At 38.8% G+C, this 144179-nt stretch overlaps 1 protein-coding gene across 1 annotated transcript; it reads right to left on the minus strand.

Moving 5' to 3' along the window:
- Positions 1–10093: 10093 nt before the first annotated feature.
- Positions 10094–58561, minus strand: SNX13 (sorting nexin 13). The gene is made up of 25 exons (XM_082479171.1): positions 58452–58561; positions 51480–51582; positions 46443–46532; positions 45911–46032; positions 42370–42491; positions 42116–42217; positions 41398–41486; positions 40903–40986; positions 37848–37986; positions 37245–37333; positions 36061–36160; positions 34878–35071; positions 31687–31791; positions 30031–30163; positions 29265–29302; positions 24759–24828; positions 21908–22080; positions 18844–18951; positions 17831–17941; positions 16370–16531; positions 15058–15129; positions 13972–14117; positions 12241–12309; positions 10962–11074; positions 10094–10477 (listed from the first exon to the last, which is right to left on the minus strand). Exons 3-25 carry the CDS (start codon positions 46518–46520, stop codon positions 10230–10232), a joined length of 2667 nt encoding a protein of 888 aa, XP_082335297.1. The 5' UTR covers positions 46521–46532; positions 51480–51582; positions 58452–58561; the 3' UTR covers positions 10094–10229.
- Between the last annotated feature and the right edge of the window lie 85618 nt (positions 58562–144179).

Here is a 144179-nt window from a genome sequence, read left to right on the forward strand (position 1 = left end):
CTGTACTAACATGAAGTTTTGGGGCTCTGTTAAACACAGCAGCGTTGAATTAACATTTTTCTCTCGAAACTCTCCACAGCTGAACAGATGATGGCAAGCGTGTACCATAAGACCACTCGATGAAAATGTCAGGGGCCTTAGAAATAGTTCACATTCTCTGGCCTTCAGTTTCATGATCATTATCATAATAAAATGTTTTTGCTTATTCCTTGCACACCTGCTGTGTGTCAGTTTTCCCCCACTGCAGATCCGTTACCCCACGCACTGCTCATACTGACATATACAATCGCTTTCTTTATACCAAGCAGATCTTAGGCACTATCGGCCCATCACACACTGATAAAAAGCACAAGCAAGAAAAACCTTTTGTAAAGAGAGAGGAATGTAGACCGGGAATGTGGTCCGGGGTTAGATTAAATGAGAACAGAGGTCTGGAGCTTGCTGTCATGAAGTTTTGGATCAAAATTCATAAATATTTCTGAAGTATTTGTTTTCATCTCATATGACCAACTATTCTTGTGAAACGTCAGCAGCAAATCAAGCCAAGAGACGGACTCCTTGAATTTTGAAGCCATAAACCATAACTGAAACACCCCGCAGGGAGCGGGAAAGACGGACAGAAGGATGGATGGAAGGGGTGTAGATCCAAGAACTCCGCTGCCTGACTTCTTTTTAACCTCTACAATTCAAGGGGGGGGGGGGGGGGGGGGGGTGTTACATTTGGAGTTTTAGCGCCTTTATCCCACTTCTTCCTAATTCTCAGTAACTTCATTGCCTGTCCATGAGCACCTTATCACGTCTCTTTCAACGTACGTTTGCAGTATGCAATCTCCTCCAAAATTAATTGGCTTTTAGAAGCATACTACCCTAAGTCGCGCCTAAAACAAACCAGTAAGAGGAATTAAAAAATGGTTAAGTATTCACTATATAATTGAAACTCTGCACATATTAAATAATGTTTTATCTGGTTTAAATGTATTTGGAACCGGTTTATATTCTTTGTAAGTTTAGTTAGTTTAACAAAAACCACTCACACATATTCCTACACTAAGTAAACGATAGCTGCTGCTGCAAAACCTACCAAACACAAAAAAGACTACAAATGTCTGTTTTGTTTCAAACACCATTTAAAAAAAAAAAAAAATCAATAGCAGATTTATTTTTTTTTAACTCGACATGTTACACTAAGCAAATGTTGAAAATGTCAGGTAATTATCCTTGCAATATTTTTTTCTTAGGTCTTGTGAACTGAAGTTACCTAAAAGATGCAGCAGGCTCTTAGTATTAAGCAGTGGAATTTATCTTACATGTGGAATTGTTAATAGTAAAGAGCAGATTCATGGAAATGAAATTATTCCAGGCCCATAAGAGACAGGCCCAGAAATGGAAATCTAAATGCGATTTCTTTCTCAATTAACTTAAGGAACCACCATCGAGTAGAAGGCAAAAGCATACATAGTCAAATCAGGCTCAGAGACAGTAATTCATGAATGCAGCGTTTGTGTTACTATTTGCTAACCAGCTTCTGTCAGCCAAGGTTTCACTCTGTGTCCTTCCCTGCTTTTATACTGAAAAAGCATTCGTTAAGAACTCTGATATTTCCATGCTCTGAACACCAGTAATTCCCACAAAATGCAATTCTTTGCCCACATCTTCTCTACAGTCGCAACCCCTCTACCTTCAGGCCAGTCCAGTGCTGTTTGAGCAACGCGTGGATCCACGGCACCGCTCACCATACAGGTGTTTATATTGTCCATATTTCAAGAAAAACTTCATGGAAAACATTCCAACTATCAGAAAACACTCAATGACACTGAAAAAGACGTGCAAATGTACGCCTTTTCTGATGTAAGGGTTAGTTGCAAATCTAAAAGTACTATGATGAGATTTAAAGAGCTCAAGAAAACAATCAACCAAAAAAAGAAGTCTTCAAAACAGATGTTAACATTTTCACACTTTTTTATTTTTAAATGAAAAAAATCAAAAGCATAATTCTCTGATTCCTCATATTCATTTTTAAAATTGTAAAGTTCCTCAAAAGATTGACAGAAGGATCTATTTGTACTTAATACTTTGCATTGCAACATACATATAAAAATACATTAACTTTTTATGTGAAGTATAAAAAACCTAATGTTATAAAAGGTAGTAATGGGTGTATATTTTAGAACTCCTTGTTTTACTTTTCCTTGGAAAAAGGAACATGGGATTCACTGATCGGAAAAAAAAAATTAATCAGAGAAAAACTGTACATTACCTCTGGCAATTCCTAGTGGTGGAACTTCATCCTTTTTGTCTTTTAACAAAAATACAAATATTTTGTAGCTAAGCTACCTAGCCAACAGAGATTTAACTAATTTTTTTTTATGTGGGCCACAAAAGCAGTTTACAAAGACTACGCAGTTTCTTTGGAGAGTAATTCTCTCAATCTGTGGTAAAATCTACAAATAGTTTATAGGAAAGGAAACGAGTATTTCTTGTGAAATCGTATTTCTCTGATGTGAAATGCTTAATGCAAAATGTTTGTCTCAGAACCACACATGCACACAATATTAGAGATGCACAAAAAATTAATAGTAAAGAAACTGCCATTCACAACCCGCAAAGTTCAATTTTTTACAGTATAATTGGTATAAGTGGTGTGAAACCTTAAAAGCATTGGGGTGGGAAGGGAGGTTAGTGGTTGTTTTTTTTTGTTTGTTTGTTTGGTTTTTTTTGTTGTTGTTTTTTTTTTTTTTTTTATTTAAGCTTCTAAAATAATTCTGAAGTTGAGGGATATTTCTGACCCATCTCAATTTTTCTTCTGCAGTGCTTTCTTTTCATTTTATTCAAATCCCTAAGTTAATGGAAACAGTGAGAATACTGTACTTCACATGCTGCTACTAGAAAGAACAGTACAACGTTTTAGTGTTTGTTTTCTGAAGAAACTGGTTAACGGACCTATTATGAGAGCATGTCTCAGGTTCAGTAAGCTATCACTTGACTCAGCATAGATCATCAGAACAATAGTTTTCAGTTAAAACAGTTTAAAGAATTAAAAGGTAGCTTCTTATGGATTCTTATTAATTCTAGTCCACGATACTAAAAGAAAAATGTAACAGTGGCCACAGAAGTGTGCAATTTCACCATGAGAATCAGGTTAAGGATTTCTTTTCATACAGATAGCTGAAGCTGACTGTCATTTTATTTACGTATGAATAGCAATCCGGTTTTCTTAACTGTGGATTTAGCAGATGGTCTTGCATATAGGATATAACCCAATCACATTTTCTGGCGCCACGTACAGTGAAGGGTGTAACTATTGTCTTCTCTCTTTGCATAGGAGACATCACCAGAATGGACAGAGAATGCCTGGGCACAGCAAGGTGTGGTAGGGTGAGAACACGAGTTTGCAAGAGCTACTCTGGTTCTTCTGTCTCCCCTCCAACAGGTCGCTGTGCAGAGAGCAATATTCTCGCTCTGGATGAGAAGCTAAACTAATGCTGATATGACTTTGCCAGCTGAATTTAGCCATATTTCTATTTTATTTCCCCTCCAGAAATATTCTAGTGAATTATTAACAATAAATGACAGAAATGACAGTACTCCTCAAGTCAAATGAACATGCATGCAGTCCAACTGATATTGATGTCGTTGTTGAGAACTATTCAAGATCAATCCCTTTTTTCTTTAAATTAAGAGTAGGCAAAATTAAAGCAATCCCTCCTCTCTCACTTTCCAGGCTGCAGTAAACCACTTTGCTAACTGCCCATATTGACTCCTTCAAATTCTTCCCTTACCTTGGTTACAAGAAAACCAATTATAAAGAAAATTGCTGAGAAGAGTTTTATGTATGAATTCTACAATTTGTAGTGAATTACATTTAACACATTAGTCACGCTATTAGTCTTCTACCCAGCAAGTAAATAATGAATCATTTCAACCAGTGCTCAATCAGTAGTGGCAGCAAGAGCACATGGAAAAAAGCAATGCTTAATACAATCTTAAAGAGTCAGATTCTTGACAGTGGCATCTCTTGACATACTACTTGAATCAGTTTCTCTTTACTCAGGTGGAGTTTTTTTTGTTGGGGGCTTTTTAGTTGTTTGTGGTTTTTTTGTGTTTGGTTTTTGGTTTTTTTTTTTTTTTTTTTTGCGAGTTAGATAAAAATATGGAAATTTCCCTCTCCCATCACAGTCAGAAAAAAATTGACAAATGCTTTTCTGTCTGGTATCCACCTGCAGTCTAGTCCATACAAGCTAGTGATAATCTGTTACAATAACCAGCTATGATTACTATGCGATTGCTTCTAATGTTTGAATCATAGTACAGCCTTTGCCACAATAAAAATCTTGCCACAATACCGCAATACCAAAAACTTCACTTAAGAAACCTAAATGACCGCTCCAGTAATTCTGTTTGTGTATTCTTACTTCAATAAATTAGTGCTTTATTTGGAACAAGTACTACTTGATATCCTCTACAGCATCATCCATGAATTTTACTCCTGTTCCCAATACTGTCAAGCCAAAAGAGTCCACCTACACAAACAGCTGTCTACTAAATATTACTACGCTTCTTATGGCTCAAGAAGACACACGCTCTAGAGACTATTTTCTTGGTAATATCAGTACTATTGGGGAAAAAAGACCCCAACGGATGGATTCTATGGGAAGTGAAATAGCATAAATATTTATACGTGGCATCACTTAGGTACTTCAAGCAAGTTCTTTCCCTGGTGAGAGCCCGCGTCTTGCTTCTAAACAACCCCTGTCAATAAAACCCACACTCTTGCAGGCTGCATTTTCCTTATAAGCAGAACAGCTATGCCGTAACACATTTAAAGACCTTTCGCACAACTGTGAACTGGAAGCCTCAGCACCACTTAAAACCTACGTATAAGAAAAAGCATCAGAGTTTTCTTTTTATATATGTGATATACTGAGAACCTTGGACCAATGTTTCCTTTACACAGCACTGCACAGTCAGCAAATACTAGTGAATTCCAAAAGGCGTGACTTTTCAGTTACACTTTGCATGGATACAATTACCCATGACAGCAGAATATTGAATGAAACCCCTATCCTTTTCTGTCCAAAATACCTCTTGTGTTTTTACATTAGGTATAAGCAGGCCTTGTTTGTTTACAAGAATGATGTTAGGGATTACTGGCAAGCCCGTGATTTAAATCAACATAAATAATATAAAATCGAGCAGGTAAGATGTGAAAACAATTTTTTAAACAGACTCTAAAGAAATGTTTTGTATGAAGTCCTTGAAAACAAAAAGGAACACATAGTCTTTGATAATCAAATTCTAACTTCACCTTCAAACTGAAAAATAAGAAACCTGTAGCTTGAGATGACTTGTGCAAAGAAAGTTTTGTACCTACCCTAGTACTGGCTGGCTATTTTAAGAAAAAGAACAAAAAAATTAAGTTTCTTTCAAGTTCTGGCTATTATGTGCATGGAATAATCAGGTAACTCACACAATCATCTTCCACATGTTCTAAACAAACAAGAGTATTCCCAATTCTCACAATTTTATCAGAATCTCTTAGCTAGAACTCCACTAAGCTGGTAACAGAAAATGCCATCACTATCTCTCAACTTAATTCAAAATTAGCATGTTTATAGACTCAGCTGAGATAATTTCGAACATGAAGATTCAAAAGACTACTCGGTACTCGCTGTTAACACTGTTATAGTAAGAAAGAGCAAGTCCGTTTTTGAAAGCTACATTCCTTACTCCCAAAAAATAGCTCTCAATTGCCAACAAATGCAATAGTCCTCCACTTAAGCCCAACCTCAGAATTAATTTATGTACTATTCCAATTCTGAAATGTCAAAGGAGAATTCCAGTTAGCCCTTTCCGAACCAGATATCAAATAATTTAACTGATCCATGCAGATTATCCCAACCCCAACATGCCACAGTAATTCAAAGACACATGGCATGGGAAACAATTATTTGAGATATTTGAATATGAAAGTATTCAAACATATTTCTGTATGTATATGTGGGGAAGTGCAGCAGCATAGATATGTCAAGTATTTCATGAAAATAAAGCTTAATTTCTTTTGAAATACATAACAAAAGTGAACGCATTGTTTTCATTATATAACTTCCTTTCTTCCAAGAGATAAATCATTAAATTTGTAGTTAAATCAATGCAGAGTGATGCCCATTAACTTTACAAACACTTCAGCAATCCTCACACATTCACTAGGCATCAAAACCAATATAAACCAGATAACATGATAGACTGGAGAGTTAAATAAGCCACAGACACATATTACCCTCATTTAGCAAACTGCAGATATTTTTAAGACTTGGAAAAGAAGTTTATAATGGAGTGAATTTCTTGCCATTAAATGATACTAGGATAACAGCTTCAACAAATAAGAACTTGCAATCAGCTAGTCAAATTCCTGAGATGTGTCTATATCCTGTAGTGAAAGTATGTAAGTTAGTGAAAATGGTAAATACTTTACCCAAGGGTCAAAGAACTAACATCTCCGTAGCTCAGGACATCTTTTTGATGAATGTGAAACAGCTGGAATAAATATATCAAGGGTAACAATTGTGCTCCCATGGTAGATCCAGCTGCTGCAAAAATAAACCCAGGGGGAAAAAGCCAAAGAGTAAAAAAACGCAACAATATAAAAAAACTCCTACACCATACAACCCCACTGTTTCTGCATGTGTCCTTTTAAAATACAGGACTCTGCAAACACTGGTTGAAAATGAATGTAGAGATTAATTTGTTAAAAGCAAAACCAGTTTATAAACTGTGTAAAAAAATATCAAGGAATGACTGTTTTATTTAAACAGCACGTAACAGCAAAATTTTTATCTTTAGTGATTTTTTTCCAGACTTGAGGAACATTCGTACCTGCTAGCAAGAAAGTTATTTTAAAGATAAACAGACTCATAATAATCCTGTTAATACTTTATTAGTGTAATTTTTTAGCTTTCTATTGGACAGAACATAAATGCAAACTCCAAAAAAAATTCAGAGTCCTCTGCCATTCAGTAGAAGTGACCATGGCAGCCTGTTTCATGTTCATTCTTTGTTACGGAAACGAGAGGAGGGGGAAGGGAGAGGAAAAAGCATCAATAGAACAATTAGGCACACAGCTGACACTTACTGTACAATGATATGCACAAGTAATTTATAACAGCTATATTCATGAGATGTGCTCTTCAGATTTCTCCCTTGTAATATATGAGCTTTGCTCAGATGAGCAAAGATCATTGAGAACAAGGGAATTAACAAAGGAGTAACAAATAAGACTTTTAAAACAAGTCCTTAAATAAACTAACGCAACAACAGAATGCAAAATTGTTCAGCTGAAAAGACATTTTTAACCTAGATCTCAAAATATTAAAAATTCATTTATTTTACAGTTATTCAAATACACATGCATTAAATGAAAATATTGCACAAAATTAAAATTTAGATTGTGGAATTCATATATTTTTATTTTGGTACACATTCTGGTAGCACTTAAAATTTACTGTTTAATTCTAGCAAACACCAGCAGCACAAGCTTGAAGATGAACCAAATGAAAAATTCAATTGCTCATTTTCTCTTAAAAATAATTAAGGCTAAAACAAGTGCATTTGTTGACAATGGCACAATTTTCAGCGGCCAGTCACAGCACCCAAAGGCCAGAAGATAGACCCAGACACTTAAGTGCTGTATATTAACATTCAGTTTTGGAGATTTTCTAGGATAATAGGCTGCATGGGTTGACAGGGCAGGTATTTTAAATTGTCAACAGGAAAACCATTTAAATAGAGATACATACAAACTCTTTTAAACAAAAAGTATTAATTTCTGATGATTCTTGCCAGCCAACAGGTACCACTGAATTAGGAAGCCACATTCTGTACTTAAATACAGAAGACAAAACTTCAATACATATATACATATGCACACACATGTACATAAATGTGTGTATAGGTATATATATGTAATAAATTCATTAAGTAAAATGACTAATAAACATGGCCTATTATGTTCAGTTCACATTCCTAGAGATATTATTTTATTTTTGTACAGAAATGTACCAGATAATTAAAAAAAAAAAAATCCCAGATTTGCACATGATCACTATTCTCTTGAAATTTTTCATGGTACCTACAGATAGATAAAAGGTTCCACAGATTTGACAAAACAGCATTTGAACTTCCCACTTTCATACTCCATAACGAGCTCAGGGATTAAAAGACATAAATTAGATTTGGTAGGATCAATGATATATTTACTATATCGCCAAGAACAACCGCTGAACGATCTTTCATCAGTCAGCTGTCAGGTATGCTTGAGCACGCCGACATCAGAGGAAGATACAGGCATGTAAACAATAGGAGCTGGCTATGTTGATTACTTCACACAGAACTCAATAATTTTGTTAAATTCAACAGCACTTAATCATCACACTTCTACAGAACCTGCAGAGAGGAAGGGGGAAGGGTTCTTACATATTTATCAACTTGTCTTCCTAGGGATTATAAAAGAAAGGGATTTCATTTACAGTATTTAGTTCTGCAATAAAGAAAAAAAAACAAGTGCACTTGAGCCCATGCATACTGTATGAGAATGTTAACAGTACGATATGATCTTCATTAAGTAGTAAGATAAAAGGCTACATTGCATTAATAGAGTCCATGAGAAAAAATGATCTATATAGAGGCTTCAGTCAAATTAACGAGGTCCTTTGAGAGCCTTCTATCTTCTCTTAGAATGCTTTCATAAAAGGTCTATGTTCCTCCCTCACGTAAAAGGATCATTTGTTCCCATTAAGACACAAATTACTGTAAGGATCCTTGATCAATAGCTGTATCTTACCCTGTGTTTAGCGTTCAGAAAAAAAAACGGACTCTGTAGGATTACTTTCTATTCACCCGGATAGTGGTGCTCAAACAGTAGGGGACTATGAAAAAGAAAACACAAACTGAGATATGCTGTGGCCAAACAGGATTATTCAGTTGTTACTTTAATTGGGCAGAAATTCTTCAATTAAACTAAAACAGATGGATGTGGGGCCTTGATGTCAAATTTTTATTAAAATTTTACACTATGCAAAAAATAAAAAAATTATTTAAAAAAATATTGTAGTTTTATCTCCTTTTTATTTTCATATATACACTGAGATGCGTTCAGGAATTTTCAAGTGTTTGTATATGACTAATGAAAACCTTTACCTGTGAGGAACCAACTAATGCTATTATTTTCCATGAGGCTTACACACTAAAAGGTACAGAATCTTTCAATTAAGTAGGACATAGTCTTTTAACACCCAAAAAAAGTTTCAAATTTTAATGGGGAGTTGTGTGTAAACTGTGTCTTAGTGCAATTTCCTCATCTTCTAACACGATGCCTATCCTCTTTGAAATATGCACCCCCTTCCTTCTATAACCATCAACTTTACATATGTTCAAATACACCAATTGAACATAAATAGGATGCCCCTTCTCCACTGAAGTTACATGCAAAATGTATGCCAGGTGCTATAAGAGCAAAATATGGCCCTTAATGCTACAGAATAATCAGAATAAAGGGTTTATTTCTACTGCACCTCTGCCTTTACTAAAACCCCCATTAGATCTAATGTTAGTTTATTTTTCAAAACATGAAAAGTGAAGTAAATGTGGCATAAAAGCCACACTACCTCGACTTTTCTTTAATAAATGTATTTTTATGATGGGGCTATAGCTATTTCTCCCCTCTCCTATGAACCTGCTATTCCAGAGACTGCTTTTCCTGTTAGCTCGGCCTTTACAGGAATGTTAAGAGAGCCCTACAGAGCCTCAACAGCCATAAAGTAGAACAATTCCACCTGATTCTCACACATTGCACTACCTCCCAGTGCCAAAACATCCTTGTCTTCCACTGTATCACCACAGTTGTGCTTTACTTGAACAGTCTGGCACTTTTCATTGCTGGCAAAACATCGACTCAGGAATGGAGGGAATCAGCATTCTTATATATTGGGCCAGTATTCTTCTCAATGTTGCATGAAGACGCACCAAATCATTTAAGACACGCAAACCCTTCTGGTAGTGGTTGAATTACAAGTGAAGATGAGAAGATCCACAGGTCTTACAGATGCATTAATAATCTAATATGTGACACTAGAAGACTGGTGCAGAAATAACAGCATGTGAGTTTGAAGCCCCAGAGAATCTGCCCAAGTAATTAGTCCTGAACAAACATACACCAGCTTAATAGGTTTGAAGTGTCACCTTTTCTGCAAGGAAGGCGCTTGAGTAGAATGTAGTCTCTGCTTATACCTCTGCATCTGCTTTGACCGTGAATGCAGTTTGTTGAAGAGCTCGTGGAACTTATTTTGTGGAAATAAGGTTTCTAGGAATCTCTCCAGAAACACGTACACCATTCTTTTATTCAGTTGAGCATGCTGGAACATTTCAAAGACCCGAAGAATGCCTTTCCGTGTTGTCTCAGCACCTATGATGTGCTTCAGTTCATCTACAAAAATGAAAAGTTACACAGAAGTTTAAGCTGAATTCTGCTTCTGTGTTAACAACAAACTTAAACTGAATATTAAGTCTTTCAAATTATGTAGCTTGGAATTTTAAGGAACAGTGCCTCTATACCTCTATAATACATAACATGACTAAACTAAAAGTTCTCTTAAAGCAGAAATGATTTTTGAAAATTAATTCACTTTTATGCTATATATGTGGAACCATGTTATTTTACATGAAATCATGCTGTATTGGAATATAGGTATTTCACCCACTGAACTTAAATCCTCTAGGAAATACCAGGTTGGTTCTAAGAGAATTACAGTTACAAAGTCACAATACACCTGAAAACATTCGTTGCATTAATAACTAAAAACCTTTTTATTTAAATACAGTTCATATGTCAACATTTCAACAATCAACAAGATTAATGACATTAATTCCAGTAACGATATATGGTAAGAACGATTCAATCCCAGACTCACCTGGCATTACCTCCAGTAATTTGGTCTTCCCTGCCACTCTTGTTCTCATTCTAATAGCTTTGTCCCTCCGTGGAACAGTCTCTGCTAGAATGCCGTTGGGCCAAAAAGCATCTCTGTAACAAAAGCACATCTGTCAAAATACATTAAGATTTTATCAAGTGACAGACTCTTTTTAATCCCTCAGAGCTATCTCATAAAATAAATACAAGAAAGTAATTTGCACACAACCTAACACACACTTCAAATATTAGGAAAGGTAAAAAGTGAAAAAGAAATCAAAAGCAAGAAGCATAATACACTCAATCCATTAGTAGCTACCACATACTTTTTTAGTACAAGAATCAGATGAAAGAAAATTTTAAGAAAATATTGCACACCAAAACCATTCAAATACTCCAGAGCTGTTACATAAAATTTACCTAAGATTTGCTTTTACCAATCAGTCTCTACTGCCACTGAGAGACTCTTGGCTTAGGTCTATTAATTGCTTCATTAGATCTCTGACAGTAGTTAACCTATCAACAAGCTAAAGCTGAGATGAAGTAGTTGCACTGTAGTATAAAGCCCAATGAAGAAGACGCCTCTGTCTAAAAAGGTATTTTACCTCAGTGAATGACATATTCTTCTTCTGAGTAAGAAGCACGTGTTCTTACTCAGTTTTATTAAGGAATAACAGAGTATCTGTGAAGTATGACCCTTTGGCCAATAGGTTATCCTACTTTATCTCTTTCACCCCACCCAAACAACAACAACAAAAAAAATAAGGGGGGTGGGGTGGGCAAGAGCAGGGGTGGCTTTTGCTCAACAATACTGCAGAATCCATTAAGAGTTTTAGGAAATGGAATGACAGAGACTTTGATACTTTCAAACTCAGACTTCAGTCCTGTTGTATCTGCACACATGTGAAACATACTAGCTTAGAGCTAGGGTTCTTTTAGTAACAATTGTTTGCCTTTTACAGCAAGGCATGCACAAACCTTCAGCAAGGTAAACAAGACACTTCATCCAGTAATATGATAAAATTCATAAATATACCAATACTCTAGCTCTTCTAGACTGGTCAACAAAGAACTTTTTAAGGGCAAGGAGAAAACTCAAAAATATTCTTCTTCATGTGACAATTACTTTCTCTCACTTTACACCAGTAAAAAGCAGTGTATGTTCCAACTGGAATTCCATACAGTAATAATTTCCTCACATAAAAAGAGCAGGAAGGATACACATTTTAAACATCAATTGGCACATACTTCATATGTAACATCTATGATAAAAGACATACCTGAAGCGTTTCACTGCATCGGCTACTTGCTCAGGAGAAGTCATCCAATCAACATGATCAACTATTTTTCTAAAATCAAAGCAACAAGTCAGTCTCATTTAAATTTTAAAACAGAAAACAAAAAAGTATAGCATTTTAAAGAACACCCTAGGGCAAACAAAGCATAATTTCAGCTTTCTCCAACTCCACAAGTAGGTTCTATAAAACTGCACACTAGGAAGGCAAATAATGATTCTCAAGATAAAAATTTAAGCTCACTGATCACTCCTAAAGCTAAAGCCTTTTTATTTTTGAGTAAATATACGATGACTAAGCAGGCTGGGAAAAAAAAAAAAAAAAAAAAAAAAAAAAAAATCGATGTTGCATCTCCTGCCAGCATTAGATAAACGTCCTGCTTGTAGAGCGCTCCTCTTCATGGAGCACTCTTCAAGTTCTGCTTCTGTAAACAAAGAACCTACTTAAAATCTTGAAGTACCACACTTCTGAATGCAGTAACTTCATAATCTTTAACAGGGGATACAGACTAATCATAAACTTTGACCTTCATTCATCAACACATACACAGAGTTCAACATCCAAATCTAGTACGTTTACAGAAATGATATAGGCATCTGTGTATCACCATAATCTCAGGATTATTTCCCTAAACATAATTTGAATTTAGTTGTCTAAGAAACATGAAAACACAATTTTGCTGCAGAATGCCATTAAACCCCAAGAATCTGCTAGGACAAGGTATGATTGCTGAACGAGAGGAAGCTGTGAGTATCTGGAATAGTTCTAAATGCAGAAGCAAAATAGTTCTGCATACACCTCTGCAGTAAGAAAGCAGCAGCCTGTGCACAAACTCAAGCTACTTATACTACAATCTGAAACTGTGAACAGGGCAGTGTGTTTTTTTTACATAAAACAAAAAATATACTTGTGAAGGTTAAAAAAAAAAGTAACGATACAGTGAGGAATGTCCTGAAAAAATAATAGGAAACTACTTCTCACCTGCCAGAAATTAAGTTTACGATTCATGGCAGTAAACCATAGTGACAATTTAGTGCCAATCCTGTTTCTAGAAATTTTTTTGGTTAATATTTTTCTTTACATTTCAGAAAAATTATTAGAAGGGAAAGCCCCGGAATCAGTAGATTTCTAAACTGAGGGCAAGAAACATTACTTATTTAGCACTACTTTGCATGTGCATGGGTATGCGTGAATTACAGAGAACATGGGGGGCAGAACGGACCCCATAACAGTCCTTGCCCTTCCCACCCCACAATCTTTTGAAGTGTGACAGCAAAAACGTAACATGGCAACTCAGTAAAGCCCACATAATCTGACAATGCCAGTGTATTGTTTGTGACATCAGAGAGATGTAAATAGAAATAGTGCAGAAAGTAATAAACAGTATTAACAACAAAAAGTATAGTGCAAAACATAGGGCAAAAAGCACAAACACCATCAGTACTAAGTTACATTCACAGAAATGTGAACTTTTGTTGATATGTAAAAGCTCTTTTGAAAGTTCTCTGTCGTGTATGAGTTACTGCAATTTCTCTTTCAGCAATGTTTTCTGTTTATGTCCATTTTACACCACATTCGTACTTGGTTTATTGATCCTCTTCAAAGGGGAATGCATGCAGATCTATACCACAATAATTTAGTAATACCAAAAAGGATTTATAGACGCAATCTACATAGTATCACTCACACTATCACTCTATGTAAGAAAAGCAGTACCTATTAATTGTGTCCCCATATGTTGCTCTAATAAGTTGCTGAAGCAGATTTTTTATATTTCTTCTTAACCACTGATTTCTTTCCTTTAAATCAAAGACTTCATCCATAAGGAGGAGCATAACTCTCAATGGAATATTGTCATCCACCTGATCAAGTGAGTAAAAGTATAATCAGTACACTTTTATTTCAGTAACTTGTAACTACAAATTTACAGACACAGTCTGATATGGCAAAAAATAATGGGGAAAAAGAAAACCCAGAAGAACTCAAGCAAAAAAATACATCTACCAAGCCATCATAGCAGTTATGCACAGGAAGACAAACTGGAATGCTTTGATGTGACCAAAAAACCCAAAATGTGAAGGGCAGAACAGGTGCAGATTTACAGCCATAGCAAATTGCATATAATCACTGCTAATCTTAATGGCCTTTCTGTCCTACTTAGATAAAAGTTTTTTCCAATTGTTTTCATATATATGATCAATGTTTCAATCAAAACAATAGCAAAATACCATAGCTTATGATAACACTTAAACTTTGCTTTCAAATTTCTAATATTACTACTTTGTACATTTTATGTATCCACATACTAAAAGGTTATTTAGGAAAACATTCTGAAGGAGGTGTTTTAGGTTTTTGTTTTGTTTTGGTTTTTTTTTTTCCATAAAAACATAGCAAACACTACTTCTGACCCATTAAACAAATTCCCCCTAAAAACATCACATCAGAAATCAGAATCCAGAATATGCCAACGAAAATGATGCTAAGAGTCTGGTATCATACTACCTTTGAAGAGACAGAAATTGGAGGAAAAAAAACCAAACCAACAATAAAAGCCCCCCACGCACAAAACACAGAAGCAGCAGTAGCATGTGCACTCTAAGTTATTCCACTGTTTTGCAAACCATTTTAGTACTAACAAAGATGTTAATTTTAGAAGTATCTAAGTTTCTTTTTAAAAAATTAAGAACTGTTTGAGTGTAATGGTATAATACCAGAAAACAATAAATACATAGTTTAACATAAAATAAGTAACTCATTTGGTTTTAGAGGAGTCAACTTTAAAAGGGCAAATGTCAGACTCACATTGTCATCAATTGGTGCTGCAACACGGCAATGGTCAGGATCTGAATAGGTTTTCTGGATCAAAGGAGGCACCTACAATTAAAAAAGGTAATGTTTATGAAGTAAAAAATACTTTAGAACAACAATAAATCAGATCAATTTTCATAACCAATTTGGTTATTAAAATGAAAGCCACACTTTCATTAAAATGAAAGTCAAAAGACAGTTGCATACTACCACAGATAACTATTCAGTAGTCCTATCATCTTCCAATAAATCAAACCTGTAGGTATTCTCCTATAGCTATCAAAGTTATCAACACTTTTAAGACAATTCACATATATTTTCTCAAGTGCCTAATGCTTCAACTGAAAAACACCTAGAAACTCATATGGGACTGATATTTCTTCCGGTATTTCCTCTTGATCTTAAGTTCTGCCTAGTTACAGACTTCCCAGTGAGTATAACTGCAGATATATTGTTAGTCACACACCAGGGAAGTTACCAGCAATGAGAAAATGCAGAGCCAATCATTTTATCTCACAAGTAATGAAAAAAAAAAAAAAAAAAAAGAAAAACCCTGCACACCACAGATTTATTATTCCTTTTACCACAGATTTATTATTCCTTTTCATGGTTCAAAGGTTAACTCATCCTGGTTGCTGTTCTACATCAGCCACATATAAATGTTTTGGTAACAGAAAATGGAACAATCCCTGATTACAGACCTTACAGCTACATACAGAAATAGGAGGGCAACAGAATGGAAAGTAAGATGGACCTGTTAGGAAGATTACTACTTTCATAGGACTTCTAGATAACATGCTATGCTACCGTTCCCCACCTCTAAAGTATTACATTTTAGGAACATAAGAGATGAGGAAAGATGGCAGGAGAGACGAAGAAAATTTAATTAAAAACAGAATTCAGCAAGGAAAAAGCAGAAAAGAAGCTATCTCCTTATGCTAAGTTTCATAATATATGGGGTTTTTTTCCAACGACAGCAGCAGATGCAGCAAACTAGCTTTATCAGAATGGGTGGTAAAAAAATAAGAAAATCAGTGACTCATTCTTCTCAAGTGGCTGCACTGAATTAAGTGAGGAAGGATCACTGTAACAGTCTATAGATGCCATCTTAAAATGCGTTACTTAATAGCAAAGAGAACTCCATGTTTGTAGTATAATGACTGCTAAACCTTATTAAAAGGGTATAAAACAAGACTGCTTTCCTGTCTAATACTTGACTCTTCATTATAGTATACAACATAAGTGACTCGATAGCTAATCTCCTATTAATTCACTAGTATGTATTAACTGCCAAATATTTTCTTACCTTGAAAAATGATTGCTTTATGTCTTGTCCCAATCTCTCTGACATTTTACCCATGTTGTCTGACATTTTAGTCATTCCCTCTGCCAGGCTGTCAGGGAGAGACTTGACTGCATTTGATACATTTCTCATAGAGTTACGCAGTGGGTTTACAAATGTGTCCATCTGAAGGGGAAGATGTGTAACCAGAATTGTATAATCTATGAGGACACCAGTATATTAATACACTATGAGAAGTATCACACTGTTCCAGAGAACAATAATATAAAGAACAACTCAAATTGCTTAACTTCATTACAGAATGCAGAATAAAGTTTTAGCTTCACTTTCATTTATTTTTCTCGTTCGTTACAGCCCTACTGTAACTATTCACATCTTTCAACAGATCCTTTTTCCTGAGTCATTTCCATTTCTCATCCCTCAGCTTTTTTTAGCTTGAATTTATTTTCCTTTTCTTCTCCATTCAATTCCATTTCTCCCTTCCAAGCTTCCTACTTCCAGATGTTTCTGCTTTCAACTCTTCATCTTTGAAACATGCCTCTTAAACAGCAATGGAGTAATATCCTTTAATATCATGGCAAGTATAATTAAAAACATGAAGTAGTTCCATAGAAACTGTTACAATTTCTCTTTCAGTACTCTAAATTCAGTCCAAAGAGAGGCACAAATACTAGTGTGATGGCCTTCAAAATTTAAGTTTATGAAGAACCTGGTAAGTTGGAAAGCTTGAATTCAAATCTCACTCAGTCATTACATAAAGCTTAATAAATATTTAACTGTTTCACTCTTAAATATTTAAGGAAAATTGGCAGAACAACAACTTGAAGTTACAATACAGTTGGAGATGCTTCTTGTATGAAAATCACTAAAGCTGTATTTGCAAAGCAGATGCCCTCACAAACTGGTCAACTGAACAAAGAATCATTTTGGAGAGAGTTCCGGTGGCTTAACAAAAAGGATGAACAGCTCAGAGCTCTGAATTTGACCACCAACTCTGAATGTTTACAACGCCTAAGCACATAATAGCTGCTTTTGAAGGGAAATGCATTTCATCTTTTGGGCTGAAGAGTGGAGAGCACGGTAACAGCAGCAAATACAGAGTAAAGAACTGAAAAAAGAAATTAGAAGGAATGAGACTACGAAAAAAAAAAAAAATCACAGATGTCTGACAAAGTAACTTGCAACAAACACTTTTAAAGTAGTCTTGGTGCAATACTCTGTGTCTGATTTGAAAATTTTATTTCCTTGTCATACCAATAAATTTACCTGTTATAAAACCAGTAAATTTTTGGTCCCGTATGTCCTCAGATACTTTGCCACTCACAAAGTATTAAAGCAATTCAGTTGCAAGTTGGTTTCATAGTGCTATATAGCTGTTTAGTATCAGTTCAACATCTCTGTTTAATGCAATCATTGCACTAACGAATGGTCTAAAGTTCCCTTGATATTGCAAAACATTCTTACCTTCCGTGCAAAATCCCCCTTCCCTTTGCTGTAAGCCTTATTCTCCAGGAAGTCATACACATAATGGGCTAATGCTGGAGAAGACTTCATCATTTCAGGATTTAACAAGAGCTGAGTAAAATAATTTTTAAAAGGTGCTTTTTAATAAATAATTATAAAGGGCATACCATTCAGTTTAGTAAAGTTTACCATGCACGAAGACACTACATCTTGCAATATATATTCTCATTAATTCTCTAAATTTTATTGCAACATTATGTTATTCTCAAGATAGAAATAACGTGCTTCTTGGTAATTCCCATAATTTTAACTAGTATGTTAATTATAGCATCTCACAAAAACACACACCTTTATGACCACACATACTACTCAAACTCCAAGAAAAAAAAAAAAAGCTGTGACTGAAAAAATATTGCTGTTAAAAATGGGCCACATATCTCATAAAGGAAAAAATATTAGCACTCTAAACAGACAATCAGGTTTCACAATGTTTTATTCATCTTCATTATTTATTGTTAACGTGTCCATTGAGTTGGTCAACATATTTTAGTGCTAAATGACCAGAAGTCCCTACAAAGTAGGACAACTGAATCTCTTTAGTTGGGCTGGTACAGGCCTTATCCAAATGGAGAAGTTGTATGGTTGTGCTACACCGCTGCAGCTGGTACCACACCAATCCTTATGCAACAGCACAACAGAAAGTAACCACAAACATGACTGTAACGGAAGAAAGTGAAGTGGCATACAGCTCAACACCAGCACGGCTGGAACCTCACCAGCTCAGAGGAGTTGGGACAGAACCGATTGAGAACATACCAAAGGAGCAAAGAAAAGGCAAGCTTATTAGGTAATACTAAGTTCTTACAGTACACTATTTAGGATTGTATACCACCTACAACACAGCTTTTTTTTTTGTCCTTTCTTTCCTTCAAAAAAAGCATGCTAGCAAATTTTCTAGCTCAGAAAAAGGAATTCCAAACTAGAACACAACCAAAAAACCCGTAACAGCTTACCTGCAAATATGCATTTAAATCTTTTTTCCTCTTTTCCAAAAATTCTCTATCCATATTGTTAAATGTCTTTTTGCCAGGAAGTTTCAGTATATTTGCAAGGTTTTCAAACTAGAAAAAAAGAGAAGATTTTTTTTTCTGTTTTCAAGAGAGTTTCAAATAATCATATAAGCTCAGAAATTATAGAGATCATTATATTCACCTCTTCTTATCTACCATATAACATCTGACAAGTAATTTCTACATCAAGCCCAGAACTCAGATTCCTTGGAGAAGCCAAAATGAAAGGTAGGCCATCAAGAAAAAATGCATGAAAATTCTCAGGAGACTGTTAAGGGCAAAATTTAATTTCTGAACTTTCTGAACACACACGTGATACTCACTTTTGAAATACATTTTAGTGTAGTGTGCAAATTACTCCTGTCATCACAACTGCTCAAAAAGGTTTAGGCTCAAGACTTATTATTATTTGTGCAGAAGCCAGTAGGGTTATGAGACTACATCAAGAGAACTTGCAAATCTTTCTAAAACATCTTCCCTTTCCTCTCCTGATCAAACGTACTAAGGAAAGTTTTTATCCCTGGAGTGGATGGAAACACCCAGTTTACACATAGGTTATCATACTATGCTTGATATGCCATCACCTGTGCCTTTTCTCTAGGAAATGACAGTGACTGGCACTGGCTGACATGTCTTCCATTGTTCGTTTTACAGAAAGAACTGGTGTTCCAGGGAAGCAGTAGGGAAAGAAGAGGCCCTAACACTTAAGAAGGTTGAACATCTCTGCTACAATGCACAAAAATAAAAAAGTGACAAGAATAACATTCAAAGAATCAGGATTATCCACATATAGAATCCAGACTTCCTGTAAATAATAAATAACATTCTAAATGAGGTAAAGAGAGAAAAGCATAGTAACTAGGCTTTAAGAAACAACCTGGAAAATGCTGTATCCTTTTCTCTCTAGAGAAGGCCACAAAATTACAGATTTAATGAGAGATTCATTCCATTCAGTCCCTGCAAGGTGTCTTTTTGTAGACATCATTAAACTTTGGAAGGTCACAAAGCTCATAACATTTATGGCCTGAGGAAGCCCCAAATAACTATGGGCACAAACTGGAACACAGGAAGTTCCATCTCAACATTAGGAAAAACTTTACATTGAGGGTGGCAGAGCACTGGAACAGGCTGCCCAGAGAGGCTGTGGACTCCCCTTCTCTGGAGACATTCAAAACCTGCCTGGACGCAATCTTGTGCAAACTGCTCTAGGTGAACCTGCTGTAGCAGAGGGGTTGGGCCAGATAATCTCCAGAGGTCCCTTCCAACCCCTACCATTCTGTGATTCTGTGATGTCAACTTTACACATCCCATTCCCTTGCAAATAGGTAATGGGGGAAAATAACTGAACAGAAGATGGTCTAGTTTTTATTTGGGTACTTGTATCTAAACAGAATCAATGCAAGCAAAGAACAGCCTCTATTTTAAATATAGATATCTATTTCAAATTATATTTATTACATTACTGAATGAAGAAACCAGTGTGAACCTATTCAGTACTTTAAGGCAAAAGGCTCATACAGATACTATACAGAGCTAACCAATTCCATTTTGAATCAAGAACTTATTTTCTCTGAAAAACAAACAATAATCCCTGACCTTCCTATTAATTTTAAATAGAAGATTCTAACCTTTAACCTTAACATGTAAATAAAAATGTCTCAGACAAGCACACAAGAAGCTTGTGTGTATCAGTGTATCAGTGACATTCCTGTGCCCATAAAAATCAGTAGGAATGTTTATTTTATTGTCAAAACAAAGCAAAGTTGTTGGGAGTTTCTGAGATGCTACAATGAAGCACAGGAATTTCTCTACTTCTTGCAATCTTAGTGCTGGAGGATAATGTTTCCATTTTCTGTAAATTCAAAGAACTCAGATTTCATATTGAAGATTTTTGCTTCCGCCATTTTTTTCTAGTCATTTACTAGTAGGTCAGTTTTAACGACTGCCCCGTATCAGCAGAACATTAACTCACTATACGGTCAGGGAACCCGTAACTGTTTCAAAAGGTCAGGGATTATTCAAAACAGTGAATTAGTTAAAAAAAAAAAACAACAAAAAAAAAAACCAAAAAAATCCATTTGAAAAGAATACAAAAATTGGTAGTTCAAATTTATTGACAGCACACTAAGATAACCAGAAATTCAAAGGGAAGTCAGACTTTCTTTATAATTAATACAAATATTCAACACAATGTTTGCTTTTTTAATAAAGCCTTTTCCATTTTTACTACTGTTGGGACTTTACAATGCCAGCCTACCTGCACAAAATTTGTTCTCCTATGCCTTTCTACTAATAACAGAGTAAAGGGATGTAATTCAACACTTCTGACTAGTTCAAAGGTTATGCAGTCAAATCTGACTTTTCCAAAGGCTTGGTTTAAAAGCGTTTCACCCTCCTCTTTTAAAAGCACTGCATTTTCGACCCTTTTTCATGTCAGCAGGTTCTACTTTGTACTAGCTGGTGAATTACAAGTCTATTTTTTCTTCTTTCATTTTCGGAGAGTTAAGAGTCTGAGAATACAAGTACAGCAATAAAAGGCAGATTGTATAGCAGTACACTAAACTGCCAACAGCTGTCCCTTTTGAGACTCCACCAATCCTTAACATTTCACTTCAAACCTGAATACCTGTTTCCCAAGCTCAGTTTTTATTTCTTAATCTCTGTGACAAATATAACAAATGAAATATGCCACTGTTTGAGACCAACAGCACTTCCATACAAACATTTTAAAGTAAAATTAAGCAAAGGGGGGTGGGGGAAAAGCTTTTTAAGTTCCATTTCTTTTTGTTAGAGCAATTATATAGCCATCAGGTACTAAACTATACAATCGTGCACCTGTAAACTGCTCAGTACAAACAACGTATAATATGAATGGTAAAAAAATGTACGCTTTAATGGAAAAAAAAACATAGTGCTGTAACTCCACATCTTAAGTCACTTTGAGAAAGCCATCACTCATGCCATACCATCACACAAAAAAAGTACCTTTCAAAGAAACCTTAATTACCTGCTCGGTGATCCTCATGTGGAAGTCATGGAAGTCACTGTAGCGTCGATATGTCTTCCATGTCTCTTCACTGTTTGGATTCCGCCGATGGACTGTGATAGCATACAGTGCATATGTCTTGCCGTGATCATTACACACTCCTGCCACAGCATATGGGTCATAGTCAGCATAGACTAGTAGTTTAAAAACAAAAATAAAAAAGGAACAAACAGAAAGAAGGAAGACGAAAGGACACAAATGTGAAGTGAAGAAATGTCTGGAATGACAGACTTGAGAGACAAAAATGGACATGCAAGCAGAAGAGTAAGACATCCCTTTATCCAAAACACCATTTAAGAGATACCCTCCAGAAACTTATTATGTAAACTTAAATGTAGAGATTAAGCAGTCTTAGACAAGTTTCAATGACATGCAAAATATAAATGAAGAACAGAAGAAAAAAGATTTCAACTTTTAAGAATAGTGAATAGATTTTTAAAAAAATAATTTTAACTCAAGGAACTCAAGATATGGGTGAAAGAGAACTGTGAAACCAGAAGAAATTCCAGTCTGCAAAGTACTCTAATCATATTGCAAGAGTTTGTCCATCAAATATTCTCTAAATACAAAAGACAGTGCTAGCAAGCTTTAAGCATTCAGTTTTGTTATTAACACCACCAGTTTGTTATTAACTAAGATAAAAAAATACCACCCACACTCTAAGTCAACGGAAACAATATATACACACACACAAATGTACGTATTCTGTATGTGCGTGTACCTATATATATATCTCATGTATTCTGTGTGTGTACACACATGCATACATTTTACGGAGAAGCCAATTTATAAATGGAAAGAACACAGACAGTTACCTTAAATAGAAGCAAACAACTTTTTGTTTTCCACTGAATATTTAAGTTCTCTTGGACATTCCTCCATCACAGAATTCCTCCCAGTTTAGAGTTTGTTTCAAAAACTTCCACCTAATCTACAGAATATATTGTTTACACTGCACACTGTTTAAATTGGTAACTTATCTCTAAGTATTGAGCCAATACCCAGTAACCACAATTTTCCAGTGGCTAGATGAAAATACTTTTTAATCAAGTCTTGTGAATTTCTCAATACACCCACACTTCATAAAATACACTTTTCCTAAAAAATCATCAGCTCCAACCTCTGTTGTGCTTCTAGCCTTGACTTCTCTCAAGTACAATGCTGAGATCTAAGCTGCCAGGGAGCACCTCTAGGATAGGGGCAGCTGCTGACAGCGTAAGAATTACTCACTAGCAAGGTGAGCAGTGGGCATGGAGCATCCTTTCGTTGCTATTTACCCTCTAGAAGAAGAAAGTTGAGTGCTGAACCCCAAGAGAAAAGAGCAGTCAGAATGCTGCCAAAATACTGTCCAGAAACCCCAGCCTCATGAATGCTGAGCAAGCCCTATTCTCTAAACTCATGTTGACCGCTCTGATGTACAGCCACCAGACCACGTCTCAGGGGCACCGCTAAGTTGCACTTTTACGAGTACCACTTCAGGATAGGAGTGGCAGAAGAAGAAGTTGTCCCAGCTGCCTCTTATGTCATAGCCTTTTAATCGGCATTTATTTTGCAACACAAGACAAGGTGAATCTTCAAAGATTGTGGAGAAGATCTCGTATACACCCCACAGAGTAAAGGGAGGTAATCAGCAGAGGAAAGGAGCCTGCACACAGATGCAAGATGCACCTACTGCTTGTAGCATCCAGAAAGCAGGTACTTGCATTTCTTGTTCAAACATGAGGTGAAGAGGAAAATGTCCAGTTTAATTCTGTTTTACAATATGAACCTGTACCTATCCCCTGGTTCAACTGGAGTATTATGGATTCACAGGGTCAAGGTGAGAGTTATCAATACTTGCTGCCATTACGCCTATAAATTTAACATGATTTACGTGGTTCTAAGTTTACTTTTTTTGTTAGATTAAAACAATGAAACTTCTAAGTTTAATTCAGAAAAAAGTATCACATGCCATTTTAATTAAAAAGCAAAATTGTGATTCTTAACTTTTAAATGATTTTTTCCCTTCCCTGAAGACTGACTACGAGACTTGGATTGCACCATGCTCTCACAGTGGGATAGAGTAACAGAGTTTAATTAAAGTGTCAAGTAGTTGTATTCTTTCTCACAGCTTATGTGTCTGCTATATAAATCTGTAGATTCAACTGTAATGCATAGTAAAATCTACCTCCAAAAAAGTATCTGAAGATTCACAATTTAATTACCCAGTGCAATCTGATCTAACTAGAATATTTGCAAATATTATCTGAGAAGTTTGTTATTTACTCTCATGTAACAAAAATTTTTCATTTATTACTAGGCAAATGATTTGAAAAAGATAACCAAAACTACCACCACTGTAAAGACTGAAGCTTAAATTAAATTAAACTACCTTAAATTAAGCTAAGTCAAATTAGAAAAAATTAGGGGAAAATATTATAGTAAGAGAATTAACCAGTCAGGAATCAGAATTGTTTGACTAGAAAAAAAAAAAAAGAGATGGTGCTTTGAATTTGTTCTTTAAACTTTTTTTTTTTAAATAAATGCTACTCAATAATAAGATTAATGAATGATTCTCCAGAGACAGGAAAAATAACAATACCATAAATAACAAAAATTAAATCACATTGTAAGTATAGATACGTAGTCTACAACCTACAGCACCAATTCTGTAAGGATTTCCAGTACAAAGACTTCATGGGAAATATGAATTAAAATGTTTTATGAGGTTAAAAAAAATGAAAGGATTAGGATTTCAAGGGCCTGTAATATCAAAAAACTCAAAATAAATGGTGGAAAACAAGTAAGCAGCCATCATAACAGATTCACTTACCAGTATCTGAGATGTATGCGTGGAGTTGAACTGTCTCATCAGAAGGGACATTTGAAAGGTCATCTAAAGACTGCAGGGTAGGAAAGAGAGAGGAGAAGGAAGAAATGGGCAAGAGAGAATAAGATCACAGATACATCTCATTTGAGAGATGCTTTTTGATTAATCTATTTAATTTTCAAACTTTCAGTTCACTACACTAATAGAATAGTTTAATGCACTGTAACAATGCAAGTAAGTGTTGGTATTACCTGATTACTAAAGCTTTGTTTTAAAGATTGTAGGGTCTTTCCTTTCCCCTACCAGTTTTGCATAGTTTTGTGGTTACTTCAACATATTTGCCACTTTCATTTGATATCTCAATTCTCATAGAAGTACAGACACAAATAGTCTTTTACTAAGCGTTACAAAAAATATCCCACCAAAAATGCCAAAAACCGAAACACCCAACTCTGGAGATACAGATGTTATATAACAGATCTTTTGGGTTTATCTTTATACCATTCTGTTTTCTTTCAACTGACTTAAAGCACTACACAAAAGTTACAGTGCAGTAAAAGTTGAATAATTTCTCTGCTGTATGTAGAAAACAGAAAACACTTTTCTCAGAAATGTTTTCCCTCGTAAAAAAACAAACCGGTACATCGTTACACAGTATCACAGTATGCTAGGGATTGGAAGGGACCTCAAAAGATCATCTGGTCCAATCCCCCTGTCGGAGCAGGAACACCTAGACAAGGTTGCACAGGAAGGCGTCCAGGCGAGTTTTGAATGTCTCCAGAGAAGGACACTCCACAACCTCCCTGGGCAGCCTGTTCCAGTGCTCTGTCACCCTCACTGAGAAGAAGTTTCTTCTCAAATTTAAGTGGAACATCTTGTGTTCCAGCTTGAATCCATTACCCCTTGTCCTATCATTGGTCGCTACTGAGAAGAGCCTGGCTCCATCCTCATGACATTCCCCCTTTATATATTTATAAACGCTAATAAGATCACCCCTCAGTCTCCTCTTCTCCAAACTAAAGAGACCCAGCTCCCTCGGCCTTTCCTCATAAGGGAGATGCTCCACTAGCTGATTAATCAGCTGTTAGCTGATTAACAACCTGTCTCCCTACTCAATAATTACTGGGCTCAAAAGAAGCCTCACAGGTATTTTAGAGAAGCTTTGCTATGACTTAAAATAAATACATCTGACTACTAAGATTTAACATAATAAAGCTCTGCAAGATTATGGAGTGAAAAACTTGGATATGCAAGTGAGAGAAATGGAGGATGGGCCACTACATGTGATTCTAATCTTAAATTATCAGCTTGAAAAAAAAAAAGATAGAGCTACTTAAGTAGAATTCACAGGCACTGGGATTCCAGCAACTTTATATATTTTACCGTAAAATTATAAAATTCTTCACAGATAAACATTCAGAATGAATATGCATCTATCGGCTATCTTTTATAATTTAACCAAGCCAGTTTAATAGTGAGTTGCCACAACTAGTTACCTAGAATGGGACCTACTGGGTAGCATTGCCATACCTGCGTCAAAATAAAACTTCAATACACATCAATCAAGTTTCTAAAATCTTGTGTGATTACAATCACAACATAGGTTGGACTTGAAAACGTAAATTATTTAAAGACTGGTCTTGCCCCTTCATCTGAATCTTTACTATCTCCATGATATCTCAATGTGATATTTCTCTGCCTTAAACACCCCAATCAGTCTCTACCTAAATATCAACCATGGAAGGCAAGGGGAATAACATTTCTGCTAGAAAGTCTAGATACTGCATAAATGGCATCATTAAAAGGGTCTGAACACTCTATATTTCAACATGTGTTGCAGTAAGGAGTCTCCTAAATATCTTACGACACAGCTTGTACACTTAAAGTACAAAAATCCCAGATTGAAAAAAGGTAGAAGAAAGAGAAGCCCAGCTGGGAAATCTGTTTTGCCTCTGCATGCTATTGTGCTAAAAGTTTATGTCTGTTCAACAGTAAAACAGACTAATTAATGCAAAAATATTTTTGAGAGCAGACATCATCTTTATCTCAAGAATTCCAAAATCTGTAAGTTACAGGATGCTGGAGAGTATTCTGGTAACATATCCTACAATCTTCATTAGACACTTGCTTTTGGTCATTGTTGGATATTGGGCTAGACCTTCTCTGGCCTAGTCCATTCTCAAGAAAGTCACCCTTGAACAACAATAACCCTGTAAGGTGTTCTCTATACCGCAGCAGGCAAATTTAAGAGCAGAATATTACCCAAGACTGATGAATGGCAGGAATTTGTGGAAACTTGGATAAATGCTTGATATTCTGAGAGCTCTAGGATCTGATTATCAGTAAGATGGAAGGGATGTTATTAAAGAAGACAAGTAACAGCCCCTAATAACAGACAAGTAACTGCTCTAATATTTTGTTTGCTACGAAATACTGACATTAGGCTACTGTTATGTTTTTTAAAAGGCATCATTATTTCTTGTCTTGCTGCCTCCCTTCATTGCCACCCTGACAGTTCGGTTTTCTTCTTGACAACTGAAGGAGGTTCAAGCTGATATATACTAATGACTCCCAGAAGTTCACCCCAGCTATTTCTGCTGCCATTCAAGGTCTTGGATATGCAACACCTGTGTAACAACTTCTATTTACTCAATGCAAAAGCAACATGTGAAGCTCACATTATGGATCCATTTAGATGAAACCTGCAAGAGTCTATAAATATTCTACAATGGTTTTATACCCCCAAAATATGCGCCACTGGTTTCATATAGTAGATTAATGTGTCAAATTAAAAGGCAGAAATTAAGAAGGTATTTTTGTAAAGTAACTTTACCTCAGAGTAGTTTTGAGCCTCTCTTCCAAATAATCTTAAAATACTTTCTTACAGTGAAAGCATAAACTGCAGGGGATGTATTTTATAATGGAAACTTTAGGAACCACTCAAGACTTTCTAGCTAAGTTTGAAAAGGCCACATGAAACTAAGCAGCAGATAACCACTAGCCAGATGAGCCATTGCAATGACAAACCCCCATCCATAAAACACGACTTCACTATATCAGAACATTCTTAGAAAAAGTACTTAAAAAACATTTGAAAGATATTTTTAAGAGATTAGTTAATCAAAGGAATCTCTTGTGAAATGTTACCAGAATTGTATGTAAATTTATAAAAATATAGCTAAATTAAGTTTTCCTTCTGCATTGGAGTTTGTGTAAGTTGTATAAGCTGATCACCTCCCCTTTTCTTGCTATCTCAAAAAATAAACAAGAGGAAAACAAAAGGAAAAAAAATCTCAAAAAATAAACAAGAAGAAAACAATAGGAAAAAAAATCCAAACTTCAAAACAAATTAAAATAAACAAACCCAAACAACAAACAACCCCCACATGGAAACACATTTACATTTATGTTAAATGTGTTCCTTTACAAAATAAACTCTATTCCTCTGCGTGCAAGCATGATATAACCAATAAACTGGAACTCCTAAGGAGCTACAGCATCTTCCAAAACTGAATTAGAAGGGCCTATGAATCACATAAGTCAGGAAATGACATGCAGATTGCACTTTTCTAAAACTAAAAGATTTGGAAAAATACTCTCATGTGTACAATTGAACCTTGCATATCTCCGGCTTCGCTACTTATAGTCTTGTCGTGGTTTGGGCCAGACTGGCAATTGAGATGAACGACTGAAGAAACAAGTAAGAGGGAGGGGAGGAAATTCACCAAATTTTTTTTATGATTTTTCCTTTTTAAATAACTGTGATTTGATTTTCAGTTTAAAACATTTCAAACCTTATAAGATCTACGTGGGACAGATATTTGAAAAAAGTCTGGTAGAAGGATAGAGTTCTCTTCATACATATGCAACTACTAGTACATGCAAAAGCATATGTCAAATATTTAGGTACACTCATGTAACAAAGAAAAGGTTCTGACAAACTGACCCAGTCAAGAACTGCTTAAAAAAAATAATACCGAAATCAGCTTGAAATTGGTCAGACTACAAAACAAATATTCATATTTTGTATAGATAAACTCCAGATACTTTCCAAATCAACTCCTAACTCCAAAAAAACCCACAACCAACCTGTAAAAATGTAATTGCTTCACTTCACAGTCTATTTCATTTCAATCCTTCAATTTCAGTTTCAAAGGATTTGTTTTCACCTATTATTACCTAACTCCAAATTTATTTCTATTTAAAAAAACTAACAGGGATAAGAAAGTGTGCTTTGCATAAATTAACTATAGATTATTACTGTTTATCTGAGAAACAATGCAAAATTTCATTAAACACAGGGGAAAGTACAAAAGGGACAGTTTTATCTTACAGATTAATTGATATTTTATGTGTGTTTCAATTTGATCCCAGAACTTTTTCAGGAATTAAACTGCAGTCAAGTAAAACCTCTGGCGCACATAGTTTAAACTATTTTATAACACTTTGCATAGTGTTGAGGGGAAAAAGTAATAATAATTAAAAAAAACCAAAAAACAAAGCACTTACCAGATTTATGCTGCCAGTAGGAGACCCATTAAAAGATTCTGGGAGCAGTGAGGAAGGGAAAAGAAAAAAACAGGTTAGAAGATTTTGTATAATGCAGGGCCACACACAAGAAATACCAATGCAAAGACAAACCATTATGGAAAATAACGCACAACTGAGGCATTGGGCAAAATATTGTACCCAATATATAAATACTTCAAGTTTCCAATAAGGTCACCTAAAGGAAAATTAATGTAAGCTTATACAGCTATAGATATGAATTAAATACTTCAGAGATCATTCCTGTCTGTGAAATTGCTTCAATAAGGAGTCAGTCAGTTTAATAGTTAAACAAATTTCCATTAGATTTGTACATCGGATAACAAGAACAATTTGGTTGCTTTAAAAAGGCACATCTCCTATGTACTTTATATTTCCAGATGAAGAATAGTTATGTATTAAAACAACCCAGCATGTTGAAGAACCTCAAATATTTTTGAATAAAAACTGAGAATGAAAGAATTGCATACTTATTTTAGCGACACACTTGTTACCAAGACTTGACAAAAAATTTACATGAGATTACTAAAGTTACTACAGAAAAAACCATTTGATTCCCAACACAATTTACAAACAAAAAAAAGCACAAGGAGGAAACATTTTTAACCAGAGATGCTACAGGAACTTTTTGATTTCTCAAAACCAGTATGAATAATTTTCTTATTTTCATTTTAAAGCAGAGAAAAGAACAGTCCCAGGAAATCCCTCCTACAGATATAGAGCTCACCTCCTTCACCATCATCCGATCCTCTGAAACTAGGATCCTTCAGCATATCCAGCTCAGCTAACATACGCACGTACAACACATTCTGTTTGAACGAAGGGTAGAATCTTTCATCTCGCAGCATCAATTCGTACACCTTATTGAAATAAAAATGTCATCTTTAGAAATACTTATTACGTCTTTTAATTAATCAGACAAGCTTTCATAAATTCTACTCGACCAACATGTATCTGTGCATTCTATTATGTGTCTCTGGGTTTCCTTTAAAACCCTAACATGAGGTTGTGAAATTTCAGTTAAGGCTTACTCTTAATGGAAAGGTTATGAGACCTAATTGTGTTATAAGTATAATACAGACTCAGAAATTACCTTTCTAACTAGTGAGACATGCACATATAGGAAGGAAAGTAGCACATTAGCTGAGAAAGTTTCCTTCCTCTCCTCATAACCCTTCCAATTGCACTATAAACATATTTGGTCTTTACCCATTTCACAACAGGTTATCTCTCAGAGTCCTTCTTTGCTGACAAACTATAAATGCAGACCTGCAAACACTTAGGGGGAGAGGTGAGAAGAGGGAAAGGAATGGAGGGAAGACACCACATACTACTTTCCTGCAAGTTTCCAGTTCACCCAATACAGTACAGCCCTACCTCATAAAGATTCAACCACACCACCTCAAAAAGTTATACAGCCTATACAATGACAATATATATACACATATACACACGTGTATCTATACGTAGTGGGAATTAATCCATTATGTTTGGATATTCATGTCAACTCTAGAATATTTTAATGATGAGTTTTTTTCATGGAACACTTTGTACAAGTGCTATCTCCTAGTAAGAACACAAAAAAAAATAATCATGCAGGTCTGAGGAAGTCAGTTTCTGAGAAATTTATGCTCTTCAGCAGAAACTACACACAAGGCCCTTGTAACCTACTTTGAGCAATACAGATTTCACAAGGTGTCTTCATTAGTCTTAAATGTGAGCCTCAAGTACAATAGAGTGATTCTAAGTTTTACAGTTCATATCACTAAATTTTAGCATGAATGAGAACATTAAGTTAATGGCCTAAAATAAAAACCTCTCAGACTGGGTATATAATTTACTGCCACATTATTAATCATTCACTTAAAAAAAAAAAAAAGTCTTAGACTTAAGTGATAAAGTCTACATATGCAGGCAGTAAAAAGTCTGTTTTATCTTCAGTACTTGATGCTTCTGAGTGCCGCACCGTGCAGGCTTGAAGAAACAGAACAGTCAAATTAACTTCTGGAAAGAGATATAGAATTCAACGTGGTAACATGCTTACATCCAACTTTGAAAGAGCGCTAAAACCAGACCAAAATTGTACCACTTTGTTATTCTACACAGGCATGTTTTCTTAAATTGGTGCATAAACACAAATAATAATCCCATAATTCTAAATTGTGCTTCATAATTAATTTCATACAGGACACCTACACTTTCTGTCTATGGCTAAACAGAACTTGGCAATTTAGGGTATGATTTTTATAGAACAGGAAAATGATAAAACAGGTTTTAGGTTTCAGATATTTGAGTTCCTTCTCCCTTTTTCAATGGCTGTAGTGACATTTAATACTCTAAAGAATTCACAATTCTTATGAAATAGAGGATGAATAGAGTATACCTTTCTCTGAATGTCATCAAAGATTTCAGGTGTTGGATCCTCATGGTTCAGTGTTTCTGCCAGTTTTGCTACTAAGTTGTCATCAATATTAACTCTTGGAGATGCCTGTTATAGAGATTCAAATCAACTTTTGCAGCATAAAAATAAGAAAGTTCCTATTTTCACAAAGAAAATCCAATACAACTCTGCAATCCTCTAAGTAAACTAAATTTCTTCTTGATGAGTATCTCTAGAACTGTCTAGAACACACAACAGGAGTCAGACCCCCTCCTGCCCCCCAAAATAAGTTCAGAGTTTGTATTTAAACTCAAAAATTTCAGGATTAAATACTAAGAATCACCTCAAAAACAAGTTATGCACATTATTTTGAAGCAGTATCTAAACCAGATTCATTCAGACTTAAAAAAAATATTTTATTTATTTATGAATAAAGATCTGGATTCAGAAATGAAGAACAAGACAGAAAGAAAGTAAATGGATGAAGTCCTGAAAAACGCGAGGAAAGGCTAACAGTTTGGCAACTCCACCAATTTCTAGAGAGATTACCAATACTGTAATCATGGTAGCTTTTTATACAGACTCTATTACAGCTGCCAGCATACTAACTATATCAGCCATCAGATTCCACGTCTTCCCTGGGTATGACATATTTCAAACCACTGCCCGTTAAGCATTCTTTTAGACGGACCCAAGTTCACACACTCTCCCGTTTTTCTGTAACAGAAACAGGGAGCCACCACTGAACCAGATCCAACATAGCTCACTTGATCTATTAAGCACAGCTGAGTTCATTGGTTTTGGAACAGCTCCGGTGTTAGGTGGCTTCTGACTTCAAAATGGTGAGCATTCAGTCAGTCCAAAAACCCACCAGAGCAACCTCTGCACAGTCTTTACACCACCATGTCAATAGACTACTGAGGTGAAAAAACAAGGTGAAAGAAACGATGCAGAAAGAGAAGCATCCTGTAGGCAACCTAGGAGACTGCCAAGTGCAGGTTAGTGCAGAGTCCTGCACCTGGGTCAGGGCAACCCCTGGGCAATCCCTGGTTATCAGTACAGGCTGGGGGATGAAGGGATTGAGAGCAGCCCTGATGACAAGGACTTGGGGGTACTGGTGGATGAAAAGCTGGACACGAGCCACCAGTACAGGTTAGGGGCTGACCTGCTGGGAAGTAGCTTGGAGGAGAAGGATCTGGGGGTTGTGGTAGACAGTAAATTATCCATGGCCCAGCAATGTGCCCTTGTCGCCAAAAAGGCCAATGGAATCCTGGGCTGCATAGGGAAGAGCGTGGCCAGTAGGTCGAGGGAGGTCATTCTCCCCCTCTACTCGGCACTGGTGAGGCCACAACTGGAATACTGTGCCCAGTTTTGGGCTCCCCAGTTCAAGAGGGACAGGGAACTGCTGGAGCGAGTCCAGCGAAGGGCAACTAAGATGATTAAGGGCTTGGAGCATCTGCCTTATGAGGAAAGGCTGAGAGAGCTGGGACTCTTTAGCCTGGAGAAGAGAAGGCTGAGGGGAGACCTTATTATGGCATACAAGTATCTAAAGGGTGGGTTGAAGGAGGATGGAGCCAGGCTCTTTTCATTGGTTCCAAGTGACAGGACGAGGGGCAATGGGCACAAGTTAGAACACAGGAAGTTCCGTTCAAATACACGGAAACAGTTCTTTACGGTGAGGGTGACAGAGCACTGGAACAGGCTGCCCAGGGAGGTTGTGGAGTCCCCTTCCCTGGAGATTTTCAAGACCCGCCTGGATGCAGTCCTGAGTAATGTGCTCTAGGCAATCCTGCTTTAGCAGGAGAGTTGGACTAGATGATCTCTAGAGGTCCCTTCCAACTCTGATAATTCTGTGATTCTGTGATTCTGTGTGTGCTCACAGCCCAGAAAGCCAACTGTACCCTGGGCTGCATCAAAAGAAACATGGCCAGCAGGTGGAGGGAGGTGATTCTGCCCCTCTACTCCACTCTGGTGAGACCCCCACCTGGAGTACTGCATCCAGCTCTGGAGCCTTCAGCATGAGAAAGACATGGACCTGTTGGAGTGGGTCCAGAGGAGGGCCACAAAAATGATCAGAGGGCTGGAGAACCTCTCCTATGAGGACAGGCTGAGAGAGATGGTTTTATTCAGCCTGGAGAAGAGAAGGCTCCGGGGAGATCATATTGCAGTCTTAAAGGGGCTTATAAGAAAGATAGGGACTAACTTTTTAGCAGGGCCTGTGGCGACAGAAAAGGGGGTAACGGCTTTAAACTGAAAGAGGGAAGATTTAGACTAGATGGAAGGAAGAAGTTTTTTACACTGAGGGTGCTGAAACGCTGGCAGAGGTTACTCACAGAGGTGGTAGATGCACCATCCCTGGAAACATTCAAGGTCAGGTTGGACGGGGCTCTGAGCAACCTGATCGGTTGAAGATGTCCCTGCTTATTGCAGGGGGGTTGGACTAGATGACCTTTAAAGGTCCCTTCCAACCCAAACTATTCTATCGTTACAAGGGATTTGAGGGATAATTTAAGGGAAGCTTTTGAGTGAGTTGAAAGGTGATTTTTATGCACACACAAATTAAGAACAAAAATACTTTGTTAAAGCAAGTTGACAAGTGTTTTCTTTCACAGAAGACCGTTATTACAAGACTACAGGAAGCATTCAAGCTTAGCCTATCGAAAGATACCCAATGGTGATATTTTAGCAATTTATACGGACAACTGTAGAGAGGCCCAGGAAGTTATTTCATTTGAAAACGCAATTTTAATCCAAGTTTATACAAATATTGGGCTGCATCTTTTTGAAAATATTTCCTTCTGGGGGCAGGGGGGAGGCAGCAGAGGGCAGAGAAAAAGGAAGGGGAAAGGACAGTATACAAGAAGACAGAATTTCTTATTCTGTCTTCATATTTTCTCTAGTTTTTCTCTATTCTAGGAAGTCAGCTTCTGAGGAACACATTCAGTGCATTTGACAGGATAGTTAGTGCCAGTATGAGCCTTTTCAAATGAAGGGGGGGAAAAAAAACCAAAACGAGGAAGACATTTTCTTACTGCTTGACATAAGGAGAAGATACACAAGTAATAGGTTAAACGTCAACTTATAGACAATTTGTGCTACATCCCATCCATTTCATATTAATGTAGCCATAACTACCAAGGAAGCATCTGTACAAAGAAAAAATTCTAAACGATACGGAAATAAGTTATTCCTACCTTTTCTGATAAATATTGCTCATAAACTCCAAATGCAGCTGCTCTTAATAGACCCTTGGTTTGATTAGTCTGATGTTTTCCATCTTTCTGCCGGCTTTGAAGTACCTCCAGCTGTTGCTGTGCTGTAACCCTGTATCCTTCCACTGTCATCCAGAAAAACAGATGTGCTTGGCCACCAGTCTGCTGCATGTAATCTACAGAAAACAGCCACCACACAATCATAGTTGTTGTTGTGCATCTTAGAATAAGAATTCTCAATGATGTTAACCACACAGAACTCCAGGATCTGGTTATACATCTGGAATACTTGTCACCTAAACTCAAAAAATAGAAAGTACTATATACACATTGGTGATAATCAGTAAACAAAACTGGGAGCAAAGTCTAGGAACTAAGCACTGAATCCTAAAATGAACATCTAAAAAGTGAATCCATCATTACTGTATGGATGTAACAGGTTTATAGAGTACAATACAAATTGAAAGGAAGTTTGAACTGGAATTCTAGCAAATCATGTGCATCTACAGCATCAAAAGGACTATCACCACCACCAAGACTGATCAATATTCTTAATAATGACCATCAGCAGCCCAATTAATTCACTGAATAGAATCAAGCATTAGAAAGTATTAAAAATTAATTATACTAATCCATCTATCAATTTCTTCATTATATGATAAACCTACAACAGTACATAAATTACTGCTGTACTTCAGCTTCTCAAATAAGACAACCTTCAGTACCCCTGTAATCCTCTAAATGTCAATCTAACATCTATAGTCATTAGTTCGATTAGCTTCAGTGAGACCAGCAAAAGTAAGACTAAAAATTGCAGTAAGTTTCAGAGTAATTACAGTTATAAATCTCTAAGCAATTCTTGCAATGATTCTGTTCTAAACAGAACAAACTTGTTACATGACAGACCAAGAAACGTTGCAAGAACAGTCTTACAGAGAGATCAGTATTGAAACAAGCTTGATACAAGTTTTTGGAAGTCCTGAGTACTGTGTTCTGAACAGTTAATTATGGATTGATTTGCAAAAAAGGTTTTGGTTCCCTCTGGCAAGGGGCCTAAACACATTTAGCTCTCAGAAGACACCTACATTCAGTGATTTCAAGTGTAAAATCCTGTGAGTTAGCATATTCCTTATGAATAAAAAGGATCAGATAAATTAACACTTACCCATAAAAAATTGTAGTGCAACATTGTCTACCAGAATATGGTCCAGAGGGACTGTGCAAAGTTTTCCAAAGTTTGCTGCCAGTTTCACAGTATCTATTTCCTGTAAGACACAGTTCAGTGTGTTCACAGGTGTTATATTTTAAATTAGCTTTTAAAACTCCTGCTTACCACAAAGCAGACGTAATAAAAAATAATTTACATTACAGATAATAATGCAGCTTTCTCAATGGTTAGTTATTTTCACAATCACTAGTAAGTGAAGATCTAGATCATAAAGTCATAGTCTCATAGCTATTTGCCTTCAACATAGATGATTTCTGCTACATGGGAAGCTGGCTTAACACTGCCATTCACATAATACTATACAGGTCAAATTAACCCCAAATCCCTCACCAAAAGTGACAGCAGCATGAAAATGATTTAACAGGATGAACTAATTTCACAATTTAATGGGGTGCAGGTCACCACAACTTAAATTCATCTCTGCCCAAATTTCTTCTGTTAATATAACATTTCTTGGTATTACAGCAATGCTTCCGGATCCAGCTGTGGAATACTAAAACATTTTAACAGTCAATATGCACAGGCTCTGTCAGCCTTAAAACACGAAATGAAACATAAAACAAGAAAAAAGAACAACATGAGGTTCTAAAATTTAACATCCGGTTTGCCTTAGGCTTTTCGTTGAACTAAAGAGGTAAACATGTCTGACAAAAGGCAATACATGGAGTCTACAAGGCATTACAAAATAATCAGCAAGTGGTATCATTATCAACAATAAAGAGAGATCTTTGCCAAAGACTAAGTTTGAGGAGCACAAGGTATGCAGTGGAACAGCAAAACAGAACTGCATCTAGGTGTATAAATAAATACAAAGATGCTTTGCATCTGTGTAACATTTTGGTTTAACTCTCGTACTGAGAAGGTACGAATAGTTTTAAGATGTACTGACATACCTAAACTGCTGAAGTCAGAATCCAAAAAACTCTAAATATGTGAACCTTTAGAAATTCCTTCCATACTTAAACTGCAAATATAAGACTAACTTCATTTGTATAATGCACTCCTAGAACTGCATACTTCAAGTTGTGTTTCAAAACGCAAGAATTAACAAGCTAGACCGAACCAGTAAGTGATTTGCAACTTCACTCTCTCAGAACTTAAAAAAATTCTAAAACACTTACTTTTCCTGACTGCAACCTCTGAATTCTTGAATCACATACTTTAATAACATATAATAAACTGTTTATTTGATTTTTTATAGTGTTGATATCTGAAAGCAAAAACAAAGAGTATTAAGCAATGCAGAAGAATAAATAAACTCTTGTTCTGAAACGTTCTAAAAATATCATACAAAAAGTGACATACCACATATAAAACACATCAGCTTTGGAGAGAAGGGTTTTTTCAGTTTAAGTACCTTACCGATGGAAGCGAACAGTAAAAAATATTTTTCTCTTTCCTTTTTCAGATTAACTGTTAACTGACCACCCATTAATACCTAAAGTATTACTGAAATTCAGAACCACCAGTTAGGCGAGTTTCAATTCAGTGGAAGTACACATACCTAACCAATTAGTCTATGGGTTTAGGTTTTTTTTAATCCACATATGAAGATTTAAGTTATAACACTTGGCATATAATTTATTTATTTTTAAAATAACAAAATACTTTATACCATGCAGCATCAGAATTTTCCTTTTCTGAGTTTCTGAATTTTTGGAATACTCTTCAGAGATCATGCTGGTAAAAGCATTTCATATTTTTTAAAACAATACAGCACTAACCATCTCCTGCTGTATCTAGAGATCGAAGATATTGCAGTTCTTCACTTGCTTTATCTTTCACTGCTTCCAACTCTCCGATATTATCACTTAATTTAATAATATTCATAAAGGCCTCATAGTTACAGTTGGAATCACGAATCTGAAACAGAAAGTTTTACAGTGTGAATAATGCAAAACAGGTAAAAGCACATTACTTGATTTTTCATTACATGAATTAGTTTGATACAGCACTGCAAAGCGGCATTTTGGAAACGCTTTGATGCTTCTAAACCTTTCTTTCGATACTAAAGTTTTACACGGACCAAGAAAGAGGACACATGCATACAGTCAAAACCTATTTCACACCATAATTTTCTATTTTCAAGAAGTACAAAGACACCTGGAAAGTGCATCAACCTCCTTAATGAAGATCTTGTCCAAAACCCAATCAACCTTCTCTGGAGCGTGTCCAGAGAAGGGCTATAAAGCCGGTGAGGGGTCTGGAGAACAAGTCTTATGAGGAGTGTCTGAGGGAACTGGGGTTGTTCAGCCTGGAGAAAAGGAGGCTGACAGGAGACATTATTGCTCCCTACAACTACCTGAAAAGAGGTTATAGCAAGGTGGGGGTCTGTCTCTTCTCCCCTATCTGTCTTGTCCCAAGAGATAGGACAGGAGGAAATGGCCTCAAGTTACACCAGGGGAGGTTTAGGATGCATATTTGGAAAAAGTTCTTCACAGAAAGGGTTGTTAAGAATTGGAATAGGCTGCCCAGGGAAGCAGTGGGGTAACCATCCCTGGAGGTATTTAAAAGACAGGTAGATGTGGTGCTTAAGGACACAGTTTAGTGGTGGTTTTGGCAGTGTTAGGTTGATGGTTGGACTTGATGGGCTTCAAGGTCCCTTCCAACCCAGACAATTCTATGATTCTTCTGCTATAACCCATCTCCTTAGCTAAGTAGGCAGAAACCAGTGAGACCACCGAAGAGGTTTCAGCTTTGCCAAGGTCCCCTGCAAATATACATGCTCCCAAGGTAATGGCTTCTTAAGCTACAGAATTACAAAAAGAATTAAAACATTCTACAATGTAACCACAATCTACTGGGGAAAAAAATAGGAAATGACTGAATTAACATCCTCTCTGAAACCCTAATTCAGATACCCTTGTAAATACTACAAAGCTATTTCCAATACATACTCTTTTCCCAGTATTGGCACAGGATGAACCTGCCCTGGGGACTCAAAGGAATTTGTGCAAGTGAAGGAAGCCTACTGTGCTGCTGAGATCACTGAAAACTGTGTTGTGAATGCAGCACGGAGATCGGGAGAAGGTTGGCAGCTTTACAGCATGTGCATGCAGGCGCAGAGGTTGAATTCTAATGCTGTCTTTCTTTACCATCTCAAACCAAAAAAAGTCACTTCACCCACATCCTTCATAAACACTCACTTTGATATGGAAATGTAATACTTGGTCTGTACCACAGAAGTGCACTGACATGAGCTGCACGAGCCAAGAGAATAAGGGTGGACAGATACCTTTGACCAAAGTTAATGGAAAATATTCCTAAAAATCTGCTTTTAAAAAAGTAGTAGTACAAACAATACTTGAACTTCAAACATTTTGCAAATATGTGAATTTCACAGTGAAGGGACAAGTTTGGATTAACTTCTAATTTTATATCGAATCTTTACATTTTATTGCAAGAGAATTAGTATTGAACTAAGGCACATCTAGAAATATGGAATTAAACTTCTCGTTTTCAGAAATCGAGATTTTTCGTTCAAATCTGATTTTATGTCAAAGGTTCCAAAAGCAACAAGAATTTGAGTCATCTCTACTTCTGACCTTAATTTCTGCAACGATCTTAATTTCATAAGACTTGTATTAAGCTTTTGAAAGCATTTATTCTTCCTTATCTTTCTCCCAGCACATTTACATCCTTATATCCGAAAGCTATTATGAAAATTAATATTTCGGCATCACCATCATAACAGAAAGCTTTATAAAAACCACAGAATTCTATCTTTGGATGCAGCCGGGGGCAGTGCTCAGTAAATAAAGAATGAGGCCAAGTTACAAATAAAGAACACGCGTAGGAGGAAAGGGGAAACAAAAATTGAAAAGCTTGGTCCACATGAGCAGCAGTATTTTTTCATATTAAAGCTCGGTTCCTGTAAGAAAAGCAGAGTGCTAACTTCTAGATAAATGGAGGTGGCTGGAGTGAAGGAAACATTGTACACGTACACTTGAATTCTTACTCCATACGTAAGAATTTTTACTGTGAATTCTGAGGGCGTTTTCAGCTTAGTACTTGAATGCACATTCTAAGACTAAAATATATGGATAAATGTAGAGAGAATGTGGGGAAACAAAAAAAAAATATTAAACCTCGACTCATGACCTACAAAGGATAAACTCTACAAGTGAGTTAGAATTTGCTTTGAAAAAAAAAAAAAAAATCAGTAACTTTTAATTAAAAGTGTGAATATTCTCTTTATTTTAGTTTTACTATACATATTTCCTTAAAAGTATTTTGGGAGTTTTTTGCAGGTGCATTAGAGAGATATAGAAGTAAAGACTTTGTTTCTTCCCATTCAGTTAAATTATTAAGGGTTACCACAAATATCCTTAAAAAAACCCACCCTCAAATTCCTTAGCAGAAGCAAAAAAAAAAAAAAAAAAAAATTAAAAATCTCTTACGCTTTAAAGGACATACTGAAAAAAAGAGTCAAGGAAAAAAAAAAACTTCCAAGGTTACTGCCATAATTCCAGAACAGCTAAGTAAAACAGTCAGAGGACTCAACTTTACACTTTGCTACACATCTGTCCTCAGTCAGACCACTTTTGCCAAACAACCACAACAGAGTAGGTATAATACAGATAGTGTACATGTATGTATGTGTGTGTATATACAGAAACTATTAAGTACAGCAGCCATAAGTTCCATATCTCTGTCAATATATCCACTGTTATCTTTTCTACCATATGCCATCTGCCATGATTACAGGAAACACAAGTAAAAAGCTTTATATAAACATATTCAGGAATTATCATTCATTGTAAACATTATTAATCTTACCATCCATATGACATACTGATTAATATAATCAGGATCACTGAGCTGGTTTATTAATGGAAGAAGAATTCCTCGGGAGAGGATTTCCTGAAAAACAAAATAGAATAAATCATTTTTATACATTTATTCATAAAGCTAATATAATTGCAACAATTTAAAAATCACATTGTAGAGGCTAAATAAAAAAAATGTTTAATTACAGAATAAATTCAGTAGGCACTAGCACATTCCCTTCCATTTAACATTAGAACTTACTATCTCAAGAAAAACAACACCCATCTTATCGTGCTTTTCTAACATTGCTAGAGCAAAAAGAAATTTCAAAGACATTTCACACAAACTGTTCTCTACTATTAAATACTTTTCAAGGTTGTACTGTATTTAATATAACCTAATATTAAATTAGATAAATTTTACAAAATAGGAAGAGCAGCTCAGACCTAAAATTTCTGATGGCATTAAACCAAAGAATTGTAACGGCTTTTAGAGTCTACTTACCCTGACAAAGTATCGCATGATCTTGTTCTGGAAGTCTCCAGGAGGTAGCAATATATACAGTAAAACCTCACATAGATCCCTTAGGAATCCTAGGGAGGGAGAAAAAAAACAAAAACAAAAACACTCTCAGCACAATTTTATATTATGTTATTTTCCGTCTTACCTGACGGCATAAAAACTAACAGATAAATCCTTAAAACGAAATTAAAATATAGTCATATACATTCTTACAGTTCAAGCATCACAGTAACACATTTCAGACTGAAGAAAAGCAGCACTGATGTAAACCTGAGACAGATCTAGAGTCTCAAAACCAAAACAAAAGAAAGCCAAATTCCAAGAACCAAAAAACTAACTCCAACATTTTTTCCTTATTTAATATATACAGGGTTTTATTCCCCTTCTTCACACTTTTCCAAAAAAGATAAACTTTTTAAAGTGATTTTTTTAAATGAAGACTATGGAACAGCGCTAAGGAAGGCAGCTCTAATAAAAATCAGTAACAATCTGCAAAGCCATCCCTTGCCTCCCAGAAAACATATTTCTACCCTAAAATTCTTCCAATGAAAAGACGTATAGCTTATATGTACGTAATTACAGTATAGCTTTGAAAGTTGCATGCTAAGATTTCAGTATATTTCATACTGTTAACACAGTTGTTAATATTTTCATTTAGTCTGCTATGCTAAAATAACTTCAGAAGATAATATCGAGAGACCTTCTTCATCTTTGGGAGAAGTGCAGACTAGATCACGACAGACTTCTTTTTCCATTTCAACTTCAACCTCAAAGAATGTATCTACAAGTTCCTCAGCTTGGTCTACACAAAAGAAAATAAAAAGAAACTTTTTTGTAAAGATCATAAACTTCAGAGTAAATCTGAATTATAAAATAAAGCTAGCTATATTTCACACATATAAGATACCTGCCTACTCACATTCAAAGAAAAAAATATTTAAATCAGTACATTACCTTTCATCTGATCACCCTTCTCTGCTATTCTTTGCTGAGCTTTTCTGAAAACTCGAAGATGAGTGCCAAAGTCATCAACAAGTCGTGTAGTGAAATAAGGCTGCCAGTCTGTTTCCTTTGACCTATGAGAAAAGGGCATCCATGGAAATTAATTCTTTTATCCCGAATCCAAAGAACAATAATAGATTCCTATTTCTCCTTCATCCCTGCCAAGAGCCACACTGATAGCTAACATGGAAAAGCAAAGAAATAAGTCTCCTGAATTCACTGGAAACAAATAAAATATTGTAAAACATCACTCTCACACATTAATATTTATGCTTGATTTACTTTAAGTCCAACATTAATACCTGGAAACAGTGTTCTGATTCATGGTATTGTCAAATATCTGTGAAAAACCCTGATACAAACAGCCTACGAACGTCTAGAACCTAAAACTAAAATACTCCCTCGGTCTTTTCTGGCCATACTTTCTATCATTTTGGAAGACATCAAAACAAAATAATTCTCTTCTGAATTTACAGTATACGCGTGAGTGAGAAAACACACGTTTCATTTGAAATTAAAAGCAACCTAGTATTATCAACAATTGATTCCACAGCTTACATGAGAGAGAGTTACTGTGAATCTCCAGAAATGCACATAGATTTGCATCAGAAAACAGTCACTGATAATTTGCATAAAACCACTTCATTAGTGGTATGAAAAAGATGCAGAGATATTCTTGTGATGGCCTTACTAGCCAAACTAAAAAGGAACTTGTAAGTTATAGGTTTAACAAGCTGATTGTTAGTGGTGGCTTTTACTCCGCATTAAGTATTCCACTACCTGAATTCTTTCAAGATACCAACTCTGTTATAGCAGAATCCTTCTACAACACTTCTTTTTCTGTGTTTATTCTCTCACCTGCTCTTTCTTCTCTCAAAAGAGGAGAAAGAGATAAGGAACTCTGGAAGAGAAGAAAGCCTACTGCAAAATCTAGATGTGGAAATAAGAAGCAAAGCTGTCTCAAAAGGCAGTCAATCAAAACCAGCAATAATCCAGATCCACCACCAGCACAATCAACAAACCACAAAAAAACACTAGGTGGCAGCTTTACATCATTCTTCCAAACGTGCAATTTAAGGAAAAAAAAATACCCACTGTACTAATTCTCTCCAGAAGCTAACAGGATATAAGAAATTAGAGATGACGGTACTAATCTAAGACTTCTACAGCTATATCCAACTGCATTCATGATAAATGCCCTAGATCATTTTCTCTTAATAATAACAAACAACTGCTGCTCCCTGCTAAACTGATATGATTTGTACAGAAGAATGCAACTGCACAGGAGTAGTGGCTATTTTTGAAGAGCTACAGTACAGTAGGGAAAAAAAAGTTTACTATAACTTGGCCTGCTTTGACACAAACTCAGTGCTTGATACTGTTCAATGAAGTAACTTTGCCAAATAGACAAAAACATTGAAGTTAGGTAGCCAGGTCCATTTCATGTAAGCACAGGATTGCTTGCTGTAACGTACAGCTATATTTAGCCTAGTTTTCACTATTTCCAACACTGTTCACTAGGATTTCCATTACTGCAAAATCAATCAGATTTTATTATAATGAATTTTTTCTAGCGTTAAACCTAGCCTTCCATCTTTGACCTTTCTTGCCAGAAAAGCACACTGACCTACCTTTTCAAGTCAACAGAGGGAAGGAATAACAACACCTCAAAATTGCTAAGTTTATTATATTTAGGTGACCCACAACCTCTTCTGAAGAGAAAATGGATAGCAATTAGTACAGTGGGATGAATGCCTGAAATCATTTCTTAACAAAGAAGCAGATAGATATAAAGGCATGCAGTACCTGGGCTGAGAAATCAGCCATACTAAAGGTGATAAATAATTTCCCAGACAAGTTCCCTGACTTACTACTACTTGATTAGGCAACAGCAGAAAAAACATGGCACAATTAATCAACTATCCATTTTGTTCTGAATCAAACCTATTTTTAGAAAAGATTTACATATGTGACATATTATTTCATTTCCCAGATAGAATCATAGAATTGCTGAGGTTGGAAGGGACCTATAAGATCAAGTCCAACCATTAACCTACCCTGACAAAACCACTTCTAAACCATATCCCTAAGTACCACACCTACCCTTTTTTTTTTTTAAAACACCTCCAGGGATGGCGAATCCACCACCTCCCAGGACAGCCTATTCCAATGTTTAATAACCCCTTCAGTGAAAAAATGTTTGCTAACAGCCAATCTAAACCTCCCCTGACATAACTTGAACCCATTTCCTCTCGTCCTATCACTTGTCACCAGGGAGAAGAGGTCAGCCCCCATCTCTCTACAACCTCCTTTCAGGTACTTGTAGAGGGTGATAAGATCTCCCCTCAACCTCCTCTTCTCCAGGCTAAACAACCCCAGTTCCCTCAGTCATTCCTCGTAAGATTTGTCCTCCAGACCCCTCACCAGCTTTGTAGCCCTTCTCTGGACACGCTCCAACACCTCAATGTCCTTCTTGTAGTGAGGGGTCCAAAACTGAACACAGTACTTAAGGTGGGGTCTCACCAGTGCCGAGTACAGGGGGACGATCACTTCCCTAGTCCGGCTCACCACACTATTCCTGATACAGGCTAGGATGCCGCTGGCCTTCTTGGCCACCTGGGCACATTGCCGGCTCATATTCATCCGGCTGTCCACCAACACCCCCAGATCCTTTTCTGCTGGGCAGCTTTCGAGCCACTCCACCACAATCCTGTAGTGCTGCATGCGGTTGTTGTGACCCAAGTGCAGGACCCAGCACTTGGCCTTGTTGAACCTCATACCATTGGCCTTGGCCCATTGGTCCAGCCTGTCCAGATCCCTCTGCAGAGCCATCCTACCCTCAAGCAGATCAACATACATGCCTAGCTTACTGTCATCTGCAAACTTACTAAGGGTGCATTCGATCCCCTCATCCAGATCATTGCTAAAGATATTAAAGAGAACTGGCCCCAGCACTGAGCCCTCGGTGACACCACTTGTGACCGGACACCAACTGGATTTAACTCCATTCACCACCATTCCTTCAAAAAACCTCATTGTTCTTACATATTGAAGAGCAATACCACTATTAAAAGTTATCTGAGCTGATACAGAGATTTGAATTAAAGGCTTTCAAATTGACTAACCTTGGGAACAGCCCTGCTGTTTATATGAAACAGACCTGTATATAAATAGGTGATGATTCATGCAACTTAATGCTTAAATTGGAAAAAAAAAAAAGCTATTCAGTAATTTTAGACATTAATCCACATTTTGAAAAGGCCATTTTGCAAAATACCATGACTACAAACATCATCTCCACTCATGCCTTAAGGGATCAGCAAATTCTGTAGTTCTTAGATTATGATCTTAAAATTTTACATGTCCTTTCTGTAAAAATGCACTGAACTATGCAAACAGATAAACTTAATCATTTATCTACTACCACACAACCCACAGAGGTATTTGTCCACTTTTTTAGACAGTGTACTGATGTAAATACAAATAATCTTACCTGGCAGAAAACTGAACAAGTGCATATTGAAGAGCCTGCCTGATTTCCAGAAGAAACGATTCATCATCACTTAGTGTGTAATACCAATACTGTACATAGTCTCTCAGGGAAAACTGTATTACCTGAAATTGGACAGTAAAAAATAAAGACGAACTAATGAACCAAAGACAACAAAATGTAAACCAGCTTTTTGTGCCTGGTAATGCAACAGCAGTCGTCTTGAAAGGTTAACACAGTGAACCATACTCCCCTACCATTATGAAATTGAGTAAAACAATACAATCACATACTGAAACCTCTTTTTCATATTGGTTTACATGCATTTATCACCGCTATGCTGAGAAACTATAACATACAGAAAACAGACTCTAAGATTGCCCAATATCCTGGCCCACCGTCAATATTTTTTCACTTCCCGCTCTCAAATATGGTAAAATTTCTAAACTTCTATTTGTCTCTCAACTACTTAGATATTGCATAGTCAATACTTGCAAAAATAAAAATAGGTTAAATAGTCCTGGTTAGAACTTACCTGTTGCAAAGGCTCATCAATTATATTCGCACCTGTCAGTCTTCTGTCAATCTTAATAGGTCTGGCTTCACGTTTCATTTCTTCTATGCACTTGAAAGAGATTAGGAAATGTAACTTTGCAGGTTTTAGCTATAGTTAAAAATTAACTCCACTGTTTATGACGTTTTTCCCGTTTCTTTATCCATTTTAGTTTATTATATACGTCTGAAGACAAATTACTCTTTTGTACCATCACTACTTGACAGATGAGTCTTTAAAAAGTAATTGATGAGGGAGTGAAAAATTATTTTACAGAAAGACCTGCAACTCAGAACAGTAAACTCCAAGAATGACTTCATCAGAGCTGACTTTTGGCAAGTGACATACTGAAAAAGAACACCCATTATCAGTGCTTCTCTAAGTGGACTAACATGTCTTTCTTCAAACTTAAGATGAAATCTGCAATAAACCGCTTTATTTTCACAGAAATAACAACCCAACAACCTACACTACTGTTCAAAAAAATCCAAGTTATTCTGTTCTTTGATCTGGAAAGCGATTACTGTATCAGAAACATAGAACTACCAAAAAGCATGGTTTATAATTGTTTTAATTCATACGTCCAGTGTTTCTATTCTACATGACTCTCCCTAAATATCTCTCATTCAAACCAGTTAACAGTGAATGACAGCGGACACCTGAGGCCAGAAAACATTCCTCCTCCTCCTTAAACAACTCTATATCACAACACAAAAGTATTTTGTTGCAAAATATATTTTTTAATTTTCAAGACAAGCGAACAGTTCAACACTACTTTAATATGAATAAAGTTTATTAATATGAATAAAGTATATTCAAGAAAGACAGGGATCTGCTGGAGAGGGTCCAGCAAAGGGCTACGAAGATGATTAGGGGATTAGAACATCTTTCATATGAGGAAAGACTGAGGAACTTGGGTCTCTTTAGTCTAGAGAAAAGAAGAATGAGGGGAGATCTTATTAATGCTTTCAAATACTTAAAGGGAGGATGCCAGAAGGATGGGAGGAGTCTTTTTTCAGTGGTGCCCATTGATAGGACGAGGGGTAATGGGCACAAGCTTGAACATAGGAAGTTCCATCTTAACATGAGGAGGAACTTCTTCACTTTGAAGTGAAACACTGGAACAGGCTGCCCAGAGAGGTTGTGGAGTCTCCCACTCTGGAGACATTCAAAACCCGCCTGGACGCTGTCCTGTGCAACCTGTTGTAGGTGACCCTGCTCTGGCAGGTGGGTTGGACAAGATGATCTCCAGAGGTCCTTTCCAACCCTGACTATTCTGTGATTCTGTAAAGTTGACTCATATTCTAACAACACTCTAACTATATAGTAATGAATTCAGAGAATATTTTTGTCTTGACAGTGTCAAAAATATGGAAAAATACAGAATAGAATGATTAAATATTTTTATTATACACAGCACAATTCAAATTGCCAAACAAAATTGTTAAAAGAGTTTTGAAGTTTGAGGACTGCATGCATAAAACCACATTTGGAAAACAAAGAAGAAAAAGCAGCAGCAAAACAAGCAGCAGCTGGAAGAAAGAGAGAGAGGGATACACAGAAAATATGCAAGGTTATGTGGTGAAAATCTTAATGTTCATAGGCTTACAGTTTTCAAGTTTGGGGTCTGGACTTCAGGAATTCATCTTATCCAACCTCCTGCTCAAAGAAGAGCCAACTACGAGGTTAGACCATTCTTTCATAGTCTTTTCTCTCCAGTGAAATGTTTATGGACACGCAATATAATTTCAAGTGATTTTGATATGTCTGAACACATCTAAAATTGAGAATATCTGCTTTCATTTCACTGCAGCTTCAACAGCTGAAAACTGTTCTCCCTTGGAAAGCACTGCCGGTTTTAAGCTGGGCCTTCCAGACACTGACTCAGAAGACAGATGTAAAGGAAGGACCCAACTTACATGAAGAAAACTGTCCTACAGAAACTCCTTGTCTTTTGAATGAAGCATGAGACATCAATTATGATAATAACTGGACATTCCACACTTCTTGTAAAGTTGGACAGAACCTATAATTTTTATTGAAAATGGCATTCCAGTTAACAGTTCAGAAGTCTCTAAACTTGCCTTTCATTCAACATTATTTTAATGTAAACCTGCAGGCAATTGTGCATCTTACAGAGCCTGTACATTATGACATCATCGAGTACGTTCCTGAGTTATATAGAAGACTTGCAAAACGAAAAGCAAGTCTAATCCTAACCTTTAAATCTCTCTGCATGTATGCAAACAAACAAAAAAAAAATTCCAGAAAAGTAAATAATCTTCCCTTAAACTTACATATATTTCTCCTTAATGTGAGGCATTCATTATATATTCACTAATAAGTGTAATAAGTGGCACCCAAGGAAACCTATCTGCACTAAATCCTGTGTTGTAACTGGTACATTCTACACATTATTTCTGTCCACAATTTTGGTGCTCTGAATTCAAACTTATTTCTTTAAAAAAAATCAAGTATTTGAACATTCATCTTAGCCTAAAAAAAAATTCCCCAAACAACAAAAAACCCTCAAAACAATCGATACAGCTCTGACTGCCTTTGGGGAAAAGAGCTTCTTATAAAGAACCTATATCATCAGATTACTTAAAATACAGTATCACAAATGAATTTAATACTGAGGTAAATTCAGTTTGTACTTGGTTCACGGAAGAAGCATAACCTGTGCACTTGCCACTTGATAGAACATTCATCATTCAAGACCACTTAGGGCCAAAATGGTTTTAAACATGAAAACAATTTCAAGTTAAAAATACTACTTTCCAATAAGGATGTCAGCAGAAATTTAATACACATATGGTAAATAGGAATCCCAAGCAAACCCCAAATTTCTTTTTGGTTAGGATTCATATCTTCTTGCACTGCTACTGAAAAGCTCAGCTAAACTAGCTAATGCTATTTTAATACAGTGGCAAAACAGAAATATAAAATACTATTGTAGAAGACAAACAGATTTTAGTTGAAGAACAACTTCAAACAGCAATTGATATGCCAGCTAAAAATAAACGCCTTTGTACTACAAAACTTAAATCCAAAGGTTAGTCAAGACAAGTCACAACATTTTATTCCTTTATAAAGCAACCAGAGCATACTTATGTACTGAGCTCAAAGAAGCAGCATTAACGTAAAAGAATCACAGAATTTTCAGAGTTGGAAGGGACCTCTAGAGATCATCTAGTCCAACTCCCCTGCCAAAGCAGGATTGCCCAGAGCACATTACTCAGGACTGCATCCAGGCGGGTCTTGAAAATCTCCAGGGAAGGGGACTCCACAACCTCCCTGGGCAGCCTGTGCCAGTGCTCTGTCACCCTCACCGTAAAGAAGTTTTTCCGTGTATTTGAACGGAACTTCCTGTGTACTAACTTGTGCCCGTTACCCCTCGTCCTGTTACTGGGAACCACTGAAAAGAGCCTGACTTCATCCTCCTTCAACCCACCCTTTAGATACTTGTACGCCATAATAAGGTCTCCCCTCAGCCTTCTCTTCTCCAGGCTAAAGAGTCCCAGCTCTCTCAGCCTTTCCTCATAAGGCAGATGCTCCAAGCCCTTAATCATCTTAGTTGCCCTTCGCTGGACTCGCTCCAGAAGAAAGAAGTTTCAACGATGAAGAAAGAAGTTTCAATGATGTAGAGGAAATTTAAAAGATAGAAAAACTTCTTGTAAATCTGCTCTCAAAACAAGGGACATAGGCAACACTCCACAATCAATATAATATAAGCACTGAGCTTACAGCACCAATATATATATTGCACCAATACATATATTGCACCAAGAACCTTAGTCCCCTAAAATGAGGTTTAATTAATGGAACAGAATCATTAGTTGATTGCTGACTTGCCCTTTTTCAGCTTTAAACTTTGTATTTTTCATTTGGACCAGTAATGTCACTTTACAGTTTACAATATACTTAAATTCCTGATTTATCTCAACAGATTCAAAGACTTAAGTGAAAAGACCACTTACCAGCCATACAAACAGTTTTGTAATTAGAACACACACTGCTGAATCACAAAATACATTTATTTCTACATGCTACTGATAAGAAAGTTGAACCACTCTCCCCGCTTTCACAGATAACATGAAGTGTGACCTGACAGCTAAGAAAGGGCAGGATGTTTCAGTCAAAACAGTCGCAAGATTAAATATAATGTATCTAATAATCTTTGGGCTAAAGTGTTTTCTCTATTCTGATGAGTGCAAGATATTTCTAAACTTCCGAGCTACCCAGACATACTGGTTCATAAACCAGGAATTCTTATAAATTCTACCTCTTGGCTACTAAGAATTTCTTCTGTACTAAACAGATGCAGATTTATCCAATTTGGAACCCTGCATTTAGGTCTGTCAACCAAAATGATGTGTCTGTTAATAATTAAGAAAAAAAGAAGAGAGTTGAAAAAGGGATCCCACTGCTGCTCCATATTTATGTATGCATTTCCAAGATTTTTGCTTGGTCTTAAAGATAGTCAAAGATAACTTCTACATCCCTGAATTACTGTAAGTCTAGACTTTATTAACAGTTTAATCTTCTCAGTTCGACAAGCAACTTTCAGACTACAAACAATCAAATAATCACAGCTGGAGAGACTACAGATCCAGTGAAGGAAGAATCCTAAATAGTCATGACAATTGTGCAAGAAAAAGCAAGAAGGACGTACGGCTACCCCCCAAAAAAACCAACACACACAAGTAGTCTAGAACAAATGGTTTAGTAATTCCCTCACAGATAATATTAGCCAGTTACATCTTACTAATTTCTCATAATGAAGCCAGGAACAATACTTGAAACAAACTTTTCATAAATGCTTAAAAAGCTCGTATTTCAAAAAGGAAAAATCTTGCAGTTCACTTGCACTTTGCAGCTGACTCAAAACATAAAAGAAAGCTTTTTCGACTTAAGAAAAGGGTACAATTCTCAAATTAAAAGTTATTATTAGTGCTATTTTAATTTTCAAAGTTCTAAAATCTGATCTAGAAGTTAAGACCAGTAAACTCTCCTTACCTTAGGGATCCCAACTGATGTACAAGGAAGAAATGAATGTTCACACTGCTCAAGGTGTTTTTCTGAGTTGCTTTTTCCAAATAAAAGAGTAACCACAAACCCCCTAAAATAGAAAAAGAAAGAGCAGCTAGAACAACAGTCATCTTCCCTCCCCGCCGAAAATATTTCACAAGTTATAAAATGACAATATATGACAACTCTCACTGTTTACTCTCCTAGCACAGTGCTCTTTCAGTGTTAGCAAGCTGCTCAAAATAACTGACACAATACCAAGTATGAAGTTTCCCAGTCTTGTATTATCAGTCTTTATATATTCTTATCAAATAGGAGATGTATATAGCACAGTCTATATTATACAGCCTGCCGCACGAGAAGAACCTGTGATGGCATGCTACCTATGCTCACAAATATTAGTGCACGGAAAGAGGGGTACATACATAAGCTGCTCTGGTTCTATTTATACAAAGATTCTTTTACTTCAACACTATGAAGAAATAAACTCTTTAGGATATATTTAGGCCATTGCATGGTGGAATAAGCCACAAAAATACGGACCAGGAAGAAACTGATGTAGTAACTAACTACTGATTGCATATGTTTAAACAAGAAGTAAGAAAATTTTCAACTGGGAACTTATTTTAAGCTGCAAATAAAACAAAACAAAAAAAACAACCACAAAAAAAAACCCCAACAAAACAAAAACAAACGGTAGCCCTACCAGGCTGCGCAAGAACAGTGTCAAGGAAAAAGTCAAACAAGATATGGGGTTTTCAGGGGGGTTGTACGGTTTTGGGGATGTTGGGGTTTGTTGTTGTTTTGTTTTTAATTACTTCAGCATATAAAATCTAAATAAATGCACTCCTGGATGATTTAGAATATTAGATCAGAAATTCATTACCGTCTTCCCTCACCATTCTACAATGATATTTAAATTATGACTTATAGTTAAGCACAACAGAAGTTAATTTTATTATTGTTTTCTTTATGATATAATGAAGGCATAAGGGAAAAAGCAACCACTACAAGAAGTGCAACCTTGCTACAACAGCAGAAATTTATTTACAGCTTATGACACTAGGGCACAAAAACACATAAACAAACCTGGTTTTACTAAGAAACAGACGAAAACCTAAAGGCTGTTCCAATCATAGCATAACCAAAGTATGTAGTCATTGAAAAGTCAAGCATAAAAATTTTTTTAAAAGAGAGTATCAAGTTACTGCTGCTCAGACTAGCCTTGGAATGGCTAAACACACATAGCACTTAACACAAATTTCAAAGGATTTCAAAGGCCAACTGACCAACTTTTGTGACCACAGGAACTCGCAATGTTATTCCAGGCTTCAAATGTGCTGAAATAATACATTCTATTAATATAGATTGCTGTTGATACACAATACTCTTACTTACATGACTAGGATAAAATTCTTAACCAAGGTAAAATATGCCGTTTGAAGGTTTTAATTCCCAAACTTGGAACCATTCCTTTTAAGCACTCCAGAGGCTCAGTAATTCAAAAGCAGGGAGGTGTTTATTATCAGTAATGTGATAATGCATAAGAAAATTTCACTTGACGCTCTGATTCTCTTACAGCCACCTTTATCTGCCAAACATGTGTACTTTCTACATATGAGGACACAAAATAAAAGCAGGTCTAATTGCTCTTCTGCTCCAGATATTTCCAGACAGCTATGGTGCTAGTAGCATCATAATTCAGTTCAAGGACAAAAACTTGCTTAGAAAAATCTCAATATTAGTTTCACAATGATTAAAAGTTAACGAATGTTGTGGTTTGGGGAAGGGTGATGTTTTGTTGTGTTTTTTCCTAATTCTTACAAAGTTTGGGTTTTCTTTTTCCACCTACCACTTTTCTATTAGAAATCTCAGTCTTCTTGTAAAGAAAACAGCATAGCCAAAATGCATTTTTTGGCCATAAAATCAGTTTTAACTTCAAACATATATGAGTAACTGGGGGTGGGGGGTGTCCTTCTCTTCTTTTATTCAAAAGGATTGAAGCCCCAGAAATAACTAGCTATATATTATATATTTGTTTTCTCTCAAATGTTACGACATTTCTAAAGTTAATGACTTGTGAACAAATCACAGTGTTTTGGGTTGGAAGGGACCTTCAAGATCATCTAGTTCCAACCCCCCCGCCGTAATCAGGGACACCTTGCACTAGACCAGGTTGCTCAAAACCCTGTCCAACTGGCCTTGAACACTTCCAGGGATGGGGCCTCAACAAGCTCCCTAGGCAACCTGTTCCAGTGTCTCACCACCCTCATTGTAAAGAATTCCTTCCTAATATCTAGTCTAAATCTACCCTCTTTCAATTTAAAACCGCTACCCCTTGTCCTATCACTACGCTCCCTGATAGAGTCCCTCCCCATCTTTCCTGTAGGCCCCCTTTAAGTACTGGAAGGCCGCTATAAGGTCTCCCCACAGCCTTCTCTTCTCCAGTCTGAACAACCCCATCTGCCTTCATAGGAGAGATGCTCCAGCCCTCTGATCATCTTCATGGCCCTCCTCTGGGGCAGTACTAATACGCTACCAAAATAATTTAAATATATGCTCATTTTCTTAGATACCTCTAAATATTTTCATTTTTAAGCTAGAAATGCTAGGAGCTTCTGCCTCTATAGCAGAAATTAAGACATTATATTCCCTAATTTAAAATCTTATGTGCATTGGAGAGGTATACATAGCCTGATCATTCAGTACAAATACTCCTCTAATTCATCAAGAGGATATTCAACACCGTAAATGAGAAATCATTTTAGCCCTTTCTCTAGAACAGAAAAAGGAAAAGATTTTATTTTACTTAAATTTTTGTTGCTAATTTTTTCCAAACATAATTGGAAGACCAGCTTTTCACAGGGACAGATTAACAACATAACGAAGGTGACAGAAACAAAAATAAAGTCTATAGATTTATCTTTTTCACCCATCAAGTTGGAAAAGTAACAGCCTCAGCTGAATGCTTTGTGAAAATCAAAAAGCAGTTTCAGAACCTTTCCCAATTTGTTCAGCAGTTAGAATCATCAATGTAGGCAGCCAGTCACACATATATTGATATTGTAATTATGTTTTTTGATGACAAAGCGAATTCCTTTAAACAGCAAAGCAACTGATGGTCCAAGAAATTTAAATTCTCACAACATTGGAAGCGTAAGGCTGTTTGCAGAGCCAACATTATTTTACTTCCTTAGGATTGAAAGAGGCAAGGAGAGAAAGTAAGGTAAGAAACATACATAGTACAAAGAAAAGGCAGATGGTAAAACAGACCCAGCACACAGGTTAAAAGTTTTGCATCAATACTTGAAATAGCGACAAAAAATATTTCCTGAAGATTAACACCTTGTAACAGTCTTGGCTACACAGATTAAAGAACCAATATCTTTTGCTTCCTGCTTTTGGTGGATAGAGCTGAGTTCCCTAAGCAATGAGTTACCAGATCCCAAATTGATGAGGGATGTGCTACAAAACAAAAAAAAAACAAAAAAAAAAACAAGCTAACATTTTATAAATCAGTCTTGAAACAAAACAAAATTAAACAAAGACAACTTTTGATTTAAAGCTTTTATTCATACACACAAATGGTTTCAGTACCCTTCCATGGACACAACAGTACACTTATTACAAGCTATCTGTGTAAGAGGAAACACACAGTTAAGAGTAAATCAAAAAGAAATAATTAGATAGCACGTAACAGAAGTGAAATCATATAAACAGATTATGTTGATACAGCTACAGCATGAACACTGTTTGCCTTCACAATTCACTGGCCTATACTTTACTAGGGGTGCAACCAGCTACAATTCAACATTTTCTTCTACAGAACTGCAAAATGGGACAGAGGTGACCTCCCAGCCAATGGAACTATTGACATAAGCCACTGTTTTTGAGCAAGTATAAAAAGCTAGAAAACAGTATGCCAAAGTGGGTAAGAACTCCAAGTTTCAACACAAAATTCTACCATAAAAATCCATGTCCAATATTGTTATTTTGCTCCAGATAAGGGTACGATGAGTATTAAAGAAACTACTATAGTCATGAACCAAAATTAGATTTTAATTTTCTTAATTTATATAAATGATGTTATGATATATAATCGCTAATCTTAAGTGAAACAGTTACTTCATAACAATTTCTGCTGGTTTCTAAGAGAAGCAGGACCAAGGATTTTGCATAACTTCACAGGGATTAATTCAAAAAGAAAAAGCAGGCAAGAGTAATTTAGACATAAATCTATTTGACCTAGTTAGCACTCACAGATCTGTATGCTGAATGTTAAAACTTAAAAGTAGGTGTGCCACTCTGAAACGATTAACAGTGTAAAAAAGGGTCAGACCACAGCCTTAGTCAAGAAGATGTGTATGTTAAAGTAATGAAGTAATGACATTCTACTGGAATGGCTGAGACTTCGTATTCATCTACATAAGTAAACACATAATAGGAAGATGGATACAAATCCTGCTTTAACAGATACACTACCACAAGATTAATTTATCCTTAAGATTATCAATGTTCACTGACTATAAAAATGAACCAAAGCAGCAAGAGAATTACAACAAAGGGATATCAGAGCTGACTTAAAAATGAGCAAGCTCAGGCACTAGAGGCGGTTACACAGTGGCAAACTGTAGCTGACTTCAGCCGTGCTCCATGAGAGCACTGCTTTGACTGTTAGCTTTGAAAAGCCAAGCAACTGAAACTGAGCAAGAAGGAAGGATAAGCTTCTAACAAATTATCATATCCCACATCATGTTTCATACAGCAAATACTAAGGAAGTGGTAATACAAAACAGTAAATGGACAAACTCTTGCCCTTTGGAGGCAAAATCCAAAAAAAAAAAAAAAAAAAAAAAAAAAGGCAAACTCTCTGCCTTTTGGCCTGGACAACCAGCCAGCAAAGTATGACAACTACGCATGTATAAAGACTTAACAAGATAAAACTGGCTAGACGGTCACATTCAAAGAGTTGCAGTCAACAGCTCAATGTCCAAGTGGAGAGCAGTGACGAGTGGCATTCCTCAGGCGTCAGGACTGGGGCCTGTACTGTTCAACATCTTTGTCGGTGATGTGGACAGTGGGGTCGAGTGCACCCTCAGCAAGTTTGCCAATGATACCAAGCTCTTCGGTGAGGTAGACATGCTGGAGGGGATGGAGAGGTGGGCCCAAGGCAACCTCATGCAGTTCAACAAGGCCAAGTGCAAGGTCTTACATCTGGGTCGGGGCAATCCCAAGCACAAAGACAGGCTCGGTGGGGAATGGATGGAGAGCAGCCCTGAGGAGAAGGACCTGGGGGTGCTGACTGATGAGAAGCTCATCACGAGCCAGCAATGTGCGATCATAGCCCAGAAGGCCAACTTTCTCCTGGGCTGCATCAGAAGAAGTGTGGCCAGCAGGTCAAAGGACGTGATTCTGCCCCTCTACTCCACTCTCGTGAGACCCCACCTGGAGTACTGCATCCAGCTCTGGAGTCCCCAACAGAAGAAGGACATGGACCTGCTGGAGCGTGTCCAGAGGAGAGCCACATGGACGATCCGAGGGCTGGAGCACCTCTCCTATGAGGAGAGGCTGAAAGAGTTGGGGCTGTTCAGCCTGGAGAAGAGAAGGCTCCAAGGAGATCTTATTGCAGCCTTCCAGTACCTAAAGGGGGCCTACAGGAGAGCTGGGGAAGGATGTTTTACTAGGGCATGTAGCGATAGTACAAGGGGGAATGGCTTTAAACTGGAAGAGGGCAGGTTCAGATTGAACATTAGGAAGAAGTTTTTTACTTTGAGGGTGGAGAGGCACTGGAACAGGTTGCCCAGAGAGGTTGTTGAGGCCCCATCCCTGGAGGCGTTCAAGGCCAGGCTGGACGTGGCCTTGGGCAACCTGTTCTAGTGAGAGGTGTCCCTACCTATGGCAGGGGGGTTGGAATGTGATGATCTTCAAGGTCCTTTCCAACCTAAACCATTCTATGATTCTATGAAAAGCATTTACTTAAAAGTTCGTTTTACTTCAGCTAAATCCTTGCTCTAATAGACTTCTCGGAGATGGAATTCCAAGTTTAATAGAGTTGAAACTCAAGCGTAGCAGCTCTAGTTCTAGCCACTAAACTCTATTATGTTTTTTCTTTTATTAGACTTACAGGAGTATACATACATTCTGTACTGTGTCCAATAAGAAGGTTAAAAGGGTGTTTCAAAGGAAGGAAAAAAAAAAAAAAATTAAAGACAGCCCAAACATCCCACTATAAGTCAAGCAGGTCTTAGGAGAGTCTAGAAATGCTACTGTCCTACAGAATAGTCTTATGAGTGAGAGGAAGGACGAATACTCCACTAATACATTTAGACTTGGCATTAAAAATAAAAAGTTTTAATGGTTACAAGGCAGACATTATAATACACAATGTAATAATGGTGCTAAAGACTACAAAAACATCACCTGTTTGCTCCCTTCCTGTCTATAGATAAAGTATGAAATTTCTACAGCTGCCGAACCGATCTACTTGTTCAAGATGTAGCAGCATTTCCACACACCCAGGAAAACACTCACTCACTTTCCTCATGAATGAAGTAATATAGGTAGGAAAATGAGATTGTGATAAGGAAAGACAACATAGTTACTCAGAAAGTACCTGCAAAAAGAACTAACACAGTAATAGAAATTATGAACTGAAGTTAACATTGGTTTTATGTGAGTAATTGCCCTCCAACACCTGCTATAAATAACTACTTTTTTTTTTAAATCAAATTTTTTTTTGCCTGGGCAAAGGTAGTATAAGCACTATTCAACAGTGAAAAGAATTATTTTTGATAAAAATCAAGGTTTCAAGAAAAAACTTGGATCATAAAGAGCTGCTCAAACATGGAAATTAATTACACAGAAGTCACTTCAGATTTTCAGAGCAAAGTATTTACTAATATACACATTAAAATTTTACTTTCGTAGTAAACCATACAAAACACTAAGTAGTGTACTTACCCACCCACAAAGCAGAGGATATAAAATGCAAAGTAAAATATAGCGAAGGGTCCAAAAGTTACTAGAAAAAGCACAACTCCAAGACTTCCCCATCCCCATATGGAAAGACTGGTCTGTAAACAAGAACACATAGAAAAGGAATATTAATTATATTTGTACAACTTTAAGTCACCAAAGCAATATTTGTAGTTTCTACAAAGCTTGATATATTTTAACTAGATACGAAATAAGCTTTGCTTGATGAAATAAAAATTATCTTTATTTTTTAAAAGCATGTTGTTATCCAGTTATATTGTGGGCTAGTAGTCCAGTTTAGCTAACACGAGAGCATTTTTCTTTCAAATATTGTCAGCCATCTCTCACTTCAGATGCAACCATCACCCTTCAAAGTATCATTTCTTTTCTTCTCTATTCTCATTCTGTGCACTTTTTCTTGAGATCCCTTTTTTTTTCCCCTGTAAAATTCTCCACTACTTCCAAGGAAAACATGGGCTTTATAACAGAACAGGGAGAGATGAATACAACCTCATTTTACAAAACTAAGCGTCTGTAATTTTCCACAGCCAAGCACCACTACTTCTTCCATATACCAAAGCAGTTACAAGACCAAAAAAAGTGTCCCTCTCTCCAATCAAGTCACACACGGGTCAGCAGGTGCACCAAGTATTTGGTGCAAGTTTACTTTTACTCTTTCCCTAACATAAGAGAGATGGAAACTTAAAAAAACAGTTACTGTATCTAACAAGTTTTACCACAGAAATCAAGAGCATTCAAACACTTCTCTGCTATATGTAAATACAATTCGCTTTTAATATCACGAAATTTAATTTATGAAAAAAGAGAGATCACAGATGAGCATTTCTCCATGGAGGCATTATCAGGTTCCTAGAAGAGACCCGCCTTAGCAGGCAGGACTGACACTTCAGCACTGGGGGGAGACAAGGGTTGTTTGGAAAGCCTGAGGTGCAGCTGAAGTCAGCCACAAGAGTATCAGTGGGGCTGGTGGGACTTGGGAGGCTGATGGTTCACGTAACGCAGGAGGCAGAACTTCACCTGTGCTGGTGGGCTCACCAGGAGTATGAAAAAAGCAGCAAGATTCATGTTGTTGTGCTGATTTAGGTTACAGTATAAGTACATTCATATACACACACATCTCTAGATAGACAGACGTGTGTATGTACATATGCATACATACATGCAGGGTAATTAAAGGCAAGGTAGTGAAAACCTGACTGAACTGAGCTATGATAGTTTTGGACCTTCACAATACTGCAATGCAGTCAACAAAGATTATATAAATTTAATTCAATCTAGTCTCTAGTTCAATATGGAAAGCATGTTTCAGCCAAGTCCCAAGAGTGTGAAACCGATGATGACAAGTATTTATAGGCCACCAAAACTGTTCCAGCTCTAAGGTTCTCAACTTTTCTTTTTTTGTTGTCTAATTTACACCTTTCCTACTAGTGATCAAGTGACACCCTGATGGGAACTCAGACAACTGCTATGTCAACAAATAACACTAAGAAAGTATTTAAATAAACTCGTCTTGCAGTTTGACATTTAGAAAACAAGCAGAGATCGAACACCATATTTGCAAAGAGCCCTTTTTTAGCTTTTAATATGGAGAACAGGGGAAGCTTGCCTACAGCTCTTATTCTCTAAAGGGACTGTTTAGATTTCATCTTTCCACCTTAGGCATGGGATTCAGAAAAATCAACTTCCTGACATAAGAGTTTTAAAAATCCCATAAACCATCAAAAATAATATAAAATAGGGCTCCTACATAAAGCAGCTCCAGTTCTTTTCTGCAAGCAAGACATCAGACTGCCCAAAAGCAAAATCATAGCTCTAAGGAGAGACTGTTTCATAGATGTAAATTATAATCATCAGAATAATATAATTCTTCTTATTTTATTATAAGTTTAATGGAATGTTGAGATGAAATTATCTTTTCTTCCTTGTTAATGTTTCACAGAAAGAGATGGAGAAGCTATACTGGCTTTTTTCATGGTGTTTGAGGCTGGAAAAAAATGACACTCTTCTACATACTTATGTGTTTAATTAAAGTGCTGCAATTCAAAAACTGGATCACAAGTGATTCAATTCTCTTTAAGATGAAAAAGTACTTTATTAGATTATATTAACCATACAATCCACACAGCTAAAATGCTGAAGATCGATGCTACAATAAATAAAAAAATAAAAATATTGGCCACAGCTGAGTGTGATTTCCTTGACTCTTGGGGGGTGGGGAGGAAAGAGAGAGGATAGGGACACCAATCTAAAAAAAACCAAACAACTGGCAAATACAACAATTAAACAAAAAAGACATGAGCTGTCATTATACAGCTACATTTCAATACACAAAGAAGATTCCTCGTATTCATACCCTCAGAATACATTTTATCACTTCCACAGAGCACTACAAGCAACAGGAAGATACATACACAGAAGATAACATTTAGGCATGGTCCTTTTTTGTCAAAAAATCAGTATGCTTAATAGCATTACTCAAAAAAGTTTAAGTTCTAAATATGGAATAAGCACTCTAAGTGATTTAACAAAACTTAATTAAACTAGATAGCAGGATGCATATTCAGAGTTGGATAAATGCATAATTAACAAAGAAAGTTCTATAACTCCAATAGATAGAACAGTGACCTTTTGTCCTGCGCTCTAGTTTTGCAATTTAGCATATGGCTACAGAGATTCAAATCTCATTTGGTATTTTAATAGGATTTCTTAAAACTTGCACAACGTGGTACACTGCATTAAGTACAACAGATACTGGCCCAATTCTTCTACACTTTAGATGGGTGGTTTATAGTCTTATGGATTTTAAGACATTCAAAGGGATCTAATCATCAGCATGGTTCCATTTACACTGACTGTAAATAAAACTTCCTGGAACTTCACACTTCTTAAAAGGACTTCAGCAGTATGACTCCCAGACAAAACTGAAAACTTTGAAGTTCCTTTACCATGTCAAAAATCAACTATTAAGTGCAAAAAAAACTCCCGTCCAAACATTACATAAATATGACTATGTTGCTGGTCAGTACTGTGGAACTAGATCAGGTATTTAGATCCAAACCTCACTACTTACAGCTTACAAATAAGTTTTACTTATAATATAATTTTTTTAGAATAGTCACAGATTTACTTAAACTCTGCCTAGCCGTACTGCAGGGTTAACTTCACGGTGAATGTTTGTCACTCTTGACAGAAAGAACAAGCCAGTCTTCTGAAGAGATGGTAATAATACTGGCATTTAAGTAGCAGCTATCCAGACCCTTTAAAAGAAGCTGACATGCCTCAAGCTGGGGCAGCAAACTTCCAAACTGAACTGTCATGGTACTACTCACTGAATTTCAAGTAACTAGGGAAAGTTACCTGAATGCTAAAAAAGAATATAGGCCTCAATCCTGTGCTAGTCATGTATGGATATACTCTGTATGCATACACACATGCACACACATACAAAAGATCTTTATTCCAGATCAACGACCAGTGACCAGTGCTTACCATCACTACAGATGCCATGTTAGCCCTACCATTACCACTTATCTTTCATGGCTGAAGTCTTGCAAAGAAAGAGTTCTGTGGTGTATTAGTAAGGTCACATACACAACAGGCTAACGTAGCATCAAATTCACACACAGTCATTTTCTTCCCATGGTATGGAACTGTTTTAGCAAAATAAACTGCAATTGCAGTAAAGGGCTGCCTGTAAGCCCAAAGAGCACACTGAAGAGCTTCATCAGGTAGAAGAGACACACCGAGGTGAGTATTTACATGAGCTTGATTCAACTGTTACAGATAACAAGACTATCACCTCTCAACACCACCTACTTTTATTTCTTTTTTCTTTGTTTTTGACTCAGCTTTGTCCATTTTTTCCATTGCATGTTTTTTCCACAGTATACAGCCAACTACTAGAAGTACATAAAGAACTTGCTTTCTCATATGCATCTGCTTTTCCTTTCTTTGGCTTCTGCTTTCTAATTAATGCAGCATTTTGGCGATCACTGTTGCACACTGTTACGGCTAACAGTGCTGTGCTAAGACTCACTACACAACTTAACATGACCATTCATGCGGTAGCTTATGTAAATCCACAAGACTCACCGCCTAGGCACTGTATACTAAGGCCACACAGTGTTAAATAAAAAGTTTAAGAGAAGAAAAATCCCACTTTGATTTAGTATGCAGACAGTTACGCATAACATAATTAACTAGTTATGAACTAGCTAGAGTATTTTGCAGACAAATCAATGGGAACGTGGCAAGGATTTAATGTACAAACCACAACAGCAATGATTTACTACAGTAACAGAAACAACTGTCTTACTATAAAGTAGCTTCAACAGGTTTCGGGTTTGCTTAATCCAGCTGACAAGCTTTCAGAGCTTTGCCTCTATCCCATCTTTAAGCAAAATCCTCAGTCTTGATACAGCTTTCACTGAAATGATTCACCAAGGTAAATATAGGTTTGTTGTTTGGATTTAAACTGGTGCTGTCAATTTTAGCTTGCAACTGGCAGTAAGATATGTGTGCATGTTTCCAGATCAGTGCAAAGACACTGCAACTCCACAAGTCCGGCCAACAGGTAGCTCTTTTCTTCCTATTGTCCCCTTTGCCACCAAACAGGAGACACATGCATTCCCTCTCACAAGGCTCTGGATGCCACTGTCCTCCTATTGGAATAGGAGGCAGGAACTCATCTAGGCACTCTCCACGATTCCCCCACATCCTCAGAGTAACTGTGCTTTCAAGTTTGGAGAACACAGGGCAGGAGGGGAAACAAGGCTTAACATTCCTACAGAAAGGCTGGGCTCTGGAAGCATCCACTTGTCAATCTTAAAGCTTCAGAGCACACTACTTAAATCTTACAGCTGTAGCATTCAAAAGGCCCATACCACTTCTGATGGTTGCCATTTGTGATTGTTTTCAAATGTAATAGTTGCAAAAGAATAACCTGAACTTTGAAAGAACAATATCATTTAAAAACAAAAACATGCTGCTTTGCCCAGAATTCTTTTACTGTGTATATCCAGTTACACTTGTCCATTAATATTTTAAAAATGACAGTAGCTGACATGTCCCTAACTAGAGAGTGATAAGCAAACTATTCTTTGTCATTTGGGTAGTTTAAACTATTTTTTTTTTAAATATGATGTTTTGCGAAATGTATTTAATGCCACCTCAGGACTCAGTTGTTTGTTGTTTTTGTTTTTTTTTTTTAAAAAAACAAACTGTCAAGGATTGCGTATACAGGAGAAAGTTTAATTTTGTTAATTCTACACATCTGCCTTTTGACTTCCGTTTTGTGTGTAAATTGAACATGTTCATGTAGAACCCTTTCTATAATTAAGGTGAGTGTCATTTTTGTCAAGTGATTAAAAACATTATTTTAGGATTCAAATTACTGTCTCTTCACTAGCATGACAAGTAAAATCAGGAAGTTGTATCAACTGGAGTGCCAATTTAATCTGCGGTGAAATTGTTATGTTATACTACTAGGAGAAATATTTAACAACTGTGAAACAAACCATTAACATCTTTGTAGCTACATTCTGCTATCTGCCAAAGTTATAGCAATCAAGAAAGATATATCAAGCGGGGTTTTGAAAAGAGTTCTGTATGTCATTTCCTAACATCACTAAAGGTGTCTTTTTGCCCCCTTTCCTTCCTTGGCCCAAAAAGGCAACGCAAAGCAAAACCCTAAGCTCTATTCCTACTTCAGACTACATAAAAATAATTGTAGGGAATCTACACAACAAATTACTGCAGTACTCACAAGAAAACCCTTGGGATTTATTTTTTTTTAAAGGAATTTTACATAGTCTATTTTGGTTTTATTGTTCTAAGTTTAGATTTATTTTGTTCCCAAAGCAAGACTAAAATATTAAAATATATTAAGATATATTAATCACTTTTTAAATAAAAAAAAATACACAATTAATGTTAAGCTTTAAGAAGTCAGGCTAATGAAGTTTTTTCTGAATAAGTGCAGTATTCCTGCTGATCCCTCCTGGTTACAGAGGCTGGAAACTCTCTTCTCTGCTAAGCAAGAGTGTCTGCCCCCTCTGTCTCACCTCCTTCTCTTCCGCTCAACGCACACTTTGTATGTCAAATGGCTTAATTGGTTACCAGTTGGATTAATTCAAGTGCAATCATGCACTGTATAAATAACTGTATTTAGTTTGGATTTTTCTGCTGCTTCTCACACTGCACGAGACAGAAAAGCTTTTGGGATCATTTTCCCCTACCCACCCCGACAGTTATAGAAGGTGGTGTAACAAAGCTCTAATGGACAGGCAATAACTTTTCATTTATATTCCGAAACCACAATTACTGCACTGTGTTGACGATTCATGAAGTCCATTTTTAAAACTGCAAACCTTTAAATTAAAATATATGCTAACATTTTCTTCAAGTACATAATATTAAAACACTGTATGTAACCAAAAAGTTTAAAAGCTATTGTGTGAATGTTACTTCAATTTCAGTATTTATCCAGAGCAAAAAAATTTACTACTAAAATAAAACCTTCCTCTTTGCTATATTCCGAATATTACTATTAAAATAAAAATAGGAAAAATATGTTCCATATTTTGATACAATTGGTTTGTGCAATAAAACTGATGAAGAAAAATAACAGTCTTCTGATTAACACTGATAATTGTTCTACCAGAAATGGTAAATATTTTCAACACCAAACCTTCTTTTCAAGTGAAAAAAGAGAGTAAAATTCAGCCTGGATTCAAGAGTCAAGACTTATTTTTTTCCTTCTCACACCTGCTCTGCCAGCACTACTGATCACAGCATCAAATTAGGAAGTGGATTTTTTAATTTTAAACTGACCTTCATTTCACTAACATTTATTTTCAGCACCAATGGCTATTTTATTATACAGCAGAACTATTAGCAAGGGACAGAAAGCCTCATTTCATGTAACCTTATTTTGAAAGTGGAGTAAGTATTTACCTTGCTATGAAAAACAAGAGGCCACCTTCAGAGACACACACACTTTCTGGTAACATGCTTGCATTAAAACCCACTCTGAATTGCATCCTAGTTTAAAAGGATATGGAGTTTCAGTCAAGTTTAAAAGAAGCCCCTAAGTATCTTGGATAATGATGGGAATTATGAGATGCAAGCTCATTTCAGCTACTCTCTTAAATATAGAAGTGACACAGTCATAACTCATTTTTAATATAACTTCAAAGAAAGTGGCCCTTTTCCTTTGTAACAATCCATATTGGTTTTCATCTAAGCTAGTTTAGTCATGTGGACACAAAACAGATAAAAAGAATCAAAGCATTTTGGATCGCCTTAGATGATCTAAACAGGGCCAGGCTTATTGCTTGACAGGATCACCTTAAGGCAATCGAAAATGACAAAATAAAGTAATCCCTCTAATTTTAGCTTGAATTCAAGCCAATGAGATAATCTAGACTGGTCTATGTTCAGCCTCCGGATAAACAGATTACATCTATTTCAAGTTTAGCTAATGCAAAACACGACAAAGAGGAGAGAGGGGGAAGTCCCCAGAAGCTTTACCAAGTTAAAAAAGGTCTGTTCTCCTAAGTGGCTAAAAATAATGAAGCCTTTAGTAAAAATAATGAAGTTCTTTAGTCAATAAACTGTTATTGTGTATTTCATTTGTGATTACCTCTCAAGCAGCATTTTCAACTTTTACTTCCTTGCCCAAAACTGCAGCAGGAAGTTACTTAAAACTTCTTTTCACCAATGTTCTTTTTCTTTCACTGCTAAAGAAACCTGATCCCACCAAATAAATGTAAAGAACCATCAACTTTGCTTCTAGAAGAATTTCCACCACTAAAGACTCCCAATATTTAACTTGACAGAAATACATTAATCAGTCTCTCTCCATAAGTGTCAGATCTAGTAGGCCATCTCTTTATGTTCCATCTAACTAAAAACTTGTAGGCAGAACTCAGGGCTACTGCAGAAACAGTCACACAAGACACATTTTTCTTTAGTTTTAAGTTTCCCTGCTAGTAGTAACTTCAACTGAGCATCCTTTCCGCCAAGCAATAAGCAGCTGCCTATTACTCAAACTCAAATCTCCACCATGCTGCCCAATTTATGCCACTATCTATATCAGCTCATTCTTAGTAAGAAAAATATATATAAAGATTATATATATAAAAATGGTTTGGGACACAGCCTTCTGTTCAAAGGCAACCTATTCTTGTTCATGATCTTTAGAGGGAGAAAATGGAAAAAGATGGGTTATAAGAGGTCTGATGAACAATGACTACTTTTCTTAAAATAAATCCATTATTTCTTCTAAGGAGATACCACACAACACACAATTTCAAAGCTGTTGCTGTGTGCAAAGTAGTTTGTGCAATCTGAAATTGATAGAATTAGCTAAAAAAGAAAAAAAAAAGACATGCACAATGATACAGTATCTACTTTAGAAAAATCTAAGAAACTTCAAACAGTACAAGTCTTACAAAAATAGAAAGTGAAATGAAATGAAAGTGCTTCGTTTTTTGCAAATACAGAACTGTCAAAGACATGAAGGTATAAAATAAGATAAATTCCCTAAAATTATGAACATTTTAGAACTGCACACTGCAGCAGCAGTGACCGTGCTTTTTTTTTTTTCCTAAACAACCCATCACGTGCAACAGCAGACAATACCTTCAAATTTCATACTGAAAAAGAATAAAATTGTTTCTACCGCTGGATGACTTGCTTACAAGCATCTATAAGCAAATGATTATTCTCAAACTCATTAAAACCAGTAGTTTCCTCTAAAAAGACTGATAAATCATACGTTTCAATGATGTATCTGCAGGATCTGTGCAATTTTTTACTTCAGTAAAATTATTTTACTTCAGTAAAATTAATTTTCAAATTAAACGTATTATATGTGTTTATATATATTTCATATATATGTATATATACCCACACACAGAATCCAGTACTTAAGTTTACTGTAGAAAGATTTAGTCATTAACTTTTGAATAATCATTTAGTACCCAGCTTTGTCAGGCCATAAAATTAGCCATCCAATAGTTCTGTTTATTTATTTAATCCACTGGCAACATTATATCTGCTATTTATATTTACTACTTGCAGCACAATTTTCAGAGTCCTCTGAACTACAACATAATCCCACCAACTTTACGATGAAACTGCTTTGGATTTATTATTTTAGAAGTACATACCCACAATCTGAAAGTTCCCAAAAAAGCAACACTCCTCACCCAGATGAAAAGGTTACTTTAAAAATATTAAATTTGTAACATTGCATTAGAATATTTTTATCTGAGACTGGACTAAATATAAAGAGAGACTCTAATTGCCTTATTAGGTCAGGTTACAAATGTGAAGGAATACAAGTGGAAGAAGCTAATTCACACTATCATAATTGCCAGAAGGAATCCTCAAATAACAGACACCCTCAACAAGACTAAAAATTAATTTCAACATTGTCCCTCATGATCAAGGCTGTTGTCTCAAACTACAGTCAGTCACATCACACATCTTTGTAGAGTTATCTTGGTAAATGGATTTATTAGAATTAGAAGATCCTCATCACTCTCCACCCCTGAAAAAAGTAATTTTTTTTCCTTTATTAAAAAGGAGGAGAAAAGCTATAAACAATAATGTATGGCTCAGAAAGGAACACTACATTGAGTTTTTCAGCTGTAATGTCAAATGGCACCTTGATTACAGGCAGTACTGCAACCAGTATTATGGAATCCAGAAAGCCAAAGCTCAACAGAAAGCCAACATAAATGATTTTTCAAATTATACCGGCAGTAGAAGAGCATCTGCAAGCAGGAAGATCCAGGCCAGGCAAGCAGGAAAACACATGCCAGTCAGCCTCACCTCAGTCCCTAAGACAGTTTTGAGCAACCAAAATAGATTTACCCAGTGCAAATCCTGTCTGATCAAACCAATTGCTTTCTACAACGAGGTGACTGATGTTGAGGGCAAAGAGGGGGGCTTAGATGTTGTGTACCTTGCCTTTAGCACCATATCCCACAGTCTCCTTATCACAAAATTGGTGAGGTGTGGACTGAGTAAGTAGATTATAGGGTAACTAAAAAACTGACTGGATTGCTGGACACAGACACACATGATCAACAGTGCAAAGTTCAGCGGGCAGCCAGCAACTAGGTGAGAACCTTCAAGGATCAATATGGGACTGATGCTGTTTAATGTCTTCACTAATAACCTGGGTGATGGGACAGAGTGCATTCTCAGTAAGTCTGCACAGAACACCAAACTGGGGTGAGTGCTCACTGCGCTGGAGGGTAGAGCTACTGTTCAGAGGAATGCCTATAGGCTAGAGAAATGAGTTGACAGGAACCTCATGAAATTCAACAGAAAAAAAAAGAAAAAAAGTATAGGCTTGTATGTAGAGTAGAATAACTGGGCCACGATACAGTCTGGGAGCCAACTCTCTGGGAAGCAGCTCTACAGAATGGGACTCAGGGGTCCTGGTGGGCAGCATGATATTTATTTTAATACTTTGAGGGGTTGTTTTGTTCTTTTAATTCCAAGACCTCAATCACTGCCACCACCATGAATCTAGTTTCAATGCTTGCAATGATCACCCCTTCTCTATATCCAATTTCTCTTCTCAAAAATTTACTGATAGTTCCCCAACTTTTTTTAAAAGTACGTAGTGCTTTTTAACCAGCATCATAATTAACTGACTACAAAATGAAATGGATGTAAAAATAGAGGAACCTCAAAGATCAGGAGTATGCACCACAAAGAAGCAGTTTTTAGTAGCCAAATAACAAATAGATCCCAAATTGCAAATACAGCGCATTTTCAAGAAGAAACTTAAATCCACTGACAGAATACTAGCACCATTTCCTTCTTAAGTTTTAACTTGCTGCAGTTCTTTAGGTGCTGTAAATTTTCTCCAGTTATAAAATACAGGAACTCTGATACAACCACTATTTCTCTACAAATTCCCAGCAGTCTCTGAGCGTACATCTGAACTCCTACAAGGCCAAATTTCCTATGAAGTATACTTACTGGATGAAGACAAACCAATTGTGAAAACAGATGTTATGCAAAATGACGAAAACCTTTACAAAGCTACAGTAAGCCTCAAAACTTCCAGCTCCTTGGAACTGTTTTTCTGGACAGAATATCATCCAGTTGCATAAAATAAAGCAAGAGAAAGAGATTAGTTCAGTGTATCCAAATTATTTGGTAGTCCCCAGTATCAAAAGACTGCAACTTCTTTAATGAGCAGTTGATGCCCAACACTTGGCAGAATGGACAGCGACAACAAAAAAGACCCAGCACTTTGAGGATATGGCAAAAAATGCCTTTACTTAAGTGGAGAGAAAAAAAGGTGTTTCAAATATTATTGTCTTTTTCCAGTGGGATAAATGTAAGGGTAATATTAATAAAAACATTCCAAATCTCTCCCCTTCATGCATTTAATATCTCCTTTCCCATTCCCTCCTTCAGTCCCTATTGCTTGTCTGCTTTTCCCACTCACTTCCAAGAGATCTTTGGTTCACTATCCCTTTTGGGAAAGTCTGGTTACTCTGTGCGTCTCTTTCATGGTCCTCTGTGCCCTTTTGCCTTTTTCTGAATACTGTTACTGAGAAAACCATTCTGCCTGATGCCTCTGCAAGCCCTAAGAAACTTCACAAGTTTTATCCAAGTGATTTGCTGACAGGGGCTGCAGTGTGTGGCCCAGAAGCAAAGAGGTAATGAGTAGAGCCTCCTACAATTTCTTCTAAGCTTCTGCCCCATAACCTCTGTCCATCTGGCTTCTCTATGGAAACCAAGAGCCTGCTGAGTACCCTAAATGAATCTTTTAGCCTCAAGTAGTCTTCCTCTCCTTCCTCATAAAAAATCTAGGCCCAGAGTTACTGTGCTAACCACTTTCTGGATACCTCCCAGATCCATATACTACCTCCTGCCTACTGCAATCCAGATTTTTAACATATCCATGCAATCTGGAATACCAAATTCTGAATACAAGATGACTCGGAACATGAGGCACATTCTTTCAGTACCTATTAAAAGCTATGAGACAAATTATCCCAAGTCTGAGGCACTGTTTCATCTCCAGTTAGCTCTGGCAAGGTGGTCACGGTGAACTTCTAGAGTGTTTTCTACTTGGCCTTGTCTGACAGCACTGACAGGAAGAGTGGAAACTCAGAGCATCCCACAGGATATGTAGCAACTCAAACTTCCTGCTCAAGTTCGTTCCCTTACATCACAAGAGATAGCCTGACCTACACTGCCACAAAGGCACCAGCAGAAGTGTTGAGTACAATTATTTCTTAAAATTGAAAAAATATACCGAATAACAGGAATATATGATCTTAAAATAGTGGTATTTGTGAAATAATAGCATTCTGACACAAACAGGTTTGATTACAATAGAACTGGGATCACCTTGTTCCTCCCAGAAACATGAGATTAAGGGAAGAAAGGCAGAGAAACACACATAAAAAATAAAAATAAAAATCACACTGTAACAGAAGCACAGCTGCATTTAAGCAGCTAATACTCTTCAAAGTAAGCCCCCATATTCATGTAATTTCTCAGAAAGAAAATGTGTAAAGCTCATCTTCCTACCCAAAACTTTTAGACATCAATGTAATAGAAAACAGGTACCTGTGAACTTTTAATTTGGCCGTATTACCCCTCACTTGAATAAACGCAGCGCTATTTCCACCTGTGAAATAAAAAGCAGCTCTTGATATTTAATATATCTGATTATCAAAAGTTCTTCTAAGCAAGTCAAGGCACAGAAAGGACTTCATACAGGCCATTTGATGCAGGAAGGGACTTAATGGAAGCAAGCAGAGATGGGTTTATCTCCTTCTCCCGCTGGCAGCTGATGGACTGACTAACTGGTCAGGTTCACATTAAATCGGTCTTAACAAATCTTGTACTGACTGTTCAAGGAAATACGCAGAGCAGCAGGACTCAAGAAGTTTAAGGGCCACTGGTGAAATAGCTTCAAAATAAAATACTGAACTAACCACTATGGTTAAACTCTGTATTCTGTTCTGGGAAATCCCTGGATTTTCAGAGAACCCCACTTGAACAAAACTAGTTAAAATTTGTGGGGCTTTTAAAACGTTTTTAAAATGCCAATGTTAAAATAAAAGGATAAATTTCACTCGCTGTGTTTTAACTGCAACACTGAGATCACACCCCCTTCCATATAGAAAAGAGAAAGCCAATCGACACCTTAACTTCTTCAGAAACCCACCTCCCCTCTCTGAGGATTTTACAGCTACTTCTTCTTTAGAGCAAGAATAAAATCTTTAACAGGTATTCCAAGACTGACAGGGTAGGAATTAAATTCTTTTCCAAAGAAAATGACAGTTATAAAAGGTGTCCCCTATCTGAACATACCTAGATCTATGCTTACTCTCATTAAAAATAAGTGCCCATTTCACCTCATATATATCATCACGATTACACAGTTATCATTTCAAGGTGTAATACTATATAAATTCTGTAAACAAGGCTACAGTGCTCTTAAAACATTTCAATATATTTACATTATGAAATAATGTCTAGTTTTTTCAATTCAGAAATCAGACATTACTTATTGGGGGAGGGGAGGAAGAGAACAAGCAATTAAGCCCAAGATCACAATGCCTTGTACTTCTTGAAGTTTCTCTCTCATGTAACTGCAAGTGCCAATTGCAATTGATTTTTCTATTATTCCAGCCTTGGTACTCTCAGCCAAGCAACGGTGAAGAGTGTTAATGGGGCTTCAAAATATTAATTCTTTAGGCATTGCCAGTAACTTACAAACACCACCAGTGGTTTCTTGTTTCTAATAACAGCAACTCTCCTAATGCCAGTTCAAATGCTTTGTCATCTTTGTAAGGGTGGGGAGAAAGGGACAAACACATTTAACACAGAGATAATTCCCTAGAGTGCAACCAGACAGAAGAAATCAACATTTGGAGCTCCTTCAGCTATCTAACCAGACAACCTATTACTATTTTTATTGAACTAAGGAACTTTATATCTTTCTTCTTCCATGCTGTTTCCGGGAACAGTCCAGACTGACATTTTAGAGTTGTAGAACTCTGCATTCAGCCGCAGTAGTTTAGGCACAACTATACACTCTAGGAATAGCCGTGAGTGTTTAGACCCTAGTTTTTACTAATAGACAGCAAAATATTTAAAAATAAATACTAGGAACGCATGACATCCACTCTTTGTAAGAGGTTAATTTTCCTAATTTTTCCATTCTTCACATAATTTTAACTGACACTCCACAAAACATGGTGTTATTAAAAGAGCTGTCATAGCAACAATTAGGGACACAAAGCAAACCAGTGATAGTGTAGACTTCATTTACAGAATATATTGAAGGAGAAAAAGAGGCTTTTTACCTCCCAAGGGTTTGCAACTGATCCTCCAGCTAGACCTCATCTGGCAAAACACTGGCACCAAGGCAAAGCTCCAGCATACAAGTTCCACAAAAGGACAGAAAACTAATTTCTTTCTATGCCCTGGCTAATTGTCTACAACACTTGAAGCTATCTCTACCAGCAAAACATAGTTGAGTTACATGAAGTATCAGAGCAACTTTCCACAGCCATGTGGAAGAAAAGAAAAAATTAACAACTATAGTAACTATATCAAGCAGTTAACTGTGTCCTGCATCTTTCAAAGCTGGACTAATATACAGATTACAATGTGCTACTGTTTCAGTAAGGCTAATTCATTATTATTCTAAAGAAAGTTAAAACAAGATGCTGAGTCAACCTTTACTCTTAAAAATTAGGCTGATTTGCTTGGTTTTGCTCAAAAGCAGTTCTCAATGGTTAGTTGCTATCAAAGTTTAACAAAAAAGTTTGTTAAACATCTCTCATAAAAAAAAAAATGTAGATCATTTAATGGAAAGGAAATACTACATGTAGTTAGTGCATTATCTTTACCGGTTGCATAACAAACAACACGTCAGAGCTCATTTTGTATGGTGCATTTTTAGTTGAGGACAAGGAAAAAAAATTCTCCCACCTCGTCAAATTTCAAAAACCTTCTCAACAGCCACTAGTACTGCAACAAAGTATTCTTGCTAAGCCAAGAATTAAGTTGTCAAAAATTTATCTGCTGATAAATTGAGAAGGAAGGCCTCACTAAGTGTCTCAAAGCAGTTTAACGAGCAACTGAAGGAAAAAAAGAATTGGAAAAAAAAAATCTACTTCTCACTTAAGAAAAAGCACCACCTTTAGAGGCAACACAGGCTGCAAATGTAGACACAGCACAGGCCATCAATTTGAAAGACATTCTAAAACAACTTGTAAACTAAGTGCCATCAAGATCCTACTTAACGTTTGTTCCCACCAGAATTTAAGACACCACTGACCGGCGAGAGCCACAGTTTTAAAACACCAGCTGCCTTGCTGTGGTCTGGGCAGTACAGTTGCTACCACACAAGAGTCGAGAATGGTAAAGACAGTTGTCTGAAAACACAAGAGATGGACCACTGCAACTTGTGTCTATCACAGCCTTATCAGATGAGAAAGTGCTGAAACAGTGAGTTGCATGGAAACGGGCTGTGCTGGGTCTTGAAAAGCAAAGGAGACATCTAATGAACAAGAAAAGGGGAACAAATGAAAAGACACAGAAAGGCGAACCCAACAGACTACGGAAGTGATCACTGCAGGAGGACTCTGAACACATGCAGACAGAATCTATCCAACGTGACTGCAGAAATAAGTTACAATGACCAAGATGATGCAGAATGATGTTTGCTCAGTAGGTAAATAAGAATATGCGTTTGGCACCCAACAACATGATTTCTAATGCAACTAAAATAAGACGACCTGCAGTAAGGGCCAAATAAAAAACACACACGGTATTTTTTCCTGACAGGAAGTGCGATCTTCCCCTGAAATTACTGATTACAAGGTCCTAATCCTAACTGCATCCACACAAAACTGGACTGAATCTGCTGGGGTTTGCATATATGGATACAGTCAAAGGATGTAGGAAACTGATCTTGGGAAACTGTAAGTTATGTTTTAACTGCATGATAACAATACATGAAGAACCAGATTCTGCTTTTCCTTCATGCTTAAATATATTTAAGGATAATATTGTCTATAGTGTTAAATTATAAAATTAATAACTATTGTGGGAGGAATGTTTCTACATTTTTAATGACTCAAAAAAAAAAAGACAGTGATCTTGGCTATTCAAGACAGTAGCAAACTACAGAAGCCCAGAAATGCCCAACATTTTTTAAATCTGATTTCACTATATGTTCTTAAATAAAATAGTTACTTTGGGAGAGGGAAAAACAGTGTTCCCTCTCCTCAAAGTTATTAAGATAAATTTAGGTAGCCTACAGACATGTGCAGTTTTCACTATTGCCCAATTCTAATGTCAGTCCGTCATAAGTTCTAACTCCATTTTCACATACAAAGCAGAAAAAAAAAAAAAAAAAAAAGAGGAGAGAGAGATTTAGGTGTTTATAGAATACTATACATATATCAGTAGGCTTGAAGCAATCTGCAAAGTGTGGAAAGGGTTCCTGGATGCGACTGCAGTTTTCACAAGGTATTTCAGCTACCAAGTCACCATTGGAACACCCAAAAAAGCACGCTGGAAAGGACTTGGTTCCCATGTCCGGTTCCCATGTCAAGTGGGTCCTCTGATAGTCAAGAGCTGTCTGGTTGTTTGAAGAACTCCCCATAACTGCTTTTCAGGCAGGCAAGCAAAGCCTGCAACTTTGCTAGACCCCTCCAAAATTTAAATCATCTCCTTGGCAAAGACGAAGCCTGGAATACATCACCCTGAAGCGTCTTGTCTACAGATATTTTTTATACAGGAACTAGAAGTAAAGCACATCAGAACCCAGTCCTCCAGACACCAAAGCTAAGTACCATAACTGGTCACCACACGCCTAAGCACTAGGTTTTACCTCAAAAAGCTAACAGAGCAAGTGCCATCCACACTGCTACATCAGTGCTATTAGAAAAAAAAAATCCGATTCCAAGACAATAAAGTGTCTTGGATAGGCACACACAGCCATCATCAAACAGAACAGTCCAGTATGAGGCACTGACCCAGAACATTCTATGCCACCCTTAAAATAATGTAAATTACCACGGTTAATGCTAATGCATCACACTCAACACTATTTAATGAAGATTATTAACCTTGATCACCCACCAAATACCCTTCATGCACAAACAGATCATGTATTTTATACCAGTTTAACTGACTTGGCAAATTTACCCTCCCTGGGAAACCTGAGAGCTCACAGCACTACACAACCACTTCCCTAATGCCCTGAAACTTTGAACTGATGCAAATTGAAAGCTTCAGGATACTTTTTTAGCTATCATTCAGGAAAGCTAAGCTAAATTTTTAAGGTGTCAGAAAGCAAGCCTTCACCCTTCAAGACTTAAGACAATTCAGTTTTGGACAAATAACCTTCAGCACAGGATAAAATGACAAATTATAAAACACAGGTAACGCACTTATCATGTTGGAGAAGTGTCTGCATGCCAGACACCTTGCTGACATATTAAAAACAGAAAACCAACTGGTCTTTGTAGAGAAAACTGAGTACGGGAGAAAGTCTCATTTCCAGCAACCAGAACAGACCTCCGGTTTCCCCCCTTGACAGCACCTTTGGACACAGAAGCCATTTCTAGCCCACACTGATCCCCAAATACCCGCTTGCCTCACCGCTTAGCTGTCCAGCTGCTCTGGGACAGAAACCCCCTACCAAGGAGAAGCGAACCGAGGCAGCCAACTTCTACCAAATACCTACAACCACAAACTCCTGCAACAGTAAAACCGTTCGGTTTAAGCCGTTTTAAGAAGAAAACAAACTCGGGAGCCTTGACGAAGCTACCGCAGAGGAGGAGGCCCGGCGGGGATGAAGTCGGAGCCGGCGTTCGGGGCCCGGGTGGGGACATCTCTCCGGCGAGGCCTAGGGCCGAGGCAGGCCCCCTCCTCATCAGCTGTGCTCCCTCAGAAACGGGGTCCGCCGCGGAGGAGCGGCCCCGCGGCCCCTCGCCGGCGGATGGCAGGCCCGTCCCGGCCGGCTGCCGCACGGAGCAGGCACAGCGGGCCGGGCTCCGCCACGGCGCTCGAAGCGTTCCCCCTCCCGTCCCGCCTTGCCCTGCCCCGCCGGAGAAACAGCGCCCGGCCCGGGGAGGAGGGAGAGGTGATAAGAGGGGCCCGGTGCTGTCCTGGGCGAGCTGCCCTCCCCGGCCAAGGGGGAAGGCTGCCTCTGCTACCTCGGCAGGTCGGAGGCCCCGGCGGAGGGCAGAGCCTCCTCTCCGCCGCAGGCCGCGGCGCGCAGCCGGCCGCTCGGGCGGACGGAGAGCCGCTCCCTCCCCTCCCGCACCCCGCCGGCCGCGGCAGGGCTCTTACCTCTGCTAACATTATTACCCCGCTGCGCTGCGGCGCCTCGGCGGCTCTAGCCCCGCAGCATGGTGAAGCCTCGCGGCCGCGCGGAAAGCTCTCCCCCCCACACCCTGCGGGGAGGGGAGGCGAGGCGAGGCGCGGCGAGGCGAGCGCCGCCAGCCCCCCTGCCGCCTCCCTCAGCGGCCGCCCGCCGCCCCCAACCCCGCAGCCGCCCTCGCAACTGGCTCCGGAGCGGCCGCCATCTTGGGAAAGCTACGTGCACCGCCGCCGCTCCCCGCCCGGCGCGACCGCCCATTGGGGCTGCGGGACGCGGGGCCGCCTCTGACGGGGCTGGCCGGCCGGCTCCCTCCGCTCCCCTCCCCTCCCCTCTCCTCCCCGCCCCGCCACCGCCGCCGCCTACCTGGGCCGGGGGGACCATAACCAGCCCAGGCTGCTCTTTGCCAGGGTCCGGCCCCAGGGCTGCGGTGTGGCGGCCGGGAAGGTGCCGCGGCCCCGCGGTCGGGTATGGCTCGAGGGGTCAGTGTTGGAGCCGGAGCCCGTCCCACCGTGCAGCGGCCCTGAAGGGAGAAGTTGAGGGCAGCAGAACTTGAAACGTTGTTGTCAAAGCCGCTCTGCTGTGGGTTTGTTGGGTTTTTTTTTTTGTCCTGCCTCCCTTGAGACGCTGGTGTGCATTCTCTCTGAGCTCTTCGGTGCTAGGCAGCTGTTCTGAGGACGCTAAATAAATTAATTTGGGGCTTTTTTCTAATTTCTGACCAAGTGGCATGCCCCTGGCCCACCAAGTAACACCATACACAGCACTGTGCCTCTTTCCCTGCCCGAGGTGTTAAGAAAGAGACTTCTGTAAGTCTGTTTTACCTGCAGCAGTGTTAAGTAGTGGCGTAAATTGAGGAACCGAAATGCTTCTCCTCAGGACAGGCGTCATGTCTGCACCAGCGCAGCGGGCCCGCTCGCCAGGCCACGAACCCCCACAGCTCGGGGTTCGGGTACACAGAAAGGTTCCGGCCTGAAACTTGTTGCTTTTCTTTTAAACACTGCTTTGTGTTTTTTTTGTTGTTGTTGTTGTTGTTTGCTTGCTTGCTTTTTAACTAGACTTTAAAGTTAACCTCAGGTGCATTAGGAAACGAGAGGGGATTTTTTTTCTGCGTTGCCCATAACAGAAAACACACAGCAAAGAAGTAGTAATGGTTGGCAGTGAAGATGGAGGAAAAGCAACACTACTATTATAATGTTAAGAAAACCAACCTTCTTTAATTACAGTGGTTTTTCTCCCCAAGTAAAAGCAAAGCCCATTTTCTTGCAGAGGTGCAAAGAGCGTTAGGCAGCCCTTAAGGCTGGTGGGTTTTGTAGAAGTTCTCTTATTTTCCCAGGGACTGTTAAATACTTAGCACTTCAAGGTTGCCCACTTCTTAGTTTTATTTGTGAGTATTGCTGAGTTTCGGTTTTAATCATAAACTGTTTTTCCCCTGTCGGAGACACAGCTGTTAGTCACATGGATCGCCCTTTCAAAAAAAGCAAACCCTCATAATCATTTATTTGCCTTTTCTAAATAATCCAAAATATTAACTTTTTAAAGTATCCAGTAAGCTTTGTACTTCCGAGTCTGTATTTTTGAATGTTCCATGCTAGCATTACTCTCTTCCTCCAAGCTGATCCCTCGGAGAAGATCCAAATCTCACAGTACACACAACTATTCTAAACAATAGGTTTAACAATAACAGAACCATACAGTGGTCTTGCACATGGTATTTCACGATCTTGATAAATTAAAAGTTGTTCAAAAACATTGGACAATGGGATTTGTGAAATACCAATTCCATTGTATTGCTTCGGTCCCCTAACATTTATTTACAGCATTCTGTAGAGGCTTATTTGGAAGATAGTCATATATATACACAGCTGTGGTTCTCTGTTCATGGCTTTCATCGCACTTCAATTCAGCCAAATAATGCCCTGTGCTCAGGTAGAGGAAACCCTGAAGGGACCCACAATATAGCAGAATGCTCAGTAAATCATCAGTTGTGTCATTATGGAAAAACATCAACACATACTTAGCTAGGTAGGAAATAGAATCAAACTACTTAAAAAACCTGCTGTTTGCTATGTCACTTAGTCATAAATACATTATCTGTGCAAGACACAGTATCACGCACTGATAAGCTAAATTACCCAGCTTATAAAATATAAGGGGTAAATAGGAGGTAAAAGTCTCCTGATATTTATGAATATATATAAATGATAGTAGTTGAAACAAGATGATGGTCAAGCAAAAAGAAACTGTCTTTTGGTAGCATATTTCTTTACCTTGTATGTTTAGACACATCAGGTAACGTTTTCAAAAGAAGTAAGTACCTTTGAAAACTTACTGCAAAACAGTATATTCCTACGTGTGCTAGATGTAAAAGAACAAATATTATGCAAGTCTCATAGCAAGATAAAGTCACAATTAATATTTTGTTCTTGAATTTGAATTTGCCCCTACTTCTGCTTGGGATTTGGCAGCCCAACAGCGTACTAGCCAGGGAAGCACCTTCCATCCTTGTACTGCTGGAAAAAACATACCAATACTTCTACTAAAAACTGTTTTCTGATTTTACACCTGGCAGCATAGCCTTAATGTTGTTACAAAATAGTTATTAATGTTATGATCCATTGTTCTAGTTTTTGGTTAATACCATCTCAACTTCAAAAGGGGAACGTAATATAATTGTAACAGCAGGAATGAGACTGTGAGGAAGGACTGAACCACACAAAGTAGACTCAAGGCAGAAGAGGAGGCAGCACGGTAAAGGAGAGGTGAGAAAAGGGAAGAGGCAGCATCTTGGAAAGAAGGTGATATGAAGGACTTCTTGAAAAACTAGTCTGCTGGTAGTAGCACAAAAGAGGAAGAGAAAAGAAAGCTGCCCATCACTGAGGAGTTAAACAGTTACGTTGTCTGTTCCCATTCTTGGAATAAACTGAAAAAATGTAGGTACAAATTCTTTTATTTTTTTCTTTTTTTTTCTGGGGAGGATGGTGTTTCTAAATTAGTATTATGAGCAGGTCTGGAAACAAGGCTTCAACTGTGATTGAAAGGATCATCAATAGTAGGCCAGAAGCATTTGAACACTTGTTTCCCCGAGCCCATCTTCAAGTGACAATAACGCTATTAGACTTGGTGAGTCATCCATAAAAGAGTCATATTCCTTACATTTTATTCTTGTACATGCGTTACACATACAGCTTGGGAACTTAGCAGCTAGCGTACTTAACAGAAGCAGTGCAGCCACATCAGCACCGTGGTCATCCAGGCAGAGCAGCACGCTCGTTATTGTCTTGTTGCTTCCACAAACCCACAAGCACTCAGCGAAGAACTGTGTTAGGGCAAGTATATATATCTGTAGTCAAATGCAAACCCGGCAGAAAGTTTTTGCACCCAGTCCTTAAAATACTCAGAGAATTTTCTTTCTCATAAGCCTAGGCAAATACTTCGTTCAACTAGAAGGAGTATGTTAATGCTGATGGCTGCAAATACCTTTGTATTTCTAAGGCAACTCCTACCTGTTGCCAAACGTCTTAGTGTTCTTTGCATTTATTGCAGTTTTCACTGACTATAAGCAAAGAAAGTGTTGCCTGATGGTCTAGATCCACATTTTGAAATCCCACTGCAGATGCTGGAAGCTGCGGGAGGTATTTAGCAAAATTACGGATGAATTAAAATCTGAAATAGAGCTGGAGGAGATAGGGATAGCACCGTTAGGCTCTCCACCTGGAAGTTTATAAAGATTTTTGTAAAGTGAAGCATAGTGAGTGCACTACGTTAAGAGGTGGGCTCAGATACAAAAATATAGTTGTGAGGGGGCGGATGCAGCACACACAGATGAAGGGGCGCAGGCGAGATTTAGCAATAAAAGAGCAACTGTGCCAACTTGCAGTGAAGCACAAAAGAGCGCAAATTATTTTCCAGCCCTGAAAGGAGGGCCATCCCACAATCTAAATAACTTAGCTCATCAGCTTATGAAAAATGAAATCGGTGACATAATTGCTCTCAAGATAGCCTCTGAAACAGCAGTAACCTGCATTTGGAGAGCAAAAATATATGTTCTCTTGGTGTATACAAGAAGACAAGTGAAGACTAAGGAAAGGGGAAACAACAGACAGGGTTGGGGGAGGGATGGACTGAACGAACAACAGACCAATTTTGCTTTACTAAGCAGTTTCACGAGAATGGCTTCGAGACTCTTTCTAACTTCATCAGCAAGCATGAACTTTTGTACATTTCTTTACGGTCTAGAAAAGAACTTTCACAGAATTATTTCTGTATACTATAAATTGTCCATAATCAACTGACATAACCCAAAATTTGGCTTCTGTTCTCTTGTTTAAGTTGTTCGTAGCTTAGGCTGGCAGTATGGTTCAAGTTTGCTTAGAGTTGTTTAGTTTGGGATTCATTTTTTTTGGGGGGGGGGGGGAGAAGATGAGGTGGGGGAGGTCTGAAGAATTTGTTGTCATTAAACGTTTCAAGTGTTAAGTCCTACTGTTTAAAAGAAATTCTATATCTTTATGGTTGGATTCCATTACATTTCAAGTAAGAACAGATGACCCCAAAAGTCTACATTGCAACGTAATTGAAAGGGGAACTCAGAGCGTCTTTTATGTGTGAAATTTGAATATTCTGTTATTTCAGGATGTTGCCTAGTCTAAGCTCATTGGTCTGAGCTACCTGATCGGAAGTTTTGTTCCTGATCAGGATCACAACTCTGTAATTTCCAATTAAAGATCTCATTCACTTTCTGCTTTCTCAGAATTCACCTGAATGCGGCAGAGACAGAAAATGTAAGGGTGTATGTGAAAGGGCCACTCTAGAAAATATGATGTCAAAGTTGGGCATTAGGTAAATAATTACTGAAGAAGCATCAGGTGTAATTCCTGCTTCATCCTTTGCAAGAAGGATGCAATATCTGCCCACTGTTCATGTTCTCAGAATTGTTTCTTGGAGACTGAAATTTCTTTTAAGGCTTTTTCCAGCTTACGCGTCTTCACTGTAGTGAACTGTCTGCTATTCAAACAGCTGTTGCCAGCTACAACAGACACTGTTTGCCCTAGCAGCTTAAGCCTGGTTGCCTAAGTAAGTGTTAAAATAAAGATAAACTATATTTCTTAATACAAGGGAAACTGTCTCAAAATTATACTGATGTCTCTTTCAGGAGTCTATAATGACATGACTAGAGTAATCTCAGAATTGTACATAGATGTTAGTTGTCAGCTGCATAGCTTCTGGCCATGGATTTTCTGTGAAAATAATGCACAGAAACAGAAGGCTCCCTATGCTATTTGCACACTGCTGCTACAGAGGGGAGCAAGATACAAAACTGTTTAGAAAAGTTACCTTAATTCTTAAAATTCCTTTGGAAGCAACCAATGCAATTCTTTATCTGAATGATACATTCATTTGAAGATAAAACTGTTAAACAGGTTTTTTATTCTACAGTATGGTACATGATCCCATTCCCTCCCTTCAAGTGGGTCAGGAGTCATGAGAACATATCTGTGGTTTGAAGATATTTCTGTTGCCCTTTAGAGTATTTGCTGTTAGCCATGTTTGACCTGATGACAGCAACTACCTGTTGCAAAAGGATTTGGTTGGTTTCTCTTCTGAGATTTGAACTTCTGTATGTGTCTGGCACGTAGATCAGCCTAAGTGACGGGCCCACAGGTCTGAAAAGTATCTCCTTTTGGTATCTTCTTGAGGATACATAAGGCCATTTTGGGAACATGTTGTAAACAATTTGTGTATGTGGGTTTTAGTTTTGTTTGGTGATGGAGACTCAGTGGAGTCACTTTACTTTTCTGGTAAGAAGAATTTGTTTGCATTATTATATCATGCTTATCCTTCCAGAGATTGGGTGTACATCACAAGCAGATGAAGTTTGGGCCTGAATTTTCAGGTTACATACTGCTTTAATAGTGATTACAGTGATACTGATGCCATGATAAAGTGTTGCGGCAATACTGAACTTTCTCAATGACTTAAGACCAAAATGAAGATATTCAATGGCATGGAGAACACAAAATGGGTTATATCTAAAACGTTTTGGTAGAAAATACCCACTTAATAAGACTCACAGCTGGCAAAAGAAAGAAAATTAGGAAGCAAAGCTATTTGCTATGCAGTAAAAAATTTACCTTCATTTAACATATTTGTTTTCTGCAAAATTGGTATCAACGGTGTCTTTACATAAACCCAGATGAAGTTATCATCCTGAGAAGTCTGAGAAATCTGACTAACTGTACTGCAGTTAACACATCATATAAGAGGTTCTTTAGTTAGGAAATATATTTAAAAACTAAAAGCTGAGCAGAGGGGAATTAGAAGTGATTCTAAAACTTTTTCCTTTTTTTTTAAGTGACTTTTTCCACTGAGTCTTAAATGCCCAATCCATAATCAGCAAAGTTTCTAAAATAGTTAATTTGTTTAGGATGGGGGGGGGGGGAGAAAATGAGAAGAATGGAATAGCTCAGAGTAAAATAAATATTCTGTCTGCAGTATCAGCAACCCTAGGTGTTCAGAGCCATTAGCCAAGCTCTAAGAATCATGACATTGGAAATGAAAGTGGTTCACATTTTCCCTGTTTCCTGAACATCTTTCTCTAAGAAGCAGTCAAGTTGTATTTTCAGACTTTCCTTTGCCATAATAAAGGCTACAAACACTTTTTTAAGGTTATTTCTTCTTGCATTGAATGTTGTGGTTCCACAAACTTTAAGAAAAAAGCTCAGTGTTTTAAGTTATAATAAATTTGTAGGACTTAGCAAAAATTGTGAGGATACTGGAGGGCTTATTATACTTTTCCTCCATTGTGCGTCACTGATGTTTGCGTCTTCTCTCTGGGTGAAGGAGTTTATTAGTATTGTATATGCTCTCAGAGCTGAAGCTCTCACTGCTTAGACCTTCGAGGTCACTTTGCAAATTGGCTTCATTCTTCTGGTCGTTTGTTTTGCTGCCCACTTACAGCAGTTTTTTCATAACAAAGAGTGATGCAAAAAACCTCTACAAAATGTAGAGATTTAATTTAATCATCGAAAAGAGCCACAGGAAATCCAAACTCCTGAAATGAAATGCTGCTTGTAATGCATTAGGGAAGAGGACAGTACAGAAGAGTGCAACAATCATTGCTTATTTGAATAATGACATTTCCCCTGATTTTGTTAAAAACAGACCCAGAACACTCCCCTATGTACTTTGCAACACAAGTCAGTTGCTGTTCCCCTGAAAGAGGATTAAAAACTGGTCCTATGTCAACTCCAAATTGCTTTTCATTTATTACAAGGACTACCAGGTCCCTCCTTCACCAGAAAAACCTGTTCCTCAGGCACTCCTCTTCCTCATAGTTAGATGCATAGTCAGAGAGGCCATTATGAAGAATCTTTAACCAGGTGGATTTTATATACAAAGTCTGTCCTTGACTAAAGATTTGATATTTCTGACTGTTTCTATGGTTTGTTTGGTTTATCTTTGAGATTCTGTTTTTCTCCCCAAGTCTTTCCCAAGATTTTTTTTAAGGTTACTTTTTGAAAAAAATATTATTTCTGATTGTAACACTCTCTCGACAAGGTAGGAGACCTTCTGCAAGACCACTGCAAGCCTTTTAGGATTAAATTAAGGATCATTACACTCTTAACTTCAATTCCTACTCACATGTTGCCAGCACTCCCCTTTCCCTTAACACATGAGAATGTCTCATCTATCAACCTGAGCCACCTAGACAGAGAAGTGTGAGATGTAGCCCAGCTTTCCTGTGTGGGTTCTTCCTTCACTTAACCAGGAGGACTAATTGCCACTTGTCCATTCTCATCATTTACATCCAGTTCCCAGAAAGACAGACAGGTTTCTCCACAGTTTATTGTGAAAGAATTGGAACAACATATGCCACTGCTGCTGACATGAGGACATCAGCAATACATCTAAGGTCATGAAGGATCAGTATAGGCATAATCTTAGATAGGCTTTTGCGGAGTGACTCATACACCTGAGTATTAATACCTGAAGCAAAGGCAGATCCTAAAGTAGGACAATGAAATTCTCCATTTTAAATCCCATATTTTCCTGGTAATTCCCTTTCTCTCTTGAAATAGTTCCTGTGGAAATGCCAACTTGATGAAAGATTTGTAAGTCTAAAATGCATGTTTCGTCTTTCCCTCCCTCCTTGATGTCAGTGGGTTTAGCAAAGGGTATCGCTTTTTCTTCAGGCTGAGCATACAGTACTTCAGGCTTATTTATGCCTCATATCACAAGCAATACAGATACTGCAGTCAAATTATACCCTAACATAAACCAACAATATAATCACATAGATTTTATTTTGAAACACCGAATATAAACATTGCTTGACCCAGACTACTCTGGAGTCAAATTTGAGATTGCAAAATTACAGACTAAGCTAAATTCTCTTGAGCAGCTATGCACAGGAGTCTGCAATGCAGTTTTGAGTTGAAATTCAGATCTGCTTAGTCATCATACTGATAAGAGATTTTGGATTTACGCAGATTGATTAACAGCCTTTTATAAACCTGTTCTTGCTAGATTCCCATAAGGATTACCATTTCATTTTTGAGATATGAAATAACTGCCAGGAAAAGCCTCATTTACTCCAAACTCACCAGTGCTTTGGAGATGAAAAAGGAAAGGAGGAAAGAAAATATATGTTCTGTCCAACTCTGATACATGACTGCTTTTAACATTGTTATTTTGAATTTTTATTCATCTATTCAGTTAAAAACTTGCCCGTTAAGAACAATGTTAGCTTCATCAAGTTCTTCCTCAATACAAAATGCAGTTAAAAACTTATTTAAGATCTTCAAGTATTTTTAGAGTTAAAACCCAAAGAGCAGCTAGTTCTCTAATTTAGGCTCCAAATTATCTGACAACAGTGACAAAGAGCAAGGCTGGAACAGAGATTTTCCAGTTATAAAACATAAATCAACTGCACTAGATCTTTTCTTGCACCTTTTTGGAACAACCCAATAGACACACAGAAACAAAATGTATCAGGGGAAAGAAACAAAACCAAGTTAGAATGATACGCTTATTGTGCAATTTTAAGATATATTTTTCAAGAAAATCACAGTCCCATCTACATCCAGCTGTGGAAAATAAACATCTGCCCTGCAAAGCCTCCTGGTATTCATCTTCATCCATCTGTATTCTCTCTGCTTACCCAGTGCCTTTTTTTTTTGTTCCGTACCCTGCAATATCTGGGCTTAACACTTCTTTACTTCTATTCCTCCTTTTTTATACTAGGAATATACTTCCCTCCTCCTTTCTGCTCCTAGGCCTCTCATGTGGCAGCTTCTCCACATTCCTTACAGAAATACCTCTTTCTCATGGCTGAGCATGAACATGGGCTGATGTCTTCTACTTTGCACCTGGGGATGGTATGGTCCCAGGGCAGTGAGCAAGCTGCCAGGCTTCGTCCATCTTCTCCTCTCCCTCAAGCCAAAGAGATTCTGTCTCCGAGAGGAAAGGCACTGTGGGATAAGGCTGATGGTAGCTACCAAAAGCACTTCTGGATCGTATGCATTCTCACTAATGGGGAAAGGAAATGTCTGCTTCTGTAACTTTAAACTGCATAGCTTTTCAGTAAATATGAAATAACTTTAAACAGACATGTCAAATATACGTTGCAGTTCATCATTATAGCCGGTCCTGTGGTTGGTTTTGTTGTTCACCTAAAGCTGACATCTGTGGAGTCATGTGTCTGAGCCATGTGATGATGAAAGATTCTGCTCTAGGCAAGCAGGTTTTGGTCCTTCCTCTTAACAAAGAATTGCTTACATATGTAGATCCTAAAGCCTTAGAAAACCAGGGAAGTACAGAAGATACATTTTTGTTCTGTGATATAGACACCCCTTGATTCAAACCCCTCCATCTTTGCTGCTCCTAAAACTTTAAGCCTTCAAAAACTTTTGTATCTGTTAACTTCAGCACTAGAATAACTTTTCTAATCACTCTACACACAGAACTAAAGCAAACATGTTTAAGTGCCTGTGGGAATGTGACCAAAACACATTTAGACATCTTCTGACACCTGCCTACTGATTGGGATTGGGTAGCTTTATTCCAAACAGTGCTCCACAAGCAGATTAATATTTTAAAGGACAAGTCATCAGTATTCTGCTCTGAAATCTGGAGATTTCCAGAACTCAGAAAACCTCTTTATTGCTTTGGTATTCTGTACCCAAAAATAACTATAAAGAGACAGAGCTTTGTTCCCCAAGGACATTTATTTCTGGGATAATAAGGAAAAATACCTTTCTTCTCTTACCTTAGGTAAGAGCTGTGAGTAGACTTGCATTAATTCATTGGGATGCACATAGCTAGGACTAGACTAGTTACACAAATGCTGCCATAGCTTTGTAAACCCCTTCTTAAACCTTTATATTATGCCCAGAGAAAGTTCAGTCATGGAATGAATTACAATGAATTGGAATGAATCTAGAACAAATTGGAGCGAGAGAAAGCAAAAATACATCTATTTCCACAGAACAGTTTCTTTTTTTTCCTTTGTAGTTAACATTCTCATCATGTATGTAAAGTATATAGCTGCTGATTAAAAGATTGCAAAAGGGATGTGGAAAAAAAATCTTTTAAACATACAGAATGAAATAGTTTGAGTGGCACTTTGTGATTTGTTTTCCAATTAAGAATGACATTTAATTTTAAGAGTTGAGCTGTTTTTAAGATAACATTTTGTTGGTCCAGGTGCATATGCCTACTACTGTGATTACCAACTGTAATTTTCAGGATTTTAGGCACGGAGTAGGCTACATGCTCCCTTGTATCTTTTTCCAATAGTCTCAGTTTTAATGTGTAAGACTATACTTACCGTTGTGACTGAAACAACGCCAAATTTGTTTTCAGTTGCAGTTTTTATGTATTTCTAGATTATTAAGCAAGCTGTAGGTTTTAGCTCTTCACTGACTTCACAAGTATTTGGGGTAGAACAAGGGAAAACATAGCTTGTTACGCAGATCATAAATTGTCCTAAGATCAGTTTTGAGGTGTGTAGGTGTTAGCATTGATTTCACAGTTTTTGCATTAAAATCCAACGGTCAAACTAATAAAATGTACTTTCTTCATAATGAATATTTGTAAATTGTTTAGTTAAAAATGACAACATTTACAAGTACACTTTTTTAAAGTACCCCAGCTGTATGAAATGCTTCATAGAAAGAAGTAAAACTACATCTCCACTGCTAACTTACAGATAAGAGGCCTGCAGTGATGGCTACGTGTTCTCATTAACCTGACACAAATTGACCCTGTCTTCCCATGCTCCCAGTTTCTAACTCCCATTGGCTTCCTGATGCTGGTACAAGCACTGAGGCTTTCGAGAGGGTGCAGTCAGGCAAGTTCAGGAGCACATGCCACCCATTTGGCAGCAGCATTTAATCAGCAGTATTTAATCACATTAAACTGACTGTATAATCATGACCTGATTCTGCAAAACCGTAAGTTCGAGTTTTGCATCTTAAAAGACTGCACATTTTAATCATGTTATAAGTTATATGGTACTAAGCACAAAGCAGGAGACCTATGGAAAATAAATCTATTTCCACTTCAATATGATCCAGCTGACAGTAGTACTGAAGAAAAACTGTGATGAGGGAATTAGTAGGTTGGATATGTGCTCTTTATATAATATCAAAAGTAGGTGTGCCATGAAGTAAAAAGAGGAAGGACAGGGAACCTGATTATTTCCCGTTTTGCTTTCAGAAAATTGTTTACTTCAAAATGCTAGCGTGTCTTTAGGAATGCATTAAACAAACTGCCTGGATTAAATCAAAACAGTAATTATGATTTCATGAGTTATTCTGTGTCTTTTAGGACTGAGGCTTTGATCTCTGACATGCTATATCATATTAGTGTGTATTACAGACCACCATGATGTTACTTGACAAATAGGGAATCTCATTATGGTGGGACTCACACGTAGTTAAAGTATCTTGCTGAGACTATAAAAATAACCTTTTTTCCTGTATAAGCTTAATGCTGCATTTCAATTTTGTTTTTCATGAGCGATAGGGAAATTTTCCAAACCAAATAAATAATCATCTGTTCTTTGTGTATCTGCTGTTGCATAACATGCAGATTACCAATGAAGGGTTTGTTTTAAATTGTATTTTCAGACTGATTTTATAAGATAACAAAGTTGCATGTGTGGGCGCGTATGTATGTCTGTGAGCGTGCATGCACACACACATGCGTGTCCCTGACTGTTTTCCATTAATACCTTTGAGCCCTTTGGCTAATTCCAACCAAATTAACTTAGGACCAGAGTTCTAAAAATAAATATGTTCCTACAAGGCTTGGAAAATGGCCAAGTAAAATAAGGAAATCTTATCAGTGTCCTGATTAAAGGAAAGGTAAGTGCATATGTTATTAGACACTAGAGAATCTAGCTTGAGGAAACCCTGTGTTAATATCTCAGATGTGGAAAAGAGAGACTTTCTTGGCCTGTGCCTAAACTGGATGGTGCATGTTGTGATGCGTTCAACATGTATAGCTGGTTTTATGTCTTCTTTCTTTACCAACATCCTTGGGAGTATTTCCAAGTCCTCCATTCAGGTGCAGCCTTTAATGTTACAGACCTGAGTCCCCAGAAAATCCAGCTTCATGAAACTACTTGTTGAAGAGTTTTAAAGGGTGTCTGATGCTTCCATCCAGCCTGTGTAGATGTTTGTTGCCTGCAGACAGCAGTGCCAAGCAGGCAGAACCTGCTACGGGAACATACATCCAGCCCTGCTAACCTGTCTTCCACCCTCTGGGATCCCCCTGTGCTTCATGGAAATAATCTGCAATCAGATAGGTAACTGAAATGTCTAAAGATAGATTTGCAAAAGCTTCTCACCCCATTTTCACCTGTGAAGTCATAGGCCTGTCTCCATGGACTAGCAGCGACTTAGTGCTGCCAGGCACTTTCAAAAGTAGATCACAGCTTACAGGAATTCAAAGTGCATGAAACTTTGCAGCATGTGCCCCACTTGATATTTTCCAACTGTTTGGTTTTTTTTTTCCCATTTTTTGATACTTCCAAGCAAAATACTATATGGCACTATAAAAGTTTATCCTTTCTCATGAGTCTCACGTGTGTTTCAGGTAGTTTTTTCAAAGCTTTTAAATTTACTTATTCTTATGTGAGCTTGATTTTCTTTAAAAAAAAAAACAAACCAAAACCAAAAACACCCAAAACCCACAAAACATGAGTTTCTTAATTTTGTGGTTGAAGAGAAAACTTTAAGGAGTGATGTAATGATGAAAAAGTGAATCAAAAGAAATAATAATAAAAAAAAAAAAACACAACCCCACACTTTGAAAAATAATCTCAGATTGTTTGTAGACTGGTCTCATGATTTTGACTCATGATTTCGAATGCCCTTGTATATTCATAGTGTGTCTTAACTGGACAAAGAAGTCAAAGGGGATGTTCAGAACACTCTTAGCAAGAGCAGTACTACAGTTACATACTACTTTTAGATTTTTTTGTTTGCTGTAGCCTAGAAAAGGCACTCTCCATTTGGCATAGGATATAACTCTACTACAAAAATGTGCTGTAAGTTGTAATTTGGTCTTTTCTGGTTATGCTATATGCAAATATATTCAAAATGTTTGATGAAGAAGTAAAGTTTCCTTCTCTGTGAAACTGCATTTAGTATAGAAACTGGGAAGAGAAGAGACTGATTTATTGTTACTCTTATTTTATTTGATGGGTGTTTGATTTGGCAATAGTTTTTCCAGGTTTTAAAAGGCTAAGAAAATATAAGGACAACTATTTACTTCTTTTAAATTAATTATGGAGGACATTTTGGGAAATAATCATCGTCCCTGCATGAAACTATTGCTTTAAAGCAAACAACAGTCAAAAATAAATGGATTATGTGGCTTTTTCACGTAGTGTTGTACATATATAGTATGAATTTAGAAGCTTTTATGGAGTTTATGATCTTTTATGGAGCTTTTAGGGAATGTTGGTATTTCTAAAATATTTTACTATGGAAACTCATATGGAAGGCCACTGATGATATATAAACAGAGTCTAATTAAAAACTTTAAGTATCTGTGAATGCATTCCGTAGTTCAATCATAAAACCTATTCATAACCAAGCTGTTTTATAACTAAATATGTATTTACTTAAATCCAAAGGCTGAAATGCACAATGGAGAAAAGTTATCCTATTACAGATATAGTTTCTTGCTATTTCAGTTAAGGTATGAGATTTCAAAATAAAATGGTTGAGGTTCCTGTTATGTCTTTCCACAAGACCTAGAATTACAAAACTTAATATTCTTGATAATTTTTAGTTAAAAAAATACTTTCAAACCCTAATTATGAATGATAAGGAGCAAAATAAGCTGTCTTAAAAACTGGAAATTAATATTAACATTTGGTTTCATGTGGATTTATGACATAGTCCTGCCTATACTCTCACAATAATCCCATGTTGCCCCAGGTCCATATAGCACACTCACTGCAGAACTCTGGTCTTCTCCAAGATCTTTGCTGAGCTCCTCCCTAGCAACGTCTCCAATGTCTACCATGATTTGCAAATATAACCCAAATACCCCAGCACCCACCGTATCCTAAATCTATCTTATCTTACCTGCTGGCTGTACAAGACAAAGCACATGCTATGAGTCGCTCACTTATGCATGTGCTGGCTGGCTGGCCGGTGTACGTACATCAGCCAAGCACTTCAGTTAAGTAGGATGTAAAACGTCTGCATTTTTCATGTCTTTCTTTTAATGAACGTTAGTGGCAGCTCTCTTCTCTCCCTAGGTGTCATTTTTTCTTCGCTGAACTTGAGGATGTATACCAACTGTGAAACTTCAGTGCTTTTGTTGTCACTGGTGCTGCTAGGTTCCAAGTTGCCTAAAGGGAAACTTGCAGAAGCATATATTTACTTATATAGCCATTTCATAACCCTCATTTTCTGAGGAAAGTATGCAAAAAAGAGCCAAATTCAAGTTGAAAAAAGTCAGATTACCTTCTGACTCTCTTCCACATTTTTTCGTAGTGGTTTTAATATAAAAAGCATGAGAAATTATTATATACAAGTAATTCTGAGCATGTTCTTTTTGAAGCCCATATATTTCAGCATAATGCATTGGCTCCTGGAGTGATATTGGGTTAATTATATGATTCTGAGCTACTACAAAAGTGGAAGACCAACAAATGCTGAAGAGGAATGAGCCTCTCAATCAGTATGTCTCATGCAAAGTCAGATTGTATTCCCTGAGTACATATTCGGGGGTGACCCTTTAATGTATGGCTCCAGGTGTATAATACACTGGGCCTGCCATTTCCAAAGTAGTTTTGCCATCCCTGGATTTTGAGTACAGGGTGTCACTGATAAGCATTTCAGTTGTGAGGCTTGTTCTACATTGTCTCTGTCAATCCAATTATAATTATGTTTATTCATGAAAATCTGTAGTAGTTTCTGATGCTCTCCCAAGCTTCTAACATTAGTGCAGGAATACCTTAAGATTCTTTATTTTGCCAACTTTATAACAATCTGTCTGAATTTCCTCTTAATCACATTATCTTTTTTCTTTTTCCCATATAATCCCCTGGAGACCTAATTTAGTGCATTTTATCTTCCACAGTGATGGCTCTACCTTTATGCTTAGTTGAAGAACCAGCTAAAAATTAAAAACCTCTACGATCAAATGAGGAAGCTACTAATAGATGAATAAATTCACAAAATTATTTAAAGGTCAGAAAGGACATCTAATACGGTTGCTATCTGTCAAACAGACAACAATGCCAAAACCCACACTTATTATAAAATTTGTGACAAAATGTTTTCAAGGATTACTGTCTTTTACTCATCACCAGAATTGCTTGGTACAAAGTCCCTTGAAGACTAAAAATTGCATTCTCTGCTCATAACTAATGGGAAATAAGTGAGTATTTTCTCCACAGTCTTTGTCCCAGCTGGTGTTGCTAATGTTTATACATGTATACCTGTGTTAAATTGGCTTTTTAGGAGAGGAAGTCAGAGGCTGGCTGGTTGTTTAATTGTATCAGTTAAGCCACTGAAGGCAATATTTTGGGGTTGGGTTTTTTTTCAGCAGGTAACTGCAATTCTGTAACCAGAAGAATTCTCCTGGCGAATGAGGACAGGTGGTTCATGTCATGGCCCTGAGTGCACGAAGAGACCGCAAATGATGTGAGAAGCCTCACCTGGGACCTTCACCTACACAGCTGCTGCCACTGGCCCAAGACCTCCATTTAAGTTCTGGCCTAGAGCTCTACTGTAAGTGTGTCTCTTTTTTGGTCATGTTTGTTGGGGTGTTGTTTTGTGGGTTAAACTGAGACTTGTTACCTTGTCTTTGCCTGATGATGGCTGGATAGTTGGTGGGACCTGTTGCTATCCCTGCTCTGCTTGCCCAACTGTGCTGTGGTTGGACTGGGTTCTGTTGGTGAGGTCCTGCCTGTGCTGTGCTTGTCCTCAGCTCCCCTTCCCTTGTGGGATGTACTTGTCTCTTCCTGCTCTATAGCAACTTCTGACTTGGTTTTCTGGCTACCTTAACTTCCTGGCTTGGATTTTCTTTCATTTATTCAAATACGAAGTCTGTCTATAAAAGGAGAATGTGGTGAGTCTTCATCTTAGAGTTCATTGTACCAATTAAAAATGGGAAGAGGGGCATGCTTCTAATTTTAAAAGAGTATTGGGAAATCTCAGCTAATCTGAAAAACTGCTGATACATATAGAAATCTTAATGAATTTAGCCAATTACTTTTCTTTTCTGGCTGTAAGTATTAGTCGCTTATTTACTGTAGTGTCAGCTGAGTGTTGCTCTTTCAAGCCCATTACTGTATATTAAACAAACTGGAAAGTGTTTTGTAGTGGAGGATTGCAGAATGTACTATTTGTATATGCCAGAAGCAACAAATGTTCAGTTTGGCCTGCTGAGTTTTATTAAGAGTATAACACCAAAGAAAAACTTGGTATAACCTTGTTTTGTTTAAAATTTAAGTCCCTTACCATTGACTGTAATGGATGCAGTGCTATGCCAAACCCATCAGTTTTGCCTGAGTGCTACCAGCCTATTCCTTCTGAAGCCCTCTTGCTTGACAGCTCAGCATAGAGCTAAAAAAGTTCCCTGCCTGGAAGTATGCAACTAACTTATTGCGTGATCTAAGTTTCTACAGTAGCATAGGAGAAAAGTGAGGCAGGAGGGCTGGGGAAAGCAGTAGGAGTAAAATAAGCGAAGACGTGCTTTGCTAGGACAATCAAAGGTACTGGATGATTCTGCTTGTATTTTAAAAGGTCTTGGGTGGTTTTTCACTTATCTAACAGATGATGTTAGTTGTATATTTGGGCTATGAATTATCATGCCGATCTGTTTACCATGTGTAATTCTGTGAGGAGTGTTGGATAACCTAGTGCAATGTTTTGCTTTGGAATGTGCTGGAACGTAAAGTGAGTTTTCCACTTCAGTAGAGCAAGTAAGGTTGTGGAACCTAATTACCCATTCTGAGACTAGAGCTCAGCTTCCTGTAGAAGTGCTGTGTAGGTGCCAAAGGTATTTTGGGTTAGCAAAACTAATTTCTGTCAATAAGGAATCATTTCAGCATGAAACCTAAAGGTCACAAGATGTGTGGAAGAAATGCTGTCACTGGGAGCAGCTGAAAATTGCAGCTGCATATACAAGAAGTAGAAAGTACGCATCACTTCTCCACTGACAAGTGTAACTCCAGATCAATACTTCATTTTTGTTTGCCTTGTGGCAGTTCTACACAGCAACTTTAAACCTGTGAAATATGAGACAAGGGCAGTAAAACATGTTTTCTCTTTTTCTAAGATATCTAGTTTAAATTATTGCTAAGCACTCTTTCCAAAAGCCATTTCCCCTCCTGCCACACATGCCGGTGACATGCTGGTGCTGTGGTCTCTGCTAGCACCCTGTGGTGATGCTCGGTGGAGCTGGGAGTGCCCAAGCACCGTTGCAGGGCCAGCAAACAGGGCTGTGACTCAGCCCGCTCTTTCCAGTCCTCTTTTACCCCAATTCGGTGCAAGCTCAGGCACTCTTTATCAAGATTATTTATTAGTTTTGGTTTCTTTTTGTTGAGATACAATTTTTCACCGAATAACTACACCAGCTATTAACCGATAACACTTTACTGATTGGTGCTTGGAGAAACAGGACTTGACTTAGCTTGTGACATTTAGACGTAAGAATTTCTTTCCTTAAGCAAGGACTTTATCCAGACTTGTTCTGCCTGTTTGTAGTATTTGGTATATGCATTAAAAGTACTAGAATTTCTGAAGAAGGACTGTAAGGAAAACTTGGAATGTGTTTGGGTACTGTGTTTTTTCATTGTAAATTTATCTTCATCTCTTAGCCTGTTCAGTGACAACAGACATAAGAGCAGGTTATTAACTGTTGCTTTTAGCTAAGCTCTGCAATTTGATTTCCAAACTGCAATACAGAGGTTTTCTGCAGCCAGAGGCATATTTAAAGTGAAGCATCATCTCTCTACAGTGCAGCACTATCTCCACTGTCACTTGTGTGATTTCAGTGGTCCTAGATGAAGTTGGCAAAGTATGTGACTTGTGAATCAACTCTACTGCAGCAAAGCAGATTGTCTTTGGCAGGTAAGACATGGATATTTTACCCTTTCTCTTGTCCTCCATGATGGGACTGCTGAGGTTCAAAATTCCAGACTGTGGAGGTTATAAGTTGTGTTTGTTCACATTAGAATTGGGTCATTACATTTTATTTTTGTACCTCCTACTTCTTTTCTTACAAGTATTTGGGCTGCTTATTGAACAAAGGCTCCCTGAGCTACTAATAGAGTTAGAACCCAGCCTCTGTGTAGATTTAAAAAAAAAAAAAAGGGGGGGGGGAGGGGTGCCCTGGTTTGAGTGACACAGGACTAATTTCTCTTCTAATACTTGAGAAAACTGCACTTTTAGAAGACTCCAGTGTCTGAATTTGTGAAAATATTTGCTTTACAGCCAGCTATGGTGTGTGGCTCTCAAGGTCTCAGTGTTTTCGAGCTAGCCAAATGTGGGGATGAGGAGGAGCGAGACCTGGGCACTTGACCCAAGCTGGCCAACAGGATTATTTCATACCATCAACGTCACATTCATTGTAAATTGGAAAGTTTCTTGCAAAGCTCGCTCTCTCCTTTGATGGCTACTGTCCTGAGAACTTCATGCCCTGGTGCTGGAGCCCTGAGGCCTTCCCTTCCTCCTGAAGCTGTAGCGCTCGCAGTGTCCCACACCTGCTGTCCACTGCTGGGAGTGCACAGCTTCCTACTGATATAGTTGGCTGAGTATAATCTTTGCATATTCTGTATTGGTGTCGCGATCAATATCAGTTCTTTAGTGCTGTTAATGTTAATTATCTAATCTTATTCTATTAAATCTGTTTATACTTGAGCTCCTGGGTTTTTCCCAATTTCCCTTTCCCAGGTGGGGAGGGGTCATCAGGTGATAGAATGATTGTCTAAATGACAACAAATTGTTATGGATCTCTCAAACCATAACAGAGGGTCATCAGCTGGAAACCTAGATTTTGAAGGAATTCAGTTGTCTGAAGAAAAAAAGTATGCTTTTCTATGCAGCTTTGACAGTTTTCCATCATTGAACCTAAGTACAGAAGTGCACAAGTATTTGAAGAAAATTGTCTGTAAATACTGTATACGGAAGCAGTTCTGCAAGTGAGAATTTTATAAGGACCTGCTTCTAGGGAAGAATCATGCATTTATTGGTTGTCCAGTATTCACACTGCTTGTCCTAGGTATCTGAGGGCTTCAAGACTTTGACTGCTGTAATAAATGTCACTTTTGTAACTAAGCAAGGTATTGGCTTGCACCTCATTCTGTGGATCATCTACAGAGATAAATGTTCTTTTAATACAAAGTATGTATTTGTAACTTTTTGGAAAATATCACATACCATGTCCCTTTCAAATAATACTAAATGATGCTATGATTCTGAATAATCCAGGTACACTCAGAAGGAAGAACAGAATCCTTTAATTACTGCAGACAAGGAATATCCCTTGTTACATTGCCTCTTTGTCTTCTATATTTAAAGAATGCCAGTGATAATGAAACTAAACAAACATTTCCAAATGTGTGAAATGGATTTTCTGCCATTGCTATGTGTTCAGGTCTTCTTTTCAAAGTCACTGAATTTATGCAAAATTAAGAGGATGGGAAAGAAAGGAATTGCTGTGCATGAGGGAGGCAGGAAAAGCTTAAAAGCCGAGCAGATTTAGAAAGTAGGGAAGCAGTCATTTATTACTGCATTTATTATATCTTGAAAAACAATTATTTGCCATAAGCTGAACTGCAGTTTCCCTGTATTGGGAGAACTCAGTACTTCAACTGCAAGAATAGGTGAAACTTTTGAACATTTAATGGCTTGTAATGAACTTTGTACAAACTTTTTTACTACCATATTTGTGATGTGACAAGTCTGCACAAACCATGATCATGATACAGCAACAATACCAACATGGCTTCAACAAATGCTTCTGAAATGCCAGTGATAGACTTCATGCTGCACAGCAGCACTGTAAGGGGAAGTAACGTGGTTATAACATGTCAGAAACAGAATTTACTGGTGGATTTGAGGCTTGCTGTAAGCTATTACAGAGGAAAGAGACATTGTGCTTCCAGCATATAGTGACAATACCATGGGTATGCCCAAAGAAACTACTTTAAAGTAGTTAATAGCTATTGCCATCCAACTGTAGAAACAAACTCCCTGTGGCTTAATTCCCACTGTTGGGAAGCAGAGTATGTAATTCTGGTCAGAATGATAGACAGGTGTTAAGGAGAGGGGTACAGACAGTCAAACAGAATTTAGCACTCTTCAGAAGAAACTGGAGGAAAAATGAAGTGTTAATGTATTTGAGAAAGGAATCGTACTATCCTGTGTATCCTCTACCTAGTGGCAATTTAGAGTGGGGCTGCTAGGTGCTTCTGCAATACAAACACGAAAGTTTCTAAATCAATATATGTTACTGATTTCTTTTTAAAGGAAAAATAAACGTCCTCTATAGTGATACATTAGAGTGACATACTTTTGTACAAGGAAAAATTGTTTTCACTGACATGAAAGTTTCTTGATTTTTCACTTTGGATGGTGGACTAGAAGGCCAAATTTCAAAGACAGTAAGTTTGAATATAAAACTCATTCCAGAGAGGTCAGTTCCAGAAGAACTTAAGTACTCTTAAAGAAACTAAGAAAACCTCGAACCCTCCTTTTTAAGTCAGATGTGTAAGGCTGCTGGTATGCAATTTTACCATAATATAACTTGCTCAAATGTGATTTTTTTGAGACAAACATTGAGAAAATGCAAAAAAGTAAAACATTAATCAGGAAATAATGCCATAATTATTTTGGATCCTCTGTATCAGACTATGGTAAGTATACTAGACAGGTTTATTAATGGGATTGTTATTAAAATTAATGCAGTAGCTTGTGTTCACCAGTAAGATAGAACAAGCCCTCAAAACTAAGATTTCTTTACTATGTTTCCCAACAACTGTGCCTCTGCACAGCACTAATCATTTAGATGTCATTTAACACCTTAGACTTTCACCTTTCCCAGGAGTCAAGTGTGTTTATCTAGGATGGTATTTTTTCCCGTTATTCTATTAAACAGGAGTGCATGCTGATATAAAGAAGTGTCCCCAAGCTTTCTCTTCTCCAGGTTGAACCATCACAGCTCTGTCTCGTATGAGAGGTGCTCCAGGCCCTTCATTTTTGTGGCCCTTCACTGGACTTGCTCCAGTGTGTCAATGTCTCTCCTTTACTGGGGAGCCTTATCCCCAGAACTGGACATTAGATGTGTCTGCCTCACCAGTGCAGAGCAAAGGGTGAGGATTATCTGTCTCAACATTGTGCAGCTAACTCAGCACTCCTGGGTGGATCCCATCACATCCCATAGATGGTTGTCCAATTTGTTTAAATGTTCCTTAACCTGATCCTCTATGGATGGTCAGTCCCCATTGCTCTAGACTTTTCCACTGGCCTCGGGGGACCAGGGGTTTCTGTGAACAAGTCTTTCCTGTGCAGAAGGCGTTTAGTACCTTGGCTCTGTCAATGTCCCTTGATATTAGGTCCCCTTTCCATTAAGCAAGAGGCCCACGCTTTTTCCAAATCTTCCTTTTGTGGCTGGTATCTTGGCAGAAGCTCTTCTGGTTGCCCTTTGTGTGCCTTGTCAGATTCAACTCCAGATAGGCTTTCGCTTTTTCAACCCATCTGTGCGTGCTTGGATAGTGTCTCTATATTCCTTCAGGATCTCCTGTCCCTGCTTCCACTTCTGGCTTACTACTTTCTTATGTCTGAGTTTTGTCAGGAGCTCCCTGACAAAGGCCATGCAGGCCTTTGCTTGACCTCGTGCCCCTCAGCTGGAAGAATCCTTGAAAATCAACCAGCTCTCTTGAATCCCTCTTTCCTCTAGGACTATCTCATGGGATTCTTCCAGGAAGCCCCCTGAACAGGTCAAAGTCTTTTTTCCTGAAGTCCAGGGTTGTGGTTCTGCTTATTTGCCTTGTTGCCTCCTCTCAGGATCCTGAACTCCACAATTTCATGGTCACTGCAGCCAAAGCTACCCATAACCTTCACATTCACAACCAGTTCCTCCTTGTTTGTCCAGCAGAACATCTGCCTTTGTTCATTCCTCAGTTGTCAGGAAGTGACCACCAGTGCCCTCCAGAAACCTCCTGGATCACTGGTGCCCTGCTGTGTAGTCTGTTCAACAGATAACAGGTGGTTGACATCCTTCCCAATGAACATTAGGGACTGCAAATGTGAAGCTCCTTCAGTTGTCTGAAGAGGCCTCATCTTCTACTTCCTGATCAGACAGTCTGTAGCAGACACCCACCACAAGATTGCCCATGTTGGCCTGCCCTCCCATTCTGGCCCATAAACTTTCAGCTGACTCATTGCCCATCCCAGGGCAGAGCTTCAGGCATCCCTGCTGCTCCCCCACATGAAGGACAGTTCCCTCTCCTTCCCCTCCCAGTCCTGTCCTTCTTAAAAAGCCTGCATCCACCCATGACAGCTCTCCAGTCATGTGAGCTATCCTACCATATCTCTCTGGTCCTGATGATACTGTAGTCCTACAGCTGCATACAGACTTCTGCGTCCTCCTGCTTGTTCCCTGTGCTGTGTGTGTTAGTGGTCGGGCACGTGGGAGGTGCCCAGTTGTGCTGATTTCCAAGAAAAGGTGTAAGAGCATTCCTTATCACACTTCCCTCCTCTTGTCGGTTCCTTATTTCCCCTTTCTGCTCTGTTTTGTTGTTTTAAAGGTCTGTCTCATTCATGTCTTACAACCTTTGCTTGTCAAACCTGGTCCACCGCTTCCTCACCTGGCTATTGGTTGTCATCTCCTGGTTTTAAATCTCTCCTCACCAGGTTGGCTAGCCTGTAAATGAAGATGATGTTTTTTTTCCCCACCTGGTCAGGTGAATCCAAGCTCTTCCTACCCATCTTTGAGAGGCTCCTATCATAAAAGCTAAATCCCTGTCAGCAGCACCAGCTGTGCAACCAGTTGTTGACCCACGCATGAGTAACTGCAATTCAATACGTATGCCAAACCTGGGGGTGTACCCACCTTTATTTGCCAGGAATGGGCTCTCAGAGGAGATCTCTAGGATGTGAATGTAATCTTTGCTGTGTTTTCAGCCTTTGATTACATGCTTGCTGCCAAGAGCACTTCAGATTCTGTTAGCTGAAACTTACTGCTTTCTGGTACAAAGTTTCTGGATTCTTCTCTGTTGGAGTGAATTTCTTACTGATAACTATTTTATTGGATGCTTGTTCATTTGAAAAAAAAACATTGTCCACACTGGATTTTTCCAAGTGTGTACATTTTCTAATAACTTAGAGCTGAGTATTTTCTTGATTGGATTTCATTTTAATAGGTCATCTGAGTGGCCATAATCTCTTAATTGAAAAGAAGGCAAGGATTAGGAAATAAATAGCAAACAAATTTCTATTGAGGGCAGAAGTAATGACCTCTAGTTTGTTAGAGATTTACCTTTTATGCCTAATGCCTCCCTTCACTGCAACAGCCCCAATTATCTCTGATACTCCTTTGAACCTTACCCTCCATATGGCAAATCAGACAAAAGCTAGTATGTGGTTTTTCTAATGTGGAGTTAGGCACAAGCTGATCAGTTGCCTGCAAAAGCTGGGGGAGGGAGAAGGTAAAATGGCTTAATTTCGTTGGCCTTTCCTTTATAGGTGATTATTAATTTAGGTTTATTCCCTCTACTCGATCACAGATTTCTTTGAAGCTTGTAAAAATTGAAATCTTTCCAGTTTGGTTTGTAGCGGTCAATGCATTAAAATCTTATTGGGGACAGACTTCCAGACTTGTGAACATATAAATAGCTTGACCGAATCATGCTGTATCAGAAAACTAGCTGAAAAAGGGTGTGTAATAAGCTTGTCCTACATGAAAGGAGGGACAGGTGTTAGTGTAAGGTGGGGTATCGAAGTGGGCTAAGTTCCACTTCCCTTTGTGCCATAGATTTGTATGCATCTGAAATGTACTTCTTGTTGTGTATCTCTAATTAGGAGATTTTTTTTTTAGTATAAAATGTGTGTAAACTGCTATAGGAAGTCAGATTACTGAAACCATCAGTGTCTGGAGAAGTTTGGTATTCACAGGACAGGACACTGCAGAGTCCAGTTGGAGGCCGGTAACCAGTGGAGTGCCTCAAGGGTCGGTACTGGGGCCCATATTATTCACTATATTCATCAATGATTTAGATGAGGGAATTGAGTGTACTATCAGCAAGTTTGCTGATGACACTAAGCTAGGAGGAGTGGCTGACATGCCAGAGGGCTGTGCTGCCATCCAGAGAGACTTGGACAGGCTCGAGATTTGGGCAGGGAATAACTTAATGAAATAAAACAAGGGAAAGTGTAGGGTCCTACATCTGGGCAGAAACAACCCCAGGTTCCAGTATAGGATGGGGAGCTACCTGTTAGAGAGCAGTGTAGAGGAAAGGGACCTGGGGGTCCTGGTGGACAGCAGGATGACCATGAGCCAGCACTGTGCCCTTGTGGCCAAGAAGGCCAATGGCATCCTGGGCTGTATTAGAAGGGGGGCGGTTAGTAGATCGAGAGGTCCTCCTTCCCCTCTACTCTGCCCTGGTGAGACCACATCTGGAATATTGTGTCCAGTTCTGGGCCCCTCAGTTCAAGAAGGACAGAGAGCTGCTGGAGAGAGTCCAGCGTAGGGCAACTAAGATGATTAAGGGAGTGGAGCATCTCCCTTATGAGGAAAGACTGAGGGAGCTGGGTCTCTTTAGTTTGGAGAAGAGGAAACTGAGGGGTGATCTTATTAGCATTTATAAATATATAAGGGGGAATGTCATGAGGATGGAGCCAGGCTCTTCTCAGTAGCAACCAATGATAGGACAAGGGGTAATGGATTCAAGCTGGAACACAAGAGGTTCCACTTAAATTTGAGAAGAAACTTCTTCTCAGTGAGGGTGACAGAGCACTGGAACAGGCTGCCCAGGGAGGTTGTGGAGTCTCCTTCTCTGGAGACATTCAAAACTCGCCTGGACGCCTTCCTGTGCAACCTCATCTAGGTGTTCCTGCTCCGACAGGGGGATTGGACTAGATGATCTTTTGAGGTCCCTTCCAATCTCTAGCATACTGTGATACTGTGACACTGGGCAATGACCACCTGCAGGATTCACTGTGGTCCTCAGCTGTCACAACTGCTCTCATGCAGAGATTACTTTTCTATGGGACAACACAGGGTTTCTCAGCATTTTAAAGTTACTTGTTGTACTGGGTCTGGCTGGGATGGAATTAACTTCCCCGTAGCAGGCCCTATAATGCTGTGCTTTGGTTTTGTAGCTCGAGCGGCATTGATAACACAGCAATGTTTTGGCTATTGCTGAGCAGTGCTCGCACAGCATCAAGGCTGTCTCTCCAATCTCCCCCTGCCAAAAGGCCAGCAGGCTGGGGGTGGGCAAGGGGTTGGGAGGGGACATAGCCAGGACAGCTGTCCCAAACTGACTGAAGAGGTATTCCATACTATATGACATCATGCTCAGCAATAAAAGTTAAGGGGTGGGAGGGGGAAGGAGTGTCGTGGTTTGGGCTGGACTGGCCACAGAAATGAATGACAGATGCTCTATTTTATTTCTTGCTGCTTTAGAGAAGGGAGAGCATCTCCCTTCAGGGAGAGAAGGATGAGACAGAAGAGACTTATGAGTTTAAAAAAGAAACTAAACTAATGAAAATATTAATAAAATAATAAAAATAAAATAAAGATATACAATATATACAAAACAATATCGAGCTTCCAGGATGATGATTATGAAACTGACAGGCACTGGGAAGTCTCAGACTGGACTCAGCAACAGATGGGAACTTGGTTCCAGATCTGGCTTCAGGAATGCATGGATCAGGGTCAAAGGCAGACGAACAGACAGAGTCCTATTTGGGTCCAGAGGAGGCCCACAAAGATGACCAGAGGGCTGGAGCACCTCTCCTGTGAGGACAGGCTGAGAGAGTTGGAGTTGTTCAGCCTGGAGAAGAGAAGGTTCGGGGGAGACCTTATAGCAGCCTTCCTGTATCTGAAGGGTGCCTACAAGAAGGCTGGAGAGGGACTTTTTACAAGGGCATGTAGTGATAGGACGAGGGGGAATGGCTTCAAACTGGAAGAGGGGAGATTTAGAATAGATATCAGGAAAAAAATTTTCACTATGAGTGTGGTGAGGCACTGGAACAGGTTGCCCAGAGAGGTTGTTGAGGCCCCATCCCTGGAAGTGTTCAAGGCCAGGCTGGATGGGGCTTTGAGCAACCTGGTCTAGTGTGAGGTGTCCCTGCACATGGCAGGGGGGTTGGAACTAGATGATCTTTAAGGTCCCTTCCAATCTAAACCATTCTGTGATCGGACACCAGCCATTGAAGAAAGAGGGCTGACCCTTTGATCCCTCAGCTTTTATACTGAGCATGAGGCAGATGGGACGGAATACCCTGTTGGTCGGTTTTGGGTCACCCATCTTGTCAGCTCCATCTTGTCCACAGGTGCGACCCCTCTGCGCTTTTCCACTTCCGACCCTCCAATGGGTCATATAACAAAGTTAGCAATATGTATAAGCAAGGGCCTGTCTGCATAACATTCCTTGGTATAAATTATAAACAATCAGGTCTTATCACTGCTAGAAGCCACAGTGTCTGACAAATATGCTGTTAATTTCAGAGAGTTGAGTTCGAAGAGGCTTAGCTGAAGAAGTAAAATTGGTGAAAAGAAAACTGGTTCTGTTTTACCTCAAACCAGGAGAGGGAGGTGGACATGGGGCACTTGCTGTGAAGGTATTTGTCTTCTGAAGTGTCGTGATTTGGGCAAACCAGGACTTGAAGCAACTGCTATGTATACTGAGGCCCTACTTCCCAGGAAGTGGCTGGACATCACCTGCTGATGGGAAGTGGAGAGCAAGTTTTCTCTTTGTTTTGCTTTGCTTCCATGTGCAGCCTATGCTTCTTTCATTAAAGTGCCTTTATCCTGACCTAGGAATTTTTCATCATCTCTCCCCCTGTCCCGTTGAGGAGAGGAAGTAAGAGAGCAGCTTGTTGGGCACCTCGCAGCCACTGTGCTTATTTAATATAATCAACAATATTTTAGTTTAAATACAAATGTGAAAATAAAATTCAGAATTCTTACAGCAGGTATACAGAACAGTAGATATATGTTGGCTTTAAAATGTGTCTATGGTGAAACGAACCAGCTAATGAATTTGTGGAGACTTGCTAATATATATGCAGTCCCAACGGACTGAAAGTGACTGTCAAGAAAAAATAAAAAAGGCACCTAGTTTTTAATATTACTTGCTCAGTTTATTGATCACCGTTAATAGGGTGAGAATAACACATGCTAGTAATGAACTCTAGTTCCTTAGTGGTTTTTAAATAGATTGATACCTGTCAAGAAATTAAGCACATCATCAGATTCAGTTTGTAATCTGAGACAAATCCTTATTCATTTTACTGGTGTTCAAAGACTATGCTTACTGGGGCTACTTGGGTCCTGAATATCGTAATATTAAAGCTGTCTGTCTTGAATATAAATATAACCAATATTAACATCAAGGATTTAACTCTAGGTGGCAGTTTATTCCATCATTTTTTAGAAGAATGCAGGCTTAGCAAAAGTATATTGATCAGCAAGCTTTTGTAAGTGCACCATTATAAATGCTGAAAGAGACATCACATCAAGCTGTGATAACAGCTATTCTATTTTTTTTTTTTAAAAAAAAGTATACTTCTTCCTTTAGCCAGGTCACTGAGCAAATGGGTTTCAGAGAGTATGACTCAAATTTTACTTTCCTGAAGGTTAGTCTTTTCTGTAAATCTGACACGGCTGGGAAGGGCCTGATCCTGACTCTTAAAACCCTCTGCCAGTTCTTTTACCAAATTTGGGGTCTAACCAGCCAGTAGCTACTGAATAAATTGTCTCTACTCTTGCTATTGCTACTTCAAGTACTTGATGTGGGCTGCTGCTCCTGATCAGCCAGCACTGGTGCAACGTGACCTCTTGTTCTGGCTTTCTGCAGGCCATTTGCACCAACACTGTGGGTTCACACCAAACGGTTTTGTCTCATTGCACTTTGTGGTGGGTTGACCCTGGCTGGACACCAGGTGCCCACCAAAGCTGCTTATATCACTCCCCCTTCTCAGCTGGACAGGGGAGAAAAAATATAATGAAAGGCTCATGGGCTGAGATAAGGACAGGGACATCACTCGGCAATTCCCATCATGGGCAAAACAGACTTGACTTGGGGAAAATTAATTTAATTTATTCCCAATCCAATCAGAGTAGGGTAATAAGAAATAAAAACTAAATCTTGAAACACCTTCCCCCCTACCCATCCCTTTTTCCGGGGCTCAACTTCACTCTTGATTTCTTTACCTCCCCCCCACCTGGCAGCGCAGGTGGACAGGGAATGGCTGTTGTGGTCAGTTCATCACATGTTGTTTCTGCTGCTCCATCCTCCTCAGGGGGAGGACTCCTCACACTCTTCCCCTGCTCCAGCGTGGGGTCCCTCCCATGGGAGACAGTCTTCCATGAACTTCTCCAACATGGGTTATTCCCACAGGCTGCAGCTCTTCACAAACTGCTCCAGTGTGGGTCACCCACGGGGTCAGAAGTCCTGCCAACAAACATGCTTCAACGTGGGCTCCTCTCTCCAAGGGGCCACAGGTCCTGCCAGGAGGCTGCTCAAGCTTGGGCTTTCCATGGTGTCACAGCCTCCTTTGAGTATCCATCTGCTTTGGTTTGGGGCCCCCCACAGGCTGCAGGTGGATATATCCACCATTAACTCCATGGGCTGTAGGGACACAACCTGCCTCACCATGGTCTTCACCACAGGAGAATCTCTGCTCCAGCGCCTGGAGCACCTCCTCCTGCTCCTTCTTCACTGACCTTGGTGTCTGTAGAGTTGTTCCTCTTGCATATTCTCACTCCTCTCCGCTGGCTGCTGTTGCAGAGCAGTTTTTTCCCCTTCTTAAATATGTTATCACAGAGGCACTACCACTGTTGCTGACAGGCTCAGCTTTGGCCAGCGGTGGGTCTGTCTTGGAGTCAGCTGGCATTGGCTCTATCAGACACGGCGGAAGCTTCTAGCAGCTTCTCACAGAAGCCACCCCTGTAGCCAAAGCCTTGCTATGCTAAACCCAATACATACTTGCTAGGAGGGGTCCAATATATAGGCACTATGATGAAAACGTATTGGCAGATTTCAGTGTTGCTAGAGTTGCAAAAGATAATGAGCTTTCAGCACCATTTTGGCTCTTTCAATTTTGCCCTCTGCCTTTTGCAGCGGTGAACGTTTTATCATGTAACAGGCAGAGTCCTCACAGCCCATATACACCCACCTCAAGAATGGTATCATTAGATTAGCAATACTACTATGCTGACATAGTAGATGAAAACTGTACTCCAGTTTCTTCGAGAGGTCAAGTTTACTGCAGATACCACTAAATGCAGTTGCATATTTGGGGAGGCAATCTGTCTGGGCTACGTAATTGAAATAAGGTTTGTCCTAAGCGAAGTATATTCCCTACTGAGCTCACAACCCTTCTCACAGATTGCTGTGCTCAGCTCATTCTCATAGGGGTTTGCCACCAAACTGCTTTCAGATGGCCCTGATAAAATGAAGACAAACCTCAGCACCAGTGGATTGATGGTTGTAAAAAGGACTTTTTCATGTGAAGAAGAAAATGATAGGACCATAACAAAATTCAGGCTGTAAGGGAAAAGCCTTGGAGGGTTCTAGTCCTACTTCCGGCTCAAAGCAGGGTCAGCCAGGAATCAGGCCAGGTTACTCCGCTCCCTGCTGAGAGGTTCATTTTGCAGACTGATAACTGATGGTGGATTACACCTGCAGATAAGGCCAAGGGAGAGGAACAGACATCCTTCATATTAACAGGAAGTAATTTCTGAAACTTATAGTATAACTCATAATTGAGAGAGTCAGTGGATATTATTAGATGTTATAAGGAAGACTTTCCCTCTTAACAGATTTTCCCTTTCCTCCTACATACACCTGAACTGTATGAAGAATTTTAATAACACTCTCAAATGATGTACCATGATACTTCAGGTATATACATTTGCAGTGCAGCAATGAACAAGAATTGTGATTTGCAGTTGGAAAATTAAAATTTAAAACCAAATGAGGTAGGAATGTCACTACAGAACTTCTATGCAAAGCCATCTACATTGGGAAACATCAATAAAAAATATAAAGACAGCCAGGTACAGAGGAAGGGCATAACCTGTCATAAATGAAACTCCAGTAATTATCGCTGCTGGACCAAACTCTAGTCTGTCTGCCAAGCTAGATGTTTAATACACGAACTAAAACAAAATTTAGGCCAAGAGACTACCTGGTCATGGAAAGCGTGTTTTGTGACACACAGCTAAGATCAGACTAGATGATCTAATGTTCTCTTCCGGGTAGAAAAAAATAAATCAGTGAATGCTTTGGATTTCCTCTGCTCATTGTGGGAGGGAAATTAATACACAGTATGATGTATTCTCAAGCACTGAGCATTTGGTAACTGGAAGAGATATAAATCAGCCTGGTCAATTCTTTTGTGTGTGTGAAGTGTCAAAATCTTGGTATGATATGGTTCACCAAAGGAAATGATCTAAATAGATGATACCTGAGGAAAAATAAGAAATGTATAGTATGGAGCTCAGAAAGAAGAATGAATAGGAAGGCAAGTAGTAGAATGAAAAGAAAACCTTCAAAGTTAAGTTGTGGAATACTAACTTGGCATACTTTGAAAGTAGAAGCTGGAGAAGGAATTAAAAATGTCAAGAGCAAACAAGATGTAAACTTTTTAAATTTTGCTTTTAACTGATTCATTAGCAAAAAATCTTATCCTGCTGCAATTGATAACAGTGACAAAACATTTAGTGACATCAGCTGTGCCCAGATCAGTCTCACTAACTCCAGCACCTTTCACCAAGGTTGGAACATGTGTGTGTACTCTCCCTAATCCATATGCAGGGTGTACCATATGCTAGCTGTTTGGTTTAGAGTCGATTGGGAAAAGTCCCCAGCTTAGACTGAAATGTTATTTCCTTGCTTGTCATAAACTCCTTGTGGGACAGTAATTCAGACCTAATATACTTTGGATGGTGTTCAGTTTTGCTAAAATTAGTTAAATATTCAAAAGTTAAATATTGCTTTCAAAAGTGACTAAATATGTAGTGGTTAGCGGAGAGTCTAAGGAACAGTGTCCCTGTCTGCATTGCAGCTGATCCAATCCGGTTACACAACAGGGGTTTTGCTGATAAGACTGACAGTTTCTAATTTTTAACTTAAATAGCTTTATGAAGATAATTTAAGTTTTGGGGATGCTATAGCTATCGTTTCAAAATGCAGTGTTGCATATTCATAGATATCCAACCCCAAACCCTTGTCTAATTTAGATGAGTGTGATGGCTAAGGAATGCAATAGATTTCTGCAAAAGAATATGGGAAGTAATCCCAGCAATTTACATATCTGTTTTTCATTTTACCAGTCAGAAACTCTCTGTGGATGACCATTGAAATCTTTGCACATGATACCAGTGCTTTAAATAAAGTAAGGAAATTTTCTGTTAAATAAGTTTGTACAGTAATATGTGTTTTCATTTGAAGTATTACTCTATTTGAAGGCGTATTAGACTGTACACAATCTAGATGGACTAGAGAGACACGGGCACCAAACTGACACATTGGGTACCTAAAATCTAACCTGATTTCCAGTGTTTCTGTAACTCTTGGTTGGATGTATGCAGTCACTAAAGTCCAGACAGTGGAGATTTGATAACTAAATCCTGATGGATCTAGAAAACATGCTTTATTCTCTCAAACGTGGCTTAAGAAATCCAGTTCAGATGTTTACAGAATATTCCCATTTATTAGCTTATTTCTCTGAAGGTTCTCACCCCCGCAGCAGATGGGAACATGATTGACTACCCGATGTGATGCTGCTGACCACGATGGTTTAAGCTACATTGATGGACTTTGTACAGAAGCAACTGAGACCCACGTGCATATGCTGCACTATGACACTTCCACTGTGGGTGTCAAGTGGCAGGACACAAGGTTGTAACAGACACCTGAAAGAGTAGTGATGTCTCCATTTTCACAGCCATTTGCTAAGCAAAACTGTCTGACCATTTAAATTATAGCTAAGTGCTTAAAAGTCTTTCCTAATCTTTATAAGCACATAGCAGTTCTTAAGAATGCACATAACTGGACTTTGTTTCAAACAAGACAGTTAAGTAAAAACACATCCTCCGAGAGGTGAGGGTCTTCCACCAATTCTGCATAAAACAAGCTCTAACAAGCTTAAAACAAGCTTTCCTATCTTTTTTTTTTCTCACTTAAGACAATTTAAGTCAAGGCAAGATATACAAACTACTTTTATCATTAACTCCTTATGTGCAATTATTAATTATCTCTCTTCAAAATCCACATTCATTTCATTACAAGCAACTGAAATACCAGAGGTTGAGAACTATAAGTGTGGCCATGGAGGTCTGTTCTGGTGCCGCCTGAGCACTGTCAGCACCACAGGCTCTCGTAATGGTGTCATTAAAAAAGGTTGGCAGTTTGGTCCCCATGCTTTTAAAAGCTTTCCATATGGTATAACACTCTTTTTAGGTCCAGTGACTGCTCCTTTTTTGTTCTTATTTTTGTTGTGAAAATATCAAAATGCTGAACTCACAGGCCTCCGTCTCAAAAGGACTGTGTTACCAGAGCTTCTTCCATCTCTTTCTCCAGATTCAGAAATTCAGTTAACTCCCTTAGATGAATGCCTTCTTACATGGGTATGCATACTGTCACCTAATTTTCTTCCTTAAAAAGACATGTTCTGAAAAAGACTATGGGACAGTATAGGCTGCTGAGTGCAAGCTCTAGGTGGTACTTTTTCAGTTTTGGCAGGTGTGTGTCTACATGGGAATGTGCTAGAAACTTCATCTCTGTAGCAGAAAGCATGATGGTAAAGCATGATTTACCATGGACTGGATTTCCTCGCAGTTATCTTCATAGAGAAGTTAAGGGGCCCAGAGCTGGTTTAGTTTAATGAATGCACTCTCGTTTGAAAGCCCTTTAAGTTACAGGTCACAACCACTCCATGCATTAATATTCATTACAATTATTTTATTGTTTTATCACTATTACGACTCCTCGAAGCAATGCGAAATTCTACTGATTCCAATGCTGAAGTTGCAGTATTTCCATTGCTGCATGAAGGACTGAGTGAAATTTTTTTTAGAAAGAGGGTAGGTAGGAAAGGCACAAATCTCCATGGAAAAGCTAGTTGGTTTTTAAGTGATTTGGCTAGTTATTTGTATACTCTTCTACATTTTAAACTGCCTTGCTTTTTCCCTACATCTTCTGTTCTGTTAACATGGGAACTCCCTGACTTCACACTACTATATAAGCACACGTTAGGAACTTGTCATCGATACCCAGGAATAAATAGTCAGCAAGGTAAACTCAGCTCAAATCAACAAAACAAGTCTCCCTCTTTCTCCCCCTGTACTTAACATATTTACTATAGCTACCACTGTACCTTTTCCCACGCTGCAGAATTCCTCCAGAGGTGCATATCCTCAAACAGATTTCCAGATGTGCTAATAAGAAGCCTCATTCTTTGAGCAGACTCATTTTCCATGGCCCTGAATGAAATTTAGAAAACAAATATAATTGTCTGTATTCTAAAAGAACTACTGAAGTGTATAGGCTGAAACAGCTTTCTCTTCTCTTGTGTAAACTTCAGGATAGAAATGCTATGCTACGAAACAGTAATCTTCTGTCCTGATCACTGCTCTTAGCATTAAGCTCTCTCTTGCGTGTAATCCTGTGTTCTCTATGATGAAAATAAGAAACTGTTGTAGACCTAATCTGCCCATTAGATGAAAATATTCTAAGTAAAAATAAAGTCTGTCATAGTTTTCTAGATTGATTCTCCATTTTTTGGGGTTACTCTTTCTAATAGAAATTAATAACTTTAATAACTGTTACGGAATGTGACTGTTCCTTGCAAGTTTAAGCTCTTACTGGTCTCAGGGCTATTTTCAAGATACAAAAGTTTCTGATACATAAAAAGTCAAAGAATTTTCTTTTTAAATGTTCAATTCCAAAATATTTTTTTTTCTGAAAATTATTTTGCTTGCAAATTTATTTGCTTGAAGATAACTTTGAAGTTATTTTGTTGAAATAACAGAGGTAACCTGGGGAGGTGATTTAATGAATCTATCTGAGCAGAGAAGGAATGGTATGCCTGGTCTCCTGCAGTCTGTATTGCTGTTAATTGATTCCGGTGTGATGTTTGGCTTTTTCATACCATCATGAAATTGCTAACTCATGCTCACCTTCTAATAGTATATATCTCTTAGCTCTTGTTTCAAGGTAACTTTACCTAAACATCGTGTATTTTGGCACTCTCCTTGCCCAAGCATATTGTTTTCAGTTTTGTAATTGTATTTCATCTTTTTTTTTTTTTTTCCAGGTTTCCCTGGAAAATATAATAAAATATAATTGATATAATTTTGGGTTCTGCTCTTCTCCTCCAGCTTACTTATAGTTCCTTCTAGGCCGGTCTTTTCCTCAGTTATAATAACTGTACTTTCTATTCCACCATCCAAGTTGGGAAGGACATAGACTAGAGCATGAGACAGGCCACCTTTACATCAGCTACATGCTTTCATCTTGCCAGTGAACCAGTGAAAATGCTTTTTTAGGTATTTTACCCAAACAGTTTGCATGAGCTTCTGGCAGTTTCATCAGGGGACCATGTTTGCCCTGGTTCCCTATAAGAGTATAGTGGACAGTGTGATTACCTTAGTACATCGAGATTTAGGAAACCAGTTTCCAATAAGACCAAGGCCTGTTGTAAAGGAAAACAGACAGTTTGGACCAAAAATGTAATTTGCTTGTAAAAATGTCAGTTGTCTGTAATTTGTTTTTTAAATATACAGTTCTGGGTCTTAAAGACCTGCTTCTTTGCTTTATTTCATAATTATTCCAAACAGTGAAGTTAATTTAACAGCTCTAGAGTTTATCAGCCCTTCTTTCATTATTTTTTAAAACACAGGCATTACACAGATCTTTTTTCCAGTATTCTAGAAAGTACTCTGTCCTTCATGAGTTTCTAAATACACTTGTTAACAGTTTTGCAATTGTGTTGATTTAGGTCTTTATGTATGTGAGGAAGCTCATCAGATTGAGCAAATCCGAACATTTTTAAGTTACTTAAACACTGTCTTACCTGTTCTTTCCATACTCTAAAGCAGAAAACTTACTCCTCTGTTATTGGTATTAATTTTCTAGGCCTTTGCTATCATTTGGTCTTCTTAGTAAAGACATATTTAATTAAAAAAGACTTAAAGCACGTTGACTTTCTTTGTTCGGGAGCAGACCAGTGCTTGGTCATCACCTTATTATTGTTTATAAAATTATTTCTTGTTAACTTTGATTTCGCTTTTTATTTGCATCTGGTTTGTGTTCCTAATTTTTGCACTACATATCTGTGCTCTGCTATTCTGATAATTACAAATTAACCTAGTTTTCCGTTTCTCCCTTTCATATATTTGAATGTAATATAAATTATCTGAGAAAACACCTGTTCCGTTTAAGTTTGGTTGTTGGGGTTTTTTTTAGATTGATCTTAGATTGGTCTGTTTTTTTCCTAGATTGATTTTTTCCTTAGATTTCCTTAGGTCACTGGGATTTTATCAATCAAATCTCTGTGACTACTGATGTGTACCCTCTTTTGTTGTTGTTAGTTTCCATCCTTCTCTTTCTAAGGACTGTGAACTCTCTAATTTCACCATTTTCACCCAACTTGAGAGACAGAAGCCTTTATATTCTTATTAGTTACTCTTTACTGCTCTTAATTAAATTTGCAAGAATAACCCTTTTAGTTGTCTTCTCCATTTTCTGTGAAAAAAAAAAAAATGTAGACATACATTCCATTAACTTATTAGGAAACCTGTGTTTTACTACCCTGAAATAACCTCTAAAATGCATAGTTCCTCCTTGTGAATATGAATAACAGGTTACCTGTGTCACAACAATAGTTATATTTTGGTAAAGCTACTTGTGTGTTATATTCCTTCACCAGTGTTATCATAAAAAAATACATTTGCAAACGATTCTGTCCATTGGTTTGAGTTTGTTTCACTCCAGCGTGCAATTTGACTTACTTCTGGGCAAAAACCCTGCAATAATATTATTTAAAAGATAGCGGTGTTATATTTGTATGGAAAAATCCTCCTCCACCCAACTCATTTAACTACTTGTTTACAAAGCTTTAGCCACAAGATCTGAACTGCGAGCTTACTTCTCACTGCATCATTTATTCATGCGTGTGAAATGCAATCTTTAGACAGATCCAATGGCTTGTGGAAAATGAGCATTGAATTACTGAGCAGTGTTGCTACATCAGTGTAGTGTTCATTTCAGAACATGTTTTACTTTAGGTAAACTTGCATATCCTGAGCTATTTTGTTCAAGGAGCTGAACGTTACAGAAGAAGTCTTATGAGAAAACAACAATGAACAGCACCATTTAGGCAAATGGTTAATTTTATCTTTGTTTTGCCAAGTCGCAATTCATTGTCCTTCTTGATGGTGCAAAGCTAATTGGCTCTTATCACAGTTACATTACCTCCAAAGGCAGATAAAATTAATGCAAAGTAAACATCACCATGATCAGAGACTGACTGATTAGAAGGGAAATAGGCTTGCATGAAGTTGACGCTGAAACCCACAACAGGCGCTCTCAGAATTACAAATCAAGAAGTTCTCCAGGTTATCAGCTACTGCTCCAGTTCATTATTTTGTATCCTTTGCTTTAACCTTGGGCCACCCTTAATACATCTGCTCTGCAGTGATTAATATGACTGATGAAAATAAACTATGGAAGAGCAACGCTGTATTGCATGACTAACTACTCTATCAGGTTACTTGTTTACAGCTTTTAAAAAATGTTTTTGTTCATATAAATAAATCAAAGCCTGTTAAGCTCTGTGCTGTATGTGAAACACTATCATATCTGACTGTGGAACTTCCAAGGGGAGTCCTTCACTTTCAAGAAGTTATACTTTGAACTGCAAAATCTCCAGCCTTTTATTTTCTTCCATTCAGTCCCTTCAATATTTGCCATGTTTGCCGAAAGGTCCTATTTGAGCCTGGGAATTATGTTATTTCTTTCCTCAGAGGGTTCACAGTTGAAAAAAATCTATATACTAAATTCCTTCTAAGAAATCTCAAATAACTTTGGCAACAGTCAATCGCTATTGAGTCTGAATGGATCAAGGAGTATAGGGCATGACCGCTGAGGTGTCAGGATCATCCTTTGCCTTTTTAAGTTTAAAAATAAAAATGCCAGTGACTTTATTTAACCCCAGTCTTCAGAAGAGAGTGCAGAAACATTCTTGGAAAAACAGACGTTTCGACCCAAAGAGAATACGTTACATTTAGTCAAAAGTTGCAGTTAGTTTTATGTGAAGCAAGTAAAATTCTAGAAAAGATGAAAGAAGATTTATATTTACATGGGATTTGTATTTGAAGATTCGACAGCTACTCTGTACCAGATAACTGATTTTAGGGAATATGATTCTTAATTAAACTGAATGGCTTAGAGTCTTTTATGGGGAAAAGAGTTGTTAAAACCCACACAGAAGTAGGAAAAGTTCAGAAATTGTGATCTAGAAGCTCATAGACTGACACTTATCAACTGGACAAGTACTTAGAAGACTACTGTAAAGAGGAAAGAAATTAATTATTCCCCATGTGCACTGGTGATTGATTGTACAAGAAGTCTGGAGCTTAAACTGGGAGCGAGGGTGCTCATATGGATGTGTACATACCTGGAGGACAGGGAAAAGAGGAGCTTCTCATCAAATTATTCTTGGACAAGGCAAAGCAAAGCCTGTCTCTTTCTCATAACCTTCATCAGAGAGGATCCAAACAAGACGTGTTTGCTCTCCAGCTAAGAATACACTGGAGATGACAGGCTTAATTAGATGTATTTATAATTAATATTTTCTGTTATATTTAATATGTGGAATATTAAATATTTCAAAAAGAAAGTATTAGGGCACGGAGCCTGGGTGAATCCAAGACATTAGGCAAAGTGGGAGCTGGGAGCCTCCATTCTATATATGAATATATGGAGCAACAGAGAGAAAAGCAGAATCTAGAGGATGAAGTTACTTGGGGAATGCAGTGAAATATCCATATGCAGCTTTCCAAAGGAACAGTCTGTAATGATTGTAGGTGAAACTGTTTATTATTTTACATGCAGTTTTTCATTTCCAGTCCTTCAAACCACAATCTGAGTCTCTCAATTTCTTAAAAAAAAAAAAAAAAAAAAAGTAGGTAATTTTTATATTGTTTTACCAACAGCTTTGTCTACTTTTTTGTCTACTTTCATGTAACGTGGTGGGTGGGTTATGTCGCCACCAGTAAACTAGTTGTGTTCTATCCTGTCAAAGGCAGAGAATTAGTACATAAATGGGATGCAGGCAATCTGGAAGCAACTAAGCTGCAGAGGTTAAGCTTTGTAAGCTGAGGGTCTGCACAGCGTTTGCTGCTAGTTCCCAGAAGCTCACCATGGAGGCTATGTTGTCAGTGGCTTTGAGTTTTTTTGGTAGGCATAGATAGGGAAGTACCCCTCTTGTAGATGGCACTGAGTCACCGAACTGCCTCGGCCTTCTGCGACGCAGCAGAGGAAAGTTTAAATTAGACAAGTTCACCCCTGGGGTAAGGATTACGAAGTACTAGAGTAGATGCCATGGGAGGTTGTGTAATCGTCATCTGCAGAGGTCTGAGAGCAACAGTAAGGCAAAACCTCTCTCGGGGATGACAAGGCACAGCTGATCTGTTTTTCTGTGATAAATATTTGACTTTCTAAAATCCAGCACCCATAGCATTTTACAGAAAAGAAGTTGCGTTCCACTTAATATTGCTGACACGTGGTGTCAAAATATTCACTTCCATTTTATCGCATTTCACATAAAAACCTGAGCCTGTGATAAAGTGAACTCTGCTATGCATGAAACTATTTTCCAATGAAATAGATTCACCTTAGAGAGAACAACTGCAGAACAGAATTCAAAATGAATTTGTTGCCAGTGTATTTGTATAGTCATCTTTTTATAGTCACAGAGTACCATCATCATTGTACTTAAGAACAATAAACAACCACAGCTGCATTCCCGGCAGTTGAATGGGTAAACAGAAGGTGAAACTTTTTTCAGACAGCAGCTAAGTCATCCTGTAATGAGGGAAAGAATGTGGGGCAAGCATATTTGAGAAACAGACATTTCAGAAAAACGTGTTCTAGTTTAAATGCAGTTGCTTACTTGTTAATCCATTATCGGCCCGTTCTGAATCTGAAAATCTTATTGATGCCCTTTTTACGTGTTTCCCAGTTCTTTCGCTCTTCTGCAGCACGTCTGTGGGGATTAGAGAGCAAGTCTCTTTCTCTCCCTTTCCATCAAGATCAGCTTTTTTATCTCACACAGAGAAGCTTTCCTGCAAGGACATTTAGCTGCAGCCTCTGACAAGCGCCAAGCCAGACCTTCCCATAGACCTCCTAACAGATAGCTAATGCCGGGGCCCTCTGTGCTGCTCTGATGGCCATTAGCATGCTGGCACCATTTCACTTAAAGTTAGCATCTTTGTATCATAGCAACACAAAAGAATGCTAAGCACGGATAATATAGCGGTGTTTTGTTACAAAGAACAATAGGAAAATTCCTGAATTGACTCTCATGTTTGAATGATCTTTATGTGCAAATTCACATAGCAGCTTTCCCCCATCGGATACATAAATGACGGTATTCTAGCAGTAAGCCAGTTTCTAGATGAGCAAAATGACCTCTTTCTATCTAAAAATGTGTGACTATACCACCCGCTCTTCAATCATGCAAGGAGAAACAAGTTCCACAATGTTATTGTGATGAGGGCAGGTCAGCTGGTTATTTTTAGCTGGAGCTAGCACATTTAGCAAACTCCCACAAGAGGAAACATTCTTTACCTGCAACTGATTAGCATGCAGAGCTGCACAACTCCATCCATTTAAGCGTCAAAACAGCTATTTTAGTCTTATTTTTACTAGCAAATGCTTGCTGCTCAGTGTTAGGAAAAAGGTGCACTCAGAAGAAATGGCATAATATGTTTCTGATCTCAGAAGCTAAATGCAAATACTGATGACTAAAGACTCTTACGTTGGAGTAACAAGCACATAAACATTAGCACATCTACCGCCTGTCATTAATGGCTGTAGCCATTAAAACACTCCTGCAGTAGGGAATGGAATTTTCACTGTATTTTTTTGAGGTTTCTTTTAAGTTTTTCATGTCAACATATTTAAAATTTTAACGGAAGCTCCCATTCAAGTTCAAACCCCTCTTTCTCCTGTAGTTAGGATGATATTTTAGGATAGCCAGGCTCTCTTCTAATTGTGCTCCTTGACCTGGCTGCACAGGTTCACACACCAAAGAGTTTCTCTTTCTCCATACTTAGCTAACCAGACACAGCTAGCCCAGGGAGAATGCCAAATTAGCATCTGGAAAGGCTCGGAAGAATGATCTACAGTTTAATATTAATCGCATACCTTAACAGAGTCATGTGGGGGAATGCTCTCAGAAGAAACCTCGCAAAAACTCCTTCTGCTTGCTGTCATCTCCTGGATTTATTCCCACTGCAGGGTGAGATTCTGTCTGAATTAGTAGATACATACAAGGAATCATGAAAACATAAAGACAGAGGGAAAACCCAGTGCTTTGTTTAATTACTATACTGCACAGGTGTTGCAGTTGATTAGAATGGTAAACTTAAGTCAAATTTTAAAATTGTTTGCTGTTTGCCATTAAAGAGCAGAACTTTCCTTCCCTTCAGAAGAAAGGCAACCTACTTAGAATTTGTAAAATATCCTTCTTTTTTTTCTATTATTTCCCCTTGTAGATACTCGTTGATAATAGTTATTGTCCTGGTTTGAGCGACACAGGACTAATTTCCCTTCTAATATTTGGGAAGGCTGCACTTTCAGAAGACTCTAGTGTCTGAATTTGTGAAAATATTTACTTTACAGCCAGCCATGGTGTGTGGGTTTCAAGGTCTCAGTGTTTTTGAGCTTGCCAGGTGCAGGGATGAGGAGGAGCGAGACCTGAGCACTTGACCCAAGCTGGCCATCAGGATTATTTCATACCATGAACATCACATTAATATAAATTAGAAAGTTTGCTGCGAAGTTCTCTCTCTCCCCTGATGGCTGCCATCCTGAGAACTTCTTGCCCCGGTGCCGGACTGCGGAGGCCTTCCCCTCCTCCCAAAGCTGCAGCGCTCGCAGTGTCCAACATTTGCTGTCCACTGCTGGGAATGCACAGGTGCACAGCTTCCTACTGATATAGTTGGCTGAGTTATAATCCTTGTATATTTTGTATTGGTATTGGGATCATATTGGTTCTTTAGTGCTGTTAATGTCAATTATCTAATCTTATTCTATTAAATCTGTTTATATTTCAACCTCCGAGTTTCCTTGTTTTTTCCTGATTCCCCTTCCCAGCTGGGGAGGGCTCATCGGGTGATAGAATGATCGTCTAACCAATAATAAATTGTTATGGGTTTCTCAAACCATAACACTTATGACCATAAATTCTGAGTTTTTGAAACCTGACATCGAAGGGGTTCTGTCATTCACTTTGCAATTGCTGAAGGTGCTGACCATTGCATTTATTAGAGACTTCTTGAGGTCCCAGCATGCCATTTTCCACTCCCATGCATTTTAAGATTTTCTGGAGTCTCCTGCCTCTTTCTGTCCACTTCCCCGTTACAAACTCCCTGCCCTTTTTCCTAGAATCCCAGCCCAGTATCCTTTTTTTTTTCCCCTTGCCAAGGTTTCTGCATGTGTTCCAGGTTCTTCTTTCTTACCCTCACTTCCACAGAAAGTACTTCCATTCCCTCCTCTTGGGCTACCATTTATTTTTTGCAACTTCCCTCTACCATAGGTTGGGTTTTTAGGTCATTCAGCATGCTAATGTTTAAAAACTGCATGGTGCAGATTAATAGAGAGACAATGAAACTATTGTTTTTCTGGAAGGTGTTACTAGTTGGAAAAAACTGAGACATCCATCTGTCTTCAGTTACAAAACCACTCAAAGCTGCTGGATATCTGACCACAATGTCAGCATCTAAATTTGTCCTATATTTCTAGTATTTTCTCCTCCAGCTTCCACTGACTCCAGTAGCCACTTAGGGGTAGAATTCAGAAGTTCTGTTGTGTTGTATACAACAAAGGAATAAAAGCGTGTAGGTAGGAGACCAGCTTTTCTAAGCAAGCAACATCACTGAAACACAAGAATGTTGGAAAGTTCTTAACGCATAAGGAATATATAATCTGAGAAAAATGCAAAAAAAACCCACCCCTCATTATTAGTTGCTCCAACTCACTGAGTCTGGTTTATGAGCAGATACTGAGTTTAAACAAATCTAAATGGACCAGTAGTAGCAATTTCACATGCCCAGATAAGTAATTCGGGTCTGCGACCCATTTATTTACTTGCTTCTTGAAATAAGTTTTCCATTGTTTAAGGATATTCCTAACAAAATGTACAGGTTGCCAGTGTAAACATGTAAAAGCTGATAGATATATGAATTGATTCTATTCTTTTCAACATCTTCTGATGTCTTATTGAATGCCATGCAACATTCATGGATGTTGGGCTGTCCTTTTCAGTTCTATTTAAGGAAATGTATTTGACTAACAGCAGTCATGAGTTTGTGAGATTCTTCTTGTTTCTAAACTGGCGATTCGGTGCGTGTCAGATTATTATTTTATGACTTATTGTTTGAACTGAAATTGGGCTTTGGACTGACTACACAGTGTGGCCATCCTATCTGACATCCAGGTTTGTACTGTGGCTTCACTGTGGACACCTGTTACGGTGTGCGAGAAGGAATCAGCAATGATTGGGATTTGAGTGTGAGAGCCTAAACTGGCAGTTAAATAAAGAATATAGTGTATAGGAGTCTTGCAATTATGACTGAACAAGTGGAGAAAGTTAATGCAAACTTGGCTCTCACTTGTACAGCGAATCTTTTTCTTTTGGCTACCCAGTCCATTTCCCAGTCAAACTCCAGCCAGGAGGAAACCTTTAGTACATTTTCTGACCCCTCTAGCCAACAGAGGAAAAGTTTGCCATGTTCTTCCTCAAAAGCCCCATGGCAGCACAGTACAGACACACCAGGTGGCAAACACTTCTCACCAACAGTGCATCTGGCAAGGGCAGGCCAGGCAAGCACGAGTAGATGTGGATCTGGGGACACCTGCTCTTTGCATGCAGTCCTGCTCCTGTGTCCCTGCTGCACCCATCACATATGAAAAAGCATCAGTTCTAGAACCAGTGCTCTCCAAAGCCCAGATTGTCGTTTAATTTTGTGAACATTCCTGTGAGTAAAATTTGATTGCTGGGTTGTTTTTGGTAAATAAACACAGGAGAACCATGAACGCTGCCAGAGTGAATTAAAGCAATGCTGCTGGGGCATGTTCGCTGTAGTACTGGTGACTTTTAGTGCTCAGTACTTCAAGAAAGCAATTAAGACATAAACTCTTGGGCCTGGTAAGAGTTTTTGTACTTCTGAACCACCAGGGGAGTTAATCGGTTATGCATTAGTTGCAGTCCCAACTATACAGACTGTTATTGCCCAAGAGACAGGACTTATTTCCCTCATCCAAAACGTTCTTTCTGCTCTCAAGCCAACAGCTCCCATCATGGGATGGGAGCAGATGACCAACAGCTCCCATCTCCATCCTGCAGCAACATTTATGGTTGCATTATGACAACTATATGCACTGAACTAAAACTACATAACGTTTATGCAGAGTAACAAAACGGCAAATACCAGGATACTCTTCCCACTTTTTCACTTTGGTTTCTGTTGCAATGTTCAGCAGAGCACCTAACAAAACCAGCTTGACATTTAGAAATTTTCAGTGGTGTCAGTATTTTGGTAGACATCCTTACGGTATTTCTGTTAAATTGCTATTTGTTTCCTCAAGCTAATCATTCTTCTTTTAATCTGAAAAGTTCCAACTTCTGTCACTGGAAAAATACTGAAAAGAAAAAAGGAACAAAAAAAAAATCCTTAAATCTGACTTGCAACCCCTAATGAGAAAAGAAAAAAAAAAATCTGTCATCTCATTCAGAAGAAAGAAAAAATGCTAGGTTTTTTTAAGTGAAATAAATGCTTTCCCTAAACATGATCGCAGTTGACAAAATGCTGAATGTTTAGGTGGCAATTATAGCTCTTTCAGAGACTGTCAAATCTTGTCACAACACATGTTATAAATGAGGACAGATTTAGACATCCTTTCTGACAGTTATGTGTAGGATGTGGATGGTTGGCAGTTAAATTTCAAATGCAGGGAAATTTTCCTTCCAATAGATCTTTGCTTGTTTATTAAGAGGGAGTTACCGTGCGCTGAATCTTGTATCTACCATGTGCAGCTTTTCATCCTTACAGCTTTTGACATTTCACTTTAACTTTCTTTGTGACAGCCATCTGAACATTGTTTTAGGTAAAAAGTAACCTATGGTGCTCTGGAGATGTATGAAATTTTTAAAGCTCTTGGTGTTTTCATACTGAGATTGGAGTAGGAAATGTGTCATATTATACATGGATGGATAGATAGCAAGAAAGCAAATAACAGAGACTGCAACAATACTGACTGAAGGGAGCAGCTTCATGATGCACACAGAAAATGGGATAATACACTAGCCCACACTCATCAGGTGAGACGTGCAAAATGTTGATGAAGTATTCGTAATAATAACATGCATTACAAAGCACAATTCATGTGATGATAAACTACTTGGGTGTCATTAAAGGCCAAACCTGACATGAATTTCAAATGGTTTCTGATGTTAAAAGGTCAAATGCTGTGGGGACAAGAGTCCCGGCTGGGTCAGACAGAACTTTTTGGAAGCTCTGAGGGCTTCTGGAGCCTTCTCTGAGGCATGCTGGAGCAGCTTCAATCTCACATTTTATGAGTGCAGCATAAGCCTTTTTGACTGCACCAGCCTCAATCTGCTAACCAGCACAGACAATGACAAGCTTTGCATTCACCCTTCCTGCAAAGGTCAATAAAAAGGTGGGAAAGCGAGAGGCAGCATCTCCCAGTTAGGTGATGCCCATCATACACTGCATTATATACAGCTAAGTGGAGAGAGGGGAGCTATAGCTCCTTTAGCCCCTGCTCCGAATTCTAATAATCCCTTCAAGCTACTGCAAGCATCTCCTGGAAGGAACCGGTAAGAGGAAAAAAAAAAGTGTTTACCCGTTTTACCCATTTTGTAGTCCTCTCACACTTGAATATGGCAGGCTGTAGACTAACTTTTATGAATGGTGGTGTATAGAACCCCAGTGAATTAGGTAAGTGTAACGCTAACGTTTCAGAGATAGTAAAGAAGAGATGTCATCTATGCTATCAGGACCTTGTGACTCTTCTATTTAGCTATAGTAGTAGTTTAGCATAACAGTTATTCACGTGCACACTCTTAAGCAGATATTTGAGGAGTTTGCTGGACTGGGACCAAAGTGTTCATTGCGTTGGAGGACTGAACACATAAACTGGAACACTGTGGGCAGCTATACCTTTTGCAGAGCTGAAGTTTTTGTACTTTCTATTTTCGTGGCAGTGTTATGTAACTAGCAGATAGATGAACTTGTGCTCGTTCCTAAAGATCATAAAATATACAGAAATATTTGTGAAATTCTATCTTGAGTAATACAGCTTAAGTCTTTGAATTCTGAATGGGTAGCTCTCCTGTTTCTGTCTGGTTACAGACCATTCACTTAGCCCTAACGACGTGCATCCAAATGAATGCTTGCTATTTCACAAATGTGAAAATAAATGTACTGGTTTTATGCTCCAAGACATCAGCGTTTATTGCCTCATTTGGGAAAACAACAGACTTATTTGGTTCATTTATACTCTATTCAAATACTGTTTTGAGAACAGGGATCAGCGTCTTGCATCTCGGAACTCTTCATGAACGGGTCTATATATTCCCAAGCATCCTCCCTTCTATCCACTTCTATGAAAAACTTAAGGGGTTAAGCATTACAGGATGTCTCAGGTATACATAATTAATTTGCCCACAAACTACTAAAATGTAACATATGCACAATTATTTTTTATTGGTTCAGTTCCTTACTGAGCTGAGTTTTTATGTCTCTTCTTGACTTCAGAGGTTGATTTACTAAGTGTGAATAAATTTTACCTGACAGTGTCTCTCCTTTTCAATCATTTAACCAATGAAACCTTGTTGGTAATACAATATTAAATGTTCGCCTATTTGAGAAGTATTTTTGAGTACTTTTAACTTTAAGGAAATGGCATATTTGAATGTATGCATTCAGGATAAAAAAAGAATTAGCTACTTGAGAAGTAATCTTCACGTTACTGGTTTGTCATGGGAGTACACTATCTAATTTTACAGCTTTAGGCAATAATTCTGATTGTGATGCAGCCTATCAGAAAATTAGAAGTACCAACAACTTCAGCCCTTTTTAGTGTCAGAAAACTAATCTTTAGGATTATAATTGTTTAAGTATAATTGTTTGAGGTTTTGTCAGACTCGTTCTCCCATTTGTATTCACATATTTCTAATTACATGAAGAAAAGGAAAGATATCTCCCATAAGAATAAAATAAGCAACGTATTCTCAAATAATATTTGTAAGTGAGCCACTGAACGAACTTGAGAAACATTAAAATGCAATAGCAAAACATCAATGTTTAGATGGAAGCATTTTAAGGCTTCTTTCAATAAATGGCTTTCCTTCCTAAATGGCTGATACATCTTCCAATGCCCAGGGATACAGGTATTTCTACACTCTACCTGTTCAAAACCCTGACATCCAAGCTCTTACATTAGAGACCTACGTGTCCTGGATAATGGCACGGCCTTTGATGCTGGGGAGGGGAAAGGCCGTCGTGCTATTCTTTCACTATTTCTGGTTTTGGAGTCAGGGTGGTGAGAGAGGCCATCTGGACCAAAACGGTATTCTTCGATGAAAAGGAGAAATTTAACCCCTGCAGGTACAAGTACCTTGACTAAAGTACGTGAAGACAGATAGGTATCTGGAAGCCCTTTCATATTGTCAGGGTGCTGGGTGCACTACTGAGCCTTATTGGCCCTGCCTGCTCTCCTTTGGGGCGACCCCCAAGGGGACCAGAACCCCATTCCAGCCCCCCGCACCCCCGGGGCTGGCAGGCCCTGTCCCAGTGAGGCGGTAGGATGCAGTGCTGCCACAGCTCTGCCCTGCCACCCTGCCGGGGAGTCCCTGCAGCCCCGGCCCCAGGGAGACCCTGGCCCATATATCTGGAGGGTGCCCTCCATTAGGTAAAGAAATCTGAAAGGTGAAGAACCAGCAGCCAGAGGAATCACATCGCCAGCAATCGCATCTGCTCCCTGAAAAACTCTACATGAATTGCGTTGTGAAACCAGAGCAAAAATGATCTGATCTCAAGTTGCTGAATTTCATTGAAGTCAGGCAGAAAAACATGTAACTGTAGATTTGGGTACTTAATTCTATGTACCTGTATTTGAAAGGACTTGGTGTAAACCACAAGACTAGCACTCAAGACTGAAGAAATGACTGAGTAAGTCTTCACCCTCCAGCTGCCCACAGCTGGGATTTGGAGGTTCCTTTGTATTTCAGCTTCTCAGCCTACCATTAAAAACTGTCTGCAATTGCTGCTAATCTGCTGCTGCATCACTAGCCAAAGCACTGGCCCAAAAATCCACAGGATGGTTTTAAGAAATTCATGCCCAGTATGCAATCAAATCCTGACGAGTTGCTTGTTTTCTTCAGGATCTGGGTGAAAATGTAACAGCCATTCCTAACTGGAACAGTGTATTGGGACAGGTTGACATCTTAAACTTAATGTGGTGCTAGGTGATTTCAGTGAGAAGGTAAAGAGCAATAGAGACAACACTGGAAAAATGTATTTGTGAAGTTTGGTCTTTGATAGAACAACGGAAAAAAGCAAATTCATTGAACCTAATGATTGCCAAAGATAAACATGTTTGAACTGTTTTGTTCAGTCATTGTGTGAGGAGTCATGAGCAGACCTGACATATTCTGGATATTTTTACAGGGTCTATAATTGATCACTTTCTCATGAATAATCAGAGGTAATGACCAGTCAACAATGTGAAGAAGCACCGAGATGCTAAACTTGATACCAGTCCTCAGTTTCTGCTAAAAAAAAGTACTTTTCTGCTTTCAGAATGCCAGTGCATGGACCAAAATAATCGTCATTCAATTTTATTGGCACTGAGGTTCTGATGGGCTTCCCAAGGAAATTATTTTTCCATGGACTGATAATAAGGATTCCCCATTCTTTATCATCCAACAGGGAACAATGCTTCATCATTCTGTTTGAGCAGCACTGGCAATATCTAGCTTTGTACTAGAGCCTGCCAGACATCAGCCACGGGTACACGCACAGACATAAGAGCATGACAATTTTTATAGGATACAATACTGCAAAAACTTTAAATTCAAGATTACCAAATATTTGGTCATCACTGACCAGTACAGCAACCTACATCATCACCTTTGAAGATGTCTGAGTCATCATCGTGAAGTAGTTTCTTCATAGATTCTTTTATTATGCCAAGAACTGTCTGTACTCTAAAATTTTAATGGTACCATACTGTCAGAACATAAAAATAAAACAACTATAAAACAAATGTGCAAATACCTTTGTAAGGCTTTGGCAATTGGCCAAAATGAGGCTCACTAGAAAACAGACAATTGTCCTTCCTTGTATCCTAGTCAAGAAACTGTACAAATCCAGCCTTATTTGGGAAGGAGGGAAAAACTGAGGACTGCAGCACTTTGATTTTCTTTTATATCACAGAATCACAGAATTTTCAGAGTTGGAAGGGACCTCTAGAGATCATCTAGTCCAACTCCCCTGCTAAAGCAGGACTGCCCAGAGCACATTACTCAGGACTGCATCCAGGCGGGTCTTGAAAATCTCCAGAGAAGGGGACTCCACAACCTCCCTGGGCAGCCTCTGCCAGTGCTCTGTCACCCTCACCGTAAAGAAGTTTTTCCGTGTATTTGAACGGAACTTCCTGTGTTCTAACTTTTGCCCATTGCCCCTCGTCCTGTCACTGGGAACCATTGAAAAGAGCCTGGCTCCATCCTCCTTCAACCCACCCTTTAGATACTTGTACGCCATAATAAGGTCTCCCCTCAGCCTTCTCTTCTCCAGGCTAAAGAGTCCCAGCTCTCTCAGCCTTTCCTCATAAGGCAGATGCTCCTTACAGATTTATGCCACTGATGAATAAGTAAGATAATAATTGTTATATTTATCTATAGCTTTGACAGTTTATCTGATACATAGGCTGAACACTCACATAGAAAAGTGTATGTATTGGTTTTTTACAAATTGCAGTAAAAAAATAGAAGCTTTCCAATCAATAATTTCTTACTTAATCGGGAACTTTACAAGTGAGTTTAAGATTTTCTGGAGTTTTAGTTGGAGTCATTATCTAAGTTGCACGGTTGCATTCCTCAAGAAAAAAATACATAACGCTTGTTTCATTTGAACAGGCTTACATAAATAAATGTGTGTTTTAAATGAATTCTGTAACAAATAATGCTACTGCTATTTTATTGGTCTTACTTTTTAAAAGACCTGAATGTTCTCTGATAGCTGTATTGTATGCAAAAAAAGATTTAGGGCAAGATCATAGTTCCTCTGTCTTACATATAAAGACAGAAATATAGAAAGAACCAGCTTTCTGTATTTTTCTTCTTATGTAATTCTAGTACTGTGACTTGGTGGAACAGGAGGAATTTCAAAGGTTATGTACAGGTGAATTTTGTTATACTCCTGAATTACTTTTTTTCCAGGAAAAAGACTGCAGGACGTTGAGATAAAATTTCCCACTTTGTGCAGAGAGTGAGAGAGAGACAGAGAGAGAGATCCTCTCTCCAGCTCTCAGATGTGACCTGGAATATATCTGTATGTGGATGCTTAAATGTTATAAATACATTTATATATACTTATGTATAAATATGATATACATGTATATGACATAGATCGTATATATGTGTGCATATATATGATGTATATTATAATTTTTTATATATAAGATTTTATGTTATACTGCATAATTCTTTAATAATCATTAGCACAAAAATACATAAGCCTCCAAAACCCAGAATATTTCACTCCTACAGAATGGTATTCAGTGAGCAAGTACATTTTTCTCCTTGGGGTACAACACATTGCGTGAAATCTTTCAGAAACTAGGCATCCATGCAGTACGGCGAGTATGTGTGACCTCTACAAAGTTATTCAGTTATGTGCAAAAAAAAAAAAAGTAGTCTGACAGAAGTTGAACACGGGCCTCTTGTCAGCAACAGTTCCTTAATTTCTTTAGCTGAGAGATAAAAATTGTGGCAAGCAACCAAAAAGAAAGAATGAAACATAGTAGAGGACACACACAAAAAAATAGAATGGAATATTTAAAATAGACTAATTACTAATGGGATTTTTTGTATGTAAAAGACACCACTTGTTAATTTCCATTTCTGACTTCCCCCTGAAACCGTTTTGGCATTCTCAGATTTGTCAGGAGCCTATCAACCTGTCTAAATGGAATGCATTAGTATTGTCAGTGTCCAATTCATCCTGTAGTGTTAAAATTGCAGAACACTGCAATTTTAAAAAAAATATCCATTTGATAGTCATGAACACAATACATTGCCTTGATGGCATATGCATTTGTAAATGGATACTATCTTTACAAATCCAGAATTTCTGTAAGAGTAGATATGTCTGCCCTTGGTGGTCTGTAAATGAGATGGGCTTTTTTCTGTCGACTGATAAAAATTCCCCTGTAAGACTTCACATAATAAAAAGCAGTCTTTTAAAGAGTGAATATAAGACAGTGGACACCTTGGGTGGCATCCATCTCACCTAATTTTCGGCACCTACATTTGAATGAAGAGCTGTCCTCTGGAGGTATTTCACTCTGTTGCCTGAACGGGGGAGCCGAGGGTAACGCAGTCACCCAAGTTAAGGCAAATGAGTTTCACATCTTGTGTGAAAGCAGGATGCTGTACAGATTGCTGTTTGTAGGATGCGTCTGTTGGAGGATGTGGATACAGTGTGATAGAGAATGTTTTTTGACATTCATTGGAGAAGGGAAAGCTTGATGCTGCAGGCACTGAGTTTCTGTGACTCCCGTTGGCTTGGACAAGCACTGATGGTGCTCTGTACCTCACGTGACTACAAGTTTAGCATGTCGCCTTCCTCCTGCATGCTGAGTGCCTGCTGTGAGATGCTGAGCAACCTCAAACCTCATTAAAGTCATTGGCTACAGCCCTGAGCTATCTCATGAGATGAAATTGCACTATTTATACTCTGAGAACATATGCATACTGTACTATTAGTGCTAATATTTTTGTCAGAACACTTTTTAAAAGCAAAATGTGAGAACATTTGTGGGCAGTAATCACAAAACAGGGTTGACAGCTCCTTCCTTCTCTTACTCAGTCACAAAGGTTTTTCCTTTCAACAGATGATGAAATGTAAATGGAACTGGTCATTTTCAGAAACTAGTGTTATTTGGTTGATAATACGTGAATACCAAAAGGGTGCAGACAAGGTTATTGCCAAGTAGAAACTGATAATAACGGGGTACCTGTAACCCTACCTTAAATTGAAAGAGGAGCTACGCATCCTGACAGTAATACCTGTGAGTGGGGCAGTGCATACTGTATTTGCAAAAGTTCACAAAAGACACAGGGGACTAAGCACCCCTCTTCCAACACCACCTGCCTAGGAGTTACACATCAATTTTCATTTCACCAATAGCCTTCCATAGTCACGGAAGTCAATCAATAATAAGAAATACATATTTTAATGTTAATATCAAATGTTATTACAAAACTATTGTATGTCTGTGTAATTATCTGTTTAACAGTGGCACAGCCATGGCAATGGAATCTATCTTTGAGTCAATCAAGACACCAGAAACATCTGCAGCACAGACCATCTACCCCAGCCGGAAAAGCCAAGAGCAAGTCAGTGAAAATCTTTCCTCACACCTGAGAACTGTGCAGGAAAAGCTCTCTTTCCACGGACATCATGGTTCATACTGCCCTGGTTCTAAGCTATGGCATCTCAGGCAAGAAAAACTACCGGATATTGACATTTCAGAACATGAAGTAAGAAATTACAGGAACGAATAATAATGTCACCAAATTGTTTTGTCCCCCAGAAAATGACTTGCTCAGATACTCACACGGAGCTGTTTGTTGCACTTGATCATCAATGAATCATCATCAGGCCCAAGCTGCCTGCATCAAGCTTATCGACAGAGGCTCCCAGCACTAACTTCTGCCTGTTCTCCATCACAACTCTGTCATCACTACAGAGCGTGGGATAATAATAAAAAAAAAAAAAGATAAAGCAGAAAGCTGAAACAAATCCTACCTGATGAATCATTATAGTGAGAAAAATTTGTGTAATTTCAGGCTCACGCTTTCATTCAGAATCACGTATTATCTGCTAATGCAGTTCATTGTAATAAGCGCGTAACAAAATCAGATGTAGTCGTCCACCCGAACAAGCATGATCTGGTCAGGTTTAATGACAGGGTGTTCTTCAGGGAATTCCTCTTCTCAGCTTAAACACAGCTTGTTTTTAAAAGAGTAGTTCTGTTAGGAACTAAAGAAATTCATCTGTAACATTCTTTACCTTCTAACAATGATTATGAGCAACAAATAAGACACACCAAGTGCAAAGGCCAGGCATTTTATTTTTGTAATTATTAAGCATGTTTACAAAGACTAATGCATTTGGAATTTTGTAAGCTAGATATATTTATGATCTGTGGGCAGTTCCTGATATAGTTATGATCTATCCTTGTTTGGATAAAATTCATTTTCTATTCAGGGCAAGTGAAGGAATACTTTAATGCCTGCTAACTTAGTAATGGCAAAGAATAGAAACTACCTTGCAAATTGTGGATCAGCAGGCTGAAAAAGGTGCTCAGTCCTGTAAGCTGAGATTTGTACAATGAGGTGTGAATACAAACGCACTCCTTTGGTGGAACTGTATGTCGGATACCAGGAAGAAACAAGGACATCAGAAAATCAAGGAGACGGCAAGAAAACACTGGGAATAAGTAAACAGGGCACAGAGTGACAGAACTTGCTGGTCGGCATAAACAAGACTCTGGATATGGCAGTCACTGGAGCCTGTTGTCAGATGACTTTGGGAAAGACACCTGGTTCAGAACGAGCAAAGGACAAGGTCAGAGATCAGAGTAGGGTTAGGACACCTGAGGGGTCACTTGCACCAGTATAATGGGACATACCACTGTCTTCCACACAAAGTTTAGAAAATTTGGCACCTCAGCAGCAGAAAAGATGGAAAAAAAGGATCTGGACAAAAAGCAGGCAAGACTGCAACAGTCAGAGGTGTTTAGGATGGGGCCAGAAGAGGACTCAGGATCAAGAGTGAAAGGCAGTATAGGAAAGCTAGGACAGGGCTCAGCTTCAGCTCCAGTTAGTCCAAGCCTAATGGGAAAGCTTTCAACAGATATCCAAGCCTTGTACTTAGATCACCTTTTTACACAAATGATTGCAAGTTCTGCACAGTTCACCACAGCATTAGGGGGCACTTAACAACCTCTGCGTCGTGTAAGACCCACTTTGGGGGCACAGTGCTGCTGCAGGACGGTCGTGTGCTGGCTTGGCATTACGAGCAAGCAGCCTGGTCCGGTCACTGATTTCACGACTTACTGTGTTCAAGGAAACAAAATTTGTTTATATCCTCTGCACACAAATAGGTCGGGATCAAAAACCACTTGACTCTATCATATTTCTGAGAAATAGCCCACAAATTTCCAAATACTGGCTAATCACTGGCACTAAAAAGAAAGGGTAATAACATGTTTAATTTTAACCACTTGAATAGTCCTATTGAATGTAGGTTATGTGTACACATTCCTGAAAGCTCAGGCACTGAAAGAGCTAATCACACATTAAATTATCTTCAGTGTGCAGGAAATATATTTTCATAAGACACTTAAGTATATATAAAACTTCTTTTTTTTTAATATTAGTACAAAAATCCCTATTATCTTTAAAATGTTGGCATCTGTGTTGACTTATTTAGATTGTCTGCTTCTGTAGCAGTTAAGTGGTTATTTACAAATTGCGTAAAACTCTCTGATCAGCTAAACTGCTGATCTTTTTTCAGGAAGAAAGCAAACACTTTCTGTAAACAACATCAACAATTATACCAAATCTGAAACGTGAATTTTAATGTTTATGAGCCACTGAAGAAGATACTCACTAAAAGGCTAGCAGTCTGACCTGAAAGACCTTTTAAGTAATTCTCAGTCAAAATAACAGGCATCACAAATAAGTTACACACCTTCCCCCCACCGAATTTCAATGTTTTTCTTAGAGAAGACAAATCTTAACATTTTGGAGAAGGACTTAATGCAAACATTCTTAGTAAAATACAAATACTTGCAACAGCAGATACTCTTGTAAGCATTAATACATATATGAAGCATACACAGAGAATTGCACAACACTGGGTAGAAGGTCCACATTTTTTAGGGATGTGGTGCATGGCTGATCAGCACAACATGCTAGGTATCAATCTATTAATTCAATTAAAAGAACAAAGTGATCTGAAACATTGGACAGATCTAGCCCTATAAGGTGACAGATGAGGGGCAGGTGGTATTCCTACAGAGGAGTACAGCATGACTTGAACTTCTCCAAATTTTGAAGATAAAAAGCAGAACCATGCGTTCCATTGAAAACTGGACAAGAACTTAAGGAACAGACACCAGCTAAGTTTTGGGGCGTTTATTCATCTTCCTCAGCAAGCAGATGGCTGCCTCCTTGAACTTCAAGCTGAACTTAAGAATCATCTCCGTAAAGTACGTTTTGTCAATCTGCTCTGGATGTGACTAGAAGCATAGGTGTGTTGCAAGATTACACCCGAGAAGAATAATTGAAGCCTCTTGACTGCCAGAGATAATGAAAAGGATCTGCTGTCTGGCAGTCAAGGAACAGAAATACATCCAAAAGGACTGATCATTTCAGCAAAGAGCTGGCATATAACTTCAACTAATGGGGCAGACTTAGCTTTTGTTCCATTCCTCATCAGTTTTCACGGACCACAAGTTAACAAGCACGTGTACACTGGAAGTACAGTTTGGTCATTTTAAATGTTAAGGATTTTTTTCTGTTCATGGTGATGGGTTTTACTTTTTGTGAAACGGTGGTTTATGAACTGTATTGGAAAGGGACATATCTGAGTATCATCTTAATTAATTTTAATGGTCACACAGTACAGCACATCCTATATGTTTCTTTCAGCATCGTAGTGAGGGAATTGCTCACTGCTTGATGAGCCTTAAGTACTGCTTGATGAGCTGTTACACCTCAGTGCCTTTTTAATATCTAAGGTAGTTTCCAGTGAAGGCATGGAACTTGTGAAAGCTGTTTTTCCACAGTATTAATGATACTAAAATATGTGTCAATGTGAGAAATGGTTTAGTGAATGCTACAGAGTTTTGTATGTATTAGTTTTTTCAATGATTTCAATATTTTCAGTGTTTCTGTTTGACTGGGGAAAAAAATAAGAAAGAAAAAAAATATTTATGTTTTTTCTCCTAGTGCCTTCACTACGCACTACCTTAAGTGAGGAACCACAGGGAAGACAATTTTTCTGTTCCAGTGTGGTTTCCAAAACACTTTGTGGCCCTCCCAAAAATGACCTTACTGATCTTCTGTGCGAGAAATATACAAGCTTTTTCCATTCAAAAATCCAGTTATTGTAAATTACAGTGTCTGTGAAGGGTGTCATAGCCCTAATGGTCAGCAGATACCAGTTCACAATGTGGCAGAGATGAAGCTGCAAGGATGATGCAAGTCTCTTTTTAGGGACAAAAATGTTTTTGAGGATTTCAGCACCTCATCTCAGGTTTTAGAAATTAAATTTATAGATTATAATGCAGGCATACCACATTCTTTTCTCACCCTCGTGACTTTCAGTAAATGTTTGTAATAACTCAGAAAGGCAGTGACAAAATGGGGAATGCTACGTTTGAAAGAAAAGTGACAGATATTCACTCCAGCAAATCAGTCAAGTCTACAAATCCTTTTTTTGGTCAGTGGGATTAGGAGTAGATAATGTAGTAACAGAATAGCAATAGTAGATCTAGCAAAAGCAAAATAAAGGCTGCCTGAATATTGCCACCATGCAGCACTTCATTGTATTTATTAGCACTGAGTGGAAATGAGTAGGACACGCACAGCAGTAACCAAAACATGGAGGTGTCTCAGAGCTGCCTGTTATTTTCCAGTATAAATTCAGGAGTTCCCAACATAGCATTAGAACAGTGACTAGTCTTTTAGAATATAATTACAATGCCGATGCCTCCTTTGAATAGACAGAGGACAAGAGTACATAATGAAACAAAAGCATGTATCAGTTTGAAGCATATTGATCTGTCAGAGAAACAGTACCGTGTGATTTCATTAGCTAATTTGGATTTATATCTGTCACACGGCACTCCATGACTTAACATCTAGCAATACCACTGAAACCGATTCCCAAACTAAAACACTGAAACAAGCTAATGAGATTCCTCTCCAAGTTGAAACACATGCAGACAGAGTTTTATTTCTGATTTTGAGAAGTGAGATTTATTTTGAGGATCACAAAAAAGACGGCTTACCACAGTTGAGTTTTCACCTGTTGTATCCATTGAGCAATCAATGACATTCAGGCCCAAATTCCAAACCTCTTTCTTTAGCCACCAGCTTTACCTTTTAGTTTTAACTAGTTCTTCACCAGTCTTGGAAACAACAGTTTTAAACGCTTGTTTCAGAAAAGCTAATATCTGAAAACAATACAGCAGAAAGAGTAAGTACAATCAATCTTAAAAAGATTTTAAAAAATGAGTAAAACACAGCATGAGACTTCTACAATAATAAGTGGAATATATATAAATACAAATGCATATTCCAAAACCTTTAGGCGGAAGACAGCTAATGATTTTTTTTGATTGCTTAGACTTCCAAGAACTACACTGCTTTGAGGTTAACCTTTACCTGGAAGGGACGAAATAAAAGGAGATACTTCCTTCTCTCCCAAGTAACGAAGAAATCTATCCATATATTTACATTAGAAATGAATGTGGTGAAGACAGATTCCATAGACCAAGTGCTTCATATGCCGTACAGAACAGTATTAGCAAAAGGGAATTCTGGAGACTGTGAGTCCTTAGCAAAGAGCCCCAACGTGGGTTCAGAAAGATGGGCATCCTCTAGTTGAAGATGCCAAGAACTACCAAAACTGAAGACCACGAGGGGAAAGCAGCACGAGAGTGAATGCACAGTCACCTCAGGCCGTGACAGCCCACGGCAGCAGAAACACCTACCACGCCTGGACCACACAGCAGCTCCTACACTTCCTGCCCGTGGCGAATGCCAGAGGCCCGGTGACAAGTGCCTGAGGCCCTGTGGCAGCAGCGGCGGGCGCCGTCCTCGACGCGTGTCCTCACTCCACCCCGCCACAGCCTCTCCTCGGGGGGCCGCACGGTCGGGCCCTGCACACCCTTTCCGCCCACTGAGCGGCAGGTGCATCCCCTGCCCTGAGGGCTGACAGAGATTACCGGGGGAAAGGGTGGCAAGGGGCGCGAAATAACCCAGCGGCTCCTCCGCAACCGGCCGCATGCCCGTCCCCGCGGGGCTTTCACCGCTTCCCCGCGGGGCCCAGGCCCGGCCCGGCGCGGCGGGGCCGGCATGCGGGCCCTGCCTTTCCAGGCCCGCGGCGAAGCCCTTCCGGCCGCCGGCGGCCGCCGCGCAAGGCCGGGCTCCCGCGGCCATCGGCACCCGCAGAGCCCCGAGGCGGAGGGAGGAGGCAGGGCCCAGGCGGGGGTCCGGGCACGGCCGCCGCTGCCTGACACCCCCGCCCACCCCCGCCACGGGCAGCCGGACCCGGCAAACCACACTCCTTCAGGTTTCATGCCCGCAGCGCCTGCCGGGGAGCCACTCTGCCCCTCTCCGCCGGAGCGAAGCGCCCCACGGCGCTGTTCCCACCGCGGCGCGGCCCGGCTCGGCCCCCAGCGGCCGCGGCGGGGAGCGCGGCGCAGCCCGGCGGCCTCCCCCCGCCGCCTTCCCGCCCCCCCTCTCCCCCCCCCGCCGAGGCGAGCCGAGCGGCTATTTTTAGTAAATCCTCCCCGCGTCGCCACGGGCTGCCATCGCAGCGCGCAGCCCCTCGCCAGCTGCCGCCGCCGCCCCGCCCCGCCGCGCTCCGGCACAAGGCTCGCCCCGCCGCCGGCTCTGCCGCCCGCCGCCGCGATGGCCACCTAATCCCCGCGGCAGCCGTTGCCGCCGCCAACTTTTCCTCCCCGCTCCGCTCCTTCCCCCGGCGCTCCGGTGGAAGATGGCAGTTGGGGGAAGGACTGGAAGTTGCAGCCCGCGAGCGAAGAGATAAGGTGGGGGCGCGGGAAGGTGAGTGGCACCGGCCGGCAGCGAGCGGGGCGCCGTGGGGGCCGGCCGGTCCCGCCGTCCGGCCGTGTGTCGTTGACTTACCGGGGGTGGATTATTTTTATTTTTTTTTTTGGGACCTTTGGGGAAGGTTTCGGGAAGTTGAACCGTGTCAGGGCGAGCAAGGTGGCGGGGGGGGCGGCTGCCCCCCAGCAAGTTTTGTTTCGCGGGAGCGTGAGTGGAAGAGGAGTTTTTCTGTGCGTCTGCCCTGTCTGGTGTGTGTGCTGGGCTTGGTCTGAGAGGGGGGTCCCTTCGCCGCCCCCTCCTCCTGTGGGGCCGTGGCCGTGTGGCGGGGTGCCGGGGGTGGGTGGGGGGGTAGCCACGGCGGCTCGGGGGCTGGCTGGAGCCTTCGCGGGCGGAGGGGACGGGGCGGGCTCCCCACGGCCGGCCGGCTAACGGGGAGTCGGGGGAGGGTGTCGGGGGGAGCTGCACTGTTGGGGGCCGAAGAGATGGGATCTCCTCTCAGGCACCGGGGGGCGATCTGCTCAGGCACTGGGGGGGGAACTGCTCAGTCACCGGGGGGCTTCCCTCGGGCACGGGGCTGGGACTCCCCTCAGACAACGGGGGGCTCCCCTCAGGCACCGGGGAGGACTCTGCTCAAGCACCGGGGAGCTCCCCTCAGGCACCGGGGGGGGGGGGTGGAACTCCTCTCAGACAACGGGGGGCTCCCCTCAGGCACCGGGGAGGACTCTGCTCAAGCACCGGGAAGCTCCCCTCAGGCACCGGGGGGGGACGACTCCTCTCAGACAACGGGGGGCTCCCCTCAGGCACCGGGGGGGGACGACTCCTCTCAGACAACGGGGGGCTCCCCTCAGGCACCGGGGGGGGACGACTCCTCTCAGACAACGGGGGGCTCCCCTCAAGTACCGGGGAGGACTCTGCTCAAGCACCGGGGAGGCTCCCCTCAGGCACCGGGGGGGGACGGGAACTCCCCTCAGACAACGGGGGGCTCCCCTCAGGCACCGGGGAGGACTCTGCTCAAGCACCGGGGAGGCTCCCCGCCGCCCCCATCGGGGCTGGCGGGAGCAGGCGGTGGCCGCCGGGGGAATACGGTTGCATCACGTCCCCGGTGCGTGGCCGGAGTTGTGTGTCCCTGTATTTTGGGTGGCGGGGCGGTGTGTGTGCATCCCGGCGAGGCAACTTGCAGGTTAGCAACGCCGGGCGTGGGACGGGTAGTTTCCAGTGAGGGTGCAGGTTGTTTTCGTTCGCCTAAAATGTCTGGATTTTGATCTGAAATGGAATATAATAGCAATCGGTAATAATTTGTGCTTACCACTGTTATAGAAAAAAAAGCAGGTCTTACTTGTAAGGCACTGTATTAATCTTTGGAAGATTTACACTGAGCCCACGGCAGTTTGTATTTTTAAGTGCTCCAAAGAGGTCTAAACCCACTGTTAAACTACGTGAGAGTTTAAGAGGGGAGAAATGGTTAAAACAAGCTGAACATGGGGAAAGAAGTAGCAAAGAGAATTGTGGAGACCTTTTGACATATGAAAATGCATGGATGTTCTTTTCTGATGCAAAAGCTGTTGAGCATCTCTGTCACAAACAGCACAGAACAAGCACCAACACAGAAACTGAGGAATTTTAAACATACTTGTCTTTCAACATTGTCAGCTTTAGTTCCTTGACATTTTGTTTTCTGTGACAGAAGAATAGTTTTGTGACAGTTATTCAGGATTTAATTCGCAAGCTCACAAAGGCCTGCAAAATCTGCTGAGAACTCATGAACAAAAAAGGAAGGTATTTCACATTAAGGTGCCTCAAATGCCTTCTCCCTCTCCTATCTCCCGCCTCTCTCCTATCTCTCACCACACCTGGTTCCCCAACAGCTTCCCTAGATCTATTGAAGGGATTTAAAATTATATTTTTATTGAATGTTACTAAATTTTCTCTTATGTCCAATGCATTCCTGTATCGGTCGCCCCAGCCCACATATGTTTTGTACCCAGAACGCCTACTTTGTTCAGAGAGAAATGCAGGCTTGTTCTCCGCAATAATAGCGGAGCAGTCTTGGAAGGCAATCCCTTCATACACTTAAGTTGTCTTGGTATTTGTATAAAATAGATAGGTCTCAACTATATATAACGTTCCACTGTCAATGATTCGAATAATACACTATTTCAACACCTCTTTTTCATTATGGTGGCAGAGATGTGATCCAAAACATTGGGGAAAAAAACATGTCGTGGCCCCAGAGAAAAGCTGCAGTCAGTCATATTTACCTACCACTGGTGTCAGCTTCTTCATGTAGATATTGAAATAGCTCTCTTTTGTATGAAAATGTCATTGTCGGTTCAGAATTCCAAAAAAGAGAAAAACACACCATTATACTTATTGGTGACCAAGTTGATGCAAGTGCAGCACCATAGTTAGTTAAGCCTACCCAAAACACTGTTCTCTGAGTCAGATTCCTTTGTATTTTGGTTTCAAAGTCTATTTGAATGTTTAACACACCCAAATATTTTCAACCTGACATTAAAATGCCAGTTTTGAAAACAGTAGTGTTTGGTTTTCCATTAACCTGCTTTTCTACAAATACAGAGCAGTCTACAGGATGAAATGGGAATAGTAGTTTGTAAGATGTTGTGTATCTTCTGTTTACCACCATCTTCCCGTGCCCAGAGCAGTTTAAAACCAAAAGTGAAATAGTGCCTTCCCTGCTGAAAGTCCCAGTACATGCTTTGTTTGGTGCAGTTGTTCCTATTAGAATTTTTCTGGGGAAAAAAAAGATAATATTGTGATTGAGTGGCATATATTTTTTCTAATTTCTTAATAGAAAATGACATTTTAAAGAGATTCCATTATAAAAACTATGTACTTTCTAAAAGCATTTAAAGTGGAAAATAATTTTCAGTCGTTCATCTCACTACCTGAGATATTCCTATAGAAGTTGCTGTTAAAAATGTAATTTGCATACTGAAAATATTGATCAAATTCATATTTACCTATCATGAAAATGATACCAATCCTGGTATGAATTACCATGAATACTGAGGGTGACTAAATGTTGTTGGAATAGTAGTTTCTTAGTATTCAACCAGTGCTTAGTAGCAGAAATGTAGTTTTGAAAATAATCAAATCCTGTTGTGTATGAACAACTATAACCAATTAAAAATGACAAAAAAAAAGTTGGGTTGTAGCCTAGTCATCTCCAAAATGGTAAATTAAACACATGTTTACCAGGCTGCACGTAATACCGTTGTTTTATATTCATCAGTATCCAGACTTGCTGATTTAAAGCTACTTAGGGTATGTGTATACAAACAGCAATAGAAAGTACTTCTGGTTTACAATGTAGTCATAGCTGAATCATGTAGCTGAGAGAGCTTAGTATATCTCAGGAGTGAGGGTTTTTTTCCCTTTTACAGAAGAGGTTTGGGCCAGATTTGCTGAGGATTATATGCTATGTCCTATATGCATACTCTTTACATGAAATTAACTTTCCATAGAAATGCAGGTTAAAAGAATAAGTATTTATTGGAGTTTTCCAGTCTCTTTAAGAGTATATAAGAAAATGTTCTTTCTGTTGCTGCATTTGAGTAGGAAGGTATGTAATATATTTGATGAGTTAAATTAAAGATAACTCTTAACGTAAAGACAGAACATTGGACTATTCCATGATAAAAGATATTTGTCATGCTTCACGGTTTCAGTAATGATTTCCAGAGAAGTAAACATTTTCTTCAGAGAAAGTTGCATTGCTGAATCGCTTGAGGTTAGATTGTTTACTGAAACTGACATGTGAGTAAGGCATTTTAGAGGTGACATTGCTTGATGAAATCACCTTTCATTTGCTCCTTTTGGTTTTGAGTTTTTAGATTAGGATGATCATATATGACCAAAGAATTTACCCCTTATTTGATATAACTTACTTGGAATGAATGCATTCTGTTGTGAACATCACGTCAGGTAAGGCTGCACTAGTGTTTACTTTATTATTACAACTTTTATAATATTATGAAGTTTATTTGTACATGCTAACCCATAGCTTCATCTTCAAGCAGTTTAAAAATTACAGATAAGCAGTGCTTAACTACTGTTCAAAACTATTGTTGCGCTACTTTGAGGCCATCTTAAAAGCCTTTCAGCTACAAGGTATAATCTAACTTTCCTGTGAGGACATACCCAAGCTTCTTAATTTTTATACAATATATAGTTATTTAACTTTTTTCCAAATAAGTTTGTTAGTGCAAAAAGTTAACATGAGTTCAAAAACTATTTCGACAAATTGCTAGACAAAAAATGTATCAAAAGCTAGAAAGCAGAGAGATAATGGTTCTGGATCAGAATGTCCCAAACCTGCAAATATTATGGAGACTTCAGGGTATTCCAGGGACCTGGTTGCTTTGCACTTCCTCGCTTTTCCTTACTCATCTGCTGTTGAGCATCTGGGGTCAAGATATTAGGCTAAACAGATCTTTGGTTTGATTAGGTTTTGCTGTTCATACATTCTTGGACAGTCAAGATCGGCAAGGTGGAATTATGAAATTTAGAAATTCCTTTATGGGAAAAAGTGATTGAAAACTTTTGTTGCACAACCTTCAAGGTCAGATATTTCCTTGTCTTTAGCACTAATTCAATGTATTATATAGATTATGAGCTGAGAAGGTAGTAGGAAGCAAATATTTTTATTATTCTTGTATTATTTTTATTTTCCACTAATTTCTTGTTAATGGTGTTTTTCAATATAAATATTAACATTTATCACTCACAAATCATGATACATTGTTGAAGTTTCTTTATAATGTCTAGTAGCTATCAGGATAGTTTGGTTTTAAAGTTATTGCATAAATGTAATCTTATTTTGTTTAAGGAAATGAAGTGGTCTTCAGTGAAGGTAGCTCAGAGCTGCCTGTAAGATGACGACTACTTACAGTATGTCTTTTATTTGTCCCTAGTTCTTCAGTCTTGGAGTAGAAGATGCTGGATTCTGTATCTCTTAATTTGATTTCTGCCCTGAGACTCTCAGTCTTTGTTTTAAGTTAATTTCTGTTCAAGATAGAATGCTTTTTCTCTAGAACGGATGACTGTCACTCTTTGGGCTTTGTTCAGACTTGAATCCTGTATCTGAGCACGTGTGAGTCTCTACTATCATGTTCACTGAGTCCAGCTTCTGTTGCCATGCTGGAAGAGAAAAGAAGGCCTTGTCTAATGACTGTCTTGAAAAGGCGGTGCCTGGTCCACTAGAGAAGTTGGCAGCCGTGAAGGATAAGTCAGTCTTGTGTCCATGTAAGGTATGAGAAGACTTGAGCCTGAACTTATTCATAAAGAAAGTGGTGTGCTGCGTAGTGCCTTTGGTGCCTCAACCTTTTGCAATGCCAAGGGTCTTCCATTTGTAGCTCTGCACTCTGCTTTTCCCTTGCAGCTCTGTAACCTTTCACCAAAGCTGCTGGGTCAGTGTTTCCCTCGCTGTCCTCGGGCTGTTTTTCTCCTGGCCTTGCACACGCACACCCTGATGCTACTGTTATGTCTGGCTTCCCATGGGAAGTGATTGCCACTGGTGTAAGAGTCAGTCGTTTTCACCATCCTTTTCTTGCACCATTTTTTGTAGCTTTTAATTTGCATTAGGAAAAAGACAAGTATCTGAGAAGTGTTATTGAATAATATATGCAAAGCTTAACAGCTGGTTATTTTGTAGCACCAGCCTCTGATCAAAGACTACTCCAATCAGTGCTAATAGCATCGTAAGTGGGGACAGGCAATAGGGAATTTGAACAAATCATGAGGAAATCTGTATAGTTTCTATAGGAAAAGTAGTATGGTGGACCACCTAATGCACTGGAGAGGACACCTGGAAGATTATGCTTATTGGGAAGACCCTGTCAGTTTTCTTCCTGACTAGCCACTGGACAGTTTTGCCTTTCCCCTTTCCATTTTCTCCTTTTGCTTTTACAGTTCCTTTTCCCTTTTTCTGTGTTTTTCTCTTTTTATCCACACCCCTTTTTTTTTTTTTTTCCCAAAAGAAACTTTTATTATTGGAGTTGATGCATGTCATGAGCTATAAACTCTGCAAGTAAATCTTTATCCACTCGGTGGATAAAGAACTGGCTGGATGGTCACACTCAAAGAGTTGCGATCAACGACTCGATGTCCAGGTGGAGACAAGTGACAAGTGGCGTTCCTCAGGGGTCAGTACTGGGACCTGTACTGTTCAACATCTTTGTCGGTGACGTGGACAGTGGGGTCGAGTGCACCCTCAGCAAGTTTGCCAATGATACCAAGCTGTTTGGCGAGGTAGACATGCTGGAGGGGAGGGATGCCATCCAGAGGGACCTGCACGGGCTGGAGAGGTGGGCCCAAGGCAACCTCATGCAGTTCAACAAGGCCAAATGCAAGGTCTTACATCTGGGTTGGGGCAATCCCAAGCACAAATACAGGCTCGGTGGGGAATGGCTGGAGAGCAGCCCTGAGGAGAAGGACCTGGGTGTGCTGATTGACGAGAAGCTCAACATGAGCCAGCAATGTGCGATTGCAGCCCAGAAGGCCAATCATATCTTGGGCTGCATCCAAAGAAGTGTGGCCAGCAGGCCAAGAGAGCTGATTCTGCCCCTCTACTCCACTCTCGTGAGACCCCACCTGGAGTACTGCATCCAGCTCTGGAGTCCCCAACAGAAAAAGGACGTGGACCTGCTGGAGCGTGTCCAGAGGAGAGCCACAAGGACGATCTGAGGTGTGGAGCACCTCTCCTATGACTAGAGGCTGAAAGAGTTGGGGCTGTTCAGCCTGGAGAAGAGAAGGCTCCGGGGAGATCTTATTGCAGCCTTCCAGTACCTAAAGGGGTCCTACAGGAGAGCTGGGGAAGGACTTTTTACTAGAGCATGTAGGGATAGGACGAGGTGGAATGGCTTTAAACTGGAAGAGGGCAGGTTTAGATTAAACATTAGGAAGAATTTTTTCACTTTGAGGGTGGTGAGGCACTGGAACAGGTTGCCCTGAGAGGTTGTTGAGGCCCCATCCCTGGAGGTGTTCAAGGCCAGGCTGGACATGGCCTTGGGCAACCTGGCCTGGTGGGAGGTGTCCCTGCCTATGTCAGGGGGGTTGGAATGTGATGATCTTCAAGGTCCTTTCCAACCTAAACCATTCTATGATGTAAAGGTGCTTACAGACTTGTAATGAGAAGTCTGGGTAAGTGTGCTAATATATTGATATGCCTGTTTAAATACAAATTGTCTGATAACTTCTCTCATTTTACTTTTTGGTCAAACAGAAATCATACATCCTCTGAGCCTTCATTTAGTTAACCTAAGTTTACACTTCTGGTTGATTTTCATGTAAGAATATCTCTATTCCTCCAGATATTTTTGTGCCCTTATCTGAATTTATATGTCTTCAGCAAATGTAACCAGAATGGTAGTCTGTGCCCATGGAAACCTCATTAGCACCTTGTCCAAGAGTGGTAATACTCTTTGTCTTTTTAAAAAAGCTCAATTGATGTGTCCTAAGATGTATTCACATCGAACTGGAAGTTTCATTTCCTGTTACTTTTTGTCACACTCATGATTACATTAAATCACAGAAGCATTCAAGTTGGAAGGGACCTTAGGAGGTCTGTAGTCCAACCTCTTGGTCAAAGCAGTCAACATAGAGTTCAGACCACATTGTTTAGGGGTTTGTCCAATTCTGTTTGGAAAACCTCCAAGGAAAGAGATTCTACAATCTCTCTGGACAATCAGACCCAATACTTAATTATCCTCATAGCAATTTTTCTTCTTTATGTTGAGTCATAACCTCTCAGTTTCAATTAATGACTAATGTCTCTTGTTCTTATGCCAGGCATGTCTGTGAAGAGCCTGGCTCCACCTTGTTGGTAACCTCCTCATAGGCACTGGCAGGCTAGTGTTAGGTCCCTGCTAAAGCCATACCATCTCCAGGCTGAACAAGGTCAGCTGTCTCTCAGCTTCTTCTCATAGGGCAAGTGCTCCAGCCCCTGACTGTCTTGATGGACTCAGGAGGAGACATCTTTCAGTTATTGGGAACATGAAAACTAGATGCAGTATTCCAGATGAGGTCTAGTGCTTGGATAAAGGGGAACCCTAAAACTTCATATTGATAAATCTACCAAATAGTAAAAAGCACAAGATTCTGAAAATCCGTGAATAAGGCATTGAGCAGAACTGTACTGTCTTGAGACCATCAAATTAATACAAG

The sequence above is a fragment of the Vanellus vanellus genome (genome assembly GCF_965231255.1).
Source record: "Vanellus vanellus genome assembly, chromosome: 2".
Lineage (NCBI taxonomy): Eukaryota > Metazoa > Chordata > Aves > Charadriiformes > Charadriidae > Vanellus > Vanellus vanellus.

Excerpts from the sequence above, each read along its gene's own strand:
- SNX13 (XM_082479171.1), bottom strand. The coding sequence starts at position 46,520 with ATGAAACGTGAAGCCAGACCTATTAAGATTGACAGAAGACTGACAGGT. Across the intron at positions 42,492-45,910 it reads CTTGTTCAGTTTTCTGCCAG|GTCAAAGGAAACAGACTGGC; the intron begins GTAAGATTATTT and ends CTTTTCTCATAG. Across the intron at positions 41,487-42,115 it reads TTCTCCCAAAGATGAAGAAG|GATTCCTAAGGGATCTATGT; the intron begins GTCTCTCGATAT and ends CTCCCTCCCTAG.